The 105,395-nt window shown below is 30.8% G+C and overlaps 3 protein-coding genes across 9 annotated transcripts; 2 read left to right on the top strand and 1 right to left on the bottom strand.

Moving 5' to 3' along the window:
* The first annotated feature begins 6,506 nt into the window (after window positions 1-6,506).
* LOC136983690 (cyclin-D-binding Myb-like transcription factor 1) lies at window positions 6,507-33,755 on the top strand. Its single transcript, XM_067280499.1, has 11 exons — window positions 6,507-6,692; window positions 12,229-12,343; window positions 18,913-18,989; window positions 25,171-25,276; window positions 26,831-26,927; window positions 28,939-29,075; window positions 29,693-29,852; window positions 29,929-30,012; window positions 33,261-33,329; window positions 33,396-33,478; window positions 33,547-33,755. The coding sequence occupies exons 1-9, from the start codon at window positions 6,549-6,551 to the stop codon at window positions 33,268-33,270; spliced, it is 930 nt and encodes a 309-aa protein (XP_067136600.1). The 5' UTR covers window positions 6,507-6,548; the 3' UTR covers window positions 33,271-33,329; window positions 33,396-33,478; window positions 33,547-33,755.
* Uck (Uridine-cytidine kinase) lies at window positions 33,726-57,016 on the bottom strand. Of its 7 annotated transcripts, XR_010882078.1 has the most exons (8): window positions 56,838-57,015; window positions 36,404-36,563; window positions 36,221-36,317; window positions 35,898-36,064; window positions 35,360-35,457; window positions 35,216-35,264; window positions 34,775-35,018; window positions 33,906-34,080 (listed from the first exon to the last, which is right to left on the bottom strand). XR_010882078.1 is itself a non-coding variant. In XM_067280500.1 (7 exons), the coding sequence occupies exons 1-7, from the start codon at window positions 56,946-56,948 to the stop codon at window positions 33,950-33,952; spliced, it is 813 nt and encodes a 270-aa protein (XP_067136601.1). In that variant the 5' UTR covers window positions 56,949-57,015; the 3' UTR covers window positions 33,726-33,949. The 7 variants fall into 7 exon arrangements, 6 of the variants coding, with proteins under 6 accessions (XP_067136601.1, XP_067136603.1, XP_067136604.1 ...); XM_067280500.1 differs by lacking the exon at window positions 34,775-35,018 and having other exon boundaries at window positions 33,726-34,080; XM_067280502.1 differs by lacking the exon at window positions 34,775-35,018 and having other exon boundaries at window positions 33,726-34,080; window positions 35,898-36,043; window positions 56,838-57,014.
* A 323-nt stretch (window positions 57,017-57,339) lies between these two features.
* On the top strand, window positions 57,340-83,611 carry LOC136983688 (glycosaminoglycan xylosylkinase-like). Its single transcript, XM_067280497.1, has 9 exons — window positions 57,340-57,485; window positions 57,626-57,790; window positions 64,419-64,855; window positions 65,286-65,372; window positions 71,384-71,493; window positions 74,966-75,137; window positions 78,556-78,744; window positions 82,770-82,829; window positions 82,928-83,611. Exons 2-9 carry the CDS (start codon window positions 57,692-57,694, stop codon window positions 83,133-83,135), a joined length of 1,362 nt encoding a protein of 453 aa, XP_067136598.1. The 5' UTR covers window positions 57,340-57,485; window positions 57,626-57,691; the 3' UTR covers window positions 83,136-83,611.
* The last annotated feature ends 21,784 nt before the right edge of the window (window positions 83,612-105,395 follow it).

Raw genomic sequence — 105,395 nt, forward strand, 5'->3', positions numbered from 1 at the left:
AGATATTGCAAAACATATTTCTGATAGCATCATAAAAGATTTGAAAAATTGTAAATATTCTAGCTTGGCTTTTGATTCAAACACCAATACTTCAGCAACGTCACAATATTGTTTTCATTAGGTACTGTACTGAACAGAATTCAATTTGTGAAGATTTTTTGAAATTTTTGCCTATGAAGAATCAAGCTAGAGTCACAGATTATTTCATTATTATTCTACTTTTCTGGAGAAGAATAATATTGATGTAAAAATTTGGTTTGTGTTTGCACTGATGGATGTCCTTTGATGACCTGATCCAAAAAAGGATCTGTTTTCGTATTGAAAAAGAAATACGATTTAACAAATCTCTTATCTTTTCGCTATATCATCCACCACAAAAACTTGATAGAAAGTATTTCCATGGCTGCAGTATAGACACCACAATGAAAACAGTCATAAATATAATGAATTATATCAGAGCATGAGAACCAAACCACATATCTGTGGTTTGGTTCTCATGCTGTCAATAAGAATTCCTCCTTTGCAAAAATTGGCACCCCAGTATAATAGTCCTATTAATATAAGTCCTTAGTTGACAATAATATAATAAAATAGTATAAGGACATAGATAAAACATTAATTCAATTGCCTTTAACTCTGTTCTTGAGATTAAGAAAGGACAGACATGCCAGTGGGAATTTATATGTCTGCAGTTTTAAAATTGAAGCTCAATAAGGGCTTTCCTCTTACTGTCTGTGTAGACAGTAAGCCTGGCCAAACCTTCAATGGGCTTTGTTTGGACATTGTGAGTTTGACCAGATTTACAATAGTTTGGTGAGAGATGGGATTTAATTTACATTTTTGTGCCAAACCACACATCGAAATTTCTGAGAACTAATCTGGATGCCTAATTGAGTTATGCAATGTAAACTGACTGTGAGACTAGAATGTTGGATTCAAACTGGTCTCCCCAACAAAGGCCGATTATTGTTCAGTCATCCAAAAAATACATTTTAATATATTTATGTTAATATGTTTATTATATATAGTAGAACCCCAATTATACAAGGTAATCTGGGCCAATGCAACCTTGGATAACTGAAAACACAAAATGGATGGCCATTTTGGAATAAAAAATTATGAACATAAAAGTAAACGACAATTTTTAATGGCAAATATTAATTTTTATTTTTTAAAGAGACATTTCTTAATTACTTTATTATACAGGAAAACAATTATGGAGCCTTTAAGACGGTGAAATTTATTTTAATTCCTTATCGCTTTGAGAGTGTATTGGAATGTTCATAAGTATCTTATGAACATTCCAATACACTCCAATATGAAGTAGTATAGTGGCTGGATGGCCGAGCGGTCAAGGTTAGCAGCCTGCCGCCCTGGGGACCCGGGATCGAATCCGAACGGGTCGAAAAATCCCCAGGAATTTTTCGGGGGGTGGTCCGTCCGGATATGTCGGTCCCCGTCCCTCACCACCCAGTCGCCCCATTGTGGGCTTGGCCGAACCTATAATGGGCTTGCTATAAGAGGCCCTCTTAGTGCCCACAGGGCAGAAAGAGTTACAAAACAAAAAAAAAAAATATGAAGTAGTTGATTAGGAGGAGGAAAAGAGAATAAAAGGAACATAAGGAAAGTTCAGTTTATGAAGAACTGTACTTTCAGTCAGTTAAAGATCATGATATTTATACTACCGAAATTATAAAGGACAATGAAGAAATACATGCGAGGGTGTACTATAGATTACCACCTATGGAATTTCAGGACTTTTGATTATATATTTGAACTCAGGGGACCGAGACGAGTTCAACGGTACCATATTTTTGGACCAGAGACAAAAAATAAAAAAGTTATACTTTTTAAGTTACCATACTTTTTTAATGCTCTCACGAAGACGGCACCATAGTTGCTAGTACTGCCATCTTGCGGTAAAGTCTGCAAACCATGACGTCGGACTACGGTCATCTCCAGTAGGGTTAAACACACGATACGAGAGCGGAGAGAGCGACGCGACTTCCGATCATCGCGCGATCGCCATTTCGGTTAATGTTACTTATGGCAGCGAACGTGACGGCCGTTCAGATTGTTCGTGCTCTCGACTGACCTCCCGGAGGGGAGCCGCCGGCAGGTCGCCATGTGCTAAACGTCACTAGTTATTGATTCACGGTAGTTCTTGAATAAAGTAAAAAAATAAGGGGGAAATGTCTACTAAAGGCAATTTTAACGGCAAGCGACGCGACTCCCGATCGCGATAGCGAGGCCGACTTAGCGGAGAGAGCGACGCGACTCCCTATCATCGCGCGATCGCTAGAAAAAAGTATGATAACTTTATTACAGTGGTGCCTCATATAACGTACTTAATCCGTTCCAGGTGCACGTCCGTTAAGTGAAACGTCCGTTATACGAAACGCATTTTCCCATAGAAATACATGTTAAAACAGCTAATTCGTTCCGCAGCATAAAATAACCGTACTGTATCGTAAAAAAATGAACACGGGATGCGTTCTTTTATTCCTCCGCGTAACTCTGCGCGAGCGACATCCGTTTAAAAATTCCCGCGGAACGCGTTCCTAAATTCCGGTGGGAGTGCGCGCCGTCGAACGGCAAAAACGGCCGCTCGTAGCAGTAGTTTACGGTGGAAAGCGACATGGCGTCCTCCATGGCTCAGATAGTTTCGTTTCCGGGTCCATTATGTGGTTTTATGAATGAGAATTTAGAAATTGTGAAAGCGCGAGTTAACGCACGCGGTGATGTAACTGTCTTTACGAATTTTTTTTCGAGGCTATTTTGAATTCTCTTTCAACAAATAATCCATTTTATGGTTAAATTTTACAATTGGGACCCTTCTTTTGCCTTTTAAAGCTCATATTTTAGAATTATAGATTCCTCCATCACCATACTATCGATAGTGCGGGCGCCGCCATCTTTCTTTCTTTCACCGTCGTTCCTAAATGCCTACAAACAGCAGCGCACTCCCGTAGTAGCGGAGACGCAGAGCGACCGCTATTAAAGAACGCACCCGTGGAGCAGTCACCAATTATGCCGGAAAGTCCGTTGTTCGCAGCCAGTCCATTGCTCGAGTCACGTAACGGCCAAACAGAAAGTCCGTTATTCGAGGCGTACGTTATACGAGGCACCACTGTATTTTTCGTCTCCGGCCCAAAAGTAGGGTACCGTTGAACTCGTCTCGGTCTCCTGAGTTCAGATATATACTCAAAGACCCGAAATTCCATAGGTGGTAATCTATAGTACCCCAAATGCGATAACGGGAGATTCTTGCGCAAAAGAGCAAAAAGAAGAAAAAATATATAGATCATCGGGTTGAAGATAATGTGAACAATCAGTTACATGATTCAATTTTGAGAATAATTCCATCAAAATAGTAAAGACTAAATTTAGTTGAGAATGTTAAGGCCAAAGAAAGAAATTATACAATCGAGAAAAGTCTTCTAGACACGAATACAAAACTGTGGACGTTAATACGATTGAAAATTAGTACCTTAGAAATTACTTAATCCGCAAAAGTGAGTCCAACAAAATCAAAGAAAGAATGGGGGGGAAACAGATAAAATTGTTGAAAGTACAAAAGACATCGGCGTAATAAATAGTTCAATTTTAAATTCGATTCCGGCAAAATCAAGTAAGAAATGGAATGTGGATGATTTAGGTGAGAATATAGTCGAAGGTTCTGCAATAGAAGGAAGTCCAACAAGCATAAAAGATGTAATAACTACTAGTAATTTCACACATTGGCCAGGACGACGTTATTATTTTAAAATGTAGAAAAAACTATAAACGTCTTCATTACATCCACACACACCTCAAGAACATAATTATCTTTTCCCGTTGAAGTCGACCTTCTATTAGAGGATTCTCATCCACTGTAATATGCAATTTTTTGAAAATATTTGCATATTAGGAGCTGTCCATAAATTACCTGCACATTTTTCCTGAAATTTTTACTCCCCCACCCTCATCGTCCCAGTTTCCGTAACCCCTCCCCTCTTCGGACGTCCAACAAAACTCGATCCCTATTAAAACCTTTATCATTTTATGAAAATTGAAATGCATAAACCGTATAAAATTTAATGAAATAAAACGGACGTCCATTGAACTTAAACCCTTCCTCTTTCCTTGTCCGACTTCTCGTAATCCCCTACTCTCCCAGTATGGACAGCCCCATACGGTGGATGAATAGCCTACAATACTTCACCGGAAAAAGACAATTGTTGTGTTTCTGAAATGTGTGAAAGGACGTAATGAAGACATTTATAATTTCTTCTATTTTTTAAATACAATACAGTAGAGCGTCGATAAGTGGAACCAATTGGGGACTGGGGTCCTTCCAGTTAGTGATTTGTTCCAATTTCCGACTTTGTACGAAAAAATACATTAACCCAGTGTTTCCCAACCTTTTTTGTGCTATGCCCCACCTAAGCCTTTCTAAAATTCTTATGCCCCCCAACATATATGTTGAACTCTTTTGGAAGGTCTCTCGTTGCCGTGTTCGTTGAAGTTTTTTCTTGCACTTAATTGTCACACTGTTTTATTGTAACCACGATAAAACCCAATCCTTTCATCAAAGTCTCTTGCACTTTCCAGTCATTGCCAAACGCGACCTGGAACACCACAACTCACGTCTGCCCACCTCGATGTCTGGGCAAAGAATGTTCTTTCTCCTCTTTCACTTGCCTCAGGGCCTCGTTCATCTCTTTGTTCTCAGTGGTTCCCAGAATGGTTAATCCCACCCCAAGGGAAAAGGGTTATAAAGGAACGTTCTAGAAGGAAAGAGAAACAAAGAAAATTAAGACTAACTTAAATCAATATTTACAATAAATATGGCGTACAGAGGCTATACGGTTAACTTAAACTCGTCCAGAGTTTCAAATTGCCCCCCTTAACAATCAAATTGCCCCCTTGTGGGGCGTGGGCCCCACGTTGGGAAACACTGCATTAACCTGTCCGATGTTCAAATTTTTCTCCGTTGCGTATCGCTTCCTGTTGAATTCTTTTCCGTTGCGTGTCGCTTCGTGTTGAATTTTCGTCGATTTTAAGCCTAACGAAAATTTTTATAATAATCATCGAGGCTATCGTATCGTTAAAAATTATTTCTTCATTTTGTACAAACAAAATAAATATATTAAAGAATATAAAAAACATGAAAATTATACTTTAGAAGTAAATTTAGTATCAAAAACATTCGATTCAGCACGACACAGTCCGACTGAAAATCGTTCCACTTTCCGGCCATTCCACTTACCGACGTTCCACTTATCGACGCTATACTGTACTACTAATTTGACTATAAAAAAGATGGGCACCAGGTGAATAGTACTGTAAAAGTGTGTACTCTTTCTCTCTCAATTTTATTTAATAAAGACATATTTGATAGACGTTTGCAAAACACACAAAAATTTTTGTCGCCGATCCATATAACAAAAGCTATAAACAAAATAACCTAGAACTACTTACCGACTTTGCACCGTTCGAAGTCGCCATTGCTTAAGCTTGTTTTCGTCCTGGAGTGTGACATTGGACGGCGGACGTACACAAAACGTGTCGGGCCACCCACTTCGACGTAATTTTGCCACGTGACTACGAAACGTCACTTGTTTAGGCCCCTGACATATTCCTCAGAACTTTCTTCAAGCGAAAAAGTTCTTTTGAACCGAACTTTTATGGCATCGCGTGATAGAGCTGTCTTATTTTTTTAAACATGTAATTCATAGCCGAGGCGAGTGAAGTTTCCGGATAGTCACGTAACAGGGTGACGTCGAAGCGAGTCGCCCGACACGTTTTGTATACGTCCGCCGTCCAATGTCACACTCCACGACGAAAACAAGCTTAAGTAATGGCAGCTTCGAACGGTGCAAAGTCGGTAAGTAGTTCTATGTTATTTTATTTATAGCTTTTGTTATATGGATTGGCGAGAAAATATTTACGTGTTTTGCAAACGTCTGTCTTTTTTAGATAAAATTGAGAGAGAGAAAGTGATGCTTTACAGCTTCTATAATATCACCAGAGGGATGAATTAGTTATTCTGTACCAGAAACAATGGTTAAGTAATACAAATAATGAAATGAGAGAGCAAAATTCAGAAAATACAGTCGTAGAAATAAATGGTGCTAAAAAACCTAAAAAGAAGAAAAATGACAACGAAGAAAACAAAAAATAAAATACAAAATTTTGAAAGTGAACAATTAAAAAATGTAAATAATGATGCTGTTGAGGGCATTGGAAAGAAGAAAAAGAAAAAGCACAAGAACAAGGAAAAATCTGATGATATGTCGTTTGAATTAGATCTTTCCAATTTAAATAAAGAAAATGTAAAAACTGATTTACAACCGACTGCAAATAGTAAAGAAGTTTTGTCAAATTCTGAAAATTTAGATATTACAAGAGAAAGTGCTACGAATAAAACAAGTTTGGAAGCCGGTACTGCGGTAGCTACCGGCAGCTACAAAAGTACAAAAAAGAAGAAGAAAAAAGAGAAAAAACACAAAAGAAATATAAAATGCGAAAAGACAATACAAGTCATAAGAAAAAACATAAGAAAAATGAAAGGAAGTAAATTAAAAATGGGTGATGTCAATGTGAATACAAAGATTGCTGTACCTTCTGATGAAGGACGTGTTGAGAAAGTTGATATTGAACATTTGAGTGATGAAATATTTTCCAATTTTGAAGATGATGATAATCAGGTAGTTATAATTTTTTAAAATACCACTCAGATATTTATAATAACAACATTTCAATTTTCTCTATAAAGGATTAATGCATATTTGGAAATATTTGTAAAATCCTGCTAAATAGTGTCGGAATTAAATACGGCACAAGAGTTTCAAATTGAAGTGTTTGTCTTTGGAGAATACAATATTCTTATAAAACCTTCTGAAAATGCATTCCGCATCCAACTAAGTCAAATGATTTAAGTAAAGCAGTTATTGACCAAATCACACATAATCATAAATAGAGATGTAATGATTAATTGCTTGCTAATCATTAATCATAGGGACTGTCCGTAAATGAGGTCCACGCCGTAAAAGAGGGAGGGGGTTACGATGAGTCGGACAAAGAAAGTGCTACAAATAAAAGAATACAAATTTGAATGAAATGGGAGAGTAGAGCTTAAGTGGACATATGTTTATTTATTTTGTTAAATTTTATACAGTTTATGCATTTTATTAAATATATTTCAAAATTTCTTGTATGTTTTGTTTCTACTTATGATATCTGTTGTTCGTAAAGTGATAAAGGTTTTAAGGAGGGTTGAGTTTTGTTTGACATCCAAAGAGAGGAGGTGGTTACGGTAAATTGGACAAACTGGGACAAGAGGGGAAGTAAAAATTTCAAGAAAAATGTGGATATAATTTATGGATGCCCCATACTAGTTAGTTCATCTGCTGATTAATTGTCAGGTGACAATTAGTTCTTCAATAATTAGAGTAATCTGAAAATAATCATCCCATTGGATGTTCATTATTACTTTTTAAATTTAAAGCTATTAATATTAAAATAATGAATGATGAACAAAGAAACAATAACTTTATTCAACAGTATTTCAGGATAATCATAGTAATAAATTTACTAATTATTACATCTGACCAATTAATTTTCAGTGCCATATGTAGTGTTACCACCCGTCCGGTTTTTACTTGGACAGTCTGGGAATTGACTCACTGTCTGGGTGAACTGTTAATTTTGTCTGGGAATTTCGTAGAAATTGTGGAATTACGATGAAACAAAGTTCTTGTAAATTTATACTATTTTAACAGCGAAAGACCTCACACTGACTGAAACTCATCTGCCATTTCGCCATGTTACTCTGTTTATGCCGACATGGCGCGCAATATACCTCCTGTCGCCCTTTTTTTTTTCTTGTACGCCTGTACACGTCTTATATAGAACTGAGTTGTCTGTTCTTTCTTTCCTAATTTAGGTTACTTACGTTACTCCTACGTAAGTCCCTAGTCCCTAACTGTAACTGATTTAGAATCAGCATGCACGTTATTCTTCGCATTTGATTTGATTTGATGTTAAAGATAAGAAGGGCTATCCGTTATAACAGACTTAACCCTGCAGGAAACGGAAAAAAGAAATTAGGAAAGTAAGAAGTTAGGTAGAAGAGGAAACACGGGGAGATAGGAAAGTGTGAAAAGAAGCTACAGGGGGCCCCCCAAGGGACAAATGAGAACATTATGTACAGTGTTGCTGAGCATGCTATGGGGCACTTCCCCGTCCACATATCTGTTTTGCAGTCTTAACTCTTAACGAATACAATTAGTAAGTGCGAATACAATGAGATAAAGTGTATATCAGTATACAGGAGGACTTATCCTGTTCATAAAGCTTTTCTGATTAATACCAGTATTCAATAAACACATGGAAATTAATGGCAGGATACAGTTTACATTATATGGTAGTCGGGAGAGCTTATCTCGATCGCAATGTGAAGCGTTAACAATGAATATGTACAAATTGACAATTGCAAAGCAAATAACAGCAGTATCAGTTTATATACAAAGCAGAGTAAAAGCACCCTTGCACCAGGGGACTAGGCTGCAGGATACATGGACATAAACTAACCGAAGGAAATTCTGAAAAATCTTAGGTTTCAATATGCAATACTTCAGTTGCATGAACCCCTTAAGTGGAAGTGGTGAAAATGTTGTGAAAGCAATTCAAAACTTTTTCCATTTTTGGCATGTTGCCATTCAGCAACTAAAGTTGATATTTTCTTGAAAATTGCTGCAGCAGTTCATTATATTGTATAGTTTAAACCATACAGATTTGATGAGTCAAGTTTATTACACTTCTTAGCAGTTAGAATCAAAGTTTGAAAAAATTTGTTGAAACAAAAAAGTTAAAATTTTTGACGACTATATTTTCTGAACAAATCATCTCAGGAAAATCTTATTTTACAACATTGTTCACTAGATGGTTATTAGTAGAGCCTACAAGTGAATTTTTTCCAACTTTCACTGTAGCTGGTAAGAAGAGTAATCAAGCTTGACCCATCAAATTTGTTCACTGAACTGCTGCAGCAATTTTCAAGAAAATATCAATCTTATTTGCTGAATAGCAGAATGCCAAAAATGGAAAAAGTTTCAAATTGCTTTCACATTTTGACCACTTCCACTTAAGAGGTCTGTCCTGCACCTAAAGTATTGCATATTGAGATCTAAGATTTTGTGAAATTTTCTTTGGTTAGTTTAGAAAGCTACACACTAAATTTGAGCAAAATCTGAGATGGTCAGATGAAATGACTTGCTCACTGAGCATTTGATTTCCATATGGTGGTTGATCACATTTTGACCCCTGGGTTATTTTTCCATTTCATGGCATTTTGACACACCCTGAAACCAAAAATGTAAAAATACCCACCTACAAAATTGTGTTTCTGTTGTTATCTATTTTCTGTTATATTTCAAGTGGATGAACCAAAAATTTTGAAACTTGCCAGAGTTATTTGTAGTGATGGGCAATGCAGTTACTTTAAATAACAGTAAGAAATTCTTATCATTTTAAAACTGGAGAAAATAACAATTGTTGCTAGTTCTGTATGTTGACTCCAAAAAATCAATGGTTAATGAATCAATGGATTCATGCAATAATTGGCAATTGATCAATGATTATTTGGTTAGAGGAATCCTTCTATAAATTACATCATGCAAAGGGAATTTCTTTCATAACTATGGAATATTATACAGGATAGGGTGTTATTTATACAGCATTATATAACTGTATACATTATCTGAAGTAGTGTTTCCACCTTTTCAAAATTGCTTACCTGGACAATAGGTTTGTTCCAATACAAGTCCCTGACTGGTTTGAATTTGAAACCATATAAGGCATGCACAATGTCATTTTACAGCCAAGAACTGAACAATGCGCATGCCAGTTTTAAACCAGTTAGGGTCTTGTGTTGGAACAAACCTAATATTTGCCAGAGATATTTGCAATTTCGAATTTTAAAAATACGTTTTCTGTCACTCAGCCTAGGGCAGTGGTGGGCAGTGGTTCTCTGTGGCTGTCGCATATTGTTATATGTATTTTAGTTATATTTTTTTATTTATCTTTATATTTGATTCTTCCCTTTTGTCATAACTTCCTTCTAGAAGCTTCTGTCTTAAATCTCATTGCCTTAAGGAGGGATTACCCCCTCTCAGAACTCTTGGTAGAACAAAAGGGTAGGGGAATTATCGTTTCTCCAAATTTTCAAGGGAAACAAAAGGAAGGCAAGTACCGGAGGCAAAACTGCCAACGGAAGAGTCATTCTTGGTCAAGATCTCAGAGTGGACGGCAGGACAAGGCAGTGCTCCAAACCAGACAAAGGGACAAAGGGGACTGCGAAGCCGAGGAAAACTGTAGAGGTCGAAAAGAACAGAGAGATGGGTCATAAAGACAGTGAGAACAACTGGAGATCTATGAACCACCTTTTTTTTTTTTTGTTTCGAAGGAGGGAGGCATCCGAGAGCACAATATTGAAGAGACACCTTCCACATTGGTACCTACCACTTAAGAAGACCCGGGTATTTTCTACTTTCCTCTGTCTATCTGACATACTTTCCTAAGTCTCTATTTCTTCCTTTTCTTTTTTCTTAGGTTTAAGATAGGTATAAGCTTAGCTGTAAGTTGGTCAGGTTGATACTGTGTGTATACGTGCACGTTACCTATATGCTTATGAGAGGACAATAGACCACCCTTTTGTTAATTAGTAATATTAATATCTGTAAAGTTGGGATCTGTACTAAAAGAACCAGTTTGGAGAGAAATAAAGGATATTTTGTTTGTACATCTGTTTTATGTATCTCTCTTAGTAATGTTTGTTTGCAGGCATTACTATCTCTCAGTACAAACAACCACATTTCAAACTTTTTTGATTCTCGGCGGCTTTGCTAAATCCAATTTTCCCAAGACACCATGTCAAATTGTAACAAGTACAATTTGTGAAATAGTGAAATAGCCAATCATTGTTTTAATTGAAGAGTTAGGACAATAAGTAAAAAATAAATAAAACACATAATTAAGGTAATAAAAAACGTAATTGTACAAATTCCATTAATTATAATTAATGGGTTGAATGAGCCTGTCGATCACTGCACACTTTCTCAATGTTGGAATCAAACTGGTCATAGCCACCTTTATTTCCTTCTCTACATTGATTTTCATGCAATGCTTAAAGCTGAATGAAAATAACATTAATTAAAATCTTTTTTCTCCAACAGCAGAATGTTACAACTCAATCTTGGTGTGAGTAAACCCATCTGTGTATAATTTAATATTTTTAAATTTTGAGCTGCTGTAGAAAATTTGGAATTCTTGTTTTTATGGCTTGGTAGTTTGTAAGGTGTCGTATTAGTGAGTTGTAAGGTCTGTTTATGGACAAATCTTTATATCAAAAACTGTAGCAACAGAAGGGTATCTTATAGTGTTACATAATTTTATAGAGGTCTAGTAAATAGCATTATGGTGTATTACAATAGGATGGGTGGAAGTAAAATCATAAAATAGTTTGTATAATTTTCAGAAGTTTCCTAGTTTAAATGTTTTATTTTTGACTCTCCATACTTTGGGCATTAAGAGTTTTATTTAATCATGCCCATCATAGGTTTTGCTAGGCCTACACTGGAGGAGAAGGCTGGAAGTTGAATGATGTGACCCATCGTATCCAGGATAGATCATCCATTAAAACTATTGTTTCTGACCAGGAACGAACCCAGTAGCCACCAGTTGGCAGAGTAGAAGCCTAGTATGTCTTTTTCTATCATTCACTAATTCTGACTGTTCTATTATTATTTGAGCTTTGTCTACACTACAGAGTTTTCAGCTAGATCTGCTGTAGCTAAAGCTCTCTATTCAGTGTGGGGGTTAGTGAGACTGTATCTCAGCTCTCAGTAAGATGGTAGCAATTGCAGTGTAAATGACACACAGAGTGCTGGTCCAAACTTCTCTAGTTCTATTTGTTCAAATACAGTAGATTTTTGTGTTGTAGATAAATTTGTTTGGTGTGTGTACTAAAATGTTGAATGAAGGTAAATATCATAAGTGGAGTAAAGAGATATTAATCTGTTTTTTAATAAAAAACATAAATTCAATGAATTCAACAAAACAACAGGTAAATTTAACAATATAAAATGTTTCTGAGTAATCTGTAAAACTATGAAATGTTTTGTTAAAAAGTACTGCGAGATAGAGAAAATTTAAAATAATTATTTAAAAATTTTTTATTTATAGGATTACTTTTATGATTTTGAAGAAGAGGAGCTTGATTTTGAACCACCAATCCTTCATGGTAATGGATATCCATCTATGCTAACAAAACAGCAAAAGGAACGACTTAGTTCTATGGGTAAATCATTACTTCAATTATTATATTACTTCAATTATTAAATAAATTATATATTGTGCAAGTTTTTCTAAATTTATATTCTATTACAATGTTTCCCAATCTTTAGTTTATCAACAATATGATATCATCCCAATATGTATTTTTTCATACACTCATTGACAAGAAGTGTTTTTATAACTTTTTTTATACATAACTAATTGAATGAAACTTTATTAGAGTGAATGTAACAATCATGATAATACAGTAATTCCTTGTTACATTGTTTATGTATATATTTTGCACTTACTTTGTCTTCCAAGTATGAAAGTGCTTTAGCCAATAGTTTTTTAAATATTGGTTGCTATTGCATTTATACTAGCAAAGAAATATTACCCAATCATTGACCTTGAAACTACCATTATATTTTACATTTGCATTTTTGTAGGTTGTATTTCACAACCCACAAAAATGCAAGTTGGCATTGAAATTAAAAATAGACAAAACCAGTGGACAGATATATCAGCTAATGTGTTCCTCATTTAGTTTATCTCTCAATGTCAATAATATAACAAGGGGCTACTGTAAAAGATTACTGATTACAACTATATAGCAAAGGGACAATTTTTCTGTGAAGTAATAGTCCAATTTAAAAGGGACATGCCATCTATGCCTCTATGACCGCCACCCACATGAGGAAAAGATCTTAGACCAGCGTTTCTCAAAGTGGGCAATAACGCCCCCTTGTGGGCGGTGAGTAAATCTAGGGGGGCACTGGAGGCAGGGTACTGAACGGTGACCAAAGGCAAAAGTTGGGTCACTGACAGCCGTTCCCTTTCCTCTGTTAAACGGATAAGAGGAAACATTGCGTTTAATGGTTTCCAGATGTTGAGAACAATGTACGGTAAGGGCACAAAGTGTGAGATTCATAGAAAAGTTTTCCTAAGAATATTTCCAATCCTTTCTCACACAAGAGAAAATGAGTTAGGGGGCGTTGGGTATAACTTTACGGACAAAGGGGGCAGTGGATCAAAAAAGTTTGAGAATCACTGCCTTAGACTATTCCTGACAGAGAATTAATAGATTCCTCCTGTAAATTGGCAAACTCACACAGGTGTCAGAGAAGTGGGATTTTAGGTCCCTGATCTCCACCAGTGTTGGAGAACTCACACAAAACACTACTAATTTGAGGTGGAAGCATTTGTTTTAAATTAAATAAATTTTAAAATATGATTAAAAATTGAAGTCTGGCATTGTGACAATTGTAAGTATACCGATTAGAGGGGGAAATTTACTCCCTCGTCAGGATGTCCTAGGGACCTTGCACATGGGTGGAGGCAGAAATTACAAGTGTTTCACAAAGAAACTGTTTATTTTTCAAAGTTTATGCTTGAATATATATTTGATAAAGTCTAAGATTTTTGATGTTCCATCAGTGGAGTTGTTCCTGGAAGTCTCTTTCTTGTCTCCTGATGGGGCAGCAGCAAGTTTAGAATCCAGAGCGTAGAAGTTATGCACAGAATAACAATAAGCTGGACACCTCTCAGTGATGGCATGGAGAGAAAGTTATGACTGACAGTGAAGGAATGCCCTCTCTATCCTTGGGCAACTGAGTTTTTATAAGTTTTTTGATTCGTTTCCCAATTGGTCAGACTTCCCTTTTCTAGCTTCCCTATCAGTCTTTCACCTGTCTCCAGGTGAATTCGAGACCAGTTTGGGCCACGAGAAGAAAGGTCTGTCCAGGATGGTTTATCCGACACCATCCTTTTTCTTACTAATAGTGAAGATGTCAAAGTCCAGTGTTACCATCTCAATGTCGGTAAACCTCGCAATAGCTGTTATTTCTCTGCGTTAATTATTCTTCTAAGTTTTAAATTTCACATCCTTTTTTGGTTCAAACTATTTCCAGAGCCTCACACAATGCTACAATAAATAATTGCACGTTTTGAAGTTGATATTTGGGAATTTTCTTCTACAGTTATACTGTAATAATTTCAGTTTAACCTGTTAATATTTATGTTGAAATTTATTGGTGAATGCAACATTGCTTTATCTGTAGGTGGTTTTTGTTTTTGTATCTTGACTTTGAATTTGTCAGTGCATTTGGGAGATTCCACAAGACATGTGGAATCTCCCAAATGCACTGACAATTTGATCCTTCAGCTCATTGATACTGACATGTGGTCTCCAGTGGCATGCCGTGACATTTGATGACAGGGAAGCTGTGTTTCTGTAAGAAGCCGACTTCCAGGAGCAATCAGTTAATTGCGCATCAGTGATGGCCTAGGGTCCATTTGTACGTGCGTGGTGGCAGAAGAGACGTAGCTGACAAAAACCAACAAAAAAGAAACAAAATAAACATATACTATGTACAAAATAATTTGCTTTAGGACAATCAGCCGTTTGGACATCCTGAGCGTTGATGTGGTTCTTTGATGGTTGATCGAAGGTGGCCCCGGGATAGTGGCATCGACAAGTCTGTAGGGCACGGGGAGATTTCCTCTGTTGGCATCGGTTAAAGGCACAGGTTACAGGTTGGCACAATAGATGAGAATCTTTTTTTTTCTTTTTTTGCGCGTTGACACACAGCGTTTTGGTTATTCGGGATGTTAACTGAGTGCCAGGTGTTGTCAATTGTCGGAGATTATATCAATCTCCGTTCTTTCATTCATTTGATTGGTCGTTCTCCCTGAATCATGCTTCCCAAGTGGTTGGTCTCTGGTTACTAAGCGTAACGAGACTCTTACCTGGAACTCAAGAAAAGTCAAAATCGAAGACGAATTTGATCTTCCACCGATCATAGGACAACTTCCTTCCGCAATTTATAGTTTCTGCCTGGCAGTTTGATATAAACAATGAGTGTCCGACTACAAGCGACTTTTACCTATGTTTTTTTAAACTAATAAATTTTTCTCTAAATTAACCGTTTTTTCGCGTCTTTCGTGACAGGTCAGACCTGTCCGGTACCTCACATTTCCATAAAAGTTTTAAACAAATACTGGATATGACAAAAATAAACAATTTATGTATTTTAGTTCTAAAATATAAATAATACATACATAATACAAATTGATATGATACAAACAATAATAGAAACTTGTTCTTTTAATTTTTTATAAACTAACTCTATTCAACGATTTTTTCTGCAAAGTTGTTAATTACTTTATCATAAAAGTCCTGGTCGTCGACTCCATCAACATATTTAAAAGCTCTTTTTCTATCGAAAGCAATGCTAGCGACCACAATTTTTCCTCTGACCGAGTGTTCCTGGCCAATGTATGAATTTGCTTTGTGGTCAAAAAACTGCACTCGGCAGACCCACCAGTAAATGGTACCGTAAATATTAATGATATTAAATCATATAATTCTTTTAGTACTTTACACTCTTCAAAGACTGCGTTAATTTACAGCATAGACTCTTGTACACCTTTTTACACACAGCCATTTTTTGCTATCATTCAAACGTTTTCGGTTATTTTTAATAATTTTTTTCAAGAACCGTTACAGTTGAATGCGGTCGTAAATTTAAACAAACGTCGCCAATCGTAATGGAACTTTTTTGAAATGGTTTCATTCACGATCTCCTAACAGGAGATTTACAAACCAAAACTTATAAAAATGAAGATAAACATATATCCTTAATATTCATGCTAGCTCATCGTTCGTGATATGTATCACATTAACTAACTGATTCCCCTGCTTATATAACACCCATATGATTTTTGTAAATAGCAGCTGTACATGCATTTCCTTGCCTGTTACTATGTTTACTAAATATTGCATTAGTATAAATATCTGCTGTAGCTGGTTTTCTTATCTGGCGCTACCTTCCTTCGTTACAACACGCTGTTTCTCCATGCCGATGAGATCTTGCTGGCTTCCCTGAAGTTAATGGCCTGCCCTTTGTAGCTGGTTTTGAAGATATTCCATGCTTCTGCATACTTTAGATGTTTTTTGCTGTATACTTTTTGTATGAACTTTGCTTTATCCCAATCTGCCTTTACTTCTTGTTGGTCTGCCAGTATATACGTTGCCAGGGCGGTGTTAGAACGTTCGAGTCTTATGTCTCTTTGGTGCTCGGTTAGTCTTTCTTTAAGGGATCTTCCTGTCGCTCCCACATAGTATAGTTCGTTTTGTCGTCTAGTATCTATTACCGGGATTTTGTACACCCCTGGAATGAGGTGTAGGTTCGGTTCGTCTTTGTCGGCTCTTAGCAGCTGATATATTGTCGGGTTCCTTTTGTATACTATTTTTTTGTTTGTGGTCGCTCCTATTCTTTTGTATACATTATTTAGTTGCATTCTGTATTCCATGATTGTACACTCGTCTGCTTTTCTTCTATTTTGCTCTTTGTTGTTTGGCGGTTTGTGGTTAGAGAAAGCTTTGCTGTTCACCCCGAATTGCTTAGCCAACATAGTAGCCAAGTAGCCAATTCTTTTAGTACACTTTTGTTCGGATCGTCATTAATTATAATACTTTTTAATGTCTAAGAGTTACTTGTCAATATAGTCTGGACACAAATATAAATATTGCGATTCACTTTGTGATTTAGATAAATCAAAAATTTCCCATAAAATTTACTTAATTTAAAGAATTAAAATATGCTTGGAAAAATTGTTTTTCATAATATTAAAATTATTAACATCTAAAAGTGATAAAAATTCTAAAGATTTTTTGTCTGAAAATCTGTCAATATAATTACAGTAATTAAAAGAAAATTATAATTAAATATAACTTTGCAAAGAAACGTACATAAAAATAACATTGAATACTCTTTACTTTTTAAATCTTAAACAATTCACTTAGTCAGATAGCTCCCTACCAGTGGCTAAGGGATAGAATCGTTGGAAGCGTTACACGTGTGTAGTTTCCACCAGCTAAACTGGGTGAGGTTGGTGCTCTGTAAAGCACATGCGCCAATGCCCTCTGGCTGCTTTACACCATTCAGTTATTCTCGCCATGGAAGCTGTCTCATAAGCGCTTCCATTCCGCCACTGATATTCAAATATACAATAGCAATCTTATCGTTTTTTTCACATGTAGTATAGAAATTTGTAATAAGATACACAATGCAGTTATAATAAAATATTAATTTTAATTAATTCAAAGTACGTTAAAATATGAAAATTTATATTTTAGAAACTACAAGGGAAGGTCATTGGAAGGTGGAAGCGGCACTTCCACTGCTTCCAATGATGGCACGCCACTGGTGGTCTCAAACTTTATTTCAGTTAGTCCCGCAAAAAATAATATGATGCTGTCAGGTCTGGTGAGTGAGCAGATCTGTGGATATCCAAAGTGAAAAATGACTACCTGGAAATATTTCTTGCAGAACTTCAAGACACACTGAATGTAATGGCATGTTTTAGTACAGCAATGCTCAATGAGTGTCCTGCAAATTAAAATTTAAAAATTGTGAGGTGTTTCCAGTGCATCTTGTATAAAATTATAGGTATTTATAATGTGAAGTATTTACATTGTAAAAATAAACTGAATTTTGAGCTTAAGTTTTATATTACAACTTAAAGAAATTATAACATTACATTATTTTCAAAGTAAGCTTCTCCTACTCGTATAGACTTCTTTCTGTATCTATATAACTTGTCAAAGCAGTTCTAGAAGCAATTTTTATGATAACTTTGACACTTTTGCTGTTGCCATTGAAAAAAGTTGCACTAAATATGCCAATTCATTTTTATTTTCATAAAGTGTCACTGTTATTAATGGCTTCCACTGCTGAGAATTCCATTTTGCTGCTTATTGACGAGACTATGTCTCATCTCTAAAATCATGCTGCTGTCAACGGCTGCACACCATAGAGGTATGAAGGAGTACATGTCAGGAGTTGCAATTTGGCACAGAGTATTTGGTGCCCAAATCATGCGCACATAAAATAAACCAGACTTGTAGGTAGTCAGGATACCAAGAACCAGGTCAAAAGAAAATACAAAATGCTGAGACTGTTTCTACAAACAAGCACAGGTGTGAGATGTGCACATGTGTTGCTTGCACTCTCCAAGACACAGTCTCATCCCAAAAATGACTTTCCCATTTTACTTGTTGGAATTTGTTTTGCTTCAATTTCTATTTTGTTTTAGAGAAGAGATAAAAGTCTAATGGAGCAAAGTAATTAAAGGGAATATAGAAAAGCATTATTTTTTTCTTGTCAGATAGTTGCTGAACAGGAAGGACTGATGGAAGCCAAAGTCAAACTACAGCAATTAGAACCTTAAAGATAACAAAAACTGGCTTTCAGTGTAGATGCTGGAAGTGTATAGCTTGTTTTGTAGATGATCATCTGTAATTTCTAGTGTATTATTAATGTAACAAAAGTTAGAGTTAAAAAATAAACTGAATTTTACATAGAAACATATTTTTATCATATATGATATATTTGTATGAGAGGGACTTGTTTTACTGCATCATAACTAGATGCAATATTGTCTGAGCTATCCAAATTCATCATTTACTTAACGGTTGTTGTAAAGGGAATATTTTTAAGAATTAAATACCAAATTCATTGATTTATTATAATATTTTGAATTTTAGTTCAATAAAAATTTTATTTCTAAAGTTTATTTTTTATATTATAGGTATAGAATTAAGAATGGGTTCTTGGTCAAAAAGTGAAGATAAGATTTTAAAAAGGAATTGGAACAATTTGATTGAGGTAAATCTTTTTCTTTCTCCTTATTATTATTAAATCAAATTATTTCATTTATTTCTTTAGCATTTAGCAGAATACATTATTCATTTTCATATTTTTATAATTAATTTGGATATACATAATGTTTTGAAATTAAGTTTATATTTGTGTTGCATAATAACGACTAGTGATACTATATATATACAGAATTAATTAACATGCACAATTAACAATTCAAGAAACATTTACTAAATATAAAGACTTAGATTCCATGCAGAGGCAATGCATATACAAAATACACACATCAAAACAAGTTTGAAAACTCTATGCCACCTAAATACACACATATCACCAAAACACATTCAACCAGAATCAACACTTCTGGACATACCAACATTAGTCTAGTCTAGTGCATTCACTTTAGCTACATGCAATGGTCTTAAACTTCAATCACAACAGACAAATCATAAGCCTACCTAACAAAGAAGACTAGAAACACAATTACTATACATACATACAAGAAAGACATCGGCCATAAACGAAGTGTTTAGCTGGCAGAAAAAGGGGAAGGGGGGAAGAAGGAGGGAGAGGAGATAGACAGTAGAGAAAGATAGGATCATCTGAATGGCATACATATGGCTACAGTACCATCTATGTTTGATGTTGGCATGCAGTTTTTATGCTGCAAGGCTGTAGTCCCCAAAGGGTCTAAAAGAAAACCTGAGTGTAGTGAACACGAATAATTGAATGCCGTCACAAATAGCTAAGTGTAGAAGTTAGTGCCAAGTGGCTGTTAGTAGGAAGACTTATATCTACTTAATACTAATAAAACTGAATGTGATTGTGAATCTTAATACTACTTAACAGCTAGACAAACAACACGAAAAGGAAACGAACACAATGACAAACTAGACAAGATGAACAGACCAACAGAGACAAACAGGCAAGACCCTATAAACGTTGCGAAAAGTTCACTGAGTTCAGCGTTATATCCACGTTTGCTTGTCGCAAGTACTTTCGACGAACCTTACTGTCATCGTCTTCAGGTGAGTTCGTAAATTTGCCGAAAAACTTTAAAAAAAACAAAACCGATGCAGGATGGAACGCATAAAGCTTTACCAAAGCTGTTACGAACGTAAATTAAAAATTCAAAAACATTCGAAAGCCGATCGAGCATCTAGCTCCACGACTAGCGAGGCCGTGCATGCGCAGACCTGTGCTTACGCTAATCGTATATTAGATAACGCTAAAGCGCATTTAAACGCTTGAATAACGTGACCCAAATATTGGGCAGTTCAAGAGTGGAAGTGTTGCATGCTTCTAACGTGGTGGTAAGGAGGGATTCCCAGATGAAAACTGTTTTTCTATCATTGCAGCACTTGAGCATATGCGCTTGCGACCATAGCAGATTGAAACCCTGTTCGAGAGCCCTTTTTGCTAGCTCTGTGGTGTGCCTACCCCTCACCATATCGTCCTGGTGCTCGGCGAGACGGCTGACAAGCATTCTGGTGGTGGCCCCGATATATCGTGTGCTTATTCCCGTTGCTAGATTTTCCAGTGGAACAGCATAGACCCCCGATTTCTCGAGCGTGGAGAGCTTGTCTCTGTCGTTACACAGAAGCTTGCGCAAGTTTGGAAGTGGAGTTAATGGCAGTACCAGGTTGCGCTTCCTAAATATTCTGCAGATACGTATAGAGAGGGGTCCAAGGTATGGCAACGATGCTTGCATCACCAAAACCTCCCTCTTGCTGCTTAGCGTGGTGCTAGGAAACAACGATTTCTTTACTCTACTGAGCATGTGTGTAAATTTTGCACGCGAGAAGCCAACCGTGCATACTGCCAAACTGATGTTATCTAACTCGATGTTGGCCAGCTCCTGCGTAGAGGAAAGCAAGAATGCCCTTCTTATGAGGGAGGCAATGGCTGCGTTGAGATATCGAGAAGGCTGAAAGGCCTCTGCTGGGATGATATACGGAGCTATGTTGGCCTTGTGGTGTACCGAAAACTGTAGGCCTTCCGGGGACTTACGTATACGCAGGTCTAAGAACGTAATTGCATCATCGTCCTCTTTCTCCCAGGTAAAATTAATAGAAGGGTATATGCTTGAGAGATGTTGCTTAAAGGTAAGGAAAGCCTCCTCTGTGTCATCCCACGCTACTAAAATGTCGTCTACGTAGCGTAGATACAAGCACGGGTAGCGGATAGCAAGTGGGGAATCGAACGTTCTACGCTCTATCTCTCTCATGACGAGTTCCGCTAAGATGGCAGATAAAGGGAAACCCATGGTGACCCCTTGCTTTTGTAAATAAATTCTCTGGTTGAAACGGAAGTAGTTATGCTCAGTGACAAAAACGAGCGCATCTCGTAAGTCAAGTGCCTGCTGGATGCTGAAGCCGTTTTTTAATAGGAGAGAGTTAGCCAGCATTACGGCCTCAAAGGTGGATACAGAAGGGTATAAAGAAACTACATCTAACTTGTAGAAGGTGTAGGTGTCATGTGGTAGAGCTCCGATGCTTGACGCGATGGTGGACTTGAGGATAACAGAGGAGGGAGTGACATGTGGGGAATCCGGAACTATGGCGCGGAGAAATTTAGCGAGCACTTTCTCTAAATAGTAGGTGGGATGAGACCACTTATTTACTAGTGGGCGTAGCGGCCAATTTACTTTATGAGTCTTTGGTTGGAAGAACAACCTAGGACACGCAACGTTGGGGGGAGGGTCGAGGGTGTACTATAAACAAACATCGCATGCGCGCAGCGATGTTTGTTTATAGTACACATCTGGTGTGGGGGTTGGTATGTATCTGTTACGGGAGTTTAGTTCGTAGGGACTCTCTGCTTATATCCCACCTGAAGAAGGTCCTAAGGGACCGAAAACGTTTGTGGATAAATATAGTTGCGAAGCTATTTAAGGTTATTAGAGTGGACTTATTTGCTCTTGCTTCGTTTTTCTTACAATGGATTTTAATTTGCATGTTATGCAAATGATTGCATCTTCAGGCCAATCAGGCAAAAGGTGCACAGGATATATTGATAAGTGGACAACCAGCCCATGAAGCCATCTGCCAAAAAATTGGGCCATGAGAAGTGCGTTGTTCTGCTGTTACCATGTCTGGCAGAGGAACAAGTGGTGCTAATGCCTTTAAGACAAAATATGCAATTTCATCAAATGGACGAGTTTCATTGTAGGCCTTCATACCACCAGTTGGTTCTTTTGCCATGTTGTAAAAGAAATATGATACCACAACTATAGGTCACATTTGGAGATAATGTTCCCAGGAAGGAAAAGTGCAATGTCACAAGAGAATCAGAGCATGGAGATGGATGTCTGAATGCACAAAATGTTGCAACTGACATCCTACCAAAGTGGAACCACAGATTGTAACATTTTGCAGACTCTACAGGGACCTTTGGAAACTCCGATATCAACACAAACAGTATTACACTGATTGGATTTAGCAGATTTATTGTCCAGCCATTTGTTACAGCATCTACCCTTAACATTGAGCCATCATCATTGCTGCTTGGAATAGTCTTTCATTAGAGCTGTGGGGTTGTTGAATGGAACAGTGCAGTGTTTAGTGATAAATTATGGTTCTCTCTTACCAATGATGATTGCTGTGAGAATAAAATAGCCATCTGGCAGATTCTTCTGCCAGATGGCTATTTTATTGAGTGCCACACACAGGGTTTGTCCAATAAGTATTTGGACTGAAGTCATATCTTCAATAAATTTTTTTTATATGTACAGTGAGCTAATAATCTTCAAAATATGACCCTCTTGCATCATTACACTACTGCCAACAGTTTTTCCAGTCTTCATACGTTTCCTGGAGGGTGGCAACCACAAGGCTGTTCAGGCACCCCTTCAAAGCTGCTTGGACCACCTCAATCGTCCTGAAACGATGTCCTTTCAGGCTCCTTTGATATGAAAGAACAAAAAGAAGTCTGAGGGAGCCACATCTGGACTGTAGGGTGCCAACCACCCTACAGGTAGCATTGACACTGTGTTTGGCCAGTGCTTCCCTTACAATTAGTGACGTGTGACTGGGTGCATTGTCATGATTGAGCATCCAGCTTTTGTTGATCTCCTTTTGGACATGGCAGATCCTAATCCTGAAAAGTACTCACATTTTTATCGGTTTGGGTTGCTGTCATATGTCTAGCACATTGTTCATCTTCAATGTCTGCCGGCCATCTTTGAATTTTTTATGCCACTCAAAAATGCGCATTCTGGACATGGTTTCATCCTTATAAGCCTCATGAATCATATCCAAAGTCTCGGTAGCGGATTTGTTCAATTAAGCACAAAATTTGATGGCAAAATGCTGCTTGATGGTTTGCTGCATCTTGACTCTTGATGCAAGCCCTAAACATGCTTTCATTTCAGGTGCGATCTATACACTCCAAAGGCTCAGAGACAACTGAGTTGGGTCTAGTAGCTTACATTGTATCTCCCACCACTGAACCCACCCATAGAAACCATCCTCCATTCCTTCCCATTAACAGGAAAAAATCAGTCTGGATACTTATTGGACAAACCCTGTAGACTGTCAATATGGGAGTCATGGTTTGGGGAGCTAACAGCATTAAGCTACTCACCTATAGTATGCATTGCAGGCACATCGACAACAAGCCAGCTATGTTGAAGAGGTGCTGTGGTCCATGATATTACCATGTCTGCAGGTCATCCAAAACACACCTTTCCAAAAGGATAATGCCTAGTCACATACAGCCCAGATCAGCCACCATGTTTTGTAAGGTGTGCAGCTACTCCTTAGCCAGCACTATCCCCTGATCTCTTGCCAATTGAGAATCAGTGGAGCAAGGTTAGATATCGGGTGAATACCCTTCCATCCCCACAAAATGAAGACATACTATGGACACAGATCAACACCACATGGTCCACAATGCCCCAGGACATTATTTGGACCCTTGTTGAATGGATGCTGCATTGGGTATTGCCCAAAACAAGGCCCACTCCTTACTAATCATCCTGTACATTCAGCCACAGGAGCCTTGTCTGTATGTGAACAGTAAATCATTATCTCATTCTTTAATTGAACAGTAAATCATTTGTTCGGTACTTACTTGCTTATCTAAGTGTGTAGAGTTGTCTGTTTTTAAGCATTCCTTTATGGTGTGGCATTTTCTCTGTCAGACAGTGTACTGTACATCAAATGTTAACCTTTCAACAGTGGAACAGTCAGGTGTGAAGAAATGTGGGAAATTTTTAAAGTATATTTTCAAGCGTTTTTTCTCATCACCATTTTGGAAAAAAGATTTTGTAAACAGTTTTGTCTAGTAAAGAAAAGTCTTTTTTTATTGTTACATAATTCATTTTTTATGGGAATTTTTTTTTGCGGTAGTTTTTGGTGATACCCCAAAAGAATTTAGCGAGTATAGTTATCCCTCACCACTGCCTCACGATTGCCTTGGACGACTATACTTGTCCCTCACTGTTAAAAGGTTAAGTTTGCTAAAGCTGATCTAAACAATATCAACATCTTAAACTTCCAAATATTCAGAAAATGCTTTCCAAATTATACTCATTAAGAAACTAGGGAATAAAATTGGAGTGGTGAAGCAAGTCAAGTGACAAATTCTATCTGAATTTTAGAATGGGGAATGTATTTTTATTCAGCATAAAATTTCTTCACATATTTTACAAGTAATGAAATAATTATTAATCACTTGGACAAAAATTTACTTGAAATTTGCACAATTTGAAGACAAAAAATATATTTGAAAGTTTTTCATTTATTTGTCTTTTTACACCAAAGCAAAAATAGCAGTTGTACATTAAAGTTGACCTTTAGCTTGAGACTCTTCTTTATCCCTCAAGGTAATGGTGACCATGTGACTGTTATTTCTTTAGTGTAAAAAAGAAAAACCCGTAAATAATTTTTTGTGTGTATTTATCTTTTACTTGTAAATATTTTGAGATGTAAGCAGTAATCATCAGATAGTTATCAACAGATACTTTTTGGATTCTGTATTCTTCCTAATCAATCTGACATTTTTTTTCAAATTAAATATCATTAATTGATCAAACAACTGCAAATCCTGTTGACAAAAATCCAGTCTAAGTTATAAGTAGATTTCTATGTAATGTAACTTATCAAATATATGAATTAATGATGCTCAATGTTTTAAAATATATTATTTTAAATAGAATTTAGATATGCAAATTTTATAATTTTAGAAATACAAATTGAAGCATCCACACGTATTACTTGGATTGACTCAAAAGAAGGTTTGCATGGCTGTTCGGAAATTCATTCGGGTCAAGAAATTTTACTGTCAGTTAGGTAAGTATGAACACATTTATGTAAAAGTCAGAGAATTATAGTTTTGTTATAACAGTTGGCTTACCTAAAACAGCTTCATGTTAAAATGATATAAAGATCTAATTCTTAACTTATATTGATTATTGCTTTGTACTTTTCACTGAAATTATGATAATTTTAAATAAACAACACAGTAAACTCGATAACATTAAGCCAATACATCATCAATGGCCGTATTTAATCATATTTATCCAAAAGTTAGCCCAATTATTTATGGCAGTTGATGATGTATTGGTTAATTTTAAAGTTAACCTAACCCACAGACTGTGTTTGAAAGCATGTACTATTTACACAATGTGTATTATCTGCCAATTTTAACTTGCAATTATGAACTCATTCAAGAGCATCTTTAAAAAGTTGAAGAGTCTTGTGTGCTCCACATATATGTCTTTGCTATTTTTCTAAAACTATCAAAGGCATTAATTTATGTCACCTTTAATTCTCTCTACTTCATTTTCTGTGTGTAAATCCATACTTATTAGATAGGTTTACTATCCCTGCCCTAGACATTTACGCTTGAATTCCTATGGTGCACATGCCCAAAGTGGCATGTATCATACAATTTTTGGTTTATCATTTGTCTTTTTCAATCATCCTTTCAGTTTATCATATTTTTTCAGCCAGCCCTTTTACAATTATTCTAATTAAAACATAATTGTTGTTATTTGAAGAAAATTAAATTAAGTCTAAAACTTTGGCATGCATAAACATCTTTTAAAGCTGAGATGATTACTATATTGCATGCAGGCTCAAACAGGTTTGCCGTCCCTGGTCTAGAGTATTATCATCTTAGAAAATTGTCTATAGATTTTGTCAGCCCTTATTCTGTCTACAGAATTAACTTATAAGTGATCTCATACCTGTGTCATTGGATATTATTGACAGTAAAATCTTTGTTTCTTTTTTTCAAGGTTAATAACAAAAAATGCTGAAATATATAAAATTTTATTGTTTGATAAGTAAAATGATAAAAATTACAAATGGCTAGCAAAAAAATTTTTTTTTTTTTAACACTTCTGCAGTTTAGGAGATTCCATCTAAAATATTCCATTTTGTTTATTTTATAAATGCATTCACAATAAGTTCATTGCAGTTTTTTGCTTAATTTTAACATGATGAAATAAAATATAACATTATCAAGAATGTACATAGATCTGATGTCTAAGAATATATTTAAATTTTTGTCTTAACATGTATACAATTAATGACTGCATATAACGGGTGGGCAAGCAAGAGTTCAGTGGGAGCCAAAATGTAGGTTTTGCAAAATGCATGGGAGCCGCAGTTCTGTACTGTCGTGGCAGATAGTATGGTAAGGCGAGTGATTTTATTTTAAAAGTTCAATATTTGTTTTATATTATATAATAAACATATTTTTCACAAAGTTAAAAAACAGAAATTTTTACAATTATTATTTTTATATTATTTTAACACTTTCAGCAAGAGCCGCATATAACATTATTGTATTACGTTGCTAAACATATCTATTAATATACGATATCATTTTCTTTTTAGCCAAAGATCTCAACAATAGACCAATTCACAGTTGTTATTTGAGAGCAAGAAGATTATTTCATCCTTACAGAAATGAAAACAAGAAAGGATGGGTTGGGTAAGTTTAGAAATTTTATTTTTCTTACTTATATTTTGATGAATGGAATACATATGACAACAATTATTGTATTTTTGAACTGAAAGTTGTCACTAATATTTACGTGCAGAAATACTTCAATGCATGTCTTTAAAACAAAAGTAGGAACAGCTCTTCCCATACTGTTATGTATTTATTTCAAGATACCATTACAAAATTCCTTATGACAAATTGTGTAGTTAATAAGGCTCAAACTGGACATCCTGAAATATATACCTTGAGACAGAAATGTGTCATTGTCAGGAAAGTGACAAAATCCATGAATAATTGCTCCTAAGCTTGCTGTTGAATATGGAATATATACATCTGCAGAAACTGTGAGAAAAACTTTAAAAGCAAGTAGCTATAAAGATTTTATGAAATTAACCTTTACTACTTGTTTTTTCTTTTGACTTATGGTTTAAGTTTGCAAGTGTTTTATATAAAATCAATAACATTTTGGAAATCAGTTTGAATTTGGATATTCCGACCTCGAATGTGTTTGGTTCAAATGATTGCCTAAAAGTATGGAGAAAAACTGGAGAATGCCTACATAAAAATGAAAAACTTGATCCCTATAGTGAAATACTCTTCCATTTTTTAGGTGTCTGGCTACTTTTGTGATCTAGTGCATTCAAACACACTAGGAACTTCACCTGATTGAAAAAAACATTAGCATTAGAACTACTATACCTAAATTTACTGGCTGGCTATCTTAGAAATAAAAACAATAAATATGTTTTCTCATCACTTAAAGTACCGATGCTTTGTGGTTTCTTCTCATTCACAGTCTTCCTCCTTTTAAAGCTAAAAAGCAAATTTTTAAGCAAGCTGAAGCTAAGAAACATGTTGATTGGAAAATTCTAGATACAGTATTAAATATTATTAATGTTGGTGACTAAATACATATCTCAATATTGCAGGTGTTTTTTTTGTAAACTTCTCACAATTTTACTATGAATTTCCTTTATTTTTGAAGTAACCAAGAGGTAATAGAAACAAATTATAAAATGTTTGAATTATCCATGTTTCACTGTATAAAGCAATTTCCATCTCAAATTTAGCCTGTTTTTTCCAAATACCATTTGTATCATTGAAGATTGTATGTTAGTTACAATAAGACACTTATCTTTGTGTCTTCGTGCATTTGACTTGAAATATTTTAATACATTTGCCACATTTTTCTATTATCTTTTTCAAAGAAGTCAACATATATTGTCTTTCTCAGACTTTTCATTTGCAAGTTTGAAACAAGAATTATTTTGTCTCTCAGTGTAATCTTTAGGATTCAAATAATTGTATATAATTTGATTGTTATTGCATTTGACACTCCCATTTCTGAATTTGTATTGTTTTAAAAGTTATTAGCTCAGACAACTTTTAGAACATTCTCTACATCAGAGATTCACAAATGCAGCCACCAGGTTAATTCTGTACAATTCTCCAATCCAAGGAATCAATTTTGTAACTTTTCATTCACTAAGTGTTGTTGAAATATTCACTATTTTGGATAGTTTTTGTCTGAAGTTTATCTTGGATAACAAAATCCTAAATACAAGCAGTATATAACAATATTTGTATTCAGTTTATTAGTTTGTTCCTTTTTATTGTATTTAACTCACTGCTGAAAGTCAATAAGGTATGTTTTTGTATATCATTTTCTTTTAGCATAGACAATAATACTATAAAAATTTATTTTGAAGTTTTAGAAAATTGATTTGCATCTACTCATATCAAAATGGTTTTAATATATTTAAATAGCATATAAAGTAATTAGTATTTGTTATTTTTTTTAACAAATCTGTTAATAGGTAGTAAGCAACAATGTTTTTGTACTGTAATACTAAATTTTTAAAAATTACCCTTGTCTAATAAGCCTTTTAGCTTTCTGAAAAAAGAACAACCATTAATGCTGAGAAAATAATTTTAAACGTTTAAAATCTTTTATATAGTATAAAAAATTGATAAAATCAGAAAATTTTTATTTTTTCAGAACGTCAAGAGATGAAGTGGAAGACTTACAGGCGCTAGTGTCTATTTACGGAAATAAGTGGACAAAAATTGGACACATGGTTAATCGAGAAGCAAAAAACATTAGTGAAATAATCCGATGGCACAGGAAGAAAGCAGGTTATATATACTTTACATTATTATGATAATGATACAATTTTACATTGGAACCGTGATCAGAAGAATTAATGTACCATTTTAGGAAAATTTATATTTAATGTCGGATAGATTATTTGACCAACTTATTGCTAAAAATTTTGTGATTTAAGATCTATATATCTGTCCCAATCAACAATTTATTTCATACTGTTTCAAGCATATTAATTATAATACAGTGATTCTAGAGTTCACGTTATTATACAGTCGCCAATAAGTTAAAAAGTACAATACGTACGAGTTTGTGGTGAATGCACGATATATCTATTCTAATATGAAAAAATGCATTGCAAATGTGCTTCTTCAGATGATCTGTATTCTTGTATGCAGACTTTTGAATCTCCCTATAAATTTAATTATTCAATCTTGTTACAGTAGTGATACATAAAATGTTTTTGTATTAATTTTAAAAAATAGAAACATTGATTTAAATAGTAGAATTAAATTAATTACCGTATTTTACAGACTATAAGATGCACCTGAATTTTGGAGGCAATTTTTCGAAGAAAAAAGTGTGTGTCTTATAGTCAGTAAAATACGGTAAGTAATAAAGAAGTAAGATATAAAATATTTTAATATAGTTAAAGGACACTGGTCAGCAGAGGAGGAAGAAAATTTAATCGAAGCCATTAAAACTGTTCTTCAAACTAACGACGTTGCAGGTGTTTACTACGGAATTCAATGGGAAGAAGTTGCCAAATTGGTTCCTACTAGAAATTCATATCAGTGCCGTCAGCATTGGTGAGAAAATTGTTACTGGTGATCATGTATACTAAAATACTTTATTTATTATGTAATTTAATGATATATATTTTAGGCTGTTAAATACTTGTTGGAAAATAAATAACGATAAACCAAGAGAGAGGTGGAAAGACACTGACACGGTTCGCTTAATCTATCAGTATGTAATTTATATTACTCATTTAAAAATTTACTTTATTTTTTCTTAATGGCAATTCATATAACGATTACCTAAATTATGATTTAATGTTGGGAAACTTGTTTATAAGTTAAGTGCAATGTTAAATTTTAGTGGCTACTTTTCATCATTCCAAAATAATATATAAATAATAAATTAAGTGATCTTTTTCACTACATGTAGGATATGGAATCAAGTATTTAAAGTTTGGATATCGGGTAATATACAGGGTTGGGCATAAGTAATGCCCATTTTAAATTTTATTGAACAAAAATTACATCAAAATGTTCCCCCCCATATTCAATACAATGCTGAACTCTACTAGCAACACTTCTATAAACTTTTTGACACATTTCCATGCTAATTACAGAAAATTTCTCTGCAATTACTTGTTTTAATTCAGGAATTGTTTTTGGTTTGAGGCTATAAATCTGATCCTTCAATACACTCCACAAAAAAAGTCCGGTGTTGTTAGGTCTGGTGATCGTGATGGCCACTCAATAGGTCCACGTTGTCCTATCCATCTCTGCTCAAAATTTTGATTTAACCATTCCCGAACTCTAAACCCATAACGGGATGGCACTCCATCCTGTTGAAAGTAAACATTTGCAATAGAAACTAATAGAAATTTAAAAGGGCGTTATTATTATATAGGGTGGGGCATAAGTAGTTTGATGACACTGATCTATACATTTAAGATTCTGTTGAGACTTGTTATTGATTCATCAATGTATGATTTGAACAAATCATATTGTGTTATTCCCTGAAGATTTAAAACTTGTCTTCTATATGTTGAATAAATAGTCTCCTATTAAAAAATCTGTGTGTTAAAGTCAGTTTTTGGGTAGTAATTAATTACTTATTTAAAATTTATTATTTATGTGGAATTATTTCTGTTGTATGTGAATTCTGAAGTTTAATTACCACTTGTGATCTGGTGTCTACGTTGGTAAAGTTGGAGTAACAGCATTTTTCACTATTACGAAGGCAATGCAATACTTGGACGATCTGCCAATGAGGAATGCCACCAGAGGATTTTCTATGGGAAACTGGCCCCTATTAGGTGTTAGACACATGAAGAAATCCCAGAAAACTCCATATTGCCATTTGCAACTTTTATCAACTTTTACAATTAATACTTCAAAATACATCCAAAACATAGTAGCAATGCAAGAAGTGTTGCTCTATTACCATGGAAATTAAACTGGACATTATAAAACTAAGTGCATTATGTGAAAAAACTGTTTGAAACATCTGCTACTAAGCAGTAAATGAGTATAACGTATTGTATTAAGTACATTGAAGGATCAAACCTAATAATAAATGGTTATTCTGTGTACAAATGTACTTTCTAGGTTAGTTTTTGACTTTCAACAAAATCTTGGGAACCTAACCCATTCATAAGTGGGGGAACATGTGTAATTTATTCTAGAGTGGGAACAATCTGTTACTTTTGCATATTGTTATACAAATGCATTCCCAGTTATACTAGCCTGACTCTTTCAGACCATATATGTTTGAAAATTGCAGACAACTAAATTAAATCTCCCTTATTTGATAGACCACAATTGGATGATAAATGTTGATACCAAATAAATCTTTTATTAATACTGTATATTCATAATTTTTGGCTGTCTTATTCCATTTCAGATTAATCACTAAATAAATATTTATCCAAACTATGTTGTGTTTATTCTGTTATAATTGTCTTTGAAACAGTCTGAACAAACTCCTGAGAAAATTTGGCTACTGTGTTTACTGCTGTTAACCCAGTTGCGTGAATTGTTTCATTATGTCACACAAATAATGAGGACAAAAAAGAATAATAATACATTTTCACTGAATTAATTTGTCAATCTTGTCTAAACTAAATTAATAGTCAGCTTGTTTTATTTTTGATTTATTTTATTCAAATTTTGCACAAAGGTAAGACATAATTCAGAGGAAGCATGAACTAATAAAAAATGATCATTTATCCAGTGATGATTTTAGGTTGTTTTTGGAACAGAAGAGGTCCTCTATAAAATATTATTATTTTCTATGTTCTATTTGGTGGTCTTTCCTTTGCTAAATTATTTGTTGTTTGGTTAGTTTAACCATCTAAACTCAACTGGCTTTATCAAAGAAAAGTAAAACAAAGCTCTCAGATTTGTCTCGCTCTCCCAGTTAATGTACTAGTACAATTATTCTGCAACAAGAGTTAAAAAATAATTATTTTAATTTTACTGTTTATGATTAGCATTAAAGATTCTCACAAGAAAACAAGTGCTTAGTCTAACTTTTGATTATTTTATCATCATTTTAATTGAAACAATTAATAAAGTTGATTATTGCTAACTGTGGAACAGCTGTTTTCTCCTTCAAAATATGCACAAATCCAGATTTGGAAAATGCATATTGAATTTAAGACTCTTGATCAGAAAAACATTCTAAAGTATTTAATCTCTCATTTTCTTTTATGTTGTTATCCATATGATTATCATTTCTCTGTCACATAAATAATATCCTTGTTAGTGTTATTAGTGTTTTTGATTAGTCATTATCAATGTTTTTGATAACGACTAATCAAAAACATTACTGAGGAAACAAAATAGCAATTTTCATTTTCAAAACAAGATCATAGAGAAAACCGTGGTCTGAACCTGCCCGGTGGCTGGTTTAGATCATGGCTTTCTCTTAGACTGACTTCCTGCCATAAAGATCAAACAACCAATTTCTGATCCTCATCAAAGAAATTTATTCGGGGAATGCAGTTTTTTGGGATCCGTGATCTTGACAAGTTTTTAAACTGCTGTTGAGATCTAAAACCAGTTTCTGCAATCCAGTCGAAGAGTTTATACCACTCCCTAAGTATGTCTGCAATGAAACATTTACCATGGAATCAAGAGCTGGCCCTATGCAATATGCTAAGTGTATTATGACATGTATTGACTAGAAAATTTTTAGGAAAAATGCTAATGTATAAAATAAGCTTATAATGAATCTAAAATTTTCAAAAGCATTTTGGTTATTGTCAAATTTAAACCATCACTTTGTTAGGAACCTGTTACTGGTGTGCTTTGTGAAATTACAGTTTATCACAAATGCTTTCAAAGGTTTGTAACGAAGTGATGATTTCTCCCCAGTGTTTGGAAGACTGAGTTTGAGCTTTATAGTCAAATTTAAAATTATATGAAACTTAATGTAACATATTACAAATGTTAAATAACATTATATTCTTGTTATTTCAGTCTTTATTGACTATCGACAGATAACGAGAAAGACATCGACTGGGATGAGCTGACCTATGAATTTGACAAGTAGGCGTTTCTCTTTTCTAAATAGCATGCTTAAAGGAAAGAAAACTAATCATTTTTCCCTTGCAGTGTTGCATCATATGCACATTTGAAACAAAAATGGTTACACTTTAAACTAAAAGTACCAGGTTATCAAAATAAGGATTTCGAAGGTAAGAAAATTTGAAATAGAAATAAGTGCATTTGCCTATTCATTTTACTTAAATTTTTGTATTTTCAGATATAATTACGTACTTATATTGTTGTTATTTACCTTCGTTGTTGGAAAAAGTCGGAAAGTCTTACGTCAAAGAAATCGTAGACACAGTCTGAAGTGCAATTTGCTAAATCTTATCTTTATCGTTGTATATACATTTTTTTCATTTTTAGCAGTCCAAAATTTAAAAGAATGAGAACGAGTTTGCCGTAAATAAATGCAGAATAATTTTATTTCATACTTATCAAATCATTTGTTTGATAACCATTGTTATAAATACAAAAATTTAAGAGACTCCTGCGTCTGCGATGATGTCGCCATACCATAAAATCGAAACAGATTTGAAAAGTATATCTAAAATATATTGAAATTGAAAATATCTCGGATATAGTAATTCTAATTCTATTAAAAAATAAATAACGTGCGGTCAATGTGGACGAGTGCTCGTTTGGGAATCCGAGAAGTGTCTGACTCTCTTTTCGCGGCGAAAATTGTTGACGGTCTTGTTCGGACAACGGAGCAGGTCCTGAATCGTCTGAACGATCAAGTCTATAGCAACTGAAAAAACAATTAGAAAGTGAGTAAAGGCAATTCTTACGCATAATATGTGAGATGCTAAAACAATAAGCAAATCATTAATACTTACTATTAAGTTACAGAAACTATTCTTGTCAATGACGTTAACTGAATTCATTTAGAAAATTTATTGTACATATGTTACTAATAAAAATTCAATGATCCTTATTTTAAAACACACTTAAACTTTGTTTTGTAATTAATGAATATGCATGTGGACGTATGTTAAAATAAAAACTATTTTTTATATTTGACGGCAATTGATTTTATTTAGCAAAATCACAAAAAGTACATGATTTCAACTGATTTTCCACAAATAAATCTACACTTATACATAATTCTTTATGTACAAGTATAAGGATCTTTAATATAAGGCACTTGCATACCAATATCTAAACCACATTTCACTGCATTTGTGTAAAGAATCATTGAATTTCTGGAGTAATTAAGCCAGTCTTTGGCTAAGTGGGTTTAAAATAAAAAATGTGCATCACAGACTGTCTTGCCCGACGACCTGGAATTTCTGCCAGTTTTTTTTTTAACATTAACATTACGAAATATGCACATATAAAAAACACTAAAAACCAACGGGTAATACAATAGTAAATTATATATCACAGAAAGAAAGATAATGGGATTGTCTTTCTAAAAATAAACAAACAAAAACAATATTTACTTGCTCTGACAGGCTAACACCCAAAGAATTACTAGCAGGTGAAAAACACATTGAAAGCAAACGTCAAGTGCACTTAGTATAAAAAATAGGAGAAAAACATTCTGGGACATGCAGGACTGGATGGAGCACTAGCGAGACGGCGTGTTAACAAGCGCATCCGAGTTACACTGGTGACAACACGGCAGTCCGTTGTGGGAGTGACGTAACAGTTCCTGGATGTTCTTCACTATAAGGTCAATAGCAACTGCAACAGAGTTTCAAAGAAGGGACATGAGGAATTTTTCTAGCAGCTGTTAACTATTAATCTATTATAAGCAATATAAATATTAAATGCAAAAACAAATAACGGCAGGAATTCCAGGTAAGCAGAAACTCGCATTACGAGACAACTACAATGACAAAACAAGTTAGAAGAGAAACGTTTATAAAATGAGATCATACCTTCATTATCCGCACCTCGTGGAATGATAACGTCGGCATATTTCTTAGACTGAAAATATCACATTAAAGTAAACTTGACGGAAAAACTGCAATTAAGCAAATTAAGTCGAGAAACCGTAAAAATGCAAAATGCCATTTACTTACTGGCAAGCAGAATTCTTCAAATGCTGGTTTGACAAACTTAGTATATTGATTTAGAATCTGTTCCAGTTCCCTCCCCCTCTCTCTTGTATCTCTTAAGACTAAAAGAAAATTATAAAATTAAACTGAAATAGCCAAAGATCTACAAACTGAATTATTTTTGGACTAGAATTAAGCTAAATTGTAGAATTTGACCTAAAGGAAGATTGAATTTTCTTAAGATAACAACTAATTTACCTAGAATGGGACTCGTGCACGTAGATTATTAGGTCTTGAAGTGAAGGTCGGACACAAATCTAACTATATTAAATGATATAATCACACAGATTAACAGCTGCAGTGCCGAAATGCAGCAATTAACCTATTTAGTTACCCAATTTTAATCATTAGTCTTGATACAGAATGAAGGCTTACTTGTTAGTCTAAAAGTAACAATTAGGTTCCGTGATTTGACCTAATTAGCTCAAAAAACCCAGTATTACATTTAAGATATTAGAAAATCGAGATATCATTCATAGTTAAAGCAAAATTCTGTAATTACCTCTTCTGGAAAGCCTAGTATCTGGATCAGTATCAACAAAAAGTTTCATATGGAAAAGGTCTCTAATCTTCTGGAAATAAAATATAAGGATCCCTTCGAACAGCACAACATCTGCCGGATAGATCGTGATGAATTCGTCTTTCTTCCTAGTACCATTGAAAAAAAATCTAATGAAGGACAACATAGTAATTATTGAATACTCTTAAATTAAGAAATAAGCATTTGCTAGCTTAAGAAATAAAACCATTTTGTTTTTAAATTGTTAATTTTAATATATCGTACATATTAAGATTAATTAAAATACTGGCAATGTTTTAACTTGCCTCGAATTGGAGATAAAGTCATAAACTGGCACTTGAACAATCTTTTCATTTAAAATGTCCTTCAGCGTCTTGTAGATCAGATCATTGTCAAATGCATCTAAATTACAAATAGTTTTTTTAATATTATGGCTATTGTTAAATGTATACTTTCATTTTAACAATTATTTTTAAGCGGGTGGTTACCAGGATGATCGAAGTTGTACATCCCTTTAAATGCCAAAGCTTTGTCTTCGTCCGTTAATTCGTTATAAAAGCTGTCCTGACTGATACACACCACTCTTCGATGGTGTTGATCTATAGAATCTTGCCCGAGTTTCTCCACGATCTTCTGACATACGGTCGACTGTATAAAAATAATATAATTTTTTTAAAAATTTCTTCCGGTCATAATAACTGTGAAAGCTGGGGGTAGATAAAGTAAACGTCTACCTCTTAATCAGCTACAGGATAGTAAATCCTGTCCATGGAGTCGTAGGATGGCTTAAAATATATAAAATCTCTCAATTCATTCGACTGTCAAGACTGACCAGATAGGGAATGAAATGTGCCCTATTACGCGTTTAAGTATAGTTTCTAAAATGGAGGGCTATCACAATAACAAGTGAGGAGAGTTGCAGGTAGGTCCGAGTTATAGCGGTGAGTAGTCTGAACTCAACAAGTAAATACAACAAATAAAGTTTACTAAACAAAAGAGATCCACAATATACATTAGTCTGAATCTAATATAGGTTATCATGGTCAAACTTAACTATAATTACACCTTAATATCTGGATATACTATTAAGCAGAGAGTATGCGGCTAATTCTTAAGTGAGAGAGAGAGAGTTTGTATGTATTTAAATTATACATACTACCTCAACTGTTGGTTGGAGCATAGTCTTCTGGTCGGCTTCTAGGCGACCAGGAGGAGACAGGGCAACGGTGGTGAAAGTTCAGCGAGGAAGATGAGAATCTTGCCGGGAACTTATAGTGCACAAGTTTAATATGTGGGCAAGAGACTCCTATGGCAAGCACCCTTCTTCTGTTGTCTCTTCGGACTCCACAGGAACTGCTCCGATCGGAGGAAATTGCCTTTTTATCCCCAAATTTCGACCAATAGCATAAAATGATCCACGAGGACGTGCGATGATGTGCAGACGGGAAAAAAGACAGATTGTCTTCAAAATTTGAGGATAAGGTCCTGTGGGAAAGAAAATGGATTTCCTTCTCTATCAAAAAAGTGAGACTGTATCTTCCCTTTTTTGGAAACATGTAGAAAAATAATGTATTTTCTTATACTAATTAATTTACTAAATCCCGATTCTCACATAACAGTAAAATGTTTAATATCTCAATTTAGTTTCATTTTATCACAACACGCATAACATTTAGAAGTACTTTACAATTTAGTTAAATAGCTAAATATACTCAAGTCTATATTACAATTGTTTAACTTTTATTACTCAAATGACTTAATACAAATGTGATTACATAAAATTGTTCATTGAAAAGATTGAAGAATAACAGACGTGTCCTTGAATGAATGTTTACGACTACAAATGTTAAAATATATACAGGAGAGAATTATCATCAATGATTGATAGAGATTATTAAATTAATTTCATTAATCAAAGTTTTAGGAAAATTTAAGTAAATAATTCCAAGGAGGAAAAAAAAAAAAAGATTTTTTCACAAGAAATAAAATTAAACACAGAAGTAATATTCTAATGAAAATGTTAAATTATTTTGACTTTACATTTACATGTAATAAGTCCTTCAACACTGTTAAAGTTACCAACAGCTTATTTATAAAACATTTTCTCTGAGCATCTTCAGTTAAGATTTGCGGATTTCACAAGGATTTACAAATAAAATTCTAAAATGTTTTTCTTCCTATAAAGAATAATTCATAATAAAAACATCAACTCTTTCGAAATATTAATTTTTTTTATAATAATAGTAAATTCATTTTCTTAAAAATAAAAAGAAAGTCAAAAAATTTCTCCCACATCTTGTATCCATTTTCATTTATTTAAGTACTTGCCAATCTTACATTTTAGATGACTTGACAGTTAAGAAAGACTGATTTTGATATGCAGAAACTGATAAATAAAAATAATCTATAGTAAAACTGTCAACATTTTTAACTATTTATTCATTCTTTGTTCTCGTCACAGCAATAAGTTTAATAATGTTTGGCTAACTACAGATTAATAGTACATGTAATATATAATTTTTTAAATAATACTTATCATCATCTATTGAAAAAATTAATTCCTTGTAGTCTAGATTTAAAAGATGATGTGGGATGAGAATAAATACGAAAAAAAAAAAAGATCATGAGATGTTCAAAAAAAGGACGAAGGAAGAAAAAATAGAAATAGTCAACGAGTTCATGTATACCTAGGAACCATAATTACGGCTGTTGTATACATTGCACGCTATGGAATTTCGGGACCGAGTATGTATGTTAACTCGGGACCGAGAAGAGTTCAACGATACCCTACTTTTGGACCGGAGACAAAAAATAAGAAAGTTATCATATTTATGATTTCTTGCCTTACACAATGCATTCTATGTCGTTTTAGAGTTTTCCACTAGGTGGCGTTTGACTGTGTTCCCGACAGACTCCTCCCAGTGGGGAGCTGCCGACAGGCCACCCAGTGTTTAGCATCTCTAATTCTTGAACAAAAGAAGAAAAAAAGGAAACATATACTGAACTACAAGCAGTGCCACCTAGTGGAAAACTCTAAAATAGCATAGAATGCATCACGAAAGGCAAGAGTGCCCACCAGTGGCCAAGTAGTCTTCATACCCTGAACACTGGAAGTTCGGTCATGGGTTTGCGCCTCGCTCGGATGGGCTGGTCACGTGGAGTTTTCCAGGTTTTCTCCACGTCTAATACGTAAATAGGGGCCAGTTTCCCTTAAAAGACCTCCTGGAAGGCATCCATTCCTATGCAGATCACCCAAGTGTTGTGTTGCCATAACTTAAACAGAAAGGCAAGAAATCATAAATATGATAACTTTCTTATTTTTCATCTCCGGTCAAAAAGTAGGGTATCTTGAACTTGTCTTGGTCCTGAGTTAACATATATACTCAAAGTCCCAAAGTTCCATAGGGTTCAATCTATACAACTTCCACAATTACCTCAGGTGGAAGGAGCAGAAGAGATGTTACAGCGAGAATAGCCCAAGCAAAACAGGCATTCTATATAAAACGACAGATGTTAACATCAAAAAATATATTAATTGATATTAGGAAGCAATTCATTAAGAATTTTGTCTGGAGATAGCATTGTACAGTTCAGAGACACGGACACTCCAAACAGTGGAGAAAAGAAAACTGGAGGCTTTTGAGATGCCGTGCTGGCAAAGAATGATGCGAGTGTCATAGATGGAGAGAAAAAGGAACGAGGATGTTTTGGGAGAGGCAACAGAGAAGAGAGATTTTGAGAATAATAGAAGAAAGAAAAAATGACATGATTGGCCACCTAATTCGACACTTGCAGTGGATGAATGTTTTACTGGAAGGCAAGATAGAGGAAAAAAATACAGAAAAGGCCTTATCAACAGATAAAACAACTAGCTAAGTGAAGAGAGAGGCTATAAGACTGCATACATCCATATTTGCCCACCAACTATTGGTTGAGGAGAGAGAGAGTCTAGAGCAGGGTTGTCCAACCTTTTTTCCTAATGGGCCAAATTAGAAATTTATGTATATTCAGTGGGCCACAAAGTTAAGTTATATAAATATATTTTTTTTAAAAAGTTGAAAATGCAAATATAAAATTTTAATAACAAATATATATATATTTACAAAAAGTACTGTATTATTTATTGACAGCAAAAAAGAAATTGTAATCATACAAAATAAAAATAAATTAAATGCAATTTTTGGCATCGTATTCCTTTTATAATATTGTCAATATCTGCTTTTATGGTACTAGTCTTAATTGTAAGAATGTTAGTTAAATGGAAATCACTCAACGTATTTTTTTCAGCAGATGTTTTTCATGCACAAAAAGAATTGTTCTCAACAGTATGTACTACCCCACATGCATAAGTTTTCTAGATAAAACAATCTTCTAGCACCAATTACGACATCAAAGTGTATCCAGTGAAACGAGAATAATTTTTACAACATACTTTACCAAAATAAATGAAAATGTATCTAAAAAAATGTAGGGTGCAGTGGGCCGCAGATTGGACATCCCTAGTCTAGAGAATGTGATTTTGGCATATGACTTAAGATTTATAAGAACTTTAAAGCTGGCTTTCTTACACCAGAGCAGGAAATCTATCACATCTACAAAACAAAATCTCATAAAAAAACTTTAAATCATGAATTATTATTTTTCTCCTAATCAGAAATTTAAAGCTTCCATTTAAAATTCTTGTAAAGCTAGTAACAGTGAATTCAAAGAAAACACTAATGTTGGAGAGCAGACATTTTCTAAAAACTGCCATATAAGCAAACTTGGGATTTTTATTATTGGTCATAAATGCACTTCTGCAAAGATAATGCATAAGGTGTTATCTCAAAAGGCAGAGAATTTCTAGTTCAGGAGAACAACTGCTTCTGAAAGTGTTTTGGCAACTCAGTTACATATAAACAGTCGAATAAAATTTAATATCTTTTGTATGTGTTGTGATAACTGCAAATTCAGTACAAAAGGATTAAAAAAAGACACTTAATAATCAAAAAACTGCACTAAGGACAAGGAAGGTCTTGAAAAGCAAATTTGAATTGGATTTACATTTCATTTCTTTAATTGACTCCCAACTAGGGCTGTAAAGTCAGTAGATCAGCACCAGACTCCAAATCAAAATTTTAGAAGGGTCAAATCCTGCTTCTAAATAACTTAAAATATATTTTGACTATATTAATACAGAATGGCATTTTTTCACTATCAAGTCAATCATCGGGATTTCTATCAAAATTGAATTATCTTTCTTTTTTCAGTTTTTCATTAGCATCACTATCATCTTCAAACACACAGAAAATGTTTTGTCAATCTGTGGTTATAATAAACTATTCAAAGACAAATTTCTGGAATGAAAATTAACAGCAGTTATTGATACACAAAGGAAGATTGTGAAGTAACAATTGTTGTAAAATAAGATCCTGCATTACAGGAAGCTTCTGTAATGCAAGATAGGAGGTTAACATTCCTGTTAGGAGCTTAATATACAGTAAATGAGTAATTTTTTATTGTGACATTGTCACAATGCCGGACTACAATTTTCGACCATATTTTTAATTTATTTAATTTAAAATATGTGCTCTTGATTTTAGTAGTGTCTTGCCTGTCATCTAACTCTATTCTGGAGAAAATTTTTGAATTAAAACTGTGACTTCCACTCTATACTGGAAGTTTATATATAGTTAATTGGGGTACCCCGCCCCTACGCTTTCCAAATCTGGTCTCAACTTCCATCTATCTAACTCCATTCTCAAGTTTAAGAAAGAACAGACAGAAAGACACCATTGGAAATTTATAGGTTTGCAATTTTAAAATTGCAGCTCAATAAAAAAAAAATAGGAGTTGAGTCTGTCCATTTTTATTGACTCAATCCAACTTATGTAGAAATGAATTTGCTTCTGATTCCAACTTCATAGCCCTGCTCCCAATAATAAGCATATAGCCCAAAAGTATTAGTTTTCTAAATAATCTACTAAAAGCAATTGGAATTGGTTAAATTATGTTTATACAGTAGAGCGTCGATAAGTGGAATGGCCGGAAAGTGGAACGATTTTCAGTCGGACTGTGTCGTGCTGAATCGAATGTTTTTGATACTAAATTTACTTCTAAAGTATAATTTTCATGTTTTTTATATTCTTTAATATATTTATTTTGTTTGTACAAAATGCAGAAATAATTTTTAACGATACGATAGCCTCGATGATTATTATAAAAATTTTCGTTAGGCTTAAAATCGACGAAAATTCAACACGAAGCGACACGCAACGGAGAAAAATTCAACAGGAAGCGATATGCAATGGAGAAAAATTTGAACATCGGACAGGTTAATGTATTTTTTCGTACAAAGTCGGAAACTGGAACAAATCATTAACTGGAAGGACCCCAGTCTCCAATTGGTTCCACTTTTCGACGCTCTACTGTACTGCAGTTTGTGAGAGCCCAAACTTGACAAAAAAAAATTTGGGAGTGAAAATTTAATTTTTGAAATTAAAACTTGCTATAATTTTTCCCACGATTGTTAAAATTGTAAAGGATATGATTTTATCCCTCTGTGGAGTCACTTCCCTTTCAAGATGAGACATCGAATGTGTCACCAGGAACTTGGTGACGACAATTTGCTATCGGACATAGGCATTGCAACATTGCCAAAGGAGGCAGACAAATCAAGAATACTAGAGAACGAAAGTAGTATTACAATCTCAAAAACAAACTAGAAATCTTCCAGGCTGCAGGTGAAAAAACACATAACATCTGTTTCTCTTAAATGCATTCCACTCATATCAATTGAATCGGAAAGAACATTCTTGGTAGCAGGACTTTTCATTACTAAAATAAGAGTCAGATTGAGTGATCAAAGTATTGACCATCTTTGCTTTTTAAAATCTTATTATAAAAATTTACAATAATATTTTGTATTATGTTTTATTTAAACTCACAAAAATTACTTTTTAAGTTTATTTTTTTAAATTTTCAACTCAATTCAAAGCATTTTTTATTTTTTTTTTACAAATATATGACAAAGTCGCTCCAAAATTTTTTAGACGATTACCATTTATTTTCTCTAGTGTTCTAGAACAAAATTATAGACAGCTGGATCTTCCTTTCTAGGCTACGCAACTGCCTACTCTTTAAAAAGTTCCTTAAAAAACACAGAAAAATCAATAAAATTAAAAAATTTCTTTAAAATTGGTATGGTAAATCTTACGTCGTCTTTTTAATTCATCCTTGTCAGTTCGGGGTTCCAGCGCCTTTTTATCCACTGAGAATTAGCACTGTTTAATGTAGATTATGCCGAGACATCCCTCTGGTGACAAATTTTAAGAATATGTTTGAATTTCCGGAATAAATGGCGATTGTCTAAAAAATTTTGGAGAGACTTTGTCTTCTATTTGTAAAAAAATTTACTTATTCATCCGACAGAAATTCAAACACTTTTATTTTTGTTGTTGTATGTAGTTTCCAGCAAACTTTAATAAATTTTTTCTATTTGTGAAAATTTCTACATAATTAAAGATAATTTTTAATATACTGTATATCATACACAGCATTATTAATATGATTTTGGAGGTTGCAAACATATTAAATTACTTTAAAAAATAAAAAATAATTAGGCTATATCATTTGATTTCAAGATATTTTGTATATCTTGAAAATAATTAATTCTATCCCGGGATCCTGGAAAACAGTTCACTTTTATCCCAGAATCCAGGGACAGACAAAAGACTGGGAAATGAAAAACCCTAGTCTCAACATATGACTGGTGTGAATCACTGGTATAATAAGCTCGCATGTATGTGTGTCTATTTGATCTAGACTAAGTGTAAAAAAATATGTGATAATATGGAATTATTGGTTATTGTTAGTCACAATACTTTAAACATTAATTATTTTAATCATTATTCACTACAGTACAATAGATTAAACTAACATTTCTTATTTCAATTATAAGCTAACTGTTGTTAAAGACAGTTCTGCAAAACATAATAGATAGATTAATTACTATTACCAGTAATCAAAGAATTATAATGGATCTTCAAGTCAGCCTAATTGGTCTGACTTGAAGCTCTCTAATAATGTCTCCTATCAAAAGACAGTTATCAGTATAGGCAAATTCCAAAGTTATCCGAATAAATGAATTAAATGTGTGTGAATTCTTGCATGTTTGATATTGCTGACAGTAATTTTTTTTCAATCCTTGTATTATCTAACGAAGTCAGCACAAAATGATTTTAGCTTAATTTTCCTGTATGTAATCCAAGACAATTTGTTTTTTATATCATTCTAAAAGTATCTCCTGAAGGTGTATAAAAAGTCCTGAAATGTGATTCTCGGGGAAAAGAAGGACAGGAAAAACCTTTTTCCATCCATTCTTGATAAATAACCAAATTCATTTTTACCTTTTTCTCAATTGTTCACCAATCCTTAAGATACCAGCTTTAAAACAAGCAATTTTATTTGATTCCAAACAAAATAAAACATTTTGTTTTTTATTTGGAACCAAATAAAACGGTTGTTTTAAAAGAAAATAATATTGACTCTCATTCTTATCACTTGCCCATCTTCACTAAGGACCTCCTGGATATATAAAACTGGATTATATAAATGTTATTTCCGTGCATTTATTATTTCTAGTATATATTTTGAATTATCAGTATATATTTTATTTTATTATATTCATTAAGAGGGCATTTTATGTCCATGTTTATGCAAATAACATTAAATCTTACATTTTTAATTAAAATCATATTTTAACATTATATTATTAAGAGAAAAATTATCTAATTGTCACATAAAAATAAAGATATACATTAGAAAGACAGCAAAATATAAAAGTATTAATAGAATATGGAATATAACAACACTAACTTGGATTATTTTATATAAAAATGAGTAATTTCAAATTTCTATAAAATTTTTCTAACACAGACACAGTCTAAAAACCTTTCACAGTGTTGTATGGAGAACCAACGAACGTTTTCGGCCTCCACCGAGGCCTTCTTCAGGTAGAGAACTAAAAGTAAAAGTTATCGTCCATTGGTTCTCTATACAACACTGTGAAAGGTTTTTAGACTGTGTCTCTGTGTTAAGCACTCCAGTGTTACTAGAAGAAGTTGTTATTGCATTACAATTTTTCTAACATTTCTCAGATAGAAAATGAAAAGTAAACTATTGTACATGTTTAAATACTTTTGTTAATAATTTAAACATGGATTATCAAAGAATTCAAGATTTCAGATAAGATGTAATTTCAGTGTAAACCAAATTCTAACATTTAGTGCACATTAAACCCCCCCCCCCAACAGTTTGGAAAAATGCCAATGACAGATCAGCACCATAAGCTGGAAGTATAAATACTTGTAAACACAAACAAATAAAATTTACAAAAAAAGAAAATAAAAAAAAAGCTACAGAAAATGATTCTACCAAGTAATTGCTTAAAAAGTAGAACTATTAAAAATAAATCATCTAATACTAAAGAATGTCGATCACTTCCACTGACAGTAGACATCAGTCTGGTGTCAATTTACTTATTTGTTTTAATATTTTCTGATAACTGTTTGGTTATCCAGGATGACACAAACTATTACATCATACTGTAACTGAAACAATAAGAATTTATTACACGACATTTTTGAACTGAAATTACAGTACTGGTCTGTTGATATTTTTAATAAACAATAGAAAATAATAATCAACTTATTTCAGTTGTATGTTAATATTCTTGTATGCAGTTATTTATACAACTATTTATCCTTATATTTAAATGTATAGGATAGAACATCTGGCTAGATAATTGCAACATAAGTCATAAATTTAACATCTAAATATACATTATAATGTGTACATTATCCATCTATCTAAAATAAGCAACAAAGATATATATTTAGCAACATTTGTATAGACAGACATTAAATATTCTAACTCTTATAAATATTAACTGTATTTTTATTTTAAACTACAAATGTAAACTATAAAACTAATCACTAATTTAATAAGAAAGAAATTACAAAAATGACATCCTAAAGCAAGAGAAAACTGACTTATTTTAAATAAAAAGTCAGAAGTATACCTCTTGAAACTACAGGGTGATTCAAAGATGAACTTTACATCTTTGAAAGCGAGTAGAATTGTAATTAGACTTACAGAATTGGTTGAGATATTAATTTACAGCAAAACACATCAAATTTATCTCACCTAATGCAGAAATGTTGGATCAGATTGAGGAAGATGAGACATTTCTGCACAATGTTATCTTCAGTGGTGAGTTAACATTTCATTTCTGTGGTAATGTAAACACTCAACTGTAGGATGAAAATCCACAAGCAACTGTGAAACATGTTTTTGACAGTCCAAAAGCAGATGTGTTTTATGCTCTTTAGCACAGATAAAGTATACAGTCTCTTTTTTCTATGAAGAAATCATCTGTGGTATCGTATATCTGGATATACTGGAAAATTCTCTCATTCCACAATTAAATGACAATGACACGAAGATACATGCACTTTCAGCAAGATGGTGCATCATTCTACCACCATACACATGTCCCGATTTCCTCGACAAACACTTGCCAGATAAGTTGGATAATTGCCATAATTGGATAAGCCAGATAATTGGTAGAACAGGACTGATTTCAAATCTGGGAAATGAGGTGGCCATGCCACCTCTTGATTTTTTTTCTGAGGTTTCGATAAACATGTAGTGTTTACTTTACCTTTATAAATCTCAAAGCTTGAAAACCCAAATCACCATCATAGTTACTAAAGTAACAACATAAATTCTGCTTTAAATTTGGCCAGAAACTGAATTCGGATGGGATGTCAGCCATATCACCAATGGTGCTTGCATTAAACCAAAATGACCATGAAGTAAAATTTTGTATTTTACTATAAATCAATATAATGTTTTAGCTGATTCTATATGTCTTCTCATTAAAATTATATATGCTTTTAAAGTTGCAAAGCCCTTTTTTTTAATCACTATATATAGAAATGTTTAACCAAAAAATATTCTAAAATTAAACTCTTCCTCATCAAAAGATTTGGTAAACAAACCAGATAAACAAACAACATTCAATGATACCTTTACAATACGATCAAATCTAAAAAAATTTATTTCATATTAAAACTTCTGAATATGTACTTTCAATAATTCAAACTCAACTTAATCTGAACCAATTTTAGGTCAAAGAACAGGCAAAAACAAAGAAATGATTATTTTAAAAAAAATGATTAATTTATAAGATTTGCATGGATTCCCTTTTTTAACATGAATATACCAAAAACAGTACAAAAATAATATACAGTAAGATCGTAGGCACAAAAAACTTTTCACACACTGTTTCTAGCAAACAAATTAATGAGCACAAACGTTTTCGGCCATTTTAAAAGACCTTCTTCAGGTGCACTGAGGAACAGTCCTCAGTGCACCTGAAGAAGGTCTTTTAAAATGGCCGAAAACGTTTGTGCTCATTAATTTGTTTGCTAGAAACAGTGTGTGAAAGGTTTTTTGTGCCTACGATTTTAAATTAGTTCTAGCTTTGTGTGCAGAGATACAGTAAGATCCCGCTTAATGCAGGGGATGCATTCCTAGACGACAAAGCGCTAAACAAAACAGCATTAAACAAAGTCATTTTAACAGAGTAAATAGGGATAGGGAAACACGCAACTAAAAATAGATAAATTTGACTTAAAATTAAAGTTATTTTTATATTAATTTGTATAATAATATATGTTAAATAACACAAACATATGCACACAGAAATGTAAAGTTCATTTTTTGTGACAAAGGTCCTGGCTCTTCTGAAATTCTTGTTTTTTTGCCATAAAGTCGTGAAGTTTCACTTGTCTCTTTTTTCTTTCCTTAAGCAAATGTCAGTATCAGAAGATCGCATCCAAAACACCTCGTTTTGCTTTTGCACTCCTTTTAAAATCTGGATCATTCGCTACAATTTGATCAACGATTTTGGTTATTGTTACCAAACTTTTACTAAGGAAATCTGTAGAGAAATTTTTTGGGTTCTTCATTTTCAGAATCTCTATTTTCCAGTTCTAAATGAATTCCTTCTTGAAGGTTGTTGTAAGACTCTTGCCACTTCTTGAAGGTTGTTGTTAGTAAGACTCTCGCCAGAAACCTGCTCGTCTACCTCTTCTAGTCCCGCTGTATCGATTAGGTTGAGTTTGGTCAACCTAACGATACAGCGATAGGCTCTTCTCATTGGGAATTTTTGGATACCTTCAGCCATAACTTCTTCCACACTTCGTTCGTGCATTTATCAGTTAATCCTTGCCAAGCCAAGCCAATATTGGCTATGGCATCCATGATGTTAGATTTTTTCCAAAATTCCACCAAACAAACAGATTTGAAGAAAGTACACCTTTTTCTGATTGGTTCGCATTCATAAGTAATCGTATTATATACGAATCAATGAAATGCTACGATAATTTAAATCGGCATAAATTTTGAGCCTTTTTTTTAGGCTCCCAGCAGACCACGTTATATCAAATCAGCGTTAAGCGAGGCAGCGTTAAGCGGGGTCTTACTGTATATTTATCTTTGGTTTCTGTCTTTTTTCTCTATTTAGAATCCCATTAAAGTATTCTACTCAAAATTACTTGTAGCAATATATAGGCCAAATCCAAAACACATTTTTAAAAAAATGGAGACAAAAATTATGACAAAAAATTAATTTCAAAATAGTAAACAGAAATTAAATAAAAAAGAATAGATGATAAAGATGAGAAAACTATGGATCTGTTTAGTGTCATTATGTAAAAATAAAAATTTAAGCTTTAAGTGTTAACTTTCAGGGAATAACTTTATGTTTGATACAAATATACATGTAGTGTGCAATGCCATTTTTCTCTAAATTTATTTTATTGAAGAATTGAATTCTAAATGCAATGTTTTCCGATAAAAAAAATATATATATATATTGTAGCAATAGTGGTGCTATAAGTGACTGTATTTTGAAGTTAAATTTATAAGAAGTCATAACATTTAAAGCACCAAAGTGCAAGTAACATACTGTTTAAAACATTACAGCTTATATTTACATCATTTTGATATTATAGCAAATTTGTATCCTAGTGGGTTTTTACAATTTTATTGAAAATTGTAAAATTGAAATGAATTCATTCACTAGAAAAGTGTTTATTATCTCTCTTGAAAAGTTTGTTTTTGGCATTTACATTATGGCATTGCATGCTTCGTATATATCGATAGCACAAAAGCAAAAAGAAATTAAACAGAAATAAAATTCTTATAAAATTATCAATCATTGTGGTGAACTAAAATTCAAATGTTTTTTGAGTCAGATATTTAAATTTAAGATGACAAAAGATGGAGTTATTATTTCAAATGTTGAAGATTTTATAAAGTTCAACCTAATTGCAATTTTGATGAATGAGAAATTAAAAGCACATATGTTATATTCAGTGACAGAGTGCAATGTATTGCGAGTAAGGTTAAGTCTCAGCTATTTTTCTATTTCCATGACTCAAGACTATTTTTTCAATCCTGGGAATTTCTGAGACTACATAAGTTCAATACAAGTTTTCAATCAAAATAATAATATTTTTTAATATTATATTATGTTTAATTAATACATACAAAATGCAGATTTAAGCATAAAGCAAACAAAACATGCAAAAAAAATATTTATTAACTAAATAGAAAAAAGATATATTAAATGTAAAAAACAAAACACAGTATTTATATTTTAATAAACTGCCTAAGAAGCAGAAACTTTTTGTATTTGTGAAAAACAAGAGTACCGGAAGTTGTATGATAAAGTTCCAGCATTTTATAAACCAGCATAAACTACTATATAATTTTTAGAAATTTCTCTGATATTTCTATATATTAAAGTCGATTGACTACTGTTAATGATTTCATAAAGCATGTTTCGGCTTTCTGACACAGTAGATATTGGCAAGATGCTGCGATGCCTTTCTCGACACCGGCAACGTCCGAGATGTGAATTTTGTTTGTTAACATTTAGCACATTTTTTAAAAAATGTACTATATGCATGTTGTTTGGTTTGTTTGCACTGATACAGTACAATCATACCAAATAATAGCTAGCATTGCTTTTATGTACAAAATAAATTTTTACCTTCAGTTAGCAATTTGTACACAAATTTCATGACAATTATTCGGGTCTATTGTAAATCTAAGATATAGTGTGTGGAGAAATCGCAATGGAAACAAGATTAATTAAGAAACTAGGTCTATAGATCAATTACTTCGTGGATCAAAGCAAATAAATATATCTTCCATTAACAGAATTTTGATTAAAGGAAAAGATTGATAGTTATTTTACCTTTACTCTCTAAAAATGAAATCGAGTATATTTTTTCTATATTAAACTTCATCAAAATCCTTGTCATTTATTTACTGAATTTACAGTAACTCAAAAGTTATTGGACACTTCTAATTAAACTAATTGATATTAGTAATTTTGAAATAAAAGTAATAATAAACAAAACTTTGTTATTTCCTTTACTGCAATTAAATCAACTACATATCATTGTGTGTCAATTTTCCAATTATGTTGTCAATAAAAGCAAAACTCATGGTATCATTGTATAAAATACATGCCACAAAACTCGTCAGATAACTTAAAGATTGCATTATTGTGATATTTATAAGATTTATCCATAATTCTGTAGTAGTCTGTAGTGGTATAATGGCTGTGAATTTTATTTCTCACATTCTGCTGGCATTTGACAAAAAACAGGAAATTTGTAGGAAAACTGCATTTGATATTAGAAAATCAGTGATAGAAGTTAGAAATCACTGGACATGGGGTGATACTTTGAGATATTAGTAGTATGAAAAGAATCTCAACAGTACACAATGTTATAAAAAGATACAAAGATAAACACAGAAATGCAAATAAATGATATGGATGCCCTGCTTGTTACGGTACAAGATAAACTCGGATAATCTAAAAGATAAGAAATAATCCTACGATAAAAAAAAGTGCAGCAAAACTTGCAGTGGAGTTGGAAAATTATAATAGAGTTCATGTTCACCTAGAAACAGTATCCTACAGGAAAATAGATATAAATGTAGAGTGGCCAGGAGAAAATTTTATGGTAATGAAAGGAAAGCTTGCTATCAGTTTGCAAAAAACTATGCTGGATAAAAATTATCAGTACTGGAAGCCTGTGATATTTGCAGACAAAAGCAAATTTAACATTTTTGGTGCTAATGGTCAATCATGATGTGGAGGAGACAAAACTGAACTGAATAAGGAAAATCTTGTGCCAACAGTAAAACATGGAGAAGTGTTATGGTTTCAACCTGTATGGAAGCATCTAGAGTTGAAAGACTTGTGTTTATTGATGGTAATATAAATTAAGAAGGATATTTCAATATTTTAGAACAAAATCTAAAGACTTTGCCAGAAAAACTATCAAGATACCTCCAAGTTTTATCAGAATAATGATTTGAAGCACAAGTCTTATAAAGTTTGATAAAGATTTCTGTACAATTATCCAAAAGGGATTGACACTAGCAGTCTCCCATCCGAAATGTAATCATTCATGAAATGAATTAAATAAAAAGGTTCAGAAACAATATTAGTAACAAAACTGAATTGAGAAGCACTCTTGAACATGAGTAGTCAAAAACTGAGGTGAATATCACAGAAAAAGTAGTAAAAATCAAACCCAAACAGAATGAAAGCTGCATTGGAAAGAAAAGGCAACAAGTTATTGAAATATTTACTACTATGTATAACTAATTTTTTACTTTGCAATAAAAATCAGGTCTGATGACGTTTGTGAGTCACTATATATTGGACATATTTTTGTAGTGTGTTTAGTAGTTAAAAACTTACAAATCAAATATGCAAATAGATTTTTTTAATTTCAAAAAGATTACAGTTAATATAAATATTAGAAAATAGTATAACAGTGTATCATGTTTTTCATAGTTTGAACTTAATCACTTTTCTACAATTTCATACTCCGAAAGTAATATTTCAATTGAAAGAAAAATTTACGAATTAAATGAGAAACATTGATTTTTCTTTATGTATTATGTATGATTTAATCTGAATTATTATAGATACAGATTACACACTATATAAATCTATATATATTATGCAATCTGTATAAATGAGAGTTCAATGTTCAGTTTCTTAATATCACTTCTTCAAATATTGAATGTATTTACAAATTATATATCAGTAGTAAGTATTTTTGCTGAAATAATCTGACCACTTAATTTGTCGAGTGAAAAATTAGCACGCCGTTAGCTACATAAACATTCTCAATTATTCCTATTATAGATGAGCCTGAACTACAGCAAATTTAGCTAGTATGGATGAGATGTGAGGATTGACCCTTGCTTAAAATCAACCATGAAAAATCACAAAATTCTGGATCAGATTTTGACCTGAATCTCAGAGATAGGCTGGTATCTTACTTAATGTGTGATCTAGCTGATCCATACACAATTTTAGTAAATTTCTGAAACAGCATTTTACAATTGTATTAAATGAAAGATAGAAAAATACCAGTATATAAAGAAATGTTAATATTTTATGGACTATGATTTCATTATCATATATACTTTTAACTAAAGAGTGAACTTTAACTACAATAAAAACATCTACTTTTGTTGATAACAGCTTAATTATTAGCTAAAATTTTTTACATTATCTTTACAAAAATTATTCCTATTAAAAAATATATTTATCTTTGATGCATTTTCCCCAATAAGGAATGAAATATCAGTTTTAAAAGTTTATATAACAAATACAGTGAAAGAATGGCAATCCTATAAATTAAATAAAGATTCTTTAAAAGGTCAAGAAGTAATCTAAAGATAAATTCTGGTTTAAAAATCAGGACAGATTCTTCGTTCTGGCTAAAAAATAGTCTTGTCTTAAAACCTAATTTTGTAAAAGTAAATATTTCCACAAATACTTTAACTGAAGAATGACTTTGCATTCTTCTTCAGTTAAAAAAAAATTTATCTTTATAGGTAAGCTATATTAAGAGATTTAATAATTTAGTAAATTCACAATTTTCCAAAAAAGGGACTCCATCTCAATTTTTCTAATTTGGATAAGCACATTATTAATTATACTATCTAAATTTTATCAAATTTAACTCCATTTGCATTATCATTGTTTATGTTTGGCATATTTTTCTTCTTTCTGATTATGCATATTTTTAAAATTTCATAATCATCTTCATTTTTTGATAAATTTCCAAAAATTCCATCATAAAAGTCTTTCCCTCTAGAAAAAGAATTACACTTTCTTAAAGAAGGTTTGCTTATATATTTTCTTCACTTAGATTTTAAAATTTTCTCTATCATATATATTTTCTTTCCTGAATTATGATGATAGCATCGTATTTCATCATTGGTCACTACATTTAAAAACAAATTTTCTTATTCATTTTAATTCAAAAGAAATTGGACTAAAGCCAAAGAAATGATTTTTCTGGACATTTGTCAAAAAGAATGATAAGCCAATATATTGAAAAACTTAAATCAGTTTTCATTATGAATATGCATTTCCAGCAATAAATTTATGATTTTGATACAATATAATTGATACAGTTGAAGAGAAATTCAACCATAATGTGATTTTGTACTCTTATTTCTACTTTAGAGGTAAAGATATACCAGTAGTCACTGTAGTAACCGGTAAACCTTGACATTCACGATCATTGAATGTTTACTTAGCCATCAAATTTATGTAACAGCAAATATTTTTTGTAAGTCAGTCTTCAAACACTACTTTCATTATTATAAAAAATATTTCTGATGGTTACGTAACTTGTTATTGAATAAAAATAATACAGTAGCAGCATTAATTCATTCTTGTATAATTAGCTAATGGAACTAGTTTAAATAGTTAATAAAACACATCATGGTCTTTAATAATTAAGAATTGATATTAAAATTATAAAATAAGGATAAAACAATTCAATGTTAAATTTTTGAAGTTACTTTAGTTAATATTGTTTTAAAATTATTTTTGTATATTTTCATTTAATCATACTTTAAAAAAATTAACTTTTAAACTGTACATAGATAAATTAATAAAAAGTTTACACACAGAAGAATCATGTGGAGACACTACAGATTTGTTTCATCTTGTCAAGCCCTTTGATATTTTATTTTGCCAATTTTCAATCTACACAATGGGTGGAAAATAACTAGACATTGAAAAATTTGCTATAATTTCTATGTTTCTAATGCAAAAATGATGAAAATTGCTTAACATGTACCTTATTAAATGGAAATATGGACGCATACCTTAAAATTCAATGTAGGCACTGGGACCATCCACCAACTTCCTCAAACAACCAGAAATCAATGTGGATGTCCTGCCATTTTTTTCTGCATCAGCAACTAAACCCGTGGTCATTATCTTTGAATGACAATTCTTGATCGTTTCCAGACAGACCGTGGCATTACATCCCTTTACCGCATGCCACCATTCTACACAGCAACCACTGATTTCCACACCACAGTGTGCAGCAATTTACACTTTGTCCTGAACAGACAAGCAGTTAGCCATCTTTTTTGTCAGTGTGCAAGTGGCATCTCTCAGTCTCTGCCTACATCACTGATGCAGGAATTATAAAACTCAATTTAACTGACTGATATGAAATACATGTATATAAACTATTATAAAAATTTCTCAGTGCCTAGTTACTTTCCACCCATACTTTATTTTAGGTTACTGCATATCCATATGGTTATCTACTTATCGAACACAATTCAATATACTAACTGCACAAATGTATAGAACTCATTTTTCAATAAATGAAACAACTTACCATATACAACATCTGAAATAATTATACATAGACTTGGTTTACCCGATTTTCATAGAATACTCCTCCTCTCTGTTTTCATCCCTCATCCCCAAACTCCTAACCCATTTGATCAATCTGAACAAAGTTTGCACAGTCAGTCTCTAAAATCTGACAAAATATTATGCTACTTTATTATAACTTTTATCTTTATTGCACTTTTATATCAGGTTTGTAATTTATTGTTCTTTTGGTGGTACATTGATGTATGCAGTTGCCAATGAAAAAAAACAATCTTTAAAATATATCCTATCAACCCATAAAAAATAATGGATTTTGTAAAGATCAGTCAACATTTTTCTAAGATTGTTTAGAAATTTTTATTTTATGATTCACATAAGGAAAATAATATCTATTACAATAATCAGAATTAACATCTGGTACTGCATGGTCCACTTGATTACAAAAATTCAAAAACATATTACACGCAACTAAAAAATAATAGACTAATGCTTTCTCAGCTATTAATATACTCTACTAATTCTGCTACTATAGTAATTCTACTAATCTATTAATAGATTAATTCATGAAAGATTTATTTTGGTACGTCATATTACTATAATTTTCTTTTCGTTATTTATAAATGACAAAAATATATTTGTTTTTTTTAAGATTTTTATACATATAGCAGTTTGCATTTACAGTTCTCTGCTTTTTGGAGATCCAGAGAAAAAGTTTACACTTGGAATATTGTCTGAATTTAAAAAAAAAATCAAAAAGTAGAATTATTTTATGTTTAAAAAAAACTGGAGAAATAAACATTTCTTTAACAATATTTTGATGAGAAACTTCACTCCATTCCATAAGTTTTAATTATTTAAAATTTGAATTAGTTTCACATTTATAAATTAAAAGCAATCTCTTTTTAATGAGAAAATTTAAAAAAGCATAAAGTTGATAATTTTATTGTAGAAACAAAAATTTTCAACTTGATGCTTTAAGTTTTCTCTTTAAAAAGGGATTGTTCTATGCCATATTCTAGTTTCGACTATTTTTAAAGACAACGTTAGAAAGGCTTTACCATTATATTTTTATAGTAGCAAAAACAACAAAATCTATCATTGCCACATGGGTACAAATGCAGTTCTGAAAAAGTCCCAATTGCCTCATTCAGAGCTAAATGAGGCAATTGGGACCTTTTCAGAGCTGTAAACCATGCCCATAGGAATAAAAAGGTCAAAATGAACTGATGATCTACATGTAACCCTTCACCAGACATAGCCCCTCTAAAATCAGCTTATAAAACTTGAAGTATACAGCGTGACTCCGATTGCACCCCGGAAGTAGTCCGTGCAATTGCATCTGTGTTTTACGAGCTTTTAGTCATATGTAGTAAAGTGGAAAATAGTTGATTTTTGACATTGTTTTGAGAAAAAGTTCCAGATTTTTCACATTTAAATTTTACCCCATTTTTAAGGATCTTCAAGATTCCAGATAGGCCAATTCCAAGGGCTATATCTCACAATGGATCGCACGTAGACCGTCGGTTCCTCTCGACTTCTTCACACTAAGGGGACAATCTACAACTCCGCCAATTTCCCAACCACCTCGTTTAGAGCCACGCTCGTGCCTCAACCGGAGTACTGCATTTTTAATTTATAAATATCATACTGTACTTTAAACGTAGAAAAGTGTGGAGACAAACAGTATCATTCAATCAATTTTTTTTGGATAATACATAATTTTGGAAGAATATTAAGCCATATTTACATTCAAAAGATGACGAGAAAGCAAAAGAAATAGAGAGAAAAGTAGCTGTTTAGTTTCTGAATTTCTACTATAACCATTCATTTCCTAAAAAGACTGATAGTGTGCCAGCCGCATAGAACTAACGATATTTAAATGAAAATAACATTTGCTGAGCCAAGTCTATTTTGGAACGTTACACATTAAATCCTGATAAGGCAACAATTCTTCGAAACAAAGAGTTGAATGGCTGAATGAGAGAATAATCTATTGATTTTAACGTGCCATTAACTTAAACACGAGAAGACGGACGGCAAAGCGTGTACGGTACATCTTAATAATATAAATCACGGCATATTTACGTGAATTATTACATAAATAAATGGTCGCATTAATATACCTTTCCAGAAGCCGTCCCTCCGGCAACTCCTATAAGAAATGGTGTTTTGTCATCGAAACCGTTCATGTTTTCGTACACTTTCGGCCCATTGCGACTCTTCTCTTCTTCCATCTTGCATAATCGCCGAAAATCTAACTTAACGTGGTCATCAGTCTCGACTCCGCATACTATCCATCGATCGATGCGCCATTATTACAACTAATTCTAATTAAATAAAATCGTACAAAAAATATTAAATTTTATTAGTTATTATTTAATTCTTATCTACTTAACATAATAATATTAATAAAATTTCGGAGAAAATATTTAATTGAATATATACTTAATTTTTTTTTGAGAATTTAACGTTTTGAAAGCGACATCTAACGTTATTCGGTGTATTTAAACTCGAGCTGTTATTATAGCAAATTTTATTTATAGTAAATAAAATCGTAAATAAATAATAATAAATTTTAATTGTTTTATTATAAATTTAAATTTTTGAATAAATTTTTAATAGAAAAAATATAATTTTTGAGAGTTTAAAATTTAGGAGCGACATCTGGCGTGATGCTGAAAATTTAAAGTCTATCATTTGAATCTTTAGTGAATGTGTTTTATACGATTTTGATAAGTATGAGAGAGAAATTAAGAATAATTGTAGAGTAGGTACGTTTCTGCACGGTTAAATTTATACATTTAATTATTTAGATATTAAATATTGTCGGTAGCATTGAAATTATCCAAGCATTGAAAGAATTTATGGTATTTTAAATGATTTGTCATCATAGCAGGTATTTTTGGATCAGGTTATGAAGATAAGGAAAGATTCAGAATGAGTATCAGATTAGATGTGTTCAAGATAATCAGAAGAAATGAAACTAAAGAAGAGAATATTTGCTGGTTTAGTGATGTGTATGACTGTAGTTGTGCTTCTTGGTCTTTACATACACTTTTTCCAACCTGAAGTTCAAGTAAGTGAGAGTTCTATTGAAAATCAAATAAAGAAATAAAAGCTTTGGGAAATGATTGAGTAAATACTTCAGTTGGTGCCATGAGAGATTTCACTTGGTCGATCTCTCATTGTGCCGACGTCGATGCTTACTGTGCTTATTTTCAGAAGATGGAGTAGCACTAGAGGATTTGATCCCAGGATTCTGATTTTCAGGATCCCGACCACTTTTTAGAACCAAAATTGGGTGTACTATAGATTACTCCCTATGGAATTTCAGGACTTTGATTATATATTTGAACTCAGGGGACCGAGACGAGTTCAACGGTACCCTATTTTTGGACCGGAGACAAAAAATAAAAAAGTTATCACACTTTTTAAGTTACCATACTTTTTTAATGCTCTCATGCAGACGGCACCGTAGTTGCTAGTATTGCCATCTTGCGGTAAAGTCTGCAAACCGTGACGTCGGACTACGGTCATCTCCCGGAGCGTTAAACACGCGATACGAGAGCGGAAAGAGCGACGCGACTTCTGATCATTGCGCGATTGCCATTTTGGTTAATGTTACTTATGGCAGCAAACATGGCGGTCCGACTGACCTCTCGTATGGGCGCCACCACACGCCGCCATGTGCTAAACTAGTGATCGATTCACGGTAGTTCTTGAACAAAGTAAAAAAGGGGGGAAACGTCTACTAAAGGCAATTTTAACGGCAAGCACGCGACTCCCGATTGCGATAGCGAGGCCGACTTAGTGGAGAGCGATGCAACTCCCTATCATCGCGCGATCGCTGGAAAAAAGTATGATAACTTTTTTATTTTTTGTCTCCGGTCTAAAAGTAGAGTATCGTTGAACTCGTCTTGGTCCCCTGAGTTCAGATATATACCCAAACACACAAAATTCCATAGGGAGTAATCTATAGTATACCCCCAAAATTTTCAGGATTAAGTTTTCCTGATCCTGAGATTTTCGGGATTGACATAATTTTAAAAAAGTTGCAAAATAGACTGCATAAAGCAAAACGTTCAGTACAAGTGCTCTTAACAGAATTGCTTGCCTATCATTTTAATATAAAACTTCTTGTATTTTGAACTAAAATGATAGGCAAGCAGTTCTCACTGGGTTACCTGTTAAATGATCAGGGCCGGTTTTAACAATTAGAGGCCCATGGGCACAAATACGGTCAAGGCCCCCTTTAAGAGTAGGCAAATATGATGATTTAGAAAATTTACACAAAATACTATACTTTCAACTAGATTTCAACTAGGAAGTTGTAAATTTCATTTAAAAATAAGGTTATTGTAAACATACATATATTTTATTGTGTAAAACTAATTATCTTAATTTAATTGAAAAATACCAATGTAAAATTTTTTCCCGGAATTTTCTGATATGTTTCATAAATTATTTCCTGGTTTGGTTTTCTCTGCTTATGGCCCTCATGATTAGGCCACACTAGGCTGTCACGGTAATTGAAAAAAAAATTTATGTTTAAACATAGTTTTGTGGGGCCCCTATTTTGTTGGGGCCCTGGGCACCGGCCCCAAATGCCCTTATATAAATCCGGCCCTGCATAAAGGTTTTTCAATTTATGTACATTTAAAGAGATCTCACTAATGCCTGAAAAAGAATAACTAACATGAAGACTAAGTGATTTTAAGTCTGGTTAGTCTGACTCTAAGTCTGATTAGTTAGAGTGATTAGATTAGCTAGGTGTATACCATAAAATACATTGATTTTTGTCTAAATTTTGATTTGTTGATTAAAGAGCTGATTTCTGTAAGACTTTCTTCTTTTTATTTTTTAACCCTCAATACCAAAATGATCCCAGGATTGACTAAGTATAATCCCAAAATCCTGGGATTAGACATAAGGGCCGGAATCGAATTCCCTAGGTAGTACTCTCCATGTCAAAACTTTTTTCCACTGTCTTTTTTAAACTGTATTACGAGGTAAAATTTTGGGACTCTCTAGAAAATAGTCTCCGTTGAAGTAAAAATGTGTTTGATTGACTATTAAATCTATAGATTACCCCTCCAACCATCCCTTACTTTCACAATTATCACCCGGATTTCGTTTACACAAATGCTCTTTTCGAGGAAAAATGATGTATTATAAATGATAAAACTTGTACGGCATAAATACTTGCACGTGTAGCAAAATTACCACAGAACTATCCAATTCTGTCACCCTATCTTTGCTAAAATAGGAATGGTTAGTATTGATCAAGTGCAATCTCTTGCCATGCTGACTATACCTAATAAAAATATCATTTTAAATCATTTGTCAATGGTAAAAGGTAACAAATGATACAAGCTGGTAATAGTTGGCAGGAAATGATTATAAAAACAAATGGTAATTTCACAAGTCTGGTGCAATTATTTATATAAGAGAATTGTTAAATGACATAAATAAATTTGTTAAATGGTTTTATAATGTTTTCATATTTTTAAATTCTGAACACAAGATGCCAATTAATATCAAGAGATTTCAATTAATTTCATTGTTAGCTCCAAATAATAATAGAACTGTTGATATAATTTCATATCATTTGGTCTTTTGAAATCATCAGTTGGTAACAAGTAATATTAGCAGGACTGTAGAGAGCTTCTATGAGTAGGACCCAGAAGTAGAATGGGCCCCTTTATTCCCACATTTTTTTGAAATACAAATGAAATACTCAGAATGTTTTTTCATTAATAAAATGCAGTCTTAAAGATATATTTTTTGGTTAGTAAAAATAACATTAATTTTATATGGATATAGGGATAGGAACCACTAAAGGCCCTTAAGTTTTCCGTGGGCCTAGAGACAATTTCCTGTTCCCTCTGACAGCCCTGGACATCAGAACATCTTATTTAATCATTTGAAACTGCCCAAAAACCATTTGAAAACTATCAATAGCTATTTCAAAATGATGAAATAGTTTTTTCTAGAGGATTAAGTATTAAACTTTAATAAAGACTGAAATTATTTAACATATACTTGAAATTCTTATATGAAACTATAGAAATATATAATGAATAAAATATTTGTTTTTAATTAATGTTGCACATAAAAATACTACATAGTCAGTATAATTAAAAAGCAATGCATATAGAAAATAAAATTAAGCTGAGAATGAGCAGTGAGCATCAATGACTGGCCTGATCAATTATCTCTTTTAACCTTGACAACCAACATAGATGATTGATTTGACCCATTATCATTTTAACTGTTTTACCTGTGTGCATTGGTCTTTGAATGTAGAATCTGGACTAACGGTGATTCCTTAAATATATTTTTTTACATACATAGTAACTATATGACTTGATTAAAAAATAAAAATTAATTTTTAACGAATTTTAAATCCTTATCTGGATACTATATAAATTAAATGTCTTAATTCAAAAATCCAGGCATTACTTTTTAATGCAATTAATCAGTTTTGGTAATTATAATTATCTGAAAAAAATATTTGTCTTAAAAAGTCATTACTAGATTAAGTTATTTAAATTTTTACTTTAATTATATTAAATTATTAAAATTTAAGTTATATAATTTTTGATATTTGCAGTTATTAAAGTCAAATTTTAGAATGCAAACAATACAAATTTCACAATTTGCTTCTTTTAAAGATTCATTAGATTTTCATGCGCTATTAACAATATGTATCTGGAAATTATAAAGTTTTCTTATTTAAAATTTTGAAATATACCACTAATGATATATCAGACTACTAATCAGAGCCATGCCGTGCTATGATACACAGAGGCGGCCGCATCAGGCAGCATCGTAAAGAGGTGGCATAAGCAGCATTTAAGGGGAGGCAATTCGAAGACTTGCATCCTGCTTGCATCATACTGAGAAAATCTATCGCATGGCCCTGATACTAATTAATATTCAATGTTTTTAAAATGTAGTTTTTTTAACCAAAAACTAAAAAGTGTGCCAACAATAACATTTTGTATATGCAAAAGAAAAGTGATTGATTATACTTCTCTAAAGGAGAAAGAATGCATCTGCTTCATGTTCAAAGGAATTTAATAAAAATTATAGTTAAATGTTTGAAAAAATAATAGGTTTTGGTTCTTGATAAATTTGATAAAAGCTTTGAAAGATTTACAATCACAAAAAATTAATTAGAATACTGTTCTCTTAGTGCTCACAGGGCAAAAAGGTTTTTAAAAAATCTGAGCAATATCTATTTCATATATGTATAAAATAGTCATGAAATTTTTGTTGTGAATAGTCCATATTAGAAATAAAGGGTTAAAACCTATGGGGCATGCAGGTGAGTGGATTGTGCTGTCTATAGCAACTGGAGAAAAAAATAGAAATGGCAGCATTGGGAATCAACAAATCATCATAAAATTCTGGAACAAGTGGTTGAAGTCCCTAGAATATAATATATAACAATAAACAGAAATTATGTTTATTATTAGAAATTCAAAAAATTATTAACTATAATGTGGACTAAAACTATTTAGAACAAACACTAAAATATGAGAGTTATTTTTTTCCAACCTCCACCGACTCAGTATAAAAAAACAAGAATGAACAACACTTTATTTGTAGAAGGTAGTTACAACCTTCACCTATTTTTCCACATAATTGCCTTGTTGATTCAAGCAGACATCATACCGTGACACCAGCTTTTGTATACCCATGTCAAAGAACATTGCTGCCGGGCCATTCATCCAACCTTCTTTAACACTGTCAGTTAGCGGTATACAGTGTGGGCCTCAAAATTTGAGGAAACTCTTCACTGAGCTCAGAAATCTTGAACCAACATTTTTCTTGCACCAATTGATCTACTTTGTCTACCAAATTGTCAGTCATCATACTTCTCCCTTGACTGTCCTCATCATGAATGTTGTCACATCCTTGTTTGAATTTCCTGCACCATTCATGCACATATCCAGAGCTCATGAAGTTCTCAAGTTCTCACCATACACATTACACATCCTTCGATGAATTTTACCTTCATTCAGCCCTTCAGCCTGTAGAAATCTAATTATTGCTTGTACTTTACAGTTGGAGGGAGGCTGGATTGGCTGTGTCATGTTTACATGTTTACTGTGGAGTAGCAAATGTCTAAACTAGCTTGGCACACGCTAAGTGGTGAGGGAATATACTACTCACTAGGCAGCACCTTGTCCCTGTCTCGCATGCTTCCAATTTTTTTTCATGCGTTAGTCGAGGTTGAAAAATAAATAACCCTCATAATATAATAATTTAAAATGTTATTTTTCCAGAAACTTATCTATTTACTCAAATTCAAAAATTAGAAATAGAATGGTTATGATTTAGTTATGGTTTGCATTCCTGTCATGCTTACATTAAATGAAATCAGTTAGCCCATTGAAATATATTAAAATTTTTGACAATTTACTCAGAAAATACAAGTCGGCACTGATGTACCAGGTAATGCAATGATATAATTCCTGTTATAAATTAAATATAATACTATTTTTTAAAAACACTATAATTTGAAATGAGATTTGTAATGTTATGTGAAGAGCTTTCTTTCATTACAATAAAAGTTCTCGAATATTTTTACATTATTAATATCTTGTCATCAAAAATTTATTGTGTAGAAACTATCATTTTAATACAATCTGTCTGTAATACCTTAGGTTGTAGTTGACAATAACAGCCTTAACTTAACGTGATGATGTCATTTATCCATGCGCAGGCTTTGAGTTTTATGAGGTGTTGCCGCAGTGCAGAAAAAGTTAAAAATGAAATATTATTATTAAAATACAATTGATTTGATATATATATATAAAATCTTAAATTAGCTGTAAATATTTTGAAATCTTGCTTGAACATGTTAAATCTTATTATATGAATAAAAATTATGCATTATTTATCATTACCATTTATAAGGCCTGTATTATAACAAAATCGTGCAAAATAAGACTAAGTGTGAATCACATTTATGCATATTTTTAAGGTATCATAATAAGTTATTTCTTAAAAATATGCAGTATTAGGCTAACATCAGTTATACTTATTTAAGTTAATTAACCACACTGAAATATTTCAAATAAATCAATTTAATAAAATCACAAATTTGAGTTATTCTCCACTTTTGGTTTTAGAAGTAACTGTTTTGCTGCAGTTTTTCCTTAAATATCTGATACATAAAATTTTCATTTTATGAGTTTCTATTTATCTTAATAGACTATTCAAACAGTTTATTTGTAGAAGTTCAAGCAAAATAATTTTAACAATTTTGAAATTATCTGTGCGTTATGCTTGTCATAAATAAACCATAGTAAACTAAAATCAATCTTTTTCAACTTCCTTAAATACAGTTTTTTTTGTGCTGTTTTGAATATCATGACAAAAAAATTGAGTTAAACCTTCATACTTTCGTGCTTTCCAGTCCATTCTCTAATATTGATACCCCTGAAGATAAGCTGAAAAGTCCAAAAGTACTAGGGTTTAAGTGAAATTTTTGTTTTGGATCTCCCTAAAAAGAAGAAACTATAACCATAATCTTTGCGTAACATCTTATATAACATGCAATGTATATTATTAATAATATAAATTTTCTATATTAATTTTTGCAATGAAATAAGATTTATTTTCTTTGAATTACTCTTAGTATATTTTTAATGATTAATTTATTAACATTAATTTCTTTTATCAAATTTCAGACATCTATGGAGCATAATGTAAATTCAATATTAAGGACTAATTTGGAGAGAAAACATGTTTCTAATCAAAATATCAGATTAAGATTTCAATCTCCAATTTCTAATGTTGCTACTTTGACTGGCCTCAAGATAAATGCTAAATTACAAAATATGAATTTTACTAAATATCAGAGGAGTTTGTCTTACAAGAATATTTTAGATTATTTATGCAGTGACCTTAAAATAAAGATTAAATTAAAACAATCACCATGGACAATAGCTTCAAACTGGATAACTTCTAGAGAAATTCATCCAGATCATAGTAAAGAAATGGGAAGTATTGTAACTCAAATGGTAGAGGGTAAAATAATTTCGGCAGATGTCGGCAGAAAAGGAACTCAGCTAAAAATAATGTTAACTCTTGAAGGACAACAGAAAGTAGTGTTTAAGCCCAAAAGGTATTTGTACTTTTATTCTATATAAAGACATATTCCAGAGTTATGTCAACTTAGGTTTCAGATTGATGGCATGATTTGGAAATGCCCTCAAGTCGAAGAACTGAATGTTTCAACTTATTGGTAATTTTAATCATACCAACATAGTAAAATAAAAGCTATAACTAGTTTAATGTTTACTTAATCAGAGTGTAACTGAGAAACATAGCAAATGGACAAAATCAACATCAATATTTTAAATCAATTGAACGGCAGTATTATGCCACTGCACTAAAGAGCCATATGGAAGCAAGCATTACAACTTAAGGACAATTTGAATTGATATTTTCCCAAATTCTGAAGTGCCATAAGTTGAATAGCTATAACATGGAGTATGCTTATGTTAAAATTTAGGTTTTTAACATAAAGTTAATACTATAATTTTATCTATCAGATTTCCTAGAGATCATATTATACAAGGGCAACCATATGCAGGAGCAGATAGACACAATGGAGAAATTGCAGCTTTTCATTTAAATAGGTAAGTGATTATTATTTTTTCAATTGTTAATATTTAAAATAAAGTTTTTAACAAAAATCATTACAAAATTGTAAACCTATATTTAACATCCATATAGATGTTAACCCTTTCCATGCAGTTAGCTACCGATCGGTGTGTATCACGTGACTTCTTCGTTTATCGGTGATGCGAAACTTACCGATCGGTAACAATTAAAAAATTCGATTAATTTGCGCTATATTCGAGTTTTCCAGAGATCTTAGCTTTGATTCGCTCTTCTGTATGTCGATTGACTTTGTTTAAGCCAATAAACGTTTTGTTACCACCCCTGGGCCATAAATATTTTGGTAAATACATCCCCTACTATTCTACAGTAAATCTTCGCAGTTAACTACACAGTTGGCTGAAAACAATCAAAGGGAAACTCCTTCTACAGTTTTATTGAGTCTCTTCTGTCTTTGTTGACGTTACTTTAACTAATCACAGACTTATGAAACGAAAAAATTGCCGCGAAAAGCCCCGCCTCCAACCTTCGAAGTAAAATGTAAACAATCACTGTAAATTCGCTTTTTAAATCGATTTTTAATTCTAATTAACTAATTTAATGCACTTAGACATTAAATTAGCTAATTCGACAATATTTAGGCGAGTAAATATGTTTTTAAAACTATCTAGCGATAAATATTCCTGGGAAACTCCACCTTCCTATAGTAAGTCTATGGAAGGTGTTCGCGCTGTTAATTTGGCTTTAAAATTTTTGTCAAATGAATTCATATATATTTTGAATACATTTAATTATTTTACAGAAGTAAGAGCAAAGCTCTAGGACTGACACAGTCGTACAGCTGACTAATCGGTGTCGCTTCACGATAACAATCGACTACTCTCCCAGCTAAGTAATTAGAGACATAGTGTGAATAATGGCAATAACTTCTCCCCCGCTCTAGGTAGAAAGCTGCGGTTTGTTTTGTTTAATAGAGGACAGATGTTTCTATCTAACAGATGTACAAAGTTCAGCGATTCTCTGTAAATTAATTTTTTTTTTTTTGTTCGTAACCTTCAAATTTGTTCGTAAACTTCATATTATTTTAAATATGTATAAAACTAAAAATTATACAATCGTAAACTGTAATATGTTTTTAATCAAACACAAAAAACAGATTGAATATAGCGCGATATTGAAGCGAAATATCGCGATTTAAAAAATTACCCAAAAAACGCAAAAATGCGCCGCATAACGAATTCCACCTATTTACTTAATGCTAAAGGTTTTCCGCATGGAAAGGGTTAAATACCGTATTTTACGGACTATAAGACGCACTTTTCTCTTCGAAAAATTGCCTCCAAAATTCAGGTGCGTTTTATAGTCCGTAGCGTCTTATAGGTATTTTTTTTTTTAAAATTGCTTAAAAATTAAGGTGCGTCTTATAGTCCGTAAAATACGGTATATATTTGTGATATTGTAAGTATCAATATAAGTGGCCAAAGAGGATCTACGTATGACTGATATACATTCCACAAATAAAATTAGTCTTTTAATGATGTGATCTCTATTATTTCGTCACTCCAATACCAGTGGCATAGCAAACATAACTGGCGCCCGGGGCACGACACTTTGTTGGTGCCCCCTCCCTCCCTTTCGAGAAACGCATATAGTTTGTCTTGGAGACCATTTGGGTGCCCCTCTGCAAGTGGCGCCTGGTGCATGATACACCCCCTTGCCCCCTCGCTATGCCATTGTCCAATACAGTTTCATAAGTCTCCTAGATCTCCACAAATTGGAAGTTTGTGATAATTAAATAAACCATTGGAGACAAAAAGCTTATGATTAAATTTTAATAATTTAATAATAATAATAATAACAACAACAACAACAACTCTCCTATGGTCACCACCTGGTCGTGGTGGGAGAGCCCAGTAATTTTACTGATCCATAGGACAATGCAGACTGGAGCACAAGCTCCTGGTAGGGACACCCATGCCAGTAAGGTTTATGGGGAGAAATGAAGCTAAGAGTGACCACACCCACATTCTGTGGAAATACTTATTATGATAATAACCAGATCAAAGTGTGATACTGGCTCAGACGTCACCCAGATTAACAAGGTCTGCGTTTGTGGGTCAGGCAGAGGCTCATGTTCGAAAAATAGGCCACAGTTTCCCTTGGTTACCGGTGGCGAAAGCAGCACCGGCCCTAGCATGGCTACTGCAATGCCCTCAACAGATGTGAGGAACTAACCCAGCCTTGGTGTTTCTGTGGTAATGCATCCACAGACCACAAAGGCTGGAAAACCACGCCAACGGATGAAATGGACAGTAGAAATGAACGAGTTTATCATCCAAACTTACTACACCATCACAAAACTTGAAACAAACATGACAGCGTACAGACAACAACTACACCATAGATTCACACAACAGTATCCTCATCTCACTGTCACCGAACAAAGGATTGTTGATCAAAAAAGAACAATTATATATAACAACCTTATTCCACAAACAACACTTGAACTTATCAAACAACAGGTTGCTGATCAAATACATCAACAGACAGAAACATCTAACATTAATGAAGATCGTGTAACCTGTCGGGATAATCCAGCAACAAGCATTGATAATAACACACATACAACAATTACCACATTAACATACTACAGACACTTCTTCATCCATCACTGATAACATAGACATGGATTTAGTTAATACACTCTCACTTATATTTCAGGAAACACTCACTAAATATACAGGCACAGATCCCACACAACTACCACGAATATCAAAAATCAACATGTCAAAAGAAGTAGGAAAAACACTAAATTATGTAAACACTCACTTACTACCACACTACATTCATTCAATTTCTACACTCTCAGACATTCATACATTAGTTTATGCTGGGGCAGTCACAGTAGTGACACCATGGACTGAAAGTACAATCACAGACAAATACACAGAAAACAAAATTCTATCACAAGCCTGCCTGGCAGAGAAGAATAGAAACACAAATAAATGACATTAGACAGCAATTAGGCAGGCTGACACAATACACTAAAAACAACATAACACTCAAATTAAGGAAACAGCTCAAAAACATTTTCAAGAAAATAAAAACACACACAAAACATGAACATCACAACACACGCATTACAGAATACATTGATACACTAAAACAAAAACTTGCTGCCAAAGCACATAAACTCAAATGATACAAAACATGTACACTATGAAAACAACAAAATAAATTATTTACAAACAATGAAAAACTCTTTTACAGACAAATTAATAACAAAGCAAACACAGATACACAGCACAGTGGCACACTAACAGAAGAAGAACTCACAACGTATTGGTCTTCTCTTTGGTCCAGTGCTGTCACGCACAATGCTGATGCAAGCTGGATCGAGGAGGAGAACAGAAACTTGCACAACATACCAACTATGCCCTGTGCTGAAATAAACATACATGATTTCCAATACACTGTTAACAGAGCACATAACTGGAAGACACCTGGTGTAGACAACATTCACAATTTCTGGTACAAAAAGTTTACATCACTGCACCAGGAACTAGCTAAACACCTAACACACATCATCATCAATCCACAAGACATGCCAAATTTTCTTACTCAGGGCATCACCTACATGAAACCTAAAAACAACAATACCACAGACCCCACACAATACAGACCAATTACATGTCTTCCAACACACTACAAATTATTGACATCCTGTATTGCAAACAAAATATACAAACATGTTGAAGAACACGCCATTCTTACAGAACAACAAAAAGGTTGCCATAGAAATCACAGGGGATGCAAAGAACAGTTACTCATAGATTCAGTCATTCTACGGCAAGCACACAAACAACACAGAAACATACACATTGCATATATAGACTACAGAAAAGCATTCAACAGTGTTCCACGCAGTTGGCTACTACATATTCTACACATGTACAAAATACATCCATCACTCATTGCATTCTTTCAAAACACTATGCAGCACTGGAGAACAACACTACATCTCAGGGTTAGTAACACTTGCACACAAACAAACCAAATTTTTATTAGGCGAGGAATTTTTCAAGGCGATTCCCTGAGTCCTCTCTGGTTCTGCTTAGCCCTGAACCCATTATCCAATATGTTAAACAACATGCAATATGGTTACAATATCAGACATGAAAAAACAACACAGTTTATACTGTCACATCTCATGTACATGGATGACATAAAACTTTATGCATCCACACAAAAACAACTTCATCAACTCCTACAAATCACACATTCATACACCAAGGACATACAAATGGAATTTGGCCTAGATAAATGCAAAACAGTTCACATAGAAAAAGGAATCCTGAAGAAAGAAGATTTTGCACTTGGAAATGGAGACGTTATTGAATCCATGGAAGAGGGCGAGTTCTACAAGTATTTAGGATTCCAACAGGCCAAACTAACAGAACATACACAAATAAAGCAAAGATTAATTAAAGAATACCAAAGTAGGTTAAATGCTATTCTCAGAACACAGTTAAATGCAAAACATACAGTTAAAGCAATAAACACATATGTCATTCCAGTACTTACATATTTTTTTGGAGTTATACATCGGACTCACACAGATCTCAAGCAACTCCAAAGGAAAGCAAGAACAACACTTACTAAGCATAAAAACATCATCCTAAATCTGCCACAGAAAGATTAACCCTTCCACGTAAAGATGGCGGACATGGCCTGATTGACATAGTTAACCTTCACTACAAACAAATACAGTCACTGCAAGAGTTTTTCTACAAAAAACAAGAAACATCACAATTACATAAAGCAGTAACTCTAGCAGACTCAAATAACACACCATTAAACTTACACTCACATCATATGGACACAACACAACATATAAAAAGCATAGACACCATTAAGCAATCGTGGGCTCGAAAGGCACTCCATGGCAGGCATCCTTATGATCTGGCCCAGGATTTTGTTGACAAAACTGTGTCAAACAGCTGGTTAGCTTGGGGATGCCTCTTTGAGGAGATGGAAGGATTCATGATTGCCATACAGGATCAGGTCATAAATACTAAAAACTACAGAAAACACATACTCAAAGATGCAACACTCACAAATGACACATGCAGAAAATGTCCATCATACCAGAAACTATACAACACATCACCTCTGGTTGCAAGCTCTTGGCACAGACAGATTATTTACACAGACATAATCAAGTAGCAAATATAATACACCAAGAGCTTGCAAAGAAACACAAATTAGTAGACATCCACGAACCATACTACAAATACATTCCACAGACAGTATTGGAAAACAACACGCACAAAATGTACTAAGACAGAGCCATAATCACAGATAAAACAATTTACCACAACAGACCAGACATCACACTCATTGACAAACACAATAAAATCACATACATTATAGACATATCCATTCCAAACACTCACAATATACAAAACGCATGCACTGAAAAAAATTAGCAAGTACACAGAACTTGCCAGGAAATAAGGCATCTGTGGAGGATGGATAGGGTGCTTATTGTACCTGTTGTTCTCTCCTCTACAGGTGTCATATCACACACACTACACAAAAGCCTAGGCACATTACAATTGAATAGAAACACATACATCACACTACAGAAGGCCACTATATTGAATACATGTCATATTGTGAGAAAATTCCTGAATACAGACACACACACTGATACACTTCTTTAATTTCTGTTTTGGTTACTATGCCTTGACTTTGGTTCGGCATGGTACACAGCCACCGGTGTTAACCGAGTGTATCTAACTTAACCCAACATAATAATAATTTTATTAAATTATTTTGATGACCCTCTGTTACATTTTCTGACCTTTATAGTGAAGTAAAGTAAGAATATATTTGAATTATTAATTGTATTTTATTTTATTTAAATTGTAATGTATTTTTATTTGTAATTATTTCTATTTATGAAATTTTATTTTATTATTAATAATAAAAGTAAATATGTTGTTTTTAATATAAATATTTATAGGCTGTTAGGGTTCAACAGAACTCCTCTTACAGTTGGTAGAAAAATTAATCTTCAATCAGAAATAAAACCAATTGCTTCATCTGCATTATTGAAAACTTTTACAAAACAAGGTATTTATTTTATATATGAATTTAAAAATTATATTATTACACATTTTTATTTAATTAATATAGCTACTTATTTAATTATAATTATTTGTATAAATTATATTTTTAAATCAAGTGGCACAATTCAATCCTGAAATTAAAATATTACTCTAAATTTTATTCTGAGTGGTTTTTTTTATTTATTTATACAATGCTAAACCATTTACTTTTTTAACTTAGTTTGTAATTTATGTAATAACTATATGATAGCTTCTCTCTCTCTCTCTCTCAAGGGTTAAAAATCAAAAATTAAAAGTTCTATATATAAATTATCTAAAGTTGAAAAATATATTTAAATATTTATTATTAATTTTCTCTCAGTTATTTTAAAGTAAATATTGTCACATTATCATTTGTTATTTATTAAATGTTTTTTAATTTTATATATGATTGTTTAATTAATATAAATAAAACCTAATATTTCTTGTGTAAAGAATTGTTACGTACACAGGTTGTCTAAAAGGAAATTGAACTTTTGCTCTACAAGTATAACCAGATGGCGCAATTAGAATTAATGGTCAAATTCAAAATTTTGAACTTTATAATAAAATAATAGGGTGTTTGATAGTGGTAGATGTTCAATCCATCTACCACTTTCCCTGGTAGATGGATTGGTTGAAAGAGGCCTGCCTGATTGTCAGACCTCACCCTCCTTAATTTTTACTTGTGGAGACATCTGAAAAAAGTGCTGTGTGCACTGAAAAAGTTTTCACTTGATATTGGAGCAAAATGTGAATACTACCTGTAATGATTTACAGATAGCATACAGGTTTGGATACAGGCTGGAACATTCAAAAAGGTTGCATCCTGAACTAACAATATGTGATAGCTTGCATTGAAGCCCATGAAGGACACTTTAAACATCTACTGTGACTAGGGATTGCAATTGCTGGATCCCTCATCCAGCAATCCAGCTGGATCCAGCGCATTCTTCGGCCTGCTGGATCCAGCACTGTGGATCCGCAAATACTCAATTAACTTTCTAAATAATTGCATAAAAGTCTACGTCATTGCGTTGCCACTTTGCTAACTACTAGACTGCTACTAATTACTTACTACTTTACTAACACTAATAATTAAATTACTTATAAATAAACTATACCTTAATCAATCCAGCAAAACTTAATATAATAATGTATTCAATTGCTTTTAACGATCTTCCTCAGTTACAAAAAAATACAACATTAACTATAGAACATAAAATGTGTTTGAAATAAATATAAAAATAATAGTGCTTAATTACATCCCATTTTTTTTAAACAAGATACATAGATGTACTGCCAGGTCTGATAATTTTTGTATTGTATACCGACGTAATCCCACTGTTTTCAAACTTTTAAGAAACGATAAAAAGAAAGAGGATTGGAATTCAACAATGGGTATATATTCGGTGCCTTTACACAACCAATGTTTCAATTCCAAGCTTGTTTATGTGGGTGCAATGATGTGCAGTTTAAAACAAAGGCTCAAGAGCACAAATATACAATCAGTAAGAACCTTGACAACACTGCGCTGGCATCATACGCAAGACAGAAGAATGTTAACGTCCAATGGGATCAAGCAGCAATTATAAAAACGACGACAAATAGGCAAACAGTCAAACATCTTGAGAGATTGGAAATCTGCAAGGCACACATGACAACTGGTTGTATAAACCATAGAGATGCAGACTCATTGTCTACCATGTGGAGATCCTTTTACATTAATTAATGTTATTAACGAACAATGCTGGTTTTGTTGGATCTTATATACAGGGTGTTTTTTTTTTTTTTTTTAAACTGACGGTACTCGGAGACATCTGTAGAGCAATCTAACAGCCAGACTGTCACCAAATTTGGGAGAGTGACTAAGAATGACATGGGAAAGAGATTCCACGAAGAAAAAAGTAGTACCCAAATTTGCTGGTAGGGGTGGATTGCTCTACAGATGTTTCTGAGTACCGTCAGTTTAAAAAAAACACTCTGTATATATTTTTTCCGCTATTTGTTTATTTATCTATATTTTGTTCGTTTGGGCATTTTCCGTTAATTTTTATATTTATTCCGAACACATTTTATGTTCTATATTTAATGTTCTATTTTTTTTGTAATCGATGAAGATTGTTAAAAACGATTGAAAACGTTATGATTTCATTAAATTTTGCTGGATTGATAAAGGTGCAGTTTATTTAACTTATTCTACTTCCAGTACGTAGTTTTATATACTTATAAATAACTACAGACTAATATGTAGAGCCTATATATGAAAACTGGTAAGACCGATAGCCACTTGGCCACTTATTATCCGTCTTTACATTATTATTATATATTAATATAAATTAATCAGTAGAATTACCTTTGCTATTATTTAACTTAAACATTACATTATAATTATAATCTAACTAAACATTTAAAGTTAATTATCTCTATCTCAAATGTTAAACCGAACCAAAGTTAAGTTTACTACCTAAATGTGTAAGAAGTTTTACTGATTTATAGTGACCAGTCTAAATAATAAAAGCTTCTTAAGTATTTTTTAAAAATGTTTTATTTCATTAAAAAAAAGACATAAATTGCAGGATAGATAGATAGACAGATAACACTTTATTGCACCAAAAATACATCCATGCTGGATCCGTGCTGGATCCAGCTGGGATGATTTCAATCCAGCAAAAATCCAGCTGGATTCCAATCCCTAACTGTGACCCTATTTGAAATACATACTGTATGCCATACTGTTCTGCACTGTTGTATCCTGTGTATGCAGCTTGTGATGACCAGTAGTGCCTTCTATGTGGAACCAGTGCATTTTGAACATATTTTAATAGGACCATTTTGTTCTTATTCCTACCAGAAATAGATTTTCAAAGTTTTGAAACCACCCTGTACTGTACATAACATACAACAGTGATCATAATATAGTAATGTATATGATGATAATTTTATATTTAATATAAGTTAATCACATACAGTAAAATATTTAACATCTGCCTATGGATTAAGAGTTTATTCTTTTCTCATTTAAATTTTTGCAAAAATAAATTTCTCTTTTATAAAGAAAAGAAAGACAATCTGGAATAAGACAAATCCATATGCATATCATAATAAATTTACTTTTGTTTACATTATAATTCAAAACTTAAGTCAATAAGTGAACCAAATAAAAAAAAAATTAATGAAATTTATTAATAAATACAGCAATTTGATTGCTTTTAAATATTCTTGAAAGAAAAACTCCATTTTTTATTACTTTTTCCTGTAAAATTTTCTTTAGAAAATATTGTTTCAAAATAAATTTATTAGAAATATATTTCTTGTAAATTTATTTGAGTTAATTTCTTTGGTGTAATTCAATTTTTCATTTTAAATTACATCAATAAAAAATGCAATACCCTATATAATAAACTATTTTATTAAATTTTTATTATAATGTGATGTTTGTTATAATCTGTTTACAGATAACAACAGTTGTTTTTATGGCCATTGCTATTATTGCAAACCATCAGATCCAGCCTGTGGTGAAGGCGATGTAATTGAGGGTGCCGTAATATTATGGCTACCAGAAAGATTTACGCTTAAGAAATATCGTCATCCATGGCAAAGAACATATAGAGATAATATATCTGCTCGGTAGGAAAGAGGTGAAATAAGATTTTTGTGGATGACTTTAATGTTATTTAAAATGATTAATTTAACTTAAAAATAACTTTTTACTTATGAAAAATACTTTATTCTTGGTAGAAGTGTAAGATAAAAAGTCAAAAGTAATAAAATAATAATAAATTACCATTTCGAAACTTATTACTCAATGATTTTAATTTTTCTTTTTTTTTTTATAGCAATGTACAAACAAAATACATTCATAACAATAATCCAATATATTCAGATAACCAAAGATTTTAATTGATTATTAACAGACTATATAGTGCAATTAATTAGATAATTCAATTACATAATTTGGCCTAAAGATGGGTATAATTATGTAATAAATTATGTAATTAATAACACTATTACAGGTGTTAATAACATAATGTTAAATAATTACAGTATGTTAATAATAATAGATTCTTCAAATGTGGTAAATTTTTCATATGTTGAAATGATAAATGAATTAACATTTCCATTATAAGTTTACTTTTTGATTGTCATTTAACAACATATGATTTTTTATATTAGAAAATTGTTGTATGATTCATTGAAGAATCACTGTTTTAATTTCAATGATGCCATTTATGCACTAATCTCAAAATACAGAAATTAATTTACAAATGTTTTTAATGAATAAAATGTATGTTAGATAAAAAATGAATATATAAAAATAATAAAATATACAACCATTGATAAGGGGTATTAATTTATTAAATAAATTATCATCATAATTGTGATCTGTAGAAATTTTTATGTTTTTAAAGATTAAAGATAAAAAGTTTTTAAAGATTAAAGATGTTTTTATTTACTTCCATATTCTATTATGTAATCTGATGAGACATTTGACAAACTTTTTCATATAGAATTACTACAAAATGTTATTCTGTCTTGGTTTATTTGCCAAATTATATTAATTTTCATTCATATAATTTGAAAAACATATTTTTCCTTAAAATTTAATAAGCTTTTAATTATATTAAAAAATTTACTTTTATTTTGCAATATGATTTTGACAGTTAATGTAAATTCTTATTAAAGAAATTAATAATCTTCACATTCAATACAAAATGCATAATTTTTCTGCTCAATATAAATTTAATTTATTTACATTGTTTAAAAATTAATTTTTAAATTTTAGGATTTGAACATAAATGATGATGTTGAAATTGGAGTAACAATAAGTATTTAGTAAATCACACAACATTTCTCTAACAAGAAAAGTCAAGCATTACTAAGTGACAAGTGAAATGTGTGCTTTTGCTAGGCAAATTACATTGTATTAATTATTCAATATATGAAATGTTTACTGCTTCTTTTTTAAAATTTGTGTTAATAATAAATAAACCTTTGGTAACCTTTAAAGTAATAATTTTGCATTGTCCTATTTATTTATATGTAGTATTTTACTATCAGGTCAGTCCATAAGTCCATGCTCATTTTTATGACCTTGAGAAAAATCTTGTTTTGCTGTTAAAAATGTCAGTCTAATGTGAGAATTTTTACACTGAAGTGTTAAATTGGATCTCATTCATATAATACTGTTCAGAATTGTGAACATTTCAGTTGTTTATTTTTGTTAAAATGGAAGTAACAGACAAATATAAAAGACATGTTTTATACTTTTTATTTTTAAGTGGTGAGAATGCTACAAATGCAGCCAAAAAAATAAATACTGTACGTAATCAAATTGTAATTAGTGCAAGGACTGTGCAGAAGTGGTTTGAAAGATTTAGAAACAATGATTTTAGTGTGGAGGATAAGGCTCGTACTGGAAGACCCGTTGACTTTGATGATGATGCTCTCTCTGCACTAGTTGAAGCAGAACCATCTTTAACAGTTGATGAAATTGTGGAACGTTTAAATTCATCCCATGAAACTGTTCATAGACACCTACAACAAATTGGAAAAGTTTCAAAGCTAGGAAAATGGATACCACATGCATGAACTGTCAATAGCTAACCGACAACAACGTGTAAACATTTGCATGTCTCTTTTATCCCGTATTGCTTTAGAACCTTTTCTTGGTAGGCTGGTTACTGGAGACGAAAAATGGATCCTCTATAATAATGTGATGAGAAAAAGACAATGGATGGATTGCGACAAGCAGCCAAAACCAACTGCAAAAGGTGGGTTGCATCCAAAAAAATTCTTTTGTCTGTTTGGTGGGATATGTCAGGTGTAATTCACTTTGAGCTGTTAGAACCTAATCAAACAATTACAGCTCAAATGCATTGTGAGCAATTAGAGCGTTTAAATGAAAAATTGAAAAAAAATCGACCGTCGTTAGTGAACAGAAAGCAGGTTCTCTTGCAGCATAACAACGCCAGACCACACGCTGCAAAAATAACTGTACAGAAACTTGAAAGCCAAAATTTTATCTCATCCACCATATTCGCCAGGTATTGCTCCCAGTGATTATCATCTTTTTCGCAATTTGCAGAATTTTTTAAAAGGGAAAACTTTTGAGGATGAGAACAATGTAAAAAAGGCTATTTCTGAATATTTTGATTCAAAACCGAAATAATTTTACGAAGACGGGATTAAAAAGCTACCATCAAGATGGCAAGAAATTGTACAAAATAATGGTGAATACATTATAGATTGAAATAAAATTTAATTAAAATTTTTTGCTGCTTTTTTTGTAGATAAAAATACTCGAACTTATGGACTGATCTGATACATTTTTGTTGTTCTATCACTAATGAATTATTTCTTGCTGGCTGAATTACATTGATAATTCATACAGTTTTATTTATTGAAATATTATTATAGGTTAATGTTACCTTAGGTAGCCAAGATGGCGGCTCGTCTCTAATTCCAGCAAGAAAACAGTGGAACGCATGTTCTAACCTAACCTAACCTATTCTAATAAACTACCATAATTACTAGCAACCAAATTATTAGAATAGGTTAGGTTAGGTTAGAACGTGCGTCCCACTGTTTCCTTGCTGGAATTAGAGACGAGCCACCATCTTGGCTACCTAAGGTAACATTAACCTTATTATAATTCGATATGTTTCTTATTATGGACTAAATCCTCTAAAATTTAAATTGGTTCCATAAATACATCTTGTAACTGTATGAAACTATTAAATTTTAAAGGATTTAGGGTGCTGGAAGTTTGAGTTAATTACAGTGTAACTACAATTTGATTATATCTCATTCCTGAAAACATCTCTTAAATCAAAATTTTATGAATAGCTATGAATTTATCCATTATATCTTCTGGTTAAAATTTATACCTTGTTTCAATATAACCCTTTATCAAATATTATAATTACAATAGTTGTCTAAATAAATTTAGTTTATTTTGTTTCTGTTATTTTGCTAATCATTTGTAATCTAAAAAATACTGATATCGTTAATTTAAGTTTAATGACTATTATTTTACAAAATTCAGATGGGAAGTTGATCACGGATACTGTGAACGTGTCAGATTGAACCCACTTTATAAGACAGGACCACGCTTATTAGACATAATTGATGCTTCAATCTTTGACTACCTCATTGGAAATGCAGATAGACATCATTATGAAGTTTTTGCAGATGCTCCAGACAGCATGGTCTTACTACTTGACAATGGAAAAAGGTAATGTTTTTAATGATGATTGAAATACTTATAAATTTTTGTCATCAAAATCCTAATTTTTTTTAATTAGTACAGATATTAAAACAAATGGTTGTTTATCAAATGGTATATATTGTTCATGATTCTTATTTCAGTTTCATGTGCTTAAGAAGATATAAATTACAGTAAGACCCTGCTTAACGCGGGGATGCGTTCCTAGACAACAAAGTGCTAAGCGAAACAGCATTAAATGAGGACATTTTAACACAGAGTAAATAGGGAAAGGGGAACACGCGACCAAAAATAAACAAATTTTAAATTTTGAAGTTAAGACTATTTACAAAAATATACATTTTTGAGTCTATCCATTTATCCCTTTAACCCTATCACAGAAGTAATGTAAAGTACTTAATTTTAGTATCTTAGGAAACCGACTATAATTACGGGCGGTAAAACTTCCGTTAACCTAATGGGTACTTTACGCGGATTCGAGATTAGTTTGCCAGGCCTGGGCTTTTAAGCGTGCACCGAAAAATTAGTAATAATAACGATAAATATCAAGTCAGATCAAAAGTTCAAATATATTTAATTAGCAACTAGAATGTACTACGTACAAATGTCAATAATCCAAACAAAATTTATTAACGAAAATCAACAAGTCAACCCGACAATAAACTTTAGCTTAACTTAATAATAATTTCCCCTTTGAAATTCGACAATCAAATACTTAGAAACTATGAACAAAATCTCTTACTAATTAAACGTCTATCCGTCACCTCACTATACGAAGAAACTATTACTTTCTCAATCCTTTCGATATCGTCAAATCGTCAATCGAACTCCTCTTCAACACCTTGGATCGTCCAATTATCAATCTGGACTTCTATCAGAAAATACTTCGCTTTCGAATCTACCTCGCTCTCAAAGTCGCCTCGGTTTGGAAATCACCTCCCCTTCTTCGGTTAACGTACGGGTTTTATACTGTGAGGTGACGTCACACTTGAGCTGGGTTACTCCTCTTATTTACATACTTAGTTGCTAACATTAAGTTTGTTCTGGCAGCTTTAAGTTTCCGACAAAGCTTATAAACCGTTTACAAAATATTTATCATAATTTTCTGGGATGTTTAAGACGGTTTATCAAGTATTTCTCTACTAGTGATTGTGGGGACTCCCCCCCATTTTTTTTCTGCGGACTGTTACTTCCGCCGGGCAGCGCAAGATGTTTCCTATGGCGCTTATTTCTCCGTGAGTTGTTTTTTCTTCATTTTTCATTACTAACAAGAGAGTGGTGGGGAACCTTCGTCCTAAATAAACATAAACCCCAAACAAAAGATAATAAAACGGAAAAATAATAATAAAATAAAAATAACGTTCGGACTCAGTTCCTTACAGTAACAGTTACGTTGGATTGTAGAAAAACCTTCATTAAAAGACAAATAATAGGTAAAAATTCACAAAGTTAAAACAATATGTATATTTTTGATAATAGTCTTAAATGATCTTGATAGTCTTAAATAATTTTTTGGTAATAATTGAAAATGTATATTTTTGTAAATAGTCTTAACTTCAAATTTTAAATTTGATATCCTGAGTCATCATGAAAATTGTAATTATAAACAAATTTTACTTTAATTTTAAGTTATTTTTATATTAATTTGCATAATAATATATATTAACTAACACAAACATATGCACACAGAAACATAAAGTTCATATTTTGTGACGAAGGTCCTGGCTCTTCTGAAATTCTTGTTTTTTGTGATAAAGCCATGTAGTTTCATTTGTCACTTTCTTCCTTTCCTTAAGCAAATGTCAGTAGCAGAAGATCTCATTTAAAATGCCTCTTCTTGCTTTTGCACGTCTTTCAAAATCTGGATCCTTTGCTACAATTTGATTAACAATTTCGGTTATTGTTACTAAACTTTTACTGAGGAAATCTGTAGAAAAATTCTTAGTTTCTTCTTTTTCAGAATCACTATTTTCCAATTCTACATGAATTCATTGTTCTGCCAGTTCTTAAAGGTTGTCATTGGTAAGACTCTCACCAGAAACCTGTAGTAACTCCTCAATATCTTACTTGTCTACATCTCCTGTTTCAATTAAGTTGACAATTTGGTCAACCTAACGATACAGTGAAAGGCTCTTCTCATTGAGAATTCTTGGATACCTCCAGCCATAACTTCTTCCACACTCCATTCATGAATTTATCAGTTATTTCTTGCCTAGCCAAATTGATATTTCTTATGGCATTCATGATGTTATATTTTTTCCAAAATTGCACAAAACAAACATAGATTCAAGGAAAGTACAGCGCTACGACGAATTGCTGCCTTTTGCTGATTGGTTCATGTTTGGGAATAATCGTATTATATACAAATCAATGAAATGCCACATTAATTTGAATTGGCGTTTTGAGCGTTTTTTGAGCGTTTTTTAGGCTTCAACCAGATCACGTTATATTGAATCAGCATTAATCGAGGCAGCATTAAGCAGGGTCTTACTGTATAGTAAATGATTTGAAATTTTTAGAAATGTTCATAAAATCGATAAATTTTTCATATTGGTTGGTAGAGAAGTAATTTTGCTTTTTAAGTTTCATATATTCAAACTTGTTGAATGATTGATACAGTAAAACTCCAATTTCCTGAATTAATTGGGATGCTTGTGTCTGCATGCGAAGAATATCCAGATAATTGGATTTTTGTTTAAAATAATCATTTTTCCTCTATTCAAACACCCTTATTATGTACATGTGTACATAATTATATTCAAATAAAATACTAAATGTGAAAATGTACTGTACCTATAAATAAATATACATATTTTCTAATTTAGAAGGAAATTACTTTTTATGCGTATACAGCACATATACACACATGACTAATTATTTTTAACAAAGTCAGAGAGCACTCCAGATAATTGGTTACCTGCACAAACAGTGTCCAGATAATTGAAGTTTACTGTGTTCATTTGTCTGCCATTTCTTGGGATATAGTTCAAATTTTTTATAAATATTTTAAGTAAACCATGTATGTGAAGTAATTTAATATTGATGTTTGTTTAGATAAGTTCTATAAAAAAGGAAGGAAGAGAAGTTAATTGAACCTGAAATGCATTTCTGAATACAGTAATAAAGTCTACATATTCAATTAATGTATCCCTGTGTGATTGAAGTTACTAAAAAAAAAAAAAAAAAGCCAAAATTTAGGCTTAGTAAAATAAATAGAAACTAGTAATGGAAATGATCAACCAAAAAACCATCAGTGATTTTCAGAATGGGATATATCACAAATCAAAATTGCCAGAATAAAACTTTTTAACCCCTCAAGCAAAGTGTTGTGTTATCATGTTTCTTTCAAGGAACAAGATAACACAACACATTGCTTGACAGAAATTAACAAAAAAAGCAGTTATGTTTTATCCATGAAAATTGTTATTGGAACAGAATTGTGTAGAGTATAGTACTTACACTTATGAGGCCAAACAAGAAAGGAGTTAATCAAAAACAATTTTACCACCTCTTGCTAATTGCACACTATGATTAAAACCATTTGTATAACTTATATATATATTACATTCATATATATATATATTTAGGGTATAATGTAGTGTTGCCACCTGTCTGGTTTTTAATTCATTGGCTGGGATTTCATAGCAACCTGTTGACCTTTTTATTTTTATTATTTTTTTTTTTATTATTTTTATTTTTTTTTTGCTAAGTTATTTCATTTCTCAATTTAAGTTGCTTCTACACAAGTCCCTAACTGATTTAGAACTAGCATGCACGTTATTCTTCTTATGGTAAAATAACATTGTGCATGTATCGGGGACTTCTGTTCGAACAAACCTGACCTGCCGTCCGAGTCAGCAGTTTTGAAAAGGTGGCAACACTAGTATAATATATGATTACTTTTTACTGTAATTTCGATATTAAGATTTAAATATAAATTTTTTTTATAAAATAAGACATTATTTGAAATTATATAAAGTTTTTCTTTATAAAAATAAAAACAAAGTTTAATACTTTTGACTTTTTTTTTCCAGTTTTGGCAATCCTTATTGGGATGAATTAACAATTTTAGCACCATTGTATCAATGTTGCAGGTAATTATTTATTTGTTTTTACTTGTATTGTCTATTTTAATATAATTTCTCTTATGTGATGATTAATATTTATAATAAAAATAAATTATTATTTTAAGAATCAGGTCCAAAACTTATTTGCGACTTCAAATGTTCATTAATCACCTAGAAGAATCAATGAAAGAAATTTTATCTTATGATCCAATTTCACCAGTTCTTACAAAGCATCATTTAGAAGCGTTTGATCGTAGATTAAAAACGATCATGGCTGCAATAGAAGTTTGCTGTGATGAGAAAGGTCAGTCAAATGTTGTTGTGGATGTGTGAGATGCATTTTAATGCCAAAAGAACTCATTACATATCATAATATTGAAATTGGATATCTTTTTACTTTGTATAAAAACTTTATATTTGACTAACCTTTTACTTACACAAACTACATTAAATGAATTACTATTTATATGTGATCCTTTTATACTTATAAAACATTGAATGTTATATTTACTGTAAACAAGTATTGTTATGATGATTTAATAAATAAAATCTTCAAATATATTTGTTTAATTTTTATTAACATGACCTATTTATGCAATAAGAATTTTAACTTTTTTATATTGGAAACATTGGCTACATCGTTGTGTAATTAGGGATTATCTTACGATCAAGAAGAATTTACAATAAAGTGTAATCCGGACTTTCATGATTTTCTGTGATAGTTCAGATTGCAGAGTCATTTTCAATTCATCATCTGAAATGGCTAATCTCATAAACATCAGATTAACCTTTAATAGACAAAATTAAGTTACTCAGTTAGCTTGGCATATTATTAACTAACCTTCATGTTTTTAAAAAAGTAAATTTTTTAATAATTTATTTTGCTATATTATGTTTAACTTCCTTTTTGAATCTGAACAGTAATATAAAATATCTAAGAAAATAACATTTTCTTATTGCATAACATAGCCAAGTATTTGTATGAAAGGTAATTCATATACTAATTTATATATAATAATTACAGAGAAAAAATGAGATTATCCAAAAGTAAAATGGACTTGTAATGTAAACTTTCCTATTCAGCCATATTATAATAAATAATTAATTATTTTAGGAAAAATTAAAGTTTCATACAAAAATTTAATAATTAAATAATCAGATAATTTTTAATGCTATTATTCATACAATTATTTTCTTTTGAGTAAATTTTTAACATATATATTATACAAAAAACAACCAGATTCATAAAAAATAAGAATTATTCTGAAAAATTAAAAAAGTTGTTTAAAATCATTAATTATTACTTAGATTCTTAAGTAAGAATTGATGATGACAATATATTTATTTCATATTTTTACAAAATTATTTTCTTGATTTCAGTTTAAACTTCTCATTAGACTGATACTGATTAATATTTTTAAGTTAATGATCCTGAGGTTGAATGTATAATTAAACCAGAATATTTGATAATTCTATTTCAATGAAAATTAAATTAATTATTTAAAATTATATTGTAATTTTCGTTTTATTATTAGAAATTGATGAATTTTCATGTCCTACTGCTTATTTAATTTATATTTCAGATTCATTTGTATTTGTTATTAATAATGAGACATTTATTTGCAATTATCTTTATATCACTGTTTTAGTAGATTGATGACATAAATGCTGAATTAATTAATAATTTATTAATTTAAGACCGAAACTTTTTAATGAATCAGTTTTTTTTAGTTCATCTTAACTATTATGAACCTATATATCAGACATGGGCAAATGCGGCTCTTTTTGAGTTACATGCGGCTCTTGCTGAAAGTGTTAATTTCTGTTTTTGATTATTGTTTTTACAATTTTATTTTTATAATTTTGTGAAAATATGTTTGTTAAAAAAAATTCAATATTTATTTTATATTATATTTATATTATATAATAAAATCGCGCGCCTTACCATACTATCCACCACGACAGTACAGAACTGCGTCTCGCATGCATTTTGCAAAACCTACATTTCGGCTCCCACTGAACTCTTGCTTGCCCACTCCTGCTACATATAATAAAGGTTCAATCTAAAAATATTGATTCATTAAAAAATTTTTTAGTGTGGAATTATTAATTCAGCATTTTTATGTCATTGTTCTTCTGGAACAGCGATATTTTCATCAGAAAATGTATAAAATTAAATTTTTCTGCAGTTTAAATATTTCTTACATATTCAAAATTTTCAAATTAAAATATCTGTAGTATTTTATTGCTTTCTGTTCTCTCAATTAGTTGTAAGTTCTGAATAACATACAAATAAAATGTCTGTAGTTTCAGACATTAAACTGTATTTCTTATATAAATTTTATGCACAATTTTTGCATTCTTAATTTTAAGCCATATTTTTAAATTTTTATAATTGCTGAAATAATCAAATTTTTCCTCTAACACTATATATCAATAAAATATTACAATTAAAAATTATTTTTTGTTACTATAGTTTCCTTTTAGATGTGTTAGAAAGCCAGGGAAATTATAATTGGTTACATTTTATTAATAAGAGAGAAGTGTTGCAATACTGTTTTCCATTAGCTAACTTGGGTAGGAATCATATTTGCATCCTTGTTATTGATGCTAAATTTTAATTCAAATTAGCTGTTCCTCAACTGAATTTAATCATAGTTTTGCTGCCAGAAATTCATAGCACTATTAGTTTTGATTATTTAAACTCTCCCAATTAAATATTTTTGAATAAAATATATTTGTCTATTTAAAAGATCTAATAAATACATTTTAAAAAAAAGTACAATTATAGCAATTTAAATGCTATAATTTTACTTTTTATTTCTTGATTTAGTTGTAAAGTAGTAAATTTAGTCAGTTGAGACATAATTTGCAGTTTTTTCAGTACCTATTAGTTATTTGTTTAAAATTGTACAAAATATACTAATTATCAAATTTATTTTACAGTGGGTAAAAGAGGAATTGTGATAGCATTCCAATATATCCTATTGGGTTATTTACTTTTTATGGAATTGATTTTAAGATCATATATAAAATAAGCTAGGGAAAAATTAACATTTGACAAGTTTTAGTAAATTTGTCATAGAAAACATTGAATAATTTGCATATCTTTGTTTCTGATTTAATTTGGAGAAGTATTAATTTTTTTACTTTGATTTACATAATCTTGGTAACATTTTTCTTCAAAATTTAGTAATCAGTTTAGTTAAACATTAGAAATCTTATTTCTCAATCCAACTCAATTTAATCAAGTTACAAAGGTAAGCAAAATGCATATGATTCATCACAATTATTCTATCTGAAACATCTTACTTATATCATATTGGATTTAAAGAACCTCTCCTCATGAACAAAGTGACTAGAAAAATTAATTCAATGAAATTTCTTTTAATTTGGAGTCATTTCCAACATTTTCATAACAAAATTAGAAGCAAATTTAAATATGAAGTTTTCATTATACAATGATAGGAAAAATTTTCCCAAATATATTGCCAGCACTATTGTACATACCTAAAAAAAAAAAATGCAGATAGGTCCATTGATTTGTAAGGTACCCACCACATCTGTGTCTGCCAAAGTGTATTTGTTATAAACAGTGTAAAACATGATTTATCAGATAAAATTTCTCCACTTATAATGGAGTAGTAGCCTCTTGTTCATGATATCATTGTAGCAGATGTGTCTTGTCTATTAGACTTATAAATGAGAAAATTTATGATAGCTGCATACAGAGTTATAACAATATTTTTGTCTTCCTTGCAAACACTTAAACTGGTGTCTTTTTAACTTATTTTAAGTACCAGAATGATGATGACATTCATTGTAAGAAATAATTTTATTATAGAAAAAGAAATAATAACTTCAAAATAAAATATTCAATATGTACAAGGTTGGCCTGAATTATTTATTTTCAACTCCAATGTTTAGATTTAGATGGAGCAACAATTTTTAATTTGCAGGACATAAATGTTTGTGAGGCATGAGGAGCACTTGGCACCTCTCATGACTTGCACCCTTGGACCTTGTTCCATTGCCAATGCATTGCTATGGCTCTGGCTGCATATAGCAGGCTATAAACAGCCAAGTACCATTTGTAAGTCTAATAGCCGCACTTGCTATATGCCATCAAGGACGACGCCAGCCAATGGGTAAGGGGGGGGGCAAGATGATGTAAATTGATAGAGGATATGAATTGTATGTAGGTAAAATAGAAACGATTCATAAAGTTTTAATCATTTACTATGTACCGGAAAAGAAATATTTGAAATAAAAAATTTTCTTTAACTTACAAGAAGCCTAAGAAGATTATTTTAATTAAAACTTAGCATTTAAATAACTTTTTCGAATTTCCAGGGGAGGGCAACTGCCCCTCTGCCCCTCCCCTGGCGACACCCTTGTATGCCATAAGAATGAATGTGATCAATGATTGAAGGTATAAGTTATCTATTGTAGCTTGGTTTATCTACTTTGTTACAGCAAGATGTACATTGTTACATTCATTGAGAATTTCCTTATAAGCATAGTATTTCCTCATATTTGTAATTTTTCCACTTATAACTAGTTTTTATACACTGTTGACATAGTGCATTGATGAATGGAACAATTCTTGTACAAGATGTAATGACATTTTCAATGACACAAGTTTTCATGATCATTCTGATGAAGTTGCTAATGCCATGTGTCCTGCCCATTATTCATTTCATATGTTATGAAATGAATCTCAACATCAATATTGCATGCATTTGTTTGTATTGAGTCATTTGCCTTGCAATTCTTCGAATAGCATATCATTTAATATTTTGAGAGGACTGTGTATTGTAGAAATTACATTATTGCTATTATAAATCTGCATTTTGTTTTATTGTAGTAGCACATTTCTACTATTTATGAATAAAAAATAATGTTTTGTTGAGTAATTATCAGATCCAAATAATTTGAAATGAAAACTTAGTACAAAAGTAATGTAGATAATTTTAATATTGTTAAACAGGAAACAAAATATTTACAAAAATAACTACATATAAATGACTATGATTATGAAAATTAAACAATAATAATTATTACATATTTAACAGCTTAATATTTATTTATATATGCACACTTTTTAAAACATACTCTAAAATAGACTATCATTCTGTTATCAAATAGAACAATTAAGTTTATGGCACTTTAATATATTTTTAGCATTAAATGTATGTTATTAATACTAATTATTTAAAATTATCAAATATCTTTATTTATAACTGTTAATTATACTTCTTTACAAAAATATTTTTGTAATTAAGAGATTTAATTATACCGGATATAGCACTGAGTGAATTTACAAATTGAAGATATATATATTTATTTACGAAGTTTTTATTTTTATGTATTCAAATAAAAGTTTATTTTTTAAGTAAAATTGAATCATCATTGATATAAAAAGTGTTTAATATATACATTTCAAACTTTATTTTTAAGTTTACATTAATCTTATTCAAGATATCTGTTGATTTATTAATATATTTTGTTAAAATTACAGGATATATTGACTTAATAGAGATTGCTTATTCTAAATATAATAATTGGATTTTTATATCACAGTACCAAATTTTTTTAAGATATTTTAATAGAAGGATTAATTAAATCATCTATCTTAAAACTTTTTAAGAAGTTTTTTGTTTTATTTTTTCATTAATAATTTTTAATCATTTTATTAATTATTTTAATATAGGCTTCATTATTTATAAAGAAAAATGAATATTAAATATCAGAGACAACAAATGAATTAAATCGTTCAAAACAGCTGAGCTAGAATTGAAAAACTGACTAAAGTTTTGTTAATTTCTTAAAATTAAAAACAAAAATGAAAAATTCTTCTGTAAAATAAGTTAAGAAGTTTTCTTATTTTTTTAAAAACTCTATCTGAATACTGACTGGACTTCTGTAAATATATTATCCAGATTTAAGCCTTGATCTAGATCACACAGAATAGTATGTTTTATGTTCAAAATTATTTATAAGTGTTTGATCTGACAATGAAATGTGAAATGTCTCAAAAACATTTTAATCAAAAAAATATGTTTTACTCTTTGAGTTGTGTAGTGGTCTTTCAAATAACTTAAATGATGGAATCGATAGTTACAAAAAGTAATATTTTACTATCCACTGAAATTATGTAATATTGAAGTTGTCAAATAGTATTTTATCATTTTAGTTTCAATATATTTGATATATAAAGTTATTTGACTTTTATTTTTAAAAAATCAAATATTTCTTTTAATAATTATCTAGAAAATTAGGTAATCAGACCAGTTATATCTCCAGTTGAATTATATTATTAATGTTCTATAGTGTTTATAAGAAAAATTTCAGTTGCATGTTGTTGAAAGATGAATATGAAAATGTTTTCTAGTTTTGCTCATGTTCTATTTTATTCCTCTTTCATAACAAGAGAAAATCATGAAAAGATATATATAAATATATATATATATACTATAAAAGTCACACAAAGCCAGTTGTTTATAGCACTTGTTTGTGATTCTCCCAATTTTCAATGTCAAAAAATATGACCTTGTAAAGTTTTCTTCTTGCTTGATTTGCTGTGAAGTTAGAAAATATCTAACTTCTAGAAATAGTTCCAGATCTTTCACACATACTTTATTTTCTTTTGAAATAAACAGCAGAATTTATTGAAAGTACTGATTGAAACAGATAATACAGTGATCAACTGTAATATTATATTGTGATTGTTTCAAAATATAGTGTTATTACAGAAAATAGAAAAGATGATTTTATGTTTATTAATATTCTGTATAAATTCGCTAAAGAAAACTTTATATAGGAAGTGGCATTATTATTTTTTTTATACATCATCATCAATTATATTATTATTACTTCATAATATGTAATTAAGATTAAGTTTAAATATAGAATATTAATTCTATTTCCTTCATATTTAAAGTTTAGATAATAAAATATTGAATGATATACTTAACTAAAAATTTTAACTGGTTTGATTATCTTATTTGAAGTAAGAGAAGTTAGTAAATTTTACTTATAGAAAATTTATTTAGATATTTGACTAATTTATTAAGGAATCAATGTTGTCATGCCACATTTCTCTTCATCCAATTTACTGTAATTGCATCAGTGATTGAATCTCTAATCTCAGATGCTAACAAATACACTGTTTGAAAACTTATGAGAAAAATCATTCTTGTTTTTGTAAATGATAATTTGCCAATCAGCCAGGTCTATCAGATTTTACCATAATGACATTGAAGTTATATATACAGTATTGCATGACATCTGTACGTTGTATGCAATATTGTATGTATAACTTGTCTTAAGTCATTCCTTTGGTACCAGTAGTCTCATATGCAATACCATACCTTTAATATCATTACAAATTTCTCACTGACCAGTAACTTTTTGGATACCCTGTACTAGATCAGATAGAAAATTTGTTAAAGGAATGTTTCTACTTTATTATATTATGGTATGAATCTGATAAAATCTGACACATTAGAAATGGGTATAGATTTTTTTTTTTTTTTTTTTTGTGTACATGAGATTTTGTTGGGGAAATGCGATGTGGCTAATGACATTGCACTCATTGAAAATTAAAAAGTAAATTAGTTGAAAATTATTAAAATAAAATATTTGTTCTTAATGAAAATTAAACTTAAATAATGAAGAAAATGCAATTTGAATTTGATAATAAATTTTACTGTATAATGTAGATGAAAATGTTTTACTGTTTTGAAATAAATAGCCGAGTAAATTCCTAATTTCTCTGATGTATTTTAAAGCATCTCAATTTTACAATCCCTCTAAAACTAAACATTTGTAAATATTGTTTTCTATAATATGATATACAGGCAAAAAATTATACATACCTAATCACTCAGTTTTATGTTACAAAACTGAATATTAATGTTAACATATATTATATTTTTTAGCAGATTAAAAGTATTATATAATTATATTTTGTATGAACTTGTATCTGTCAGCATCAATAATAGATACAGATATAATGTTATTAAATATATACCAGTAGTAATCGAATCAAAGATTTTCATTGATCTGATATAATTTAAGGTTTCATTAAACATTAATTAATTATCAAATAGTTGAAGTTGTCATAGGGATGATTATATATAATTATAATTACTTGTATTATAATTATAACGATTATTAATTTTAATAACATAATCTAATCATAGATCATATATCCTTTAAAACAGATTTACTTTTGTGATAATTAAATTGATCCAAATTCTGTTAAATATCAGGTTAGATACGAGAACATCAACTTTTTGTATTTATATTAAAGTTTTGAAATGTTTTCTCTGCATTAAATTAGAATCTAATTGATTCAAATTATGCAGTTTATTTCAAAAAATAGTGTTGTTAAAAGGGATGCTGTTATGGGTCTTTTGTTAAGATGGAAACATAACTGTAATTTTAGGATATTCTTGGTAAATTGTTACTTTATTCATTGTTGTTATACAATTTATATAAATTTAATTTAAAAATAATTTGGTTAAGTACAAATATAATTTATGTAAACTGGAAAGAGAATATATGGCTTATCATTAAATGAAACTTATGTTAAATCACTACTGTTAATTATTACAAAAATTTAAAGAAATCTTAAAAATGCAGACAAATAAAAAGAAGATTACTTAAAAAGACACTTTACTGTGTTCTTTAAGTTATATCTAAACACAGTTGCTTAAAATATTTATGTAAAACTATTTTTAATGTTTGATAATCAGTTAACACCAATGAAGGAATATTAATAAAAGTATATTTATTGTCAAGAATGGAAAAATCAAGAAATCTCTCCGATAAATTGTATCATTCTTATTCATTAGTACAAAAATAAAGAGAATAAATGGGTCAAAGATTAATTTTAATGAATATTTATTACTTGAGTGTTTGTTTGCTTGTTGATTCATTGTATTATATGATTTGCAGAATAAGAAATAAATCCTTTCAACAAAATAATACAATTTCCTTCTTCAAATCCTCTTCAGATCCGAATATTTTTTGAATTCAAAGAAGAGTGATAAAGTAACTTGGAAATGTTAGCTCTGTAAAAATATTTATTGAGTACAGGTTTTATTGTTTTGTTGCATACGATATTCCAGTCTGCATTATTCTTGTCTTGAGCTTAAGTCTTTTTCTTGTTTAGAAAGATTTGTTCTTTTGTGTTGGTACATTTCTAACCAAAAATCATAGAAACATTTTTAACTAGTCCATGTCATTTTTCTTAGGTAATGAATAGTGTTAGTGATGTCCCATCTAATTAGTATAGCAATTTGACATGCAAAATTTATTTTATTTCATAGAAGAAGAAGAATAAAATTGAATAAAAGTTCATAATCAATTTTTTTGAAAATTATTTTGATAATAGTCTTTTTAATATAATTATATCCAACAAAATAAGTATTTAATCATACCATTCTAATAGTTGTACTGGAATACAGGAAAATTAAGTAGTAAAATTCCTGTTGATTACAACAAAAATATTTATTTAGTGAATCAAACATTTATAAGTATTATCCTCAAATCCATGGGAACAAAAATAAATTTAAGAATGAAAAAACATACTCAATTAAAAGATGAATTGACAACTAAGACAGTCTCTATTTTTTTATATAGATGAGTGGGAAAGAGGGAGAGTGGTGTTACCATTTTGAAAAATATAAACATAGTAAGATATTAAACTTTGGAACATGACATACATTTTAATGTCTAGTGTCCTATATACGTTTTCTAACTCATAATCTATAACTGTTAATCTTATACTTATTTACTTTTGCTCTTATGGATCTGATGATTTTTAATTAATAATTTCAATATTGATTTTAGAAGTTTTCTTACAAATATTACAAAATAAGTTTACTTGAAAGAAAAAAAGCAATGCAATTTCTGTGTTTAGAGAAACTTACATTGCTTAATTGAAACTTAAAAAATACAAAGTTTCATTCAAGCAATGCAATTTTTTTAATACCATTAAGCTAATTTATGAGGATATATAAATACAGCTTAGTAGTATCAAGAAAATTGTCTTTGAAATTTAAAAAATGTGTTTATGATGCAAGCAAAAGATAGCAGATGGTGGTGCTGACACATCTAACTGGCAATGAAAAATTTGTACAAAATAATCAATTGCAGCATTTTTTGTTATTCATAAAGCAATTACGTACTGGTATGTTTCAGCTGCAGATATTTATAAAATTTAGTCATTTGATAAAATTTAATGTTTTAACTATTTAAAAAATTAATTTCTGCGAAAGGAATTGATAATGAATGACAAATATAATATTTTTATTCAATTTAACAATTTACAAGATATTTTTTACATTAAATTACTTTAATTGGTATTTAATTATAAAATAAAATGACAACGGTCAAAAAATTTTTAAACCTAAATCCATTAAAATGTCCTAAAACAAATTCTGACCATTTCAAACTTACAGAAAACTTGATTAACTTCCAAATATTTTCAAATTTAGAATGTTAAAAAGCTGGATATAACATTTACACTCACTATTTGTTTCTGTCAGATTTAATTTTCTGACAGAAATTTAAACTGATAGACAGAAACTGATATTTTTCATGATAAATAACTCTTTTATTTTTTTTCATATTTTCTATCTAAATTAAGATAAATTTGGTGATATAATTAAAAACAATAAGTTAACAAAGCTGACTTTACTGTTATATCATTTCCAGTGACATAGCAAACGTAACTGTGCCCGGGACACAATACTTTATTGGCGCCCCCCTCCCTTCTCCAGAAACACATATAGTTTGTCTTGGAGACCATTTGGGCAGCCCTCTGCGAGTGGTGCCCGGGGCATGATACACCGCCCTTGCACCCCCCTCGCTACGCCACTGATCATATCTGTTAGTAGAACAGACAGTAACAAGCTATAATTTCTTTTTAAAATAAAAAATGATATTTGAATAGGCAAATTCTGTCAAGTTTTTAAATAATACAGCATTCTCATGTTAACAATATTTGGAAAATTCATATTGCATTGATCATATGAAATATAGAATTATAAATTATCATGTAATATTTTCTTTTAAATTAGTAATTTATTTTTCAGCTTACAGTTAATTAAATTTAATTTTTTAACACTAGTAGTATTCAATAAATTAATATATAAATAGAATATTTTTATTAATAATTATTTTGTCATTTATTATGATTTCTGTGTATTGGTAGTGAATTGATAACATAGTAATTTCTTATATTTTTATGAAAGATTATGAGCCTTTGTAAGCTTTTAATTCCATTAATAAACAAAGCATATTTTTGTTGTATATAATATATACTATATGTTGTGAAAATAATATAAATATGGTAATCAAGATAAGGTAATAATACAATCAGTGCATAATAACTGTAATTGTTATCCATTATCCATGTAATGGTTAAAAAGCAATCTGTTATGCATCATATAAATAAATGAAACAATCATTTTATTGTAATTTATCTAATTGAATGTCAGATATTTTGTGCATATCTTTCTAACCTATTTAGTGCCGAATATTTAAATTTACATTAAAATACAATTATTTTGTTATTAATAAAAACAAAATTTTTTCATAAATAAAATTACTATAGTGTGTTAATTTTTTTGGTACTGAAATAATTGTAAACAAGTGAGAATAATTCTGTATGTTTTAAATTTAAGAAGAAAAAAAAGGCATATTTAAATTAATGCAAATATGATTTTTTTAAGTGGAATGTATTAATGTATATATTGTGAAATGTATTCACTTTGATAAACACAGCCTGTTATAAAATTTGCACAATTGAGTGTTTGTACTTGTGTAATTAAGTGTCTTTTTGTATTGAATACACCAGGGACAGTCCTATCAAGGTAATAATAAACGTCAGTGGGCCAATGGTTAATGGAAAAATTTAACTTTTAGACAAGAAAGTTATAAATGTATTAGTAAATATATGGAAAGAAATTATTATTATTATTATTATATATTAAAAATGTACTTAAAAAAAAGAAATTTAAAAAATAAAGTATTACACAGACTATTTTATAGATAAATTTCTCAGGCCAGCAAACTTCAATCTGTCCCTATGTATTAAATATTTATCATGTCCTTGAAAATAATTCATATTATGCAGATGTCTTTGTATTAAATATGATGTATATCATAAATTGTATCATTATACCTTTTTATATATTATTATAAAAATCTTATATACTGTATATTTCATTATACGATAATTCATTTTTTAAATTGATGTTTGATTAAAATGTATTTGTTTACCTCCAGAATGACATGTTTATATAAATATATATATATTTTTTTATAAAATCTTAAATTATTTATTGTAATATTTTATAATTGTATTTAAAACATTTGTTAAATATTCAAATAAATATTATTAAGCTAAAAAACAAGTTGAGTTTTTGAAATATGTTACAAGAATTACTGAATTATATATACAAATTTAATTATTATAATTGTGAACCTTATATGTACTAAAATTCTAACAGTCAGGTAAACTATTTCTGTTATTTTGTCTCTCGGGTTAACAGGATGTAGTATATTATATAATTGGTGATGTTGCCCCACCCTTGACTTTTGTATTGTAGTTTCTGTTTATTCATTATAATGAAGAAAAATGTGTAGTGAAGTTAAATTAATAATTAGTTTTTGGTTATTATATTAAAGCATTTTGTTAAGTTGAAGAAAATTATCAACACCAGTTGTATGGTAAGAGGAAAATCCCGAGAGTTACAAAAAACAAACTGAAGATTTTTTCTTGTTCTTAGTTTGATACTGTGTTTATTTGCCTTACTGTATAGATTGAAACTTTAGCTTGTTTCAACTAAATCCTTGAAAGAGATTTAACGCATTAAGCAGCTTAAAAGAAACTTAATTCATTTATTGTCTCAAATGACATTGGAATTTGATATTCATTGTTTCTATATTATTAACAAAATTAAAACTAGCCATTTCGATTATTAAAATGGTTTTGGAATTTTAGAAATTTTATGAAAATCATTTACAATTATTTCTTAAATATACCAGTATTTATTTTAATATCATTTTTAATAATAAACATACTGCTTACAATTTAATGTATTTAATTATTTTAAAGTCTATTTACATCCTTAAAAACTGATATAATTCTCACAAGGCAAAAAAAGATATAGTAAAATTTATATAAAGTGTATACTTTTATATGAATTTTAATTATCATATATAAATCATTATTTCATATGAAAAATTAAAAATTTATTAAAATATAAAATTCTAAAATAGCAGTTCAATCATCCTTGCTCTCTCTCTTTTTCTAGATGGTTGAATAAATAAAGACTTTTGCAAATTATTCATAAGTGCAACAACATTTTGCCATTAAGTTAAAAAGATAATTTATATAGAACATAAAATACACTTGATTTTGGATATTTTTATGATAAATGAGAACAAACCAACTATAAAACAACACAAGGAGTTCTTTTTTCGTTTAATAAATATTTAAAACATTTAATGAATCTTAGATAACATTCTATTTTTGAAGTGGTAAAATATGCCATTAAAATTAAACTTGTGAAATTTTTAAAAGAATTATATTAAACATTTCAATTTTACAGCCAATGTAGTTATTTAAATGGAATAAAAAAAGTTAAATTAAAAAATTTTTTCTGTAAAAGTATAAATATATATATTATACAGAAGGAAAACTAGAACATGCGATAAAATTTTAGTGCAACTTGCCAAATAACAAATCAAATGACCCTATATTGTCTGTTTTTTTGTCAATAAAACTCTTATTTTTTATTTTTTTATTTCATCAATTCTGTTTTAATTTGTCTCTAATCAGAATTGATATAATAAAATGTATTAATAAAATAAATGTATATTTATTTTATTATAAAATGTATTAATTAAATAAATGTATATTTATTTAATTAAGATTTTTTAAATGCTAAACAAAGTATTGCCATTTTATCTAGTAAGAATTAAGATAAAATCAATAAAGTGATCAACTTCAATTTAGAATATTTGGTCTTTCTCTAAATGAAGATATGCTCCACATCCCGTTGTCATAGCAATAGACCGTTGCCATAGAAATGATGTTTCTAAGCATCTTGACCTCAGCCATGTTGCTGGATTAAATTTTAATAAATTTGAAGAGTTGTAATTGATGTTGACAAATTTAAAGAGATAAAAGCTAGTTACTTATCAAAATTCGGTTAAGGAAACCCTACAAAAAGACATTCTACAGAAATTTTTGAAGTAAGATTTTATTTTTATCGTTAAAACATATATATTATAGAAAAAAAAATTATTTATTTATATTCTTTTATTTGGTTACAAACAGAATTTTAAATGAGAGATGATCAAAAAATTGAATACGTTTAGGAAATACTGTTTAGAAAACTTTATATCGATCCAAAGACTTTACAATATATAAATTTTTATGTTTAAAATATTTTATGTGAAAAATTTAATATGAACCGATGGAGAAAATTAGAATCATTTTTCGATCAGCTCAAATAGCTCAAATGTCATGCCTCTAAACATTCTGTTTAGAGGCATGACATTTGTATATAGAATCCAAGTTTTAACTTGCGTAGACTATATAAACAAACTGCTAAATTTATATATATATAAGAAATATAGCTATACATTCTTATATATTTTTTTCAGCACAAAATAACTTAAGCAATCGTTGACAGATAAGAAATTAAAGCCAATCGAAAAAAAATCTATACACTAGGGACTTGAAAGATCCTCTTATCCGATCTCATCGTAAGAGTTGTCTAAGGACTTTGATTCGTGTATGAATACCATAATAAACTCCTAAATAAAAGGATAAAACGAAAATAAAACTAAGTAATTTCTAAATTAATTTTCTAGAAGAATCTTTGAAACAAGAGGAGAATAATATAATTATAACTTTTCTAACATTATTCTTATTAAAGTGGCATGAATAAATATTATAAAATAAATATTAGACATCATAAGAGAGAGAAATCAGTTTGTAAGTTGAATCTTTTTATCTTAATAAATAATAACAGTTCGCTTTAAACAGAAAAAAAAATGTAGCCTGTAAGCTCAAAAAGTAAGAAATTTTCGGAATATAGTAATATATATAATTTAATTTTATAAAGCTTTTGATAGTTTTAGAATAAATTTAAAAATTTTTTTCTATATTTTTAAAAGAAATATGTTAACATATTCGGAATTCAGATGATGATACAGAAACTTTTGGGCATCGGGAATACATGAAAGTTATCAATATTTTATACACGTAGCAAAAGTCTGTGTATAATTTAAATGCGTTACTAACAGAAATTTAAATTTTTAACATAAAAATATTCTAAAATATTGATGACAACGTAAGCTCGGTGCTGGACTTAAACTTGTGGCCTCGACCTATAACATATATAAGGTCCTTCCTCTTTACCAAATAATAATGCATGTAAAAATATGAGGCTTTAAGGTGGGACTTGTTGATCTTCAATTAGCTTTGTTTCTCTCCTGAATTTTATTACTCGTAACACGTGGCTCTAAGCTGCTGCTGCATTTAGTTTATGCAAATCCTATAGACTCATAACACGTGGCTTACAGCCACGTGTTATGAGTCTATAGGATTTGCATAAACTAATGAGTGAAGTTTGCTTAGATTTTGTGCAAATAAGGCCTTACTTAAGTTAAATGTAAGAATATTTTAAAAAATTATCCATTAAAACACGCTTAAAAGTGAAACAGCTTGATTGGTGGATGTTAAAAGTATAAAATATGAGATGTTCGTTTGATTTTCTGAAAGATTTGCATCGTATTTTTAAAGTTAAAACATTATCTTGTTAGAGATTCAACGCATCCGATTAAATTTCAAAGAAAATAACTTTCAAAGAAACCTCGCTGATTAAAAGGCAAAGTGATAACGGAGATAAGTCTACGTTGTTTACTTCATACCAACGGGATGATGTTGCCATGGATACAGTTTCTAAGACGACGACGCGATATTAATATCGACGAATAAAACAAATTATAAGTTAAAATATTACAATAACTTTTACGATTATTATTAAATAATTAAAACGAAATTAATTAATTACAATTTTAAAAAGTAATAATATCGTCTGGCACCGTAAAAGCCACGATGATTGGTTTTTACAAAAAGCAGACGATTGTCTCAGGTCACGCGATCCATTTCCGCCACGATGATTGGTTGGAGGGTGATGATGCGCTTACCCGTTTCGAGTTAGTTCAGACGATAAATGAGTTGTATGAGAAACTGTTAGATTTTTTCAAATTGTTATCAAATTTTGTATTAAAATATTAAAAATAATAATATAAATGTTAATATAATATCGCTTAATACTTTTAACAGGATTCTAGTGTATAACAGGTAAGTAATTACTTTATAAATATCGATTACATCAAAAATTTGAAATGATCAATTAAATGGAAATTTAATTGGGTTTACATTACATTAAATTTGCATTAAACAAAATTTTGAAAGAGTTTTGTATGACGTAACAATGAAAGATGTCCTGAAATAATAGGGAATTGTTATTAAATCTCTTCAGTAAACATTCCTGTTGATCTTCAATTAGCTTTGTTTCTCTTCTGAATTTTATTAAATAAAGATTAATAAAAGGAATGTCCTGAATAGACTCTGTAATTGCTAATAAGATAAATTGTCAAAAGAGTAGAACTGGGAATTGCACAAACAAAAGATATTTTACTAACTTATAAACCTATCAACTTTGTCTTCTGCCACATTTAACTTGACATTTTCTTTATAATGAATGTAATTTATTGAAGTGAGGCTTGTAAATAGAAAACCCAAGAGGAAGCTAGCATTAAAATATATTTTTACAGTGGCGCGTTATCCTATGGGCAAAAAAGGGCAATTGCCTGGGACCCCCATCAACAGGGGCACCAAAACATTCCCCCGAAGAAAGATGTCTGAAATAAACACTGTATGTGGAGGTCCCCTGATTCAAATTCGCCTGGGATCTGTGAAGCTATAATGTGCCACTGAAATTTTAATGCTAGTTAAGTGTATGTGTACAGTATAGTGCATACAAGACCGTCGAGAGCCTGTGTGTGGGCCCTGGGAGTAAAGCGGGCCCCTCTTAACTCATAAGCTCTTTTGTCTTTTTTTTTTTTTTTTTTTTTTTTTTAACAAATGAAATACGTAGACGAATTTCTTTATTAATAAAAAGCGGCCTTAAATATTTTATCTTTTGTTAGTAAAAGTAATAATAATTTACAGGGGTACGAACTACTAACAGAACGGAGGAAAAATACTCAGTTTCCCCACTCGAAAACCCTATGTACTGTACACACATACACGAAGTTAACTAGCATTAAAGTTTATTTATAGATTTTACACAAAAATAAGTGTATCATGTAAATTCTTAATGTCGTAAGAGTAAATTCCAACTGGAAATACAGTACATATAATGATACTAAAAATAAAGATAGTTTATATAAAGGTATTAAAAATACAAATCTATTTTTATTTATTTATTTTTTTTGAATAAACAAAGTGCAAAAATTCTAAATATTTAAATTAAATTAAATTACTTATTTAAAACAGTAATATTCCTCATTAAAAATTTACTAAATAGTTAATTTTTTTCTTATAAAATTTTCAACTTTATTTGCAAAAATTATTTTTTTTTCTTTTTGTAAACGAAAATTCCAACATAAATATGCATTTTATTATTTTTATAAATAATATATTTCAATTTGCGCTTATATTGAAGTAGAGCAGCAACTTATAAAAATTTAAGTTCGTATGTTTTATTCATAAGCATCACGTCTTTTTAATACAATATTTATTAAATTAATGTTTTACTCTAATTAAAAAAATTATATATAGGCTATATACTGGATGAGCGTAATTAAAATACCCCTATTCAGCGCTGTCTAGAGAGATGTGTAACAATCCAAATGCATCCAAATTTGGTGCGGTGACATTTCAGGACGTGAGGACATTTCCGTAAAAACAAAATTAGTACCAATATTCACCACTAAGGAACATTTGACGCTGCAAGCAACAAACACTAAGTTGCATGACATTCATGCAATTCGGAGACTTAAGCGATGCAGGGGACACTGCTCAAAATGGTCCTTATTCTGTAGATGAACACTCGAAGGCGAGGAATAATGCGTTTAACGACCTCTGTGATGCTACTCACAAGCAGTATGATGCTGTCTTTCGAAGGCACCAAACTTGCAATATGTCCTCGATAAACCACACTTTTTAAGTGTGCTCACAACTAAAATTCTCACTAATCTAAAGCGCCAAAAGTGCCACTGTGGTGCGTTGTTTAACGGAAAAGTCTTCTGCGTATTTTGAAATGTCACCATACCAAATTTGATTGTATTTGGACTGCTAAATGTCTCTAGCTTAGAGTTTACAGTCACAGAACTGATGTTGTTATGATAAGAGTCTTCGAAATCTGTAGACTAAAATAGCTCACCGGTTGAACTTTAGCCAAAGACAGTTTTCAATACAATACAATAAAGATAACATCTTCAAAAACTCATTAAAACAGAGAAATTGCTTATATTACAATATTTATCTTTTGCTCCAAGATGCTTACTTAAAAATATTAAAGAATTTAAATTAATCAAGTACTTAAAACTGTTAATAAAAGAATCTTGAAGTATCAAAGCATCATGATGTTTTGCCCATTTTCAGTTTTTTTAATACAGTAAATATGAAACAGTCAATTTAAGTTCATATCCATGAATGAAATTATACAAAAAACATGTAATAAATGTTGTTTTGTAGCTTATGATTAGATTAGAAGCTTACTGAGTTATGATTATGGCTTATAAATTCAAATAATTGTTGTTATCTGGTAAAGTAACGTATTAAAAAATACCGAATATTGTCGTAGGATTATAATAAAAATACTGAAAATGGAAAAGCTATTATTAAAACTTGGCATCGTGATCAATAAACATTACACAACATAAAAAGGTCATTCTCATTCCATCTTAAAAAAATCAAATGTTAGAATGTAAGCGTAATCACGATTTTAGAGAGGATGTCGGACTTAAAATGTAAAACAAAATAATAGATTTAATTTCGTTGAGTTTAAATTAATAACTTACCATTGTCAACGCATTACAGATAATTCCATCACTGAAAGACTTAATTAAATTGAATTAAATGTACAGTGATAGTACTTAATTAGAATTACCAATATGTTTGTATTGAAGTTTTGAGGACAATATTATTCTGTAAATGCTTCCATTTTAATGGAATTAGAAATTTGCATTATACCCTTAAATGTCATAAGAGTAGCGATGGTTGACCTTACTGTTTGTTGTTTCTGTCCTGGATCATTGAAATGTTTTTGTAAGTTAAAAATTGATATAGATGATGCTCGCGACCATTTATTTTATTAATTTTTCAAAATTAATATATTTTATAGGCAGCTTCATTAATTTCGAATTTTCATTTTTTTTTTTTTTTTTTAGTTTGTGAGTAAAAAAAATTCATTATTATAGTTGAAACTAAATATAATATCTTGTATTTGATTCATATATTATGTATTTTTATATTTTTATTCTAATGTTACATTATTTAAAAAATGATTTAAAGTTAAAAGTATAGAATTCACTTAGTTTTTAGTTTTGTTTGCTTTAAAAAAAAATCAACCTCGTAATAGTCTTCTGTGGTTTTTTTCTGATTTAAAAAAAAGAACTAACATCAAATAAACGATGCTAAAGGGGTGATAGAAGTTGGAAGATCAATAGAATTCGGTAGAAAGTTTCATGTTTTATTCTTTTATCTGTCAATATGAAAGAAATGAAAACTGCACGAACGAATTCGGAGTTTTCTTACGTTATCGACGTTAGAAATTCAATTATCAAGGAACAGTTTGATTTTTCAATTTTTCGGCATTTTAATCTTTAAATACAGTAAAAAAATTTTTACTATGTTGGTCATAATTCTAACGAATGTTGTGATCAAAATAGTCTGATCAATCATTTTTTTTTAATATAAAGGTGTTTTATACATTTTCACATTTTTAACTTCTAGTTTTTAAATTATTTTTTTCCATTTCGACCGCTAAAAGGTCTCTCAAACTATTTTAAATTAATATATTTGGATAAAATTTTTAGTAAATTATGTATCAAAGGTTTCAAAAATTAGCAACCGTTTCTTAGGTATTACATATTCATTACTATTGATATTGCTGACGTGTGATCGCGTTAGGAACGAAAGAAACTACTTTTATTGAATGATATTTCGTAATTTAAAACATCGACATTTCTCATACTTATATAGTTTAATATGACACGTAAACTTTTAAGCATAGAAAGGAAAAAATTAGCATGGAAAAGGGGACTAGAAACAAATGGTGGTCTGTTAAAATTTTCAATTTAAACACATTTATCATAATATCCAGTAACGTCAAGAAGTTTCTTTGCGTGCAATGCTTGATTTATTGTTTTCATTAGTTAAAAGTTTGGATTGGTATTTTCCTTGAGGAATAGCAAAAAAAATCTCCTAGCTTAATTTCTGTTTATATTTATACTACTGCTTACATTTCTATTTAAAAGAAGTTTCTTTTGTATTTGATTATAGGCTATTTATAATTGTTTTTCTTTTATCTTTATTTTCCACTTAAAAATATCGAATATTTTAAGCTGATATTCAGTTATTGTCTATTGAGAACGTATATTTAAGGATAAATGCTCTCAAATGTAAGGAAATTTATTTAGGATCAAATTTCTAAAAACCATTTTAAGTTATTTTTTCTCTAATTTAACGTACGAATCGAGAAGAAAAATTAATAGTCGCTCGCAAAACTTTTCAAATACGTATTTTTTTTTCTAAAGTTTAATCTTTTTACAATTCAGGTTATTTTAGTATATAAATTGTTAAATATTTTATTTTTTTGAACGTTAAAAATATATATTTTTTTATTCGTCTTATTTTAAAAGTATACACTTTTAATACTTAGACTTAAATTTTATAAATATTACAAGTGGTTAAGTCTTATGAAATAAAACAAACAAATCAGAAAGGTACAATAAGATAATATAAAATATTCAAATGAATCCTTTTTGTTTTTGTAAATTCAGTCGAGTCAAATCTTCTAATGTATATTCTGAAGAAAATATAATTTCTACAAAGAAATGCTTTTATATTAGCTGACAAATATATATTTTGTTTTTTTGCATGAAATTATTTTTTCTAAAGTATTATTGATGACGACAAGATGAAGAAAACAAGATGGTGTCATGTTATCTCACTATAATTATTTTCTTCTTTTGTTTCTGTTTTTACCCAATAAGAGAAAAGATAGAAAAAATAAGCATAACAAAGCTCGTAAATAATGTTTTTGTTGTTATATTTTTATGAATAACCTTTAAAAACTTTTATATTATATTTTTAAAATTTTAAATGTAACTTTATTGTTATTCAGTATATTGAAAATATTATTTTATAATTGAAATTTTGATTGATATTGTCGCGGAGATATTTAAAAATTTATACAAATCGTATCTGTTTAAGAACTAGTTTATACAGTAAACTATTATTGGTATATAAACACTTTAATATAATTCAATATACTTCAAATATGATTTTTCTAGAGCTTGAGAGTGGTGAGATGAGCCTGAATCATTACAACTGCCAGTCTCATGTTTTTCCGAAAACCATAAAAATATGCAAATGAAAGCCGGTTTTTCATCATTTATCAGAGAGAAATTTAATTTTTATCACTTTCGTATCTTAGCTTGTTACAAAAGAGTAAGTTTGGAGCCATTTTGTGTTCATAACTCTAACCAAAAGGCTCCTCTAGCCTTCTCTGTCTATGCCTGATGATTGCTTACATTTAAAAGAGATTTTACGGGAAATAATTATAAAATATTTTTTTAAAAACTGTTATATTAAACAATCTATTGACGAATATGAACTAATTTTCAATATTTTTAATCAGTTTATATTATATAATTTTGTTTAAAAATTAGAGATAAGTAAAATTTATTTTCAAGAATGTTAAAAAAAGAAAGAAAAAACATTTATTGTTCATCTCAGTTGAAGGCGTTAAAAGATAATCTTCTATAATTATTCTTGTAACGTTAAATATTCTTTCTAAAAACGTTTCTTTGATTAACAGGAAACTAATGCAAACTTTCTTCCTGGAAGAAATGGATTTCGGTAAATTACTTAGAAGAAGTTTTAGTATTTGAAGCTTGAATATAATTAGAAAATTCTTTTTCGATACATGATGAAACAAGATTGTTTTTTAATTTAAAGTAAGAAGATTAAATTTATTTATTGATTTACACTCGGTGTAAGAGGTATTACTTTCAAGTTTATCTTTTTTTTTTTCTATCAACAAAGTGTGTTTAGATTACAAAAACTTATTAAAAAGAAGCTTTCAGATTCAAGTTATTATTGACCAAACTTTTTCTTAAGATATTATTTCAAGATACGATGTGATATATATATAAGGAGGCAAATAACTCAAACAAACTACCCTGTATTTCATCAAAATTTCTTAAATATATAGTAATGTGACAGGTAAAATATATGTTACATCACTTTACAGTAAAGAC

The sequence above is a fragment of the Centruroides vittatus genome, unplaced genomic scaffold, assembly GCF_030686945.1.
Source record: "Centruroides vittatus isolate TY-2023 unplaced genomic scaffold, ASM3068694v2 contig_884, whole genome shotgun sequence".
Classification (NCBI taxonomy): Eukaryota; Metazoa; Arthropoda; class Arachnida; order Scorpiones; family Buthidae; genus Centruroides; species Centruroides vittatus.

Bases quoted from the DNA above. Each gene is read 5' to 3' on its own strand.
- LOC136983690 (XM_067280499.1), top strand. From the start codon at position 6,549: ATGAAAGGAAGTAAATTAAAAATGGGTGATGTCAATGTGAATACAAAG. The intron at 25,277-26,830 runs GTAAGTATGAAC...TTTTCTTTTTAG, and splicing joins GAAATTTTACTGTCAGTTAG to CCAAAGATCTCAACAATAGA. The intron at 29,853-29,928 runs GTGAGAAAATTG...TATATATTTTAG, and splicing joins TATCAGTGCCGTCAGCATTG to GCTGTTAAATACTTGTTGGA.
- Uck (XM_067280500.1), bottom strand. From the start codon at position 56,948: ATGGAAGAAGAGAAGAGTCGCAATGGGCCGAAAGTGTACGAAAACATG. The intron at 36,564-56,837 runs GTATATTAATGC...ATTTTTATACAG, and splicing joins GAGGGACGGCTTCTGGAAAG to TCGACCGTATGTCAGAAGAT. The intron at 36,318-36,403 runs GTAACCACCCGC...TTTGTAATTTAG, and splicing joins GTACAACTTCGATCATCCTG to ATGCATTTGACAATGATCTG.
- LOC136983688 (XM_067280497.1), top strand. From the start codon at position 57,692: ATGAAACTAAAGAAGAGAATATTTGCTGGTTTAGTGATGTGTATGACT. The intron at 64,856-65,285 runs GTATTTGTACTT...TTTATCTATCAG, and splicing joins GTAGTGTTTAAGCCCAAAAG to ATTTCCTAGAGATCATATTA. The intron at 65,373-71,383 runs GTAAGTGATTAT...AAATATTTATAG, and splicing joins GCAGCTTTTCATTTAAATAG to GCTGTTAGGGTTCAACAGAA.